The sequence below is a fragment of the Budorcas taxicolor genome, chromosome 25, assembly GCF_023091745.1.
Source record: "Budorcas taxicolor isolate Tak-1 chromosome 25, Takin1.1, whole genome shotgun sequence".
Taxonomy (NCBI): domain Eukaryota; kingdom Metazoa; phylum Chordata; class Mammalia; order Artiodactyla; family Bovidae; genus Budorcas; species Budorcas taxicolor.
The window spans coordinates 37,589,339-37,711,054 of record NC_068934.1 but is presented as its reverse complement, the minus strand read 5'-3'; the positions used below and the strand labels follow the sequence as shown (position 1 = coordinate 37,711,054).

General features: G+C 48.4%; 3 protein-coding genes across 4 annotated transcripts; 1 reads left to right on the top strand and 2 right to left on the bottom strand.

The window, feature by feature from the left end:
- Window positions 1-13,440: 13,440 nt before the first annotated feature.
- Window positions 13,441-22,070, bottom strand: LOC128068975 (pregnancy-associated glycoprotein 2-like). The gene is made up of 9 exons (XM_052662255.1): window positions 21,970-22,070; window positions 20,758-20,908; window positions 19,812-19,929; window positions 19,596-19,714; window positions 17,798-17,997; window positions 16,906-17,022; window positions 15,219-15,363; window positions 15,033-15,131; window positions 13,441-13,593 (listed from the first exon to the last, which is right to left on the bottom strand). The coding sequence occupies exons 1-9, from the start codon at window positions 22,068-22,070 to the stop codon at window positions 13,441-13,443; spliced, it is 1,203 nt and encodes a 400-aa protein (XP_052518215.1).
- Window positions 22,071-48,809: 26,739 nt separating this feature from the next.
- VPS37C (VPS37C subunit of ESCRT-I) lies at window positions 48,810-78,835 on the top strand. Of its 2 annotated transcripts, none has more exons than XM_052661836.1 (5): window positions 48,810-48,909; window positions 71,175-71,272; window positions 74,614-74,785; window positions 75,492-75,574; window positions 76,548-78,835. In XM_052661836.1, exons 2-5 carry the CDS (start codon window positions 71,180-71,182, stop codon window positions 77,256-77,258), a joined length of 1,059 nt encoding a protein of 352 aa, XP_052517796.1. In that variant the 5' UTR covers window positions 48,810-48,909; window positions 71,175-71,179; the 3' UTR covers window positions 77,259-78,835. The 2 variants fall into 2 exon arrangements, with proteins under 2 accessions (XP_052517796.1, XP_052517797.1); XM_052661837.1 differs by having other exon boundaries at window positions 48,872-48,909; window positions 71,180-71,272.
- A 6,486-nt stretch (window positions 78,836-85,321) lies between these two features.
- CD5 (CD5 molecule) lies at window positions 85,322-107,248 on the bottom strand. The gene is made up of 11 exons (XM_052662326.1): window positions 107,163-107,248; window positions 95,369-95,407; window positions 93,591-93,902; window positions 93,090-93,152; window positions 92,504-92,836; window positions 89,967-90,266; window positions 89,085-89,210; window positions 88,349-88,402; window positions 87,156-87,275; window positions 86,533-86,624; window positions 85,322-85,668 (listed from the first exon to the last, which is right to left on the bottom strand). Exons 1-10 carry the CDS (start codon window positions 107,212-107,214, stop codon window positions 86,536-86,538), a joined length of 1,488 nt encoding a protein of 495 aa, XP_052518286.1. The 5' UTR covers window positions 107,215-107,248; the 3' UTR covers window positions 85,322-85,668; window positions 86,533-86,535.
- Window positions 107,249-121,716: the final 14,468 nt, after the last annotated feature.

Genomic DNA, 121,716 nt, shown 5'->3' with positions numbered 1-121,716 from the left:
GTGAGCCTTGGAAGCACAGAGGGCAACATAACAGGGAGGAAAAGTAAATAAATAATTAAAACCCACAGATTACATGCCCAACAGTAACTCCCCCAGCGGAGAAGCAGTGCAGATGCCTGCACCTGCCACTGGCAAGTGGGGGCGGGGCAGGGAGGCACGGGCTGCAATGCTTAGAGTAAGGACAGGGCCTGAATGCCCTGAGGGCAATCTGAGCGAACTAACTTGGGCTAGCAAACTAGACTGTGGGATAGCTACCACACGAAAAGTCCTAACCTAGGACACTGCCAGGCCCATGCACAGAACAAAGGACTGAACAGAACTAGCCGGCTGCAGACCATCCCCCTCTGTGACAGGCAGCTAGAGCTGGAAGGGGGCAATCACAGCCCCAGAGAGACATTATATACCAAACTGCAAGCAGGCTTCTTTGCTAACTAAGACTTCTTGGGGTTCTGGATGGTCAACATCCGCCTGAGAAGGTGTCCCGGCTGTATACCCAGAAAACCGAGTGGCAGGGACGGGGGAGGCGATCAGTCACAGTGACCATGCTCACCAAACACCTCATCACCTGAGCTGCTCAGATCTGGGAAGGGCACAAAATGCAGGCCCAACCAAGTCTGCGCCTCTGAGCCCTACCCGAGTGCCTGAAGCTGAGCAGCTTAGACCTGGGAGGTGCATGCAGCCCAGGGCCATCCTCAGACAGTTCCTGGCAGAGCAACCTACATCCTGAGCAGTGTGGGCAGGGAAGGCACACCCGCCATGAGCGGGGGCAGGCCCACTGTGGCTGAGACACTACGAGCACACGCAAGTGTTATTTGTTTGCAGTGTCTCTCCCTCCCCACAGCACGACTGAACAAGTGAGCCTAAAAAAAAGTGTCCACCACCACCCCCCTTGTGTTAGGGCAGAAATCAGACACTGAAGAGACCAGCGAACAGAAGAAGCTAAAAACAGAGGGAACCACCTTGGAAGTGACAGGTGCAATAGATTAAAACCCTGTAGTTAGTACCAACTACATAGGAACGGGCATTTAGATCTTGAGAAATATAAGCCAGACCAAGGAACTATCTGAAAGTGAACTGACCCCACACTGCCCACAACAACACCAGAGAAAGTCCTAGATATATTTTTACTATTTTTACGATCATTCTTTTTTTTAATTTTTAAATCCTCTATTACTCCTTTAATTTTCATTTTTATAACTTACTATTACTTTGCAAAAACAAAAAAAGACCCTATTGTTTTAAAGCAAACTTCATATATATATTTTTTATATATAAGATTTTTGTGACTTTGTCTTGTTTTGTTTTTTTCCTCCTTCTTTTCTTTAATATTGTATTTTTGAAAATCCAATCTCTACTCTAGATTTTTAATCTTTGCTTTTTGGTATTTGTTGTCAGTTTTGTACCTTTAAGAACCCAATCTTCAGTACCCATTTTTACTTGGGAGCGAGATTACTGGCTTGACTGCCCTCTCCCTCTTTGGACTCTCCTTTTTCTCCACCAGGTCGCCTCTGTCTCCTCCCTCCCCCTTCTCTTTTCTACCCAAGTCTGTGAATCACCAGTGTTTCCGGATGGTGGAGTACACTTAGGGAACTGATTACTGGCTGGATCTGTCTCGCTCTTTTTGATTCCCCCCTTTTTATCCTCCTGGCCACCTCTGTCTCCTTCCTCCCTCTTCTCTTCTCTTCTCTGTATAACTCCGTGAACATCTTTGAGCAGTCCAGACTGTGGAACACACATAAGGAGGGGATTACTGGCTACCCTGCTCTCTCCTCTTTTGATCTCAGCTCATCTCATTCGGGTCACCTCTAACTCCCTCCTCCCTCTTCTCTTCTCCATGTAACTCTGTGAACCTCTCTGGGTGTCCCTCACTGTGGAGAAACTTTTCATCTTTAACCTAGATGTTTTATAAATGGTGCTGTATAGAAGCAGAAGTCTTGAGACTACTGTAAAAGTAAAACTGAAAACCAGAAGCAGGAGGCTTAAGTCCAAATCCTGTGAACACCAGAGAATTCCTGACTCCAGGGAACATTAATCGACAGGAGCTCATCAAATGCCTCCATACCTACACTGAAACCAAGCACCACCCAAGGGCCAACAAGTTCCAGAGCAAGACATACCATGCAAATTCTCCAGCAACACAGGAATACAGCCCTGAGCTTCAATATACAGGCTGCCCAAGGTTACTCCAAAACCGTTGACATCTCCTAACTCATTACTGGACACTTCATTGCACTCCAGAGAGAAGAAATCCAGCTCCACCCACCAGAACACTGGCGCAAGCTTCCCTAACCAAGGAACCTTGACAAGCCACATGTACAACCCCACCCACAGTGAGGAAACTCCACAATAAAGAGAAATTCACAAACTGCCAGAATACAGAAAGTCCACCCCAAACTCAGGAATATAAACAAGTTGAAGAGACAGAGGAATACCCAGCAGGTAAAAGAACAGGGTAAATGCCCACCAAACCAAACAAAAGAGAAGAGATACGGAATCTACATGATAAAGAATTCTGAATAATGATAGTGAAAATGATAGAAAATCTTGAAAACAAAATGGAATCACAGATAAATAACCTGGACACAAGGATTGAGAAGACGCAACCAAGGTTTAACAAGGATACAGAAGAAATAAAAAAGAATCAATATATAATGAATAATGCAATAAATGAGATCAAAAACACTCTGGAGGCCACAAATAGTAGAATAATGGAGGCAGAAGATAGGACTGGTGAAGTAGAAGACAGAATGGTAGAAATAAATGAATCAGAGAGGAAAAAAGAAAAACGAATTAAAAGAAATGAGGACAATCTCAGAGACCTCCAGGACAATATTAAACGTTCCAACATTCAAGTCATAGGAGTCCCAGAAGAAGAAGACAAAAAGAAAAACCATGAGAAAATACTTGAGGAGATAATAGTTGGAAAATTCCCTAAAATGGGGAAGGAAATAATCACCCAAGTCCAAGAAACCCAGAGAGTCCCAAACAGGATAAACCCAAGGAGAAACACCCCAAGACACATATTAATCAAATTAACAAAGATCAAACACAAAGAACAAATATTAAAAGCAGCAAGGGAAAAACAACAAATAACAACTGATGTTTCAATAGAAACTCTTCAGGCCCATGGCAAGACATACTTTAAGTGATGAAAGAAAATAACCTAAAGCCCAGATTACAGTACCCAGCAAGGATCTCATTCAAATGTGAATGAGAAATCAAAAGCTTTACAGACAAGCAACAGCTGAGTGAATTCAGCACCACCAAACCAGCTCTCCAATAAATGTTAAAGGATATTCTCTAGACAGGAAACACAAAAAGGGTGTATAAACTCGAACCCCAAACAATAAAGTAAATAGCAACAGGATCATACTTATCAATAATTACCTTAAACATAAATGGGTTGAATGCCCCAACCAAAAGACAAAGACTGGATGAATGGATACAAAAACAAGACCCCGATATATGTTGTCTTCAAAAGACCCACCTCAAGACAGGGAACACATACAGACTGAAAGGGAAGGGCTGGAAAAAGATATTCCATGCAAATAGAGACCAAAAAAAGCGGGAGTAGCAATACTCATATCAGATAAAATAGACTTTAAAACAAAGGCTGTGAAAAGAGACAAAGAAGGACACTACATGATGGTCAAAGGATCAGTCTAAGAAGAAGATATAACAATTATAAATATATATGCACCCAACATAGGAGCACCACAATATGTAAGACAAGTGCTAACAAGTATGAAAGGGGAAATTAACAATAATACAATAATAGTGGGAGACTTTAATACCCCACTCACAGCTATGGATAGATCAACAAAACAGAAAATTAACAAGGAAGCACAAACTTTAAATGATACAATAGACCAGTTAGACCTAACTGATATCTATAGGACATTTCACCTCAAAACAATGAATTTCACCTTTTTCTCAAGCACACACAGAACTTTCTCCAGGATAGATCATATCCTGGCCCATAAATCTAGACTTGGTAAATTCAAAAAAACTGAAATCATTCCAAGCATCTTTTCTGACTACAATGCAGTAAGATTAGATCTCAATTACAGGAGAAAAAAACTATTAAAAATTCCAATATATGGAGGCTGAACAACAGGCTGCTGAATAACCAACAAATCACAGAAGAAATCAAGAGAAATCAAAATATGCATAGAAATGAATGAAAATGAAAACACAACGACCCAAAACCTGTGGGACACTGTAAAAGCAGTGCTAAGAGGAAAGTTCATAGCAATACAGGCATATCTCAAGAAACAAGAAAAAAGTCAAATAAATAACCTAACTCTACACCTAAAGCAACTAGAAAAGGAAGAAATGAAGAACCCCAGGGTTAGTAGAAGGAAAGAAGAGATAAGAGAGCCTTCCTCAGCGATCAATGCAAAGAAATAGAGGTAAACAACAGAATGGGAAAGACTAGAGATCTCTTCAAGCAAATTAGAAACACCAAGGGAATATTTCTTGCAAAGATGGGCTCGATAAAGGACAGAAATGGTATGGACCTAACAGAAGCAGAAGATATTAAGAAGACGTGGCAACAATACACAGAAGAACTATACAAAAAAGATCTTCACGACCAAGATAATTACGATGGTGTGATCACTCACCTAGAACCAGACATCCTGGAATGTGAAGTCAAGTGGGCCTTAGGAAGCATCACTATTAACAAAGCTAATGGAGCTTATGGAATTCCAGTTGAGCTATTTCAAATCCGGAAAGATGATGCTGTGGAAGTGCTGCACTCAATATACCAGCAAATTTGGAAAATTCAGCAGTGGCCACAGGGCTGGAAAAGGTCAGTTTTCATTCCAATCCCAAAGAAAGGCAATGGCAAAGAATGCTCAAACTACCGCACAATTGCACTAATCTCAAACGCTAGTAAATTAATGCTCAAAATTCTCCAAGCAAGGCTTCAGCAGTACATGAACCATGAACTTCTAGATGTTCAAGCTGGTTTTAGAAAGAGCAGAGGAACCAGAGATCAAATTGCCACCATCTGTTGGATCATCGAAAAAGCAAGAGAGTTCCAGAAAAACATCTATTTCTGCTTTATTGACTATGCCAAAGCCTTTGACTATGTGGATCACAATAAACTGTGGAAAATTCTGAAAGAGATGGGAATACCAGACCAGCTGACCTGCCTCTTGAGAAACCTATATGTAGGTCATGAAGCAACAGTTAGAACTGGACATGGATCAACAGACTGATTCCAAATAGGAAAAGGAGTACGTCAAGGCTGTATATTGTCACCCTGCTTATTTAACTTTTATGCAGAATACATCATGAGAAACCCTGGACTGGAAGAAGCACAAGCTGGAATCAAGATTGCCAGGAGAAGTATCAATAACCTCAGATATGCAGATGATACCACTCTTATGGCAGAAAGTGAAGAGGAACTAAAAAGCCTCTTGATGAAAGTGAAAGAGGAGAGTGAAAAAGTTGGCTTAAAGCTCAACATTCAGAAAACTAAGATCATGGCATCTTGTCCTATCACTTCATGGGAAATGGATGGGGAAACAGTGGAAACAGTATCAGACTTTATTTTGGGGGGCTCCAAAATCACTGCAGATGGTGATTGCAGCCATGAAAGTAAAAGATGCTTACTCCTTGGAAGAAAAGTTATGACCAACCTAGATAGCATATTGAAAGGCAGAGACATTACTTTGCCAACAAAGGTCTGTCTAGTCAAGGCTATGGTTTTTCCAGTGGTCATGTATGGATGTGAGAGTTGGACTGTGAAGAAAGCTGAGTGCTGAAGAATTGATGGTTTTGAACTGTGGTGTTGGAGAAGACTTTTGAGAGTCCCTTGGACTGCAAGGAGATCCAACCAGTCCATTCTGAAGGAGATCAGCCCTGGGATTTCTTTGGAGGGAATGATGCTGAGGCTGAAACTTCAGTACTTTGGCTACCTCATGCGAAGAATTGACTCACTGGAAAAGACTCTGATGCTGGGAGGGATTGGGGGCAGAAGGAGAAGGGGACGACAAAGGATGAGATGGCTGGATGGCATCACGGACTCGATGGACGTGAGTTTGAGTGAACTCCGGGAGTTGGTGATGGACAGGGAGGCCTGGCATGCTGAGAAGAGCAAAGAGTCGGACACGACTGAGAGACTGAACTGAACTAAACTGAAGGGGAAAGTTCATAGCAATACAGGCATACCTCAAGAAACAAGAATCAAGTCAAATAAATAACCTAACTCTACACCTGAAGCAACTAGAAAAGGAAGAAATGAAGAACCACAGGGTTAGTAGAAGGAAAGAAATCTTAAAAATTAGGGCAGAAATAAATGCAAAAGAAACAAAAGAGACCATCATAAGAGACTAGTACAGCAATTATATGCCAATAAAAAGGACAACTTGGAAGAAATGGACAAGTTCTTAGAAAAGTACAACTTTCCAAAACTGAAACAGGAAGAAATAGAAAATCTTAACAGACCCATCACAAGCACGGATATTGAAACTTTAATCAGAAATCTTCCAGCAAACAAAAGCCCAGGTCCAGACGGCTTCACAGCTGAATTCTACCAAAAATTTCGAGAAGAGCTAACACCTATCCTACTCAAACTCTTCCAGAAAATTGCAGAGGAAGGTAAACTTCCAAACTCATTCTATGAGGCCGCCATCACCCTAATACCAAAACCGGACAAAGATCCCACAAAAAAAGAAAACTACAGGCCAATATCACTGATGGACATGGATGCAAAAATTCTTAACAAAATTCTAGCAATCAGAATCCAACAACACATTAAAAAGATCATACACCATGACCAAGTGGGCTTTATCCCAGGGATGCAAGGATTCTTCAATATCTGCAAATCAATCAATGTAATACACCACATTAACAAATTGAAAAATAAAAGCCATATGATTATCTCAATAGGTGCAGAGAAGGCCTTTGAAAAAATTCAACATCTATTTATGATAAAAACTCTCCAGAAAGCAGAAATAGAAAGAATATACTTCAACATAATAAAAGCTATATATGACAAACCCAGAGCAAACATTATCCTCAATGGTGAAAAATTGAAAGCATTTCCCCTAAAGTCAGGAACAAAAGAAGGGTGCCCACTTTCACCGCTACTATTCAACATAGTTTTGGAAGTTGTGGCCACAGCAATTAGAGCAGAAAAAGAAATAAAAGGAATCCAGATTGGAAAAGAAGAAGTGAAACTCTCACTGTTTGCAGATGACATGATCCTCTACATAGAAAACCCTAAAGACTCCATCAGAAAATTACTAGAGCTAATCAATGAATATAGTAAAGTTGCAGAATATAAAATCAACACACAGAAATCCCTTGCATTCCTATACACTAATAATGAGAAAATAGAAAGAGAAATTAAGGAAACAATTCCATTCACCATTGTAACAAAAATAATAAAATACTTAGGAATATATCTACCTAAAGAAACTAAAACCTATATATAGAAAATTAGAAAACACTGGTGAAAGAAATCAAAGAGGACACGAATAGATGCAGAAATATACCATGTTCATGGATTGGAAGAATCAATATAGTGAAAATGAGTATACAACCCAAAGCAAACTATACATTCAATGCAATCCCTATCAAGCTACCAATGGTATTTTTCACAGAACTAGAACAAATAATTTCACAATTTGTATGGAAATACAAACAACCTCGAATAGCCAATGCAATCTTGAGAAAGAAGAATGGAACTGGAGGAATCAACCTGCCTGACTTCAGGCTCCACTACAAAGCCACAGTCATTAAGACAGTATGGTACTGGCACAAAGACAGAAATATAGATCAATGGAACAAAATAGAAAGCCCAGAGATAAATCCACACACCTATGGACACCTTATCTTTGACAAAGGAGGCAAGAATATACGATGGAGTAAAGACAATCTCTTTAACAAGTGGTGCTGGGAAAAATGGTCAACCGCTTGTAAAAGAATGAAACTAGAACACTTTCTAACATCATTCACAAAAATAAACTCAAAATGATTAAAAATCTAAACATAAGACCAGAAACTATAAAACTCCTAGAGGAGAACATAGGCAAAACCCTCTCCGACATAAATCACAGCAGAATCCTCTATGATCCACCTCCCAGAATACTGAAAATAAAAGCAAAAATAAACAAATGGGACCTAATTAAAATTAAAAGCTTCTGCACAACAAAGGAAATTATAAGCAAGGTGGAAAGACTGCCTTCGGCATGGAAGAAAATAATTGCAAAAGAAGCAACTGACAAACAACTAATCTCAAAAATATACAAGCAACTCCTGCAGCTCAATTCCAGAAAAATAAATGACCCAATCAAAAAATGGGCCAAAGAACTAAATAGACATTTCTCCAAAGAAGATATACAGATGGCTAACAAACACATGAAAAGATGCTCAACATCACTCATGATCAGAGAAATGCAAATCAAAACCACAATGAGGTACCATTTCATGCCAGTCAGAATGGCTGCGATCCAACTGGAGCCGATTATACAGAGTGAAGTAAGCCAGAAAGAAAAACACCAATACAGTATACTAACACATATATATGGAATCTAGAAAGATGGTAACAATAACCCTGTATGCAAGACAGCAAAAGAGACACAGATGTATAGAACAGTCTTTTGGACTCTGTGGGAGAGGGAGAGGGTGGGGTGATTTGGGAGAAAGGCATTGAAACATGTATAATATCATATAAGAAACTAATCGCCAGTCCAGGTTTGATGCAGGATACAGGATGCTTGGGGCTGGTGCACTGGGATGACCCAGAGGGATGGTATGGGGAGGGAGGTGGGAGGTGGGTTCAGGATGGGGAACATGTGTACATCCATGGCGGATTCATGTTGATGTATGGCAAAACCAATACAATATTGTAATTAGCCTCAAATTAAAAGAAATAAATTTAAATTTAAAAAAAAAAAAAAAAAAAAAAAAAAACAAAGAAAATGACTTGGATGAAAATATGTGGCTAAATATATCCATAGAATTTTCAAGAATCACAAATTATCTAAGCATCAATTTCTTCAGTTAAGAAATATTTTATCTCTGTTCTGTCTAAATAAGCAACACCTGGCACGGTATCAAGATCCCTTAAAAACTGCACAGTATTATAAGTGATATGAAAACACAGAAGAGGGTAATGTAACCCACCCTAGATCTCAGGGTAACTCTTAAGAACAGTTTTAGCCAAGATTTGAAATAAATGGAGAAAAACAGAGTGAAACAAGAACTCTCTTCACTCAGTAACCAAATATCTCACAATTTTTAATAAAAAGTGAAGAAAGGTACCTGAAATTGAAATTCTAGACTATTGATTTACCACTGATTTGCTCTTTGAGAGAAAAATCTAAATAAATTAATGACCAAAAATACTTAAAAAAAAAAAAAGAAAGAAAGAAAGAAAGAAACTCAGGCAAGGAGGTAGAAGCAGAATCATTATCCTCTTTTTACGAGGGAGGAATCTCAAATGCAGGGAGTTTGTGACTTGGCTGTGGTCGCGATGCTTGTTAGATGTAAAACAGCCCAGAAGAAGTATTCCTGATCTTTCTCCCAGGGTCAAGCCGAAGAGAGTGCTCAGACAGGAAGCCAGGAGATGTGGAATGGATTAAGAAAGTTGAGACAGTAGAGAAGCAAGGAAGAACTTTTTAAAAAAGGAAAAAACCTCTGAGCATTCTGCATGCACAGAGACATCCAAAATGTGGAGGGATGAAAGAGAGAGATGCAGAAGTGAAAACACAGATACATACACACAGCTGTGAAGAGAGAGCAGAGAGAAGACCTAAAACCAAAAACAAAAGAAATGCTATTTCACTGGACACAACACACAGTTGCACATGTTGTGCACTGAACAATTCCAAGAAGTTCCATTTTCACAGAAGTCATGATGTAACTGGAACCCCAAGAGATATGCAAACCTTCAGGCCTACCCCAAGACCCTTGGTCCCCACAGTGCCCATGGGAAAGGACTTCTCAATAAGGGAGAGTTGAACTTTAAGACTATCAAGAAATGATTACATTTCCTTCTAACCCTGCTGGGTGAAAGAATAAAAGGATGACAAGAAAAGTCCCAGAAGGAGAGATGATGCCAATTGACAGCCCCTTACTTACATGACTATGCAGTCTGAGAGGGCCACCACCATTTCATGGTTCTTTCCTGGGTCCAAGCACTCAGGGAAGATCAAATTCTGAGTTTGCAGAAGATTACCTAGTTATATATGCTCTAATCTGCTCTAATATTCTCTTTTAAGCTACTATGGTCTGATAAGAAATATGTCCTCTTGATAAAATCTTTGCCTCCATCAGCATCTGTAGGGAGTAGACTTGGAAAATTCTCATAATACAGAGAATTCTACTGTAATCATTTCTTTGGGGCTTGGCTGAAAGCCAAACTGAACCATACAACCTATCTAAGCATGGGGAGACTCTTTCCAACTTGGAGAGAAAACACAGCTAATAATATGATGAAAGTAGATGGTGGGGGCCATGCTAGGCATTCCTTATCTCATGTGGTCTCCCTAGACACGTCACAAGATGTGCATTGCTGTCCTCCATCGGAGAGGAGATGACTAGGAGGAAAAGACTCAAAAATTAAAGTGAAGACTTCAAGAGCAGTCTACCGACATTTGAGTGGCTTTAGGTAGTGGGACAGATGGTACAGATCAGGGGCCTCTATGATGTCAACCTGCATCAAAGATCTAGGCTAGAGCACTACTATAATTGCACACTTTCAGTACTGGAAGAAATGTGATGCTGTTAGGGAAGTTAAATTGGGGAGGTAGTCTTGTTTAGGTTTCAGAAGTAGAGGAGCTGCCTCTGACAGATCTAACTTTGCCTGAATCAGGCCTGGATTACATGCCTACTTGCAGGTACACAAATTACTACCAGTATGTCAAGTAGCACCTTAGATAAGAGAAGCAATTTCCTGGAATTTCCTGAGCCCCTGGAGGTCTGGCCAGCCTCCTAGGGTCTGGAAAACCTTGACTCACAAGGTGAAACAGCATTGTAAAAGTTGAAGGAAAACCAGAGTTGCATTATTCCACACCACCTGATGATAATATCAGTTTGCAGGCTGAAATTATAAGCTGGAACCCCCAAAACTGCAATTTGAAATCTCACTCATGGGGTGGACACATTGCTCGGACCATTTACCAATTGGGACTCCAGATTGCTGTCATTTGGGCCTTCCAAGTGCTATTCAGGTCTGGATCATGTTTTTGGCCCAGTTTGGTGATGGGCATGCTATTACTTCTCTCTATTGCTTCTATTTCTTTTCTTTTGAAAATTGTATATCAAAACAAGTCAAATAATTTATAACAAGTTAAAACTGTTTATTTGTGTGTAACAATTGATTTCTTTTGTTACTAGATTCTATCAACCTAAAATGGAAGAAAACTTTCGGGAAATCAGCAATTAGTGCTGTGATCAGGATTCATGAAACCAAATGCCACTCTTTAAACAGAAAGAGGTTAAGACTAATTAAGTTGTTATTTCCAGATGGGAAGTCTTGCTTTAATGCTTGTTAACTACTGAATGGGGTAGACCCACTGAATTGTCTGAGAACTGGGACCTCAAATTAATGCAGGCTGAACCTTTAGAATTTATTGAATATTTGTTAGATCCTGCCAACTGAGAAAGAACAAGAGTGTACCTCATTGGTTTGCAGAGGCTGGATTCTCCACTCTGCCTCCCATACGATGCATGAATCCAAATCATAATCGCTTGAAGAGAAGTGAAAACTGGAAAAAGAATTAAGCAAGTTGCAAAGATGATTTTTTGTGTTACGATAGCGAAATTATATTTTAGCTAACCAAGTCTTCACTTTCCAGCTGATACCTGAAAAAGCCACTGCAAAGTTTGCACAAGCTAAATATCACAATTGCCTCAGTAAGGTAAACAAAAAGAAAGTCCATCTGTCAATAGCCAAGGTGGACGTTGAGGGGAGATACTGGGATGATTGTGATGGGAGATTAATACCTCCGTCCATGGCAGAAAGTGAAGAGGAACAAAAGAGCCTCTTAATGAAAGTGAAAGAGGAAAGTGAAAAATCTGGCTTAAAACTCAACATTCAGAAAGCAAAGGTCATGGCATCTGGTCCCATCACTTCATGGCAAATAGATGGGGAAACAATGGAGGCAGTGACAGACTTTATTTTCTTGGGCTCCAAAATCACTGCAGACGGTGACTGCAGCCATGAAATTAAAAGACACTTGCTCTTAGGAAGGATAGCTATGACAAACCTAGACAGTGTATTAAAAAGCACAGACATTACTTTACTGCGAAAGGTCTGTATATTCAAAGGTATGGTTTTTCCAGTAGTCATGTATGCATGTGAGAGCTGGCCCATACAGAAGGCTGAGCGCCTAACAATCGACACTTTTAAACTGTGGTGTTGGAGAAGACTCTTGAGAGTCCCTTGGACTATAAGGAGTTCCAACCAGTCCATCCTAAGGACTGAATATTCATTGGAAGGACTGATGCTGAAGTTCCAATACTTTGACCACCTGATGTGAAGAGCTAACTCAATAGAAAAGACCCTGATGCTGGTAAAGACTAAAGCAGGAGGAGAAAGTGATGACAGAGAATGAGATGGTTGGATGGCATCACTGACTTGATGGACATAAGTTTGAGCAAACTCCGGGAGTGGGTGGTGGACAGGGAAGCCTGGCGTGCTGCAGTTCATAGGATCGCTCAGAGTGGGACATGACTTCATGACTGAACAGTAACTACAGATCTTTGGATCTGCTCTGGATCCTGCATCCTGGATCCCCAGTGTCCTTCCAATAAATCTCCCCTTTCTTGAAGTACATCTGGAGTTGGGCTCCTCTCACTTGTGGTTCAGACTTGATTTTAGGCCCTGTCTGGGTATGATGCACTGCCACCCATTGACCCAAGGAGAGGCCCCCATTCATATCAGCACCATTGAGATGAAATCTTTATTCTTTCTTTTTTTAATAATTTTATTTGTTTACTTAGTTTATTTTTGACTGTGCTGGGTATTCTTTGCTGTTCAGGCTTCTGTTTTCTCTAACTGTGGCTAGTAGGAGCTGCTTTCTAGTTGCAGGGTGTGGACTTCTCCCTGTGATGGCTTCTCTTGTTGCAGGGCAGGCATTAGAGCACCTTTGGGCCTCAGTAGCTGTGGCATGTGGGTGCAGTGATTGTGGCTCCCAGACTCAGGCTCCCAGACTCAATGGTTGTGGCGCAGGGGCATAGTTGCTCCACAGCACGTGGGAAATTCTCACATCAGGGATTGAACCCCTGTCTTCCACACTGGCAAGTGGATTCCCTACCACTGAGTCATCAAGGAAATCCCAAAATCCTTTATTCTTTCCTGAGACGAGGGCTTTGCAGAGCACCAAGCACAGTTCACCAGCATCCCTGAGCCAGAGTGCCCTACATGTGAGTGAGTGTGCGTTTGATGTGAGCCTGATTGATTCCTGTAGCAGCCTGGATTTACACTGCAGGAGCCAGGCCAATCCTGTACTTTTCCCGATCATAAACTGAGAAGTACAGCTTCAGGAAGACATTCCCCAGGACCCAGGTCTCTGCCTCGTTCTTAGGCTGTTTGACATTCCGAAAGGTGCTGTAGCAGAGGCCCTGAGAACTCTGGGGGAGAGGGAAATACACACCAGTCAGTCTGAGCCCCTACCTGCCTCCCCCAATCAAGATCGAGAGCTGGAAGCTTCTCAGATTCATATCCCTCCTTTGATAAGAATCAAGTGGGTCTCTTAGCAGCTGCAGGAGTCGGGGTTCACCCAAGAACAAGAAAGGCCAAGACCTGTGGTTTCTATGAAGCCTGGGGGTGAGGGAGGGGAAAATTGGGCATCTGGGATTATCAAATGCAAACAATCGGGCCCTGCTGTATAGCACAGGGAACTATATTCAATATCCCATGATAAACTATGATGGAAAAAATATGAAAAATACATACATGTATATGTGTAACCGCCACTTTGCTGTACAGCAGAATTTAACACATTTTAGATGAACAATACTTCAATGAATTTTTTAAAAAAGGAAGAATGGCCCAAAGTTCCCTCACACTCTGCTGTTCCTTTCCTTCTGACCTCAGCTCACTCTTTTCTCGGCAGAGAATGCCTTTTTCTTCTTGATCCTCACAACCCTTGTCTTTAAGACTTCACTCAGGCCCTCTAAGTCTTCTTGGACACACCCTCACCCTCCCTGGCCACTTCAGGCTGGGTTGGGTGACTTACCATGATGCTCCCCAAGTCTGCAGCCCTCATCACCCCTAATCTGTCCCTGGTGCCCCTTTGCCCAGGCCCCAGGGGTGCCATTTGCATGGAATTTGGTATAGATTTGCCTCAACCCAAGCAGGCTTCGTCATTCCTCCATGAGGCTGAGGGTTTAGAATTACTGAAGCTTTCTTTCTTCCTCAAAGCCTTCTTTGAGCCCATCAGCCTGCTCTGAACTCCCACAGGGAGATGACATGAAGCCTCCACCCTGTGCTGGGGCTGAGCAGCCACTGTGTAGCCTTTATTCAACCTACCTCCCCACAGAGGGGTCAGTACCCCACCTCACCAAGGGGATGCTGGGGCTTGGCAAGGGGAAGTTGCACCTAAGGAATAGGGTTACCATGTAAAATATCATCCCAACCTGGACACTTTCAAGATTGGAAGGGAAACTCTTAACCCCTATGGTGGCACAGCACACTGGGACTGTCCCCAGCCATACTTCTTGCCACTTGGTATATTTCAGGGATTGCTAGAGCTGACTTTCTGTGTTCACGCATCTGAGGTCTCTGGTTGAACTGAAACTGAGGCCTTTCGTGTTCCCCTCTCCTTGTGACTCCCACCAGTCCAGCACGGAGTGGTGTCTCCACATTTATTTCAGGAGGATGGATGTCCCAGACTGCCCTTCTCTCTCAAGTGGTTGGTTTTGTGGGAGGCACTGGCCCAGCCACAGGGGCACAGCAGCATCTGCAATGGTTTGACTTGGCCTGCAGAGGGCGCCCTCTTCCCACCAGCAGCCCAAGGGTTCTTGCAAGTCCCAGATTTGAGAACTAGCCCTCAGGATTGGCCCCTCACCTCATAAATGTAGGCTTGAGCGGGCACTGGGTAGTCGATGCCCTTGATGGTGAAGATGAGAGGAGGCAGGGTGCTGGTGATGTTACATGGAACTGTGTGCTGTTAGAGAAAGAGGGAGAGAGGTCAGCTCAGCTGATCCTTGTTGTTTGGGGAGCCTGGGAGCGACCATGTGGCACGACCCTTCACCTGCAGACTTCCAAAGGGCCTGACGTGGATGAGCCTCTGGATTTTGGCGATGTGTCTTCTTGGGCCAAGCAGGGATGTAGTCCCAGTATCCATAATAGCCTGGCAGCCACGTTTACAAGCAATTACCTCCCCATTCACGGAGATGCTGAGAGAAAGTGGGACAAAGCGGACACCACGGTCACTCTGAAGTCTCCCCCACGACTGCCCCTCCCTGACCGTCTCCTGAACAGCCCTTCAGCTCTTGCCCTTCGCTGTTTTCCTTTGCTCTGGTCATGCCCCCTACTTTGACTTGCTTTCAGTTCTTGAATGCTCCTGTCTCTTTCAGGCCTCAGGGCCTTGGCACCTGTTGGTTGCCCTTCCTAGAAGAGCCCCAACCCCTTTGTCTAGCTAATTTATCCGCATCTTCCAGGTTCCTGATTAACTGTCGCTTTGTCAGGGAAGTCTTCATCCCAGACTAGATCAGGCTCCTGTCTTGCTCGGTCTCTGTAGACTCTTCCTCGTGTCTAGCAGGCACCAAGGTGGTAATTCACTGTGTGTGTGCCTCGTTTCACGTGCATCTGCCTCACGAGATGTGAGGGCAAGCTGCATCCTCAGTGCCTCCCCCAAGTGCCCAGCACACAGGCAATGCAAGTGTACGTTTGTTGAGTGAGTGAATGAAGAACACTCAGAGACTTATATCTGGTGTCTGACCAATCAATGACGGGTCAACCCACACGGTGAAGATGGAGGTTCCCTGGGGCCCCAGATTCTTGGAGTGGTGGGGGGGGGGGGGGGACACAAGCTGCCTTGGGAGAGGTTGTCTCCCAGCACCAGCCCCTCATCTGGCTCAGACACTGAGGGCCCCAGCCAGGGGATGCTCAAGCTAACCCAGAGGGCTCCAAAGGACAGGAAAGCTTTTGTCTGAGAGTATCACACAGAATGCCATCAATGACTGCCCCTTGTTCTCAGGCCACTCCTGGATCCCAGCTCCCTGATTCTCTCTGAAACAAGCCCTGCCCCACTGTGTACCCCAGAAAGTAGGTAGGTACCTACAAATAGAGGGAGTGTCTCTTTGTAAGAGATGCCCTCAGGTCTCAAGACTGCAGCCAACCTCTCTCCACTGCTAGGTAGCTTCTCTCTACGGAGACGAGTTTTCCTGGTTTGTCCTTGTTTGTTATTTTTATTTTTATTTTTCAACTCTCTTAGTCTTTCCCTATTTTTAAACTAGCAGTTCTGTGCTCTAAGAACCTTCTCAATCCTAGGCAACCCCGGGCAGTTGGTCATCTGAACACAACCCTGTTCAGGCTGGTGAAATTCTTCCTGATCCTCTTTTCACCACACAGCCAGGTCCTCTAACCATGCTGCCTGCCTCACAGTGCAGTGGGTCCAGCCTTTCCCAAGCTGCACAGGCCTCTCTGGACCCTTTCAGGACCCTGGCCAGAGGGCCGGTCAGAAGGCCTAGGGTGTTATGGTCCCTTGGGTGGTGTGTGTGTGTCTTTTTGTGTGTGTGCCTGTGTGTCTCTGTGCTTGTGTCTGGCCACCTGTGTGTATGCTTATATGTGTGCCTGTGAGGGTGTTTCTATGTTTGTCTTTGTGGGTGGACATGTCTGTGTGTGAGACTGTCTGTGTTAAATCTGTGTGTGTCTACACGTATCAGTGCACACGTGTGGGAACACTGCTGGACTGGCCCTTGGAGGGTGAGGCTTACCGGCCCATGGTTATCTGCCAGTAGTGGGTTTGGGACACTGGTACCCAGTTGAGCTTTCCTGTATGGTAGGAGTGGTCCACCCCACCAAACATAAGCACACTGCCATTCTCCCTCCGGCTGTTGAGAGAAATGAGAGAGGGGCTCTTTGGAGAGTAACGCCAGCACTGTCTGAGGGCTGTGCTTCTCCACCATCAGAGACACTACCATGGTCCCCATTTTACAGATGTGGAGACTGAGGAACTGAGGGGTTGAGTACCTGACTCAGGTCTGTCACCATCTAATCAGAGCCACAGAAGTTTGAAGCCTGGCCTGGCTCTGACCACTCAACCTTCTGAAAAGGGCCTGGTCCCCTCCCACAACCTGAGTGCTCAGAGATCCCCTCAGAGGACTCCGTGCTAGAGGAGTCTGGCATCCCCCTTGCCTTGCCTTTCATTTTTCAAAACTTCCAGGCCCAAAGGCACTAACGGCATGGGTTCAGGGTCACCCAGGGTTGGCATCACTGGTCTATGACCTACACTGACCATGAGGCCCCACACTCAGCAAGCCCCAAGCTCTATTACCCTCTCTTGAAATTCCTAACACTTGTTGAACAAGGGGTCATGCATTTCCATTTTCAATTGGCTCCAGCAAACTGTGTAGCTGGTCCTGGGCTCCTGGTGCAATGTTAGTGAGAAAGGAAATATTCCCACCATTCCTCTCCTTCTTTCCATATCAAATTCACAGCAAATCCGGATGCCCTTCCTCCAACCTGTACCTTGACACCTTCCATTGCTCTCCCTCTTCCCCCTACCCCCTAAACCAAGCCACTGCCCTCAAGTGGTCTATAATTTTTCATGCAAGTAAAAGCATGTTTCAGCTGATTTGGAGAGGGTGTTTGTCATCTCAGACTTACCTGCTCAAGTAGAAGGCAAAGAGAGGGTAAGGAATAAGTCCAAGGTTCTTCAGGTTGTCAAAGAGTGGGGTGGTTCCTTGGATGGCGAGGCTGGGGAAGCCCAGGCCCAGGATACCATCAAAAGGTACATTTTGAAAAAAATCTTTGGATAGGTTCTGGCTCAGGGTAAAGGTCTGGTTGAAGTGGAGAAGGTTCCCAATCTGTGGGAGCAGAGAGTAACTTTGATGCTCAGTCGTGTCTCTTTGTGACCCCAAGGACTATATGGTCCATGGAATTCTCCAGGCCAGAATCCTGGAGTGGGTAGCTTTTCCCTTCTCTAGGGGATCTTCCCAACCCAGGGATTGAACCCAGGTCTCCCACATTGCAGGCAGATTCTTTACCAGCTGAGTCATAACGGAAGCCCAGGAGAGGAGAGTGTTCCCACATAAAGGACCTGAGGCCTGGCTCTGCCCTGCATTGGCCTCAAACAGTTAGACCAAGCTGGGAGAGGAATTTGGGTTCCATTTGTGTGGGGCTGTGGATTTTAACAACACCTGCTTCTCCCGCAAACACCATCTGAGTGAATCAGACTGGTCTCATGCCTTCTGTACAGGTCGGGCAACCAAGACTCAGGACAGGATTGAATAGCTCCCCCTTGTGGACAAAAAATGAGTAGAAAGCAGGGTAGTCTTCTCTTCAATATTACTATGATCTGAGGACAGAAACAGACTGAATTCATTGCAGTGCATTGTGGATTCTGCATCTGCCCAGAAGACAGAAGCCCATTATACAATGTCACTGGCAGGGTTCTTATGAAAATTCTGCCTGGGAAACTAACTTTTGGGGATATACGTGCACACGTGTGTGGCAGGATCAGGGAGTGTGGAATACTCAGACATTTTGTGGAAGGCACGCTATAGTTTTTATTAGACTCTCAAAGACCCTCGAGAGTGAGAACCCATTTATCAGGCCCCTCTCACATCTGTGGCCTCCTGCTTTTCCTGTCTGGATACCTGAAGCCCTGGGCTGCCCCCAGAATCCCAAGCAGTTTTATCCTCTCCCCAAATACCTCACACCTGCCTGAGTCCTGACTAGCCAGCCCAGCTCACCTGCTTAGCACATGTGTGACCTTGGCAAGGACTTTGTTCTCTGAACCTCAGTTCCTTCATGTATATCATGAGTTAATTATAGTACCTGCTGTGTGGGTTTGTTTTCGGATTAAACAAGTTTCTTATTGTTCAGTGGCTAAGTCGTGTCTGACTGTTGGCGACCCCAGGAACTGCAGCACACAAGGCTTCCATGTCCTTCACTATTGCCCAGAGTTTGCTCAAACTCATGTCCATTGAGTCAGAGGTGGCATCCAACCTCTTATTCTCTGTCACCCCCTTCTCTTGCCCTCAATCTTTCCCAGCATCAGGGTCTTTTCCAATAAGTTGGCTCTTTGCAGCAGGTGACCAGAGTATGGGACTTTCATTAACACTTTCACTTTGAACAAGTTATTACCACGAAAATTCCTACTACAGTCTGAGAATATAAAAGTGGGTGTTTTTCCCCCATCTCTCTCAGCTCACACCATAATGAACCTTCGGCTCTTCACAGGCAAAGAAGCTGCAAATCCACACCCCAAGCCACTCTCTGGGTTAGCCAGGAAGAGTTTCTGTGTAGGCAGGGGCGTTGTCTCCCCAAGGATAGAGTCCTTCCAGGCAGACCTACAGCCATTAGAGGACGTTCGGAAGGATAAACACCTCCAGCTGGTCCTGCATCTGTTTTGTGAGCAGCAGTTGCTCCCAGGGCCAGCAGCTTCTGGTTTCCACATTACCTGAATGACGTCTTGGCCAAGGACTCCTTCTATCCTCCCGGAGGCATAGATGAGGTCGCTGCGGTTGTCCAGGAGCTTGAAGGTGGTGGACTTGTGAGGGTTGAAGAGATTGTGTGTCACTGCAGACAAAGAGATGATTGTGCTTCAGGTGCCAAAGATCGAGAGCAGGGTGGGAGGGCAAGCACAGGATGCGGGGGATGGGGAGGGGGTACTCACAGCAGCTCGGACTGTGGCAGTGGATGGAGGGCACCCACAGGTCAGAGGAGCCGGTGTCAAATATGACCGTGAACTCCTGAGGGGGCGTTCCAATGGCGATGGTGCCGATGCAGATGAACTACAGGGGCCGGGAAGGAATGGTTAGTGCAGACCTGGATGCCTGTCCACCCCCTTTCCATCCCCAATTCCTCCAGTATGGCCTCCTGCTGGATTTCCCAGGTCTCCTGAAATCACTTTCCAATCGCCCAACCTCACAGCCTCTACTCGGACTGGTGTCTTCGTTTGAAAAGCTCTCCAGTCTCACCTCTATGTCCAGCGTGAGCCCCTCCTTTCCTAGGACACCCCAGGCTACTGATATAATCTCAGACCATGTCTGATCAACAGCACTCAGGTGGCCCCTTATTTAGACACGTATTTACCCTCTCCCCATCTCTCAGGATGGCCTGTGCATTCTTGAAGAAGAGACTAGACCTTTGGCAATAACCACACTATTAGATTTGGGGGGAGGGCCTCACATGCCATAGGGACTCTGTAACTTTTTACCAGTACCACTCTTGGATCTGCTGAGACTGAACTTGCTCTGCCTGGGGATTCATACTTGATTTCCAGCTGTCTTTATCTTTTGATCTGCATGGTTTACCCTTCATCTGTAACTGAGTGGCTCACTTAGTTCAGAAAGAACAATCTCCCTCAAACTAATGATACACCTTTGGCACAGAAATGGATGTTTATCTGCCCCCTGGTCATTGCTGGGCCCAGTCACCACAGACCAAGAGTTGAGGATGAGACTGCCTTCTCCTCTGGGAATGGGTCCCTGTTCCCCCGTGTTTCTGCCTCCTGCAGGAGCCCCAGCCCCAACAACCCCACTGGCATCTCCACTTGAACCCCAGTGCAAAGCCAGAGCACCAGGGGGCGCTGTGGAGCACCATCCTTCCAACACACTCACATCATGGTAGTTCCTCAGGGGATGATAAATTATGTTTTGGTCATTAGCGGCATTCTGGGACAGGCTGTAAGGGTGTTCCTCAGAGAAATTTGTCAGCAAATTTCTTTCCCTTAGGGTTTCTCGCATGCTCTTCATTTGCGTAATAGGGATTCTTTCACCAGCCATGAGGAAAAGAAAACAAAGAAGGGGCCGCCATCAGCTGTCTGTGTTATAGAGACTGTCATACCTGACGTTGGAATGGCACTGTGTATCTTCCAAGCATTTTTACGAGTGTCACCTTATTATGAGGATGCCATGCAATGACCATGGCAAAGACCTAGGTCTGAACATAGGTTCTGTTGCGTAATCTTGGGTAAGGCATATGACCATTGAAAACTCAATTTCCCCGTTGGTAAAAAGGTGCAATAAAAAAATCCCCACCAAAACCACCCCCCACATAGAATGGCTTGGATATTAAGCGAGATGATGGATGCAATGCACCTGATATACAGGAAGTCTCAGCAATGGCAGCCATTACCATTGCTGTGGTCATCCCACTGTACCCGTCTCAAGGAAGCTCGGGGAGGGAGGTAGAAGGGATTCATCATCCTCTTTAAACAGGGGACGAATTTGAAATGCAGGGAGTTGGAGACTTGGCTGAGGTCACACCGCTTGTTAGAGCTAAAAGAGCACAGAAATAGTACTAACTGATCTTTCTTCTGGGCTCAAGCAGAAGAGAGGAGGCCAGGAGATGGGGAATAAAGTAAGGAGGTTAAGAGAAGCCAAGAAGAATGCTTTTAAAAAGGAAAAAACCTAAGAGAGTTCTGCACGCACAGAGACATCCAAAGAGGTAGATAAAATAGAGAGAGAGAGTTGAAGACACAGACACATTCACACAGAAATGAAGAGAGACCAGAGAGGAGACCTAGAACCACATACAGCAGACCACACCTACAGGTGCACAGGCTGTGCACTGAACAGCCTCAAGGAATGCAGTTTTACACGGGACACGATGTGGCTGGACCCCAAGAGCCGTGCGATCCTACAGGCTTGCCTGGAGAGCCTAGGGCCTCACAGAGTCTGTGGCAAGGTACTTATCAACAAGTGAGAGTTGACTTTAGACTGTCAGGGAGTGATTACATTCCCTTCTAACCCTGACAGGCGGAAGAGTAAGAGGAAGAGAATGAAAAAAAACAAAAAAAGGGATGATGTCACTTATAGTCCCGCACTTACATGACCATGCACTCTGAGAGAGCTACCAGCCCGAGGAGTCCAAGCCACTTCATGCTTCTGTCCTCGACTGAAGTGCTCAGGACAGACTGAGTTCTGAGCATGCACTGGCAGTGAAGATTACCTAGCTATATATGCTCTAACCTGCTCTAATGTTCTCCTTTAAGCCACCTTGAGTCTGATGAGAAATATGAACCTCTAGATAAAATCTTTGCCTCCATTGGTGTCTGTGAGGAGTGGACTTGGAAAACTCTCATAATAAAGAAAATTCCACTGTAATCTCTTCCTTCATTCGTGGGTGAAAAACCAAACAACTTGTAGATAAAACACTGTTAATAAAGTGAGAAAGGTAAATGTTAAGGGCCATGTTAGACATTTGTGATCTCGTGGGGTCTTCCTGGCCACTTCATGAGATGTGCATTGCTGTCCTCAGTTGGAGAGGAGACTGCTAGGAGGAAAAGAGGTCAAATGGCAGAGTCAGACACGCCTGAAATGACTTGCACAACACAACACAGTGCGGTGACATATGAGTGGCTTTAGGTAGTGGGACAGATGGCACAGATCAGAGATACCATTGACACCAAACTGCTTCGAAGTCCTAGGCAGTTTCAATATTGGAAGGAATGTGATGCTCTTTGTGTCTGACTCTTTGAGATCCCATGGACAATAGCCTGGCAGACTCCTCCGTCCATGGGATTCTCCAGGCAAGAACACTGGAGTGGGTTGCCATTATCTACTCCAGAGGACCTTACCGACCCAGGGATCAAACCCGTGGCTCCTGCACTGGCAGGAGTTTTCTACCACTAGCGCCACTTGGGAAGCTGTGATGCTATTAGGGAAATGAAAATTGAGGCAGTATTCTTCAGGCTTCAGAAGTAGGAGAGCAGGCCTCTGATCAAATTCTGACTCTTCCTGGACTCGGCCTGGAGTACATGCCTGCTGCAAGCACACCAACTGTTATCAGTGATGTCAACTAGCACCTTAGATAAGAAGAGGGAATGAGTCTTGGAATATCCTGAGCCCTTTGAGGCCTGGCTAGCCCCCAGGGTCTAGAAAATCTTGTAATTCACAAGGTGAAAGAAAATGCATTGTAAAAAATTAAAGCCAAACTGGAGCTGCACTTTTACAGGGAAATTGATGATGATATCAGTTTGCAGCCTGGGATTATAAGCAGAGGGCCCCAAAATCGCAATCTGTAGTCCCACCCATGATGTCCAAGGACCACCTAGGACTCTTTCCCAATTGGGATTCCAGATTGCCTTCTGGAACTTTCCAGGGCTCTTCAGTTCTGGACAAGTTGTCAGCCCAAGTTGGTGATGTACAAGCTGTTACTTCTCTCTGTTGATTCTATTTCTTTTCTTTAAGAACTGTATATTGAAATTAAGTCAAATAATTATTTTTACAAATTGAAATTCTTTGTAAGGAGTTGTTTATTGTGTTATCAGATTCTTTGAACCTAAAATGAAATAAAACTTTCAGCAAAACATCATTTGCCCCTCTGAGCCAATTCATGAAAAATGCCACTCTTTAATCAAGCTTTTATTTCTGGACGAGAAGATTTGCCTTACTTCTTATTAGCTACTGAATGAGGCATATCCATTGGATTGTGTGAGAATTGGGACTCTAAATTAAAGCTGGCCAAAACTTTAGAAGTTACTGAGCTTTTGTAGGTCATTCCAGTTGAGAAAGGGCAAGAATAAGTGGTGCTGGTCCCATAAGGTTCATGAAGCCAAATTAAGATTCATTGAAGAGAAATCAAAATTGGAGAAAGAATTAAGCAATTTGCAAGAATTATTGTCTGTGTTACAATGTCAAAATTATATTTTAGCTGGCCAAGTCTCCACTTTCGGATTTGTAGCTGAAATAGCTACAAATCTGCACCTGTTCTGTAAGCAGCAGTTGCTCCCAGGGCCAGCAGCTTCTGGTTTCCACATTACCTGAATGATGTCTTGCCCAAGGACTCCTTCTATCCTCCCGGAGGCATAGATGAGGTCGATGCAGTTGTCCAGGAGCTTGAAGGTGGTGGACTTGTGAGGGTTGAAGAGATTGTGTGTCACTGCAGACAAAGAGATGATTGTGCTTCAGGTTCCAAAGATGGAGAGCAGGGTGGGAGGGCAAGCACAGGATGCGGGGGATGGGGAGGGGGTACTCACAGCAGCTCGGACTGTGGCAGTGGATGGAGGGCACCCACAGGTCAGAGGAGCCGGTGTCAAATATGACCGTGAACTCCTGAGGGGGCATTCCAATGGCGATGGTGCCGATGCAGATGAACTACAGGGGCCAGGAAGGAATGGTTAGTGCAGACCTGGATGCCTGTCCACCCCCTTTCCATCCCCAATTCCTCCAGTATGGCCTCCTGCTGGATTTCCCAGGTCTCCTGAAATCACTTTCCAATTGCCCAACCTCACAGCCTCTACTCGGACTGGTGTCTTCATTTGAGAAGCTCTACAGTCTCCCCTCTATGTCCAACGTGAGTCCCTCCCTCTCCTAGGTCACCCCAGGCTACTGACTCTAATCTCAGACCATGTCTGGTCGACAGCACTCACGTGGCCCTTTATTTAGACATGTATTTACCCTCTCCCCATCTGTCAGGATGGCCTGTGCATTCTTGAAGAAGAGGCTAGACCTTTGGCAATAACCACACTATTAGATTTGGTGGAGGGGCATCTCACATGCCATAGGGACTCTGTAACTTTTTACCAGTATCACTCTTGGATCTGCTGAAACTGAACTTGCTCTGCCTAGGGATTCATACTTTATCTTTTGATGAGATATGGCTCACCCTTCATCTGTAACTGAGTGGCTCACTTAGTTCAGAAAGAACAATCTCCCTCAAACTAATGACATCTTTGGCACAGAAAAGGATGTTTATCTGCCACCTGGTCATTGCTTGGCCCAGTCACCACAGACCAAGAGTTGAGGATGAGACTGCCTTCTCCTCTGAGAATGGGGTCCCTGTTCCCCAGCCGCAACATCCCACCTGGCACCTCCAAATGAATTCCAGTGCAAAGCCAGAGCACCAGGGTGCGCTGTGGCGCACCATCCTCCCAACACACTCACATCTAGTTTCTCAGGGGATGAAAAGTTGCCCTTGAGTCATGAGCAAAATTCTTAGACAGGGTGCAAGCTTCTTCCTCCGGGAAATTTTTCACCAAGTTTTTTCTTTTCCCCCCGAGGGTTACTTGCGTAGTCTTCATCTTCGTTAGAGGGATTCTTTCCACAAGCATGGGGTAAAGGAAGCAATGAAAGGGCAGCAATCAGCCATATGTGTTATAGTAGGACTGCCATGGCAGAAAGTGAAGAGGAGCTTAAAAGCCTCTTAATGAGAGTGAAAGAGGAGAGCGAAAAAGTTGGCTTAAAGCTCAACATTCAGAAGACGAAGATCATGGCATCCGGTCCCATCACTTCATGGGAAATAGATGGGGAAACAGTGGAAACAGTGTCAGACTTTATTTTTGGGGCTCCAAAATCACTGCAGATGGTGACTGCAGCCATGAAATTAAAAGACGCTTACTCCTTTGGAAGAAAAGTTATGACCAACCTAGATAGTATAGTCAAAAGCAGAGATATTACTTTGCCGACTAAGGTCCGTCTAGTCAAGGCTATGGTTTTTCCTGTGGTCATGTATGGATGTGAGAGTTGGACTGTGAAGAAGGCTGAGTGCCGAAGAATTGATGCTTTTGAACTGTGGTATTGGAGAAGACTCTTGAGAGTCCCTTGGACTGCAAGGAGATCCAACCAGTCCATTCTGAAAGAGATCAACCCTGGGAATTCTTTGGAAGGAATGATGCTAAAGCTGACACTCCAGTACTTTGGCCACCTCATGCAAAGAGTTGACTCATTGGAAAAGACTCTGATGCTGGGAGGGACTGGGGGCAGGAGGAGAAGGGGACGACCGAGGATGAGTTGGCTGGATGGCATCACGGACTCGATGGATGTGAGTCTGAGTGAACTCCGGGAGTTGGTGATGGACAGAGAGGCCTGGCGTGCTGCGATTCATGGAGCCGCAAAGAGTTGGACACGACTGAGCAACTGAACTGAACTGAACTGAGGACCGCCATAGCTGGCGTTGTTATGGCACTGTGTATTTTTTTAAGCATTTTAATGAGGGTCATCTTATTATTAGAATGCTGTGCAAAGACCATAGCAAAGACCTAGGTCTGAATACTGGTTCTGTTGTGTAATCTTGGATAAGCCATAAGACCATTTGGAGTCTCCATCTTCCTGTCAGTGAAAAGGTGGAATGTAATAATCAGTATCCCTCATATAGAATGTCTTGGGTATTAAGGAAGATGATGGATATACCCCACCTGATATATAGGAAGTCTCAGCAATGGCAGCCATTACCATTGCTGTGGTCATCCCACTGTATCCTTCTCAAGGAAGCTCGGGGAGGGAGGTAGAAGGGGTTCATCATCCTCTTTAAACAGGGGAGGAATTTGAAATGCAGGGAGTTGGAGACTTGGCTGAGGTCACACTGCTTGTTAGAGCTAAAAGAACAGAGAAATAGTACTACTGATCTTTCTTCTGGGCTCAAGCAGAAGAGAGGGTGAGAGAGGATGCCAGGAGACAGGGAATAAACTGGGGAAATTAAGAGGCTAGAGAAGCAAGAGAGAGTCCAAATTGAAAAAGAAAAAAAAAAAAAAAACTGGGAGATTTTGCATGCACGGAGATAGCCAAAGAGATGGAGAGATAAAAGACAGTGATACAGTGCTGAAGACACAGACCCATACACGCAGAAGTGGAAAGAGAGCTGAGAGAAGATCTAGAAGCAAATGCAGGAGAAATGCAACAGGACCACACCAACAGTTGCACACGTTGTGCACTGAACAATTCCAAGGAGTGTCATTTTCATTTAGGTCATGATGTGATTGGCACCCTTAGAGATATGCAACCCTGCAAGCTTATTCCAAAACTTTGGGCCCCAAGGTGCCTGTGGCAAGGTACTTATCAATAAGTGAAAGTTGAAGTTTAAGCCTGCCAGGGAATGATTACCTTCTCTTCTAACCTTCACAGATGGAAGAAGAGAGGACAACAATAAAAATCCCAGAAAGACAGATGATGCCACTTACAGCCCCTGTACTTACATGACTATGCACAGAGGGCTACTAGACAAGGAGTCCAAGCCACTTCATGCTTTTTTCCTGGGTTCAAGTACTCACAGAACAGAGCTTGCCATGGTGACAAGAGCTCCCAGATATATATGCTCTTATCTGGCCCAATTGTCCCCTTGAGGCCACTAATCTGGTAAGATCTGGTAAGATCTGATAAGAAATACATACCTCTTGATTAAATGTTTACCTCCATCAGTGTCTCTGGGGAGTGGATTTAGAAAATTCTCAGAATAAAGAGAATTTTACAGAGATTGTAGTCTCTTCCTTGCTGCTGCTAAGTCGCTTCAGTAGTGTCCGACTCTGTGCAACCTCACCAGGCTCCACCGTCCCTGGGATTCTCCAGGCAAGAACACTGGAGAGGGTTGCCATTTCCTTCTCCAATGCATGAAAGTGAAAAGTGAAAGTGGAGTCGCTCAGTCGTGTCCGACTCTTCGCGACCCCATGGGCTGCAGCCTACCAGGCTCCTCCAGCCATGGGATTCTCCAGGCAAGAGTACTAGAGTGGGTTGCCATTTCCTTCTCTGATCTCTTCCTTGGGGGTTGGCTCAAAAAACAAACTGAAGTGCACAGACCATCTAAGGGTGGGGAGGTTCTTTCCAACTTGGAGAAAAAACACTGCTATTAACATGATAAAAGTAAAAGCTGGGGGCCATGCTAGACATTCATGACCTCATGAGGTCACAAGATGTGCAGGGCCTTCCAAGCAACTTCATAAGATGTGCATGGCTCTCTTAGTTGGTGAAGAGATTGCTAGAAGAAAAAGTGTTCAAAGGCAAAGTGAAGACTTTAGGGGCAGCCCAGTGACCTATGAGTGACTTCAGGTATTGGGACAGATGGCATAGATCAGGGGCACCTTTGATGCTAGTCTGTGTCAAAGGTCTAGACTAGAACAGTGTTACAGTTACAGAGTTTCAATATTGTAAGAAATGTGACCCAGGCATACACAAGATACTTAATATCAGCCAACAAACATATAAAGAGAAACCTGTGTGCTGGAGTCTGGGTTCAGTTCAGTTCAGTTCACTCGTTCAGTCATGTCAGACTCTTTGCGACCCCATGAACCGCAGCACGCCACGCCTCCCTGTCCATCACCAACTCCCAGAGTCCACCCAAACCCATGTCCATTGAGTCAGTGATGTCATCCAACCATCTCATCCTCCGTCGTCCCCTTCTCCGCCTACCCTCAATCTTTCCCAGCATCAAGGTCTTTTCCAATGAGTTACCTCTTTGCATCAGGTGGCCAAGGTATTGGAGTTTCAGCTTCAACATCAGTCCTTCTAATGAACACCCAGGACAGATCTCCTTTAGGATGGACTGGTTGGATCTCCTTGCAGTCCAAGGGACTCTCAAGAGTCTTCTCCAACACCACAGTTCAAAAGCATCAGGTCTTCGCCACTCAGCTTTCTTTAGAGTCCAACTCTCACGTCCATACATGACCACTGGAAAAAACCATAAACTTGATGAGACAGACCTTTGTTGGCAAAGTAATGTCTCTGCTTTTCAATATGCTGTCTAGGTTGCTCATAACTTTACTTCCAGGGAGTAAACGTCTTTTAATTTCTTGGCTGCAATCATCATCTGCAGTGATTTTGGAGCCCAGAAAAATAAAGTCAGCCAATGTTTCCACTGTTTCCGGATCTGTTTCCAATGAAGTGATGAGACTGGATGCCATGATCTTCGTTTTCTGAATGTTGAGCTTTAAGCCAACTTTTTCACTCTTTAACTTTCATCAAGAGGCTTTTTAGTTCCTCTTCACTTTCTGCCATAAGGGTGGTGTCATCTGTATATCAGAGGTTATTGATATTTCTCCCAGCAATCTTGATTCTAGCTTGTGTTCCTCTAGCCCAGCGTTTCTCATGATGTACTCTGCATAGAAGTTAAATAAGCAGGGTGACAATATACAGCCTTGACATACTCCTTTTCCTATTTGGAACCAGTCTGTTGTTCCATGTCCAGTTCTAACTGTTGCTTTCTGACCTGCATACATGTTTCTCAAGAGGCAGGTCAGCTGGTCTGGTATTCCCATCTCTTTCAGAATTTTCCACAGTTTATTGTGTTCCACATAGTCAAAGGCTTTGGCATAGTCAATAAAGCAGAAATAGATGTTTTTCTGGAACTCTCTTGCTTTTTCCATGATCCAGTGGATGTTGGCAACTTGATCTCTGGTTCCTCTGCCTTTTCTAAAACCAGCTTGAACATCAGGAAGTTCACGGTTCATGTATTGCTGAAGCCTCGCTTGGAGAATTTTGAGCATTACTTTACTAGCATGTGAGATGAGTGCAATTGTGCGGTAGTTTGAGCATTCTTTGGCATTGCCTTTCTTTGGGATTGCAATGAAAACTGACCTTTTCCAGTCCTGTGGCCACTGCTGAGTTTTCCAAATTCGCTGGCATATTGAGTGCAGCGCTTTCATAGCATCATCTTTCAGGATTTGAAATAGCTCAACTGGAATTCCGTCACCTCCACTAGCTTTGTTCATAGTGATGCTTCCTAAGACCCACTTGACTTCACATTCCAGGATATCTGGCTCTAGGTCAGTGATCACATCATCATGATTATCTTGGTCATGAAGTTCTTTTTTGTACAGTTCTTCTGTGTATTCTTGCCACCTCTTCTTAATATCTTCTGCTTCTGTTAGGTCCATACCATTTCTGTCCTTTATCGAGCCCATCTTTGCATGAAATTTTCCCTTGGTACCTCTAATTTTCTTGAAGAGATTGCTGGTCTTTCCCATTCTATTGTTTCCCTCTATTTCTTTGCATTGATCACTAAGGAAGGCTTTCTTATCTCTCTTTGCTATTCTTTGGAATGCTGCATTCAAATGGATATATCTTTCCTTTTCTCCTTTGCTTTTCTCTTCCCTTCTTTTCACAGCTATCTGTAAGGCCTCCTCAGACAGCTATTTTGCTTTTTTGCATTTCTTTTTCTTGGGGATGGTCTTGATTCCTGTCTCCTGTACAATGGCATGAACCTCCATCCATAGTTGATCAGGCACTCTGTCTATCAGATCTAGTCCCTTAAATCTATTTCTCACTTCCACTGTATAGTCATAAGGGATTTGATTTAGGTCATACCTGAATGGTCTAGTGGTTTTCTCCACTTTCTTCCATTTCAGTCTGAATTTGGCAATAAGGAGTTCATGATCTGAGCCACAGTCAGCTCCTGGTCTTGTTTTTGCTGACTGTATAGAGCTTCTCCATCTTTGGCTGCAAAGAATATAATTAATCTGATTTTGGTGTTGACCATCTGGTGATGTCCATGTGTAGAGTCTTCTCTTGTGTTGTTGGAAGAAGGTGTTTGCTATGACCAGTGCATTCTCTTGGCAAAGCTCTATTAGTCTTTGCCCTGCTTCGTTCTGCATTCCAAGGCCAAATTTGCCTGTTACTCCAGGTGTTTCTTGACTTCCTACTTTTGCATTCCAGTCCCCTATAATGAAAAGGACATCTTTTTCGGTTGTTAGTTCTAGAAGGTCTTGTAGGTCTTCATAGAACTGTTCAACTTCAGCTTCTTCAGCGTTACTGGTTGGGGCATAGAGTTGGATTACTGTGATATTGAATGGTTTGCCTTGGAAACAGAGATCATTCTGTCATTTTTGAGATTACATCCAAGTACTGCATTTTGTTGACTATGATGGCTACTCCATTTCTTCTAAGGGATTCCTGCCCACAGTAGTAGATATAATAGTCATCTGAATTAAATTCACCAATTCCAGTCCATCTTAGTTCACGGATTCCTAGAATGTCAATTTTCAACTCTTGTCACCTCCTGTTTGACTACTTCCAATTTGACTTGATTCATGTATGCCCAACCAGTAATGCTGAAGAAGCTGAAGTTGAACAGTTCTATGAAGACCTACAAACCTTTTAGAACTAACACCCAAAAAAGATGTCCTTTTCATTATAGGGGACTGGAATGCAAAAGTAGGAAGTCAAGAAACACCTGGAGTAACAGGCAAATTTGGCCTTGGAATGCGGAATGAAGCAGGGCAAAGACTAATAGAGTTTTGCCAAGAAAAAGCTCTGGTCATAGCAAACACCCCCTTCCAACAACACAAGAGAAGACTCTACACATGGACATCACCAGATGGTCAACACCAAAATCAGATTGATTATATTCTTTGCAGCCAAAGATGGAGAAGCTCTATACAGTCAGCAAAAACAAGACCAGGAGCTGACTGTGGCTCAGATCATGAACTCCTTATTACCAAATTCAGACTGAAATTGAAGAAAGTGGGGAAAACCACTAGATCATTCAGGTATGACCTAAATCAAATCCCTTATGATTATACTGTGGAAATGAGAAATAGATTTAAGGGCCTAGATCTCATAGATAGAGTACCTGATGAACTATGGAATGAGGTTCATGACATTGTACAGAAACAGGGATCAAGATCATCCCCATGGAAAAGAAATGCAAAAAAGCAAAATGGCTCTCTGGGGAGGCCTTACAAATAGCTGTGAAAAGAAGAGAGGCGAAAAGCAAAGGAGAAAAGGAAAGATATAAGCATCTGAATGCAGAGTTCCAGAGAATAGCAAGAAGAGATAAGAAAGCCTTCTTCAGTGATCAATGCAAAGAAATAGAGGAAAAGTACAGAATGGGAAAGACTAGAGATCTCTTCAAGAAAATTAGAGATACCAAGGGAATATTTCATGCAAAGATGGGCTCGATAAAGGACAGAAATGGTATGGACCTAACAGAAGCAGAAGATATTAAGAAGAGGTGGCAAGAATACATGGAAGAACTGTACAAAAAAGATCTTCACGACCCAGATAATCATAATGGTGTGATCACTCACCTAGAGCCAGACATCCTGGAATGTGAAGTCAAGTGGGCCTTAGAAAGCATCACTATGAACAAAGCTAATGGAGGTGACGGAATTCCAGTTGAGCTATTTCAAATCCTGAAAGATGATGCTGTGAAAGCACTGCACTCAATATGCCAGCGAATTTGGAAAACTCAGCAGTGGCCACAGGACTGGAAAAGATCAGTTTTCATTCCAATCCCAAAGAAAGGCAATGCCAAAGAATGCTCAAACTACCACACAATTGCACTCATCTCACATGCTAGTAAAGTAATGCTCAAAATTCTCCAAGCGAGGCTTCAGCAATATGTGAACCGTGAACTTCCTGATGTTCAAGCTGGTTTTAGAAAAGGCAGAGGAACCAGAGATCAAGTTGCCAACATCCACTGGATCATGGAAAAAGCAAGAGAGTTCCAGAAAAACATCTATTTCTGCTTTATTGACTATGCCAAAGCCTTTGACTGTGTGGATCACAATAAACTGTGGAAAATTCTGAAAGAGATGGGAATACCAGACCACCTGACCTACTTCTTGAGAAATCTGTATGCAGATCATGAAGCAACAGTTAGAACTGGACATGGAACAACAGACTGGTTCCAAATAGGAAAAGGAGTGTGTCAGGGCTGTATATTGTCACCCTGCCTATATAACTTATATGTAGAATACATCATGAGAAACACTGTACTGGAAGAAACACAAGCTGGAATCAAGATTGCTGGGAGAAATATCAATAACCTCTGATATGCAGATGACACCACCCTTATGGCAGAAAGTGAAGAGGAACTCAAAAGCCTCTTGATGAAAGTGAAAGAGGAGTTTGAAAAACATTGGCTTAAAGCTCAACATTCAGAAAACAAAGATTATGGCATCCGGTCCCATCACTTCATGGGAAATAGATAGGGAAACAGTGGAAAATGTCAGAGTGTATTTTTTTGGGCTCCAAAATCACTGCAGATGGTGATTGCAGCCATGAAATTAAAACACACTTACTCCTTGGAAGAAAAGTTATGAGCAACCTAGACAGAGTATTGAAAAGCAGAGACATTACTTTGCCAACTAAGGTCTGTCTAGTCAAGACTATGGTTTTTCCTGTGGTCATGTATGGATGTGAGAGTTGGACTGTGAAGAAGGCTGAGCACTGAAGAATTGATGGTTTTGAACTGTGGTGTTGGAGAAGACTCTTGAGAGTCCCTTGGACTGCAAGGAGATCCAACCAGTCCATTCTGAAGGAGATCAACCCTGGGTGTTCTTTGGAAGGAATGATGTTAAAGCTGAAACTCAAGTACTTTGGCCACCTCATGCAAGGAGTTGACTCATTGGAAAAGACTCTGATGCTGGGAGGGATTGGGGGTAGGAAGAAAAGGGGATGACAGAGGATGAGATGGTTGAATGGCATCACTGACTGGATGCATGTGAGTCTGAGTGAACTCCGGGAGTTGGTGATGGACAGGGAGGTCTGGCATGCTGCAATTCATGGGGTCGCAAAGAGTCGGACATGACTGAGTGGCTGAAATGAACTGAACTGAACTGAACTGAACATTCCAGGTTCCTATGCAATATTGCTCTTTATAGCATCAAACCTTGCTTCTATCACCAGTCCCACTCACAATGGGTGTTGTCTTTGCTTTGGCTCCATCCCTTCACTCTTTCTGTAGTTATTTCTCCATTGGTCTCCAGTAGCATATTGGGCACCTACCAATCTGGGGAGTTCGTCTTTCAGTGTCCTATCTTTTTGCCTTTTCATACTGTTCATGGGGTTCTCAAGGCAAGAATAATGAAGTGGTTTGCCATTCCCTTCTCCAGTGGACCACATTCTGTCAGACCTCTCCACCATGACCCATCCGTCTTGGGTGGCCCCATACAGCATGGCTTAGTTTCATTGAGTTAGACAAGGCTGTGGCCCATGTGATCAGATTGGCTAGTTGTCTGTGACTGTAGTTTCAGTTGGTCTGCCCTCTGATCCCCTCTCTCTGCGCCTACAGTCTCACTTTGGTTTCACTTACCTTGGACATGGGGTCTCTCTTCATGGCTGCTCCAGCAAAGCGCAGCCTCTGCTCCTTACATCGGATGCAGGGTAGCTCCTCTCAGCCGCCGCCCCTGAAGTCAAGTAAGATACAGGTGGTCCTTATTTTCAGGGAGTTAGCTGTGGAGGGCACTTCTCACAAACTCTGGTCCAGGAGGCAAGAGAAATGAATGGAAGGGCTGGACAGACCTCCTGGACACTGGGCAGCACATGCCCTACCACTGAGGGCAGCCTCTCAGCTCCAAGCAGAGGCTGCCATGCTGAAAAGTGGGCTGATTGGCCCAGTTTTCAGGAGAAATCAGAATCTCAATATTTACATAAAATCTCTGATTTTAAATGTTAGCAACTAAGTTTCTTTTTTCAAAAAACATAGTGAAAGCTAAACTTCCATCAACTGTGTGCTTGAGTCAGCCTGCAGAATGTGTGGGGTTTTATGTGTAGACTAGTGTGGGAATCATTTCCCTGGTGGTTCAGTGGTGAAGAATCCACCTGCCAATGCAGGAGACATGGGTTCAATCCCTGGGTCAGGAAGATCCCCTGGAGGAAAAAAGAGCAACCCACTCCAGTAATCTTGCCTGGGAATTCCCATGGAGAGAGGAGCCGGCAACTACAGTCCATGGGGTCTCAAAAAGACAGATATGACTTAGAACTAAACAATAATAACAACAAAGAGGTGGGTGTAGAGACAAGACGGAGAGGGGATTCAATTCATGTTGATCGACTAAATAAGAGGCTCAATGCATATTAACCATGTTAATTTTTCTTCCATTTGTAAAAAAAAAAAAAAATTTACACGGGTCATATAAACCAACAAGTTTATTAATGTCCACTTGCTGAGCAGCTGATGTAATTCCCCAATAGTGGGGTCATGCCTTGAAACATTTTGTCTGCCAAACCAAATATACAATGAACTAATTTTGAAGCATCTTATCTATCAAAGAAGACAAAAAAGACCAATCAAATCTCCGTCTCAGCCTGAGATGAATAGGGCTACCTGTTAAAACTGTTATTTCAGCCAAAATAAGGACCTGGAATTTTATGGCTCCTTCTCGGACTCCCTGGTCCTGGGTGTTCCTGCCTGGTATCTATCCAAGCCTGTCCCTTTCATAAAACAACAGGAGGGTGTTAGTCACCAGGTCAGTGATAGTTGGGGCGATTTGTCTTAACCCTCATTTTTTACAAATTGTTAAAATTCAGTTTTCGTGATTTAATAGCTACAGAAGGAATTTGACAGCACCCTAGCAAATGACACGCACAAATACCATTTACCTCAGCAATTCTGCTACTAGGAAATTCTCCCAAAGATTCATTGACAAGAATACAAAAATCCAGATGCACAAGCCACTCACTGCAACATTGTTTGTAAAAGCAACAGATCAGAAACATACCTGAAGTGACCATCCACCCGGGAGTGTGGATTAAGGCACAGGGTATCCCAACAGCTGGTTATAATGTGGATGGAGAGAGGCGTGGAGTGGGTGAGGTCTTCAGGGTACACTGCTTAGTTTTTAAAACAGAGGGGCCAGGAAAGTACCTATAGTTTGTTGCTTTTACACACACATGAATGGCTATTTTCAATAAGAAAGAGTGGAAAACTAAACCAAAACCAATCAAAATCATAATTTATGGAGGCAGGACAGAGACAGAAGTGAGATTTTTTCTTGTTTTATAGTTTGACTTTGCAACCATATAGCATCAAAAATAGATAAATATATCTGTCAAAACTGAGAACAAACTAAGACAAATGAACCTAATTGTATCAAGCTGGTGACACAGCTACAAATTTAAATGCAGGATTTTGACTCTGTGTTCAGAGTAGAGTGTGTTCTAAGGGCAAAGAGAAACAAAGAAAAGTGCCCTCCCTCCAAAACAAATCCAAAAATCCAAAGAAATGTGAGACTATATCCAATAACTTATGGCTGTTGATAGTTCTACTGTTATTTTGAAAGTATGTTTATGTTACAGGTTAGAGCAAATAAGTGATTAATGTTAATATTGTTCTGAAGCAAGACTTTCAGTGGATAGAGAAAAGATGTTTAAGTATAAAACAAACAAAAAAAATGTTTAAGTGAAAGCCTATAGTCTTTAAACTTGGAAAAATAAGTTTGTACCCATTAATTCTTTTCCTCTTTTTTTCTTTACAGAATATCTGTGCTTCGGGCTGACCACTAAAAAGCCCCGAAGCAATGGCAATGTGCTAACAGTGACTATCCTGAGGCATAGCTTGTGGCCGCTACCATTTCTCACTAAAACATGCAGAAATTTTTGAAGAAATGGTTGATTTCAGGACTGGACCAAGAAATGCACAAGATAAGCCTGGGAATCTTGAAGGACCAGAAAGTTGAGGACCTTCAAAGACCAGAAGAGGCCAGACAAAGTTTACAAATCCATATAAAAAGATCAAAGGTGGGACAATTTTAGCATCACATCAAATATATAAAAATCCAGTAGTTCCAAATGGTAATAGACAACATCTAATTTGTCACTGTGCCAGATCACAGTGGATCACAGTGATACCAACTCATTATTTTGACCACTGAGAAAGGGAAATAATCATCAATATTTATGCTATTTTTGTTGCTGTGAAGCATATTTCATGTAACTACACATAGTCGAAGGAATACTCTTTTTAATTGAAGAATTCTAGGAATTAAATTCAGAAGGAGTGGTAAAAATAGCAAATCATTGCTTTGCAACATCCTCACGAAACAATAGATCTAGGCAAAGGTCATCAATGGACAATAAAACCATAGGAAGAAAAGTCAAAGGGGAAGTTTATAAATGGATGTATGAGTTTGACAACATCAGGACCCACAACATCTCAGTTCAGTTCAGTTCATTTGGTCAGTCGTGTCCAACTCTTTGCGACCCCATGAATCGCAGCACGCCAGGCCTCCCTGTCCATCACCAACTCCCGGAGTTCACTCAAACTCATGTCCATCGAGTCGGTGATGCCATCCAGCCATCTCATCCTCTGTCATCCCCTTCTCCTCGTGCCCTCAACCCTCCCAGCATCAGAGTCTTTTCCAATGAGTCAACTCTTCGCATGAGGTAGCCAAAGTACTGGAGCTTCAGCTTGAGCATCATTCCTTCCAAAGTAATCCCAGGGCTGATCTCCTTCAGAATGGACTGGTTGGATCTCCTTGCAGTCCAAGGGACTCTCAAGAGTCTTCTCCAACCTCACAGTTCAAATTCATCAATTCTTCAGCGCTCAGCTTTCTTCACAGTCCAACTCTCACATCCATACATAACTACTGGAAAAACCATAGCCTTAACTAGACAGACCTTTCTTGGCAAAGTAATGTCTCTGCTTTTGACTATACTATCTAGGTTGGTCATAACTTTCCTTCCAAGGAGTAAGTGTGTTTTAATTTCATGGCTGCAATCACCATCTGCAGTGATTTTGGAGCCCCCCCCAAAATAAAATCTGACACTGTTTCCACTGTTTCCCCATCTATTTCCCATCAGCATCTATCAAAGTGGATCAACTAGAAATTATGAGCCTCTTGAAGTGGTGCCACAAGAAATATACGAAGCTATGTATGAAATATTCCAATGAAAAATTTTCAACTCATGACTAGATCTAAATACCAGTTTGGGGGGAAATACACAGATACAGGAACAGAGAGGCAATCCTCTAAACCAGCAGTCCCTAACCATTTTGGCAACAGGGTCTGGTTTCCCGGAAGACAATTTTTCCAAGGACTGGTTGGGGCTGGGGCGGGGGGGCACGGGGGGGCAGCAGGAGGAGGAGGAGATGTGGGGATGATTTCGGGATGATTCAAGGGCATTACATTTATTGTGCATCTTATTTCTATTATTATTACATTGTGATATATAATGAAATAATTATACAACTCACTATAATGCAAAATCAGTGGGAGCCCTGAGCTTGTTTTCCTGGAACAAGACTGTCCCATCTGGGGGTGATGAGAGAGCGATGGGAGCAGCTGTAAAACAGATGAAGCCTCACTCACTGGCCTGCTGCTCACCTCCTGCTGTGCGGCCTGGTTCCTAACAGATCAAGGGCTGAATGACCAGTACTGGTCTACAGCCAGGGGGTTGTGGGCCCCTGCTCTAAACCCAATAGTTGGGACATTCTATAAGGCAAATAACCTCACCTCCTCAAATATTTTAAACAAATAAATGACATAAAAGGAGGGGAGACTCTTACTTAAAGTCTTTAAAGACAACAACCAAAGGCAGTACATGTACATTCTCTAGATTCTGATTTGAATCAACAAACCATGAAAAGGCTTTTTTTTTTGGAGGATTGGACATGCACAGGATACTAGATGTTACTTTTGTTTGGAACAAAATAGCACTATGATTGTTTATACTTTGTAAAACAGTAATCTCTCCCTCAAAATACTTCAGCAAAAATGTGTGCGTGTGTACTGAGTAGCTCAGGTATGTCTGACACTTTGCCAACCCGTGGACTGTAGCCTGCCAGGCGCCTCTGTCCATGGGATTTTTCAGGCAAGAATACAGAAGTGGGTTGACATTTCCTCCTCCAGGGGATCGTCAGACTCAGGGATCAAACGCACATCTTCTGTGTCTCCTGCATTTCGGGCAGATTCTCTACACGCCAAGCCATCAGGAAAAGTCGCTGCAGACCAAGGGAATTTAGTGACAAACTAGGGACTGGAACTCAGGCAGTTGGAGCCATGAGTCAGCCTCTGGAGAGCTGTGTGAGTGCTGTGCAGAGGCGTCCAGCTGTGGGATGGATGGGCTACACTGTGGGCCTCCAGGCCTGAGCAAGGCAAGTAGAGGCTGTCTAACCTGCAGCTGCTCTAGGGGCTGCCTTGGGACTGCTGTCTGGAAGAAAGCTGTTTTTTTTCCTTCTTACATCCATCTGGCCTGAGTGACTGGGGAATTTTGTTTATCCTTCTGGAGCCTTATCACAGCCAATGCCAAGGGCAATAGGGATGGAAATAGGGAAGGCTGCAGTGTGACACCAAAGGGTACCCAAACTAGACACCGAGCCTCGAATGTCTTGGCTGAGCACTTTATTAATAATTACACCAGTTCATACATCTTGCTGTTAAAAAACATTTGTGTGTGTGTGTGTATGCAAGCTTTCAGTTCAGTTCAGTTCAGTCGTTCAGTCGTGTCTGACTCTTTGCAACCCCATTAATCGCAGCACGCCAGGCCTCCCTGTTCATCACCATCTCCCGGAGTTCACTCAGACTCATGTCCATCGAGTCGGTGATGCCATCCAGCCATCTCATCCTCGGTCGTCCCTTTCTCCTACTGCCCCCAATCCTTCCCAGCATCAGAGTCTTTTCCAATGAGTCAACTCTTCATGTGAGGTGGCCAAAGTACTGGAGTTTCAGCTTCAGCATCATTCCTTCCAAAGAAATCCCAGGGTTGATCTCCTTCAGAATGGACTGGTTGGATCTCCTTGCAGTCCAAGGGACTCTCAAGAGTCTTCTCCAACACCACAGTTAAAAGCATCAATTCTTCGGTGTTTAGGGGGAACTTAAATGCTAGGGTGAAATGCTTTCCACTGGGGTGAAGTACACCCTCATTCCAGTTGGTAGTTCATCCTGGTTCATCAGGAATGATTTCTTCAAAATAGAAATAGTCATCAAATACAAATTTATGGCAACGAAAGAGGAAAAGTGGAAGGGGTGAGGGATAAATTGAGAGTTTGGGACTAATATATATAAAGTAATATATATAATATTTATATAATATGCTTATATATTGTTATATGTATTATATATTTTATATAATATATATGTATAAAGTAATATATATAATATTTATATATTTATATAATATGCTTATATATTATTTAATGTATTATATATTTTTATATAATATATATGTATAAAGTAATATATATAATATTTATATATTTATATAATATGCTTATATATTATTTAATGTATTATATATTTTTATATAATATATATGTATAAAGTAATATATATAATATTTATATATTTATATAATATGCTTATATATTATTTAATGTATTATATATACTTATATATGTATAAAGTAATACATATAAAGCACTAATATATATAAATTATGAAATCTAAAAAGAGCTACTCTATAGCACAGGAAAGTCTAGTCTACTCAATATTCTGTAGTAACTTGTATGGGAAAAGAATCTTAAAAAGAATGGGTATATATAAATAACCGAATCGCTTTGCTGTATACCTGAAACTAACATAATATTGTAACTCACATATACCCCAATAGAAAATAAAAATTAAATTTAAGAAAGATAAGGTTTCTTCGAAGGACTAGAAGGGGCTCTTTTCCCTCGTGGGATTCCTGATGTGATGCTGGAGCCAGCAGAGCAAATGTAGAGCAACTCAACATTATCTGAAGTTGCCTTTTCCCAGGCTTTGGTGTTCTTCGGCTTCTAGTGGGCACCTCTGACTTTGGAGAATCTCATACAAGAGCCCATAGACACTGGGTGGTCATTAGTTGAAGGCTGAGAGATAGGAGCTGGTGGGAGTGTGAAAGCCCAGCTCCCAAGCCTTGGATTGGGGTATGTTAGAGACACAACTTATGTTCCAGAGCTGCCTGTGGGAGCAGGCTACAGCTCCCCTCTCCAAGACATCCATGATATCACATCCATGATATCACACAAGACTCAGTTTCATCCATTTTCCTGTCCCGCTTCCCCTGTGCCCTCACTGGTTTCTCAGGAAGAGTTCTGAAATAAATCACTTGTACAGGAAACCTGGCATCATGGGCTACTCTGGGACAAATGACCTAAGATGATCCCCTTCTTTAGGCAACCCCCTTGAAAGCCCAAGTGATATAGATTCCCCTTCCAATTCTTCCTACAGAATCTTGAAGCTGTCTGGGCTATGCGGCTTTGTCCTTGCTTGAGTTTCTGAAGCCCATGCTAGATCACAGGTTCCAGAATTCAGGGATCTTAACCTTACTCACTTGTAAGTCCATGTGAGAAGATCTTGTCTCTATCCATCAGACTCTAATTGTCAAAGCAAAGTTAACACAGATTTGTTAATAGATTATGACTGCTAGGTTATAGGCTCAACTGCTGTAATCAAAGCCTAAATAACATTGCCTTCAATAGAATACACTTTCATTTCTCTTTCATGCAATAATAGTCCAGGTCACTCCACAGTGATGGGGACCCAGTTTTTTCTTACTGCTTTGCTATTTTCCACATGTGATACTCACCTGCGGTCTAACATGGCTCCTCCAGCTCCTGTTATTACATCTGCATTCCAGCTCAAGCTGGAATCAAGATTGCCGGGAGAAATATCAATAACCTCAGATATGCAGATGACACCACCTTTATGGCAGAAAGTGAAGAGGAACTAAAAAGCCTCTTAATGAGAGTGAAAGAGGAGAGTGAAAAAGTTGGCTTAAAGCTCAACATTCAGAAAACGAAGATCATGGCATCTGGTCCCATCACTTCATGGGAAATAGATGGGGAAACAGTGGAAACAGTGTCAGACTTTGTTTTTCTGGGCTCCAAAATCACTGCAGATGGTGACTGCAGCCATGAAATTAAAAGACGCTTACTCCTTGGAAGAAAAGTTATGACCAACCTAGATAGCATATTCGAAAGCAGAGACATTACTTTGCCAACAAAGGTCCATCTAGTCAAGGCTATGGTTTTTCTAGTGGTCATGTATGGATGCGAGAGTTGGGCTGTGAAGAAAGCTGAGCACCGAAGAATTGATGTGTCTGAACTGTGGTGTTGGAGAAGACTCTTGAGAGTCCCTTGGACTGCAAGGAGATCCAACCAGTCCATCATTCCTTCCAAGGATCCTGGGAAGTTCCTGGGTGTTCCTTGGAAGGAATGATCCTAAAGCTGAAACTCCAGTATTTTGCCCACCTCATGCAAAGAGTTGACTCATTGGAAAAGACTCTGATGCTGGGAGGGATTGGGGCCAGGAGGAGGAGGGGACGACAGAGGATGAGATGGCTGGATGGTATCACCGACTCGATGGACATGAGTTTGAGTGAACTCCGGGAGATGGTGATAGACAGGGAGGCCTTGCATGCTGTGATTCATGGGGTCACAAAGAGTCGGACACGACTGAGTGACTGAACTGAACTGAACTGATTCCAGCTAGAAGGACAGAAGGGGAAGCAGGATATGCCCCTTTCATTAAAGGCCACAACCAAAAGTTATAAACTCACTTCCACTCATTTGTCATTGGCTACGATGAAGTTACAGAGGCTAGGAAATGAACTTTTTAGCTGGGTGGCCCTAGACTAGGGGTTTAGTTACCAAATGAAGAAGGAGACCATTAGGAGTGCCTGTTATACCCTTCTGTTTAAGTGAAGAGAAACTGAGTTACACTATGAAGACATGAAACCCCCAAACCTCAAAGTCTCAACATAACTGAGGTTTATTCCTCATTCACACCTGACTTTGTGAACAGGGAGCCCTGCTCATCACACTCTCTCAGGGAGGAAAGTGGTTGGAGGCTCCCTCTGGATGCAGGGGAAGGGAATGTGTGGCAAATTGGGCTCTGTTTCTTAAAGGGCTCCACTTGGAAGTGACATATCACTTCTACTCAAACTCTACTGGCTGAAGTAACTTCCATGGTCGTGGCTAACCTGGGAGTGGTGAGTACGCAGAAGGGCTGGGGAATGTGATCCTACTGCAGAACATTCATGATGAGCAACAAAGGCCACCACCCTTCATTCATGGCCCTGTGCTTTGTTTTTCTTTGGTTCTCCCCACCCTGCTCTCAGCCTGTTTTGACCTGTAGATTCAGATTTAGATGAGAGGGATTTATATGGGAGGGCATATGTTAATAAGTGGGAAAATCAAGCCAAGAAAAGAAAGAAAGGAGTCCAAAATCTATTAGAAAGCATGCTTGTAATTGCAACTCTGCATTTATATAAGATTAGGTATATATGCAGTTTATAAATAAATTTAACAAAAAACATAAAGGAAAATAATGTTAATATAAATTCATTGACAAAATTAGGAAAGGAATACATCAAGGCTGTACATTGTCAGCTTGCTTATTTAACTTATATGCAGAGGGCATCATAAGAAATGCCAGGCTGGATGAAGCACAAACTGGAATCAAGATTGGCAGGAGTAATATCAATAACCTCAGATATACAGATGACACTACCCTTAAGGCAGAAAGTGAAGAAGAACTAAAGAGCCTCTTGATAAAAGTGCAAGAAGAAAGTGAGAAGTTGGCTTAAAACTCAACATTCAAAAAACTAAGATCATGGCACCCAGTCCCATCACTTCATGGCAAAAATGGGGAAACAATGGAAACAGTGAGGGACTTTATTTTTTTGCGCTCCAAAATCACCGCAGATGGTGACTGCAGCCATGAAATTAGAAGATGCTTGCTCCTTAGAAGAAAAGCTATGACAAACCTACACAGCATATTAAAAAACAGAGACCTAAGTTTGCTGACAAAGGTCTAGTCAAAGCTAAGGTTTTTCTAGAAGTTGTGTATGGATGTGAGTTGGACTATAAAGAAAGCTGAGCGCCAAAGAATTGATGCTTTTGAACTGTGGTGTTGGAGAAAACTCTTGAGAGTCCCTTGGACTGCAAGGAGATCAAATTAGTCAATCCTAAAGGAAACCAGTCCTGACTATTCATTGGAAGGACTGATGCTGAGGCTGAAGCTCCAATACTTTGGCCACCTGATGAGAAGAACTGATTCATTGGAAAAGCCCCTGATTCTGGGAAAGACTGAAGGCAGGAGGATAAGGGTATGACAGAGAATGAGATGGTTGGATGGCATCACCTACTCGATGGACATGAGTTTAAGCAAGCTCCGGGAGTTGGTGACGGACAGAGAAGCCTGATGTGCTGCAGTCCATGGGGTTGCAAAGAGTCAGACAAGACTGAGCAACTGAACTGAACTTATTGATCAAATCCAACTAATAAATAATAATAATAAAGCATTACAATATTAAGCACATAGTAGTGTCAGGTTTAAGTCTGGACGCACATTACCAAAAACCTAAAACATCAATCTCTTTAAGAAGATAACATTTGATTTTTTTTCTGCCACAAAAAGGAATCTGGATGTGGGCCATCCAGAGCTTGCCTAGTTTCCATCTCCAAGGTCACATGATGGGTCAATACAACTGCAGGAGTTCCAGCCATCATATCTGAAGTCCAGACAACAGTTAAGAAGAAGGTGGGGAAAGAAAGAGACTCATTTCCCAGCTGAATCAGCTCTTTGAAGGCAGTCTTCCAAGAAATCCTTCTTACAGATCTGCTTATATCACAGTCACCAGTCATGACTATGAGCAAAGGAGGGTGGGAAACGCAATCTTGTGGCTACTGGGCACATGGCTATATAACAGAAGGCATTCTGTTTTTAAAGATAACCTGAGAATGGCAATTTCATAGGTAGCTATCACCCCCTGCCTCAAGAGACACAAAAGATCCACCCAAAAAGATGGATCAGGCCGAAACGCAAGGCACAGTGTGGGAGTCACTAGGGAGGAGCAAGAATGAGAAACAGCTACATGGATCTGACCTGAGATTTCACGGGACCAAAAGGAAAGACAAAGTCTTCACTGGAGATCTCCTGAGCACTGAATTGGGGATTAAATCTACCACACGGTCAAACTTCTTTTGGAAAACGGCTTTTCCAATTCAGGTTCCAAGCTTTGTCAATATCTCAGCTTCTTAAGTATCTTGTCTGTGTTACCTCACTTTCTGACCTGCCTGTCTCACCTTCCTTACTTCTGTTCACATCATATCTTCATCCAGTCCACCAGCATTTGTTGTTGTTCAGTCACTCAGTCATGACCAACTCTTTGCAACCCCATGGACTGCAGCATGCCAGGCTGCCCTGTCCTTCACCATCTCCTGGAGCTTGCTCAAACTCATGTCCATTGAGATGCCATCCAACCATCTTGTCCTCTGTCATCCCCCTCTCCTCCTGCCTTCAGTCTTTCCCAGTATCAGGGTCCACCAGCATAACAAGATTCAGTATTAAGGAGATTCAGTATTGAGAAGCAGATAGAAACAGGATGACTACTTTAATATGTATTCTGTTCCCGATCAAGGTCATCTGAAGGACTGAGATGGCTAGAATAGGGAGATCCCTTGTTTGCTCTAAAATCTCAACCAAGAAGGTGACTTCCTTGAAACTGGGGATAGTGTGTTCACTTTTGCATCCACTAGTCTAACAGTACAGGTATTCACTGTATGTATGTGAAGTGAATGAACAAGAGAAGATAGCAAGGAACTGTCTTTGCTTTCTCTTTCTCACTTTTTGCCCGTTCAGGGTCAGTCTGAATAGGAAAATTAGAAATATTTGAGGACTGGTGTATGGGGACATGGGTACAAGTGATAGAGGACCAGGGTCATAGTGGCTGGGGAGGTTAAAAAGAGCCAGAAATGGAAAATAAGAGGAAACAAGCAAGAAAGAGCAGGCTTTTCAAATGCCATCTGCTTCAGATGACCTGAATTTTGTGCCAGGTTTGCCCCCTCCCTTCTTTGCCCTAATTCTCTATCTTTGCTTATTCAGCACAGCCAGCATTACTCTCCGCACCCCACCCTAAGATGACTTCACAGTGACCCAGCTGATTCAGAGAGCAGCCCATGTCATTTCCTCTCAACACCCTCAGTGGAATCATTGTGTCTGTCACATTCACAGGATAGTGCTGTCAGTCTTTCCGGAGTTTCTAGGATCTCTGTGAAAAGATGTAGAGAATAGTGTCTTCCTACCTTAGAGAAGTTTCCATCTAGAGAAAGTGAATGTTCAATTACAGGAAAATGTGGCAAATACTAAAAAAGGGGAAAAAAGGGGGGAGGGGATGTGAGGAGATTGAAGAACATACAAGGCGGGCACTTACCCAGTCTTGGGGGTACCAAAGGGGTTTCCAAAAGTGGAGTATATGAATGACATTCTGAAGAATGTCAGTGATAGGAAAACCCAAAACAACAGTGGCTTACAAAGGCGGTTTACTTCCTTTTGTATAAAAATCCAGATGTGGGCATCCAGCAGTGTCATGGGGCATGGAGCTCCATGGTGTCAGGGCTCAGGCTCCCCCTCTTTTGTTGAGTGGTCAGGCATGGCCTCTAGTCTCACGGTTACCTCATGGTTCAAGTTCACTGCTCTAGCTCAGGCTACTGCGTCCATATTCATGTCTACCATTGTACCAGTAAGTGAAAGGATTGCAAGAATATAAACTCAAGCCATCAGTAGTATTTTCTAAAACAAATACCAAATAAAAGACTGTACCACAAAAATGTTTATAACAAAAGGTTAAGATTCACTGTCTTGATCCTCCCTGCCCCCAGAAACAGTTTCAACCCAGTTTTCTGATAGCTGCTGTCAATTGGGAGCCATGCTGACATTATGTTCAAAATGAAACGTTTTCAAAACCAGCCACAGCATCCCTCAAAAGTGCTACCTGTGTCCCAGAAGGGGCAGTAGCTGAGATGGCCTTCCGCACGGATTCCATCCCTGGCAGCCTATGAGGGACTCTTCATGAAAGTGAAAGTGTAGTCACTCAGTCATGTCTGACTCTTTGTGATCCTATCGATTGTATGTAGCTGCCAGGCTCCTCTGCCCATGGGATTTCCCAGGCAAGCATACTGGAGTTGGTTGCCATTTCCTTCTCCAAGGGATCTTCTGGACCCAGGATGGAACTCACACCTCCTGCATTGCAGGCAGGCTTTTTACCATCTGAGCCACGAGGGAATCTATGAGGGACTCTTCAAAGAAAGAATAAACTCAGCTCAATAGTCAACAGTGATTATCTTAGCCAATCAGATCCACTCTCTCAAGAATTTCAAAAAGAAATCTGAGAGTATCCATTGAAAGGAAAGGTGTAACAAGAAAAAAGAATCGAATGAGGCCCAAAGTATTGCTGTTCCTGGCACTGCCAGGTCTTAATTCAACATCGAATAAGATTTTCAATTTGGTCGGAAGATTTCCTTGGTCTAAGAAGCTCTCATCCTGGGGCACCGCTTTTACAAAGAGGCAATTTTGGACGCTGCTAAGAAGCAGACAGGGAACCACTTCACCTCCAGGTCAGCTTGTCGAGTACAAGCTGCCTAGACAAGACAGCACTAGCAGCAGGGCCTTGCTTCATGGGGCACCAGCCCAGTGATTCTGGGCAAGTTAGGATGTATTGTCTAAGGTTGCCTGTTATTTTTTAAGCAGTATCCACACAGAACGGACTAAATGTAACCTAGGACCTTGGCAGAGGTCAGAGAGCAAATTGCCAACCTCTGTTGGATCATCGAAAAAGCAAGAGACTTCCAGAAAAACAATTACTTCTGCTTCATTGACTACGTTAAAGCCTTTGACAGTGTAGGTCACAGCAAACTGTGGATAATTCTTAAAGAGATGGGAATACTAGACCGCCTTACCTGCCTCCGGAGAAACCTGTGCACATGTCAAAAAGCAACAGTTAGAACCGGACAAGGAACAACAGACTGGTTCCAAATTGAGAAAGGAGTATGTCAAGGCTGTATATTGTCACCCTGCTTATTTAACTCATAAGCAGAGCACATCATGCGAAATGCTGGACTGAATGAAGCACAAGCTAGAATCAAGATTGCCAAGAGAAGCATTGATAACCTCAGATATGCAGATGACACCGCCCTTATGGCAGAAAGTGAAGAGGAATTAAAGAGCCTCTTGATGAAAGCGAAAGAGGAGAATGAAAAAGCTGGCTTAAAACTCAACATTCAAAAAACCAAGATCTAGAGAAAGTGAATGGGGAAACAATAGGGAAACAATGGAAACAGTTAAAGACTTTATTTTCTTGGGCTCCAGAAACACTGCATATGGTGACTGCAGCCATGAAATTAAAAGATGCTTTCTCCTTAGAAGAAAAGCTTTGACAAACCTACACAGCATATTAAATAGAAGAGACATTGCTTTGCTGACAAAGGTCCGTCTAGTCAAAGCTATGATTTTTTCCAGGAGTCATGTAAGGATGTGAGAATTGGACTATAAAGAAAGCTGAGCACCAAAGAATTGATGCTTTTGGACTGTGGTGTTGGAGAAGACTCTTGAGGGTCCCCTGGACAGCAAGGAGATCAAATCACTCAATCCTAAAGGAAATCAACCCTGACTATTCATTGGAAGGACTGATGCTGAAGCTGAAGCTCTAATACGTTGGCCACCTGATGAGAACTGACTCCTTAGAAAAGCCCCCTGACGCTGGGCAAGACTGACTGCAGGAGAAGGGGACGACAGACGATGAGATAGTTGAATGGCATCACCGACTCGATGGACATGAGTTTGAGTGAGCTCCGGGATTTGATGATGGACAGGGAGGCCTGGTGTGCTTCAGTCCATGGGGTCGCAAAGAGTGGGACACGACCGAGCGACTGAAATGAGCAAATGAGGGCCTTGGGAAACAGGTTCCTTTTCAGGAAGCTACTCAGTTGTTTTGAGGAGCCCAGCCAGTCAGTTCCAGTTTGACAGCCACTGCTGTTTGCTTGGGGACACTTAGGACACTGATCACTTCAGTCCTGGCGTGGGGGTTCCCAAGTCTGAGCTCAGACCGTCGAGGGAGTCCCCTCGGTGCTGGAATTCCATTCGTTTCCCTTCGGGTCTCCTTTGGGCCACTTTGAGCCTCTCTCTGAAGGTCAGGCACTGTTTGCGAAAAAAAGAAAAAAAAAGACCATCTCTCTCCTGCCACAGAATCCGCGGATACCTGCGCAGGCGCACTCGCCCAGGGCCCGCCAATGGGCGGTGTCCCTCCTGGGGGCGGGGCAATGGCCTGTGGGGGCGGGGCCAGGCTCCCCTCTCACGGGAGGGTTCTCGTGGGCCCTCCCGTGGGTGTGGTCCCCCGGGTGGCGGCGAGTGTTCCCGGGGGTGCTGGGGGCCGGGGGTGGCGGGGGGGTACGCTATCATGGTGACTCAGAGGCCTGCGGCGCGCCTGCGGGAAGAGTGACGTGGGACTCGGCTCCCAGCGCCCGGACGTTGAAGGGGTCACTTCCGGCGGGAGGAGGCGGGCCTCGTCGATTCCGGAAATGTGGGCTTAGGCTGCGATTTAACCCCCCGACGGCTGTGGCGGCTGCGGAGGCGGCTTGGGGTACGTGAGTCGGACCTGGGGAGGGGCGAGGATGGGAATGGGGGCGGCGCTGGCCGCCGCTCCCGGCGCGTCCCCGGGCGTGCCCACTTCACCTGGCAAAGGCTGGTGATTGGGCGCGAGGGACGCGTGATTCCCGCCGGGACCGGGGCTCCTACCCGGTGCAGTGGGACCGCGGGACGGAGGCAGTGCCCGAGCTCCCCGCCCAGGTCCGGTGTCCAGGCCCACTTCACCCGTCACTGTCCGCTTTTCACCCTCCACCCCGTCCTTGAGCGTCTTGCCGGTCACACTTCTGGTGACATTAGAACCAGGTTGCCCATCGTACAGGTGGGGAAAGAGGTATAAGAGTGCAGTGACTTGCCAGCGGCAGGCTGGCAAGAGTGGAGTCCAAATGACGCTCTCGTCTGTAACCCTTTGGGTTGTGCCCTTTCTCCAGGGCAGTGAGGATCCACCTTTGCAGCTTGGATCTGTTCCTATCCTGTATTCTTGTCCCAGCATCACTGACCAATCCCTAGTTCTGGGCCGGCCGGGTACAAAGCTCATTGGTGCTTGTGTATCTCCAAGGTGTGCCTGGTTCGTTCTGGGTTCCAAAAGGGTGGGTGAGTGGGTGTGTGTTTGACTCTGCACCTCAGGGTTTCAGCAAGTCAGTCTTTCTTAGCTGCCCGGTATCTGGGTCACTCACCCTGAGAAGGTCCACCCTTAACTATGGAAACTTCACAGACTTCGGCAGTGTCCTAGTAATACTGTTTGTGACTGAGGCTTTTCCCACCCTCTTCATTGGCTGCCTGCCTCTTAACTCAGGAGTCCCATCTCCTACTGGTGCACCCAAGATGCTTCCACTTGACTGTCAGATCTCTGACTGTTGTTGGCCCTAGAGCTGCAGGTGGTGGTGACAGAGGGACATGGGAAGGAAAGACTGTCTATGGTTGTTGTCCAAAGCTGTGACCCTGCGCAGGCCTGAACTCTGGTTCTGGATGGGAGTGAGGACTTGCAGTGAAGTTCTGGACCCTGGAGTGAGAGAGTTAGCATTCTTGGCAGTCATAGTGCCTAGAAAAGCTTTTCCCCCTAGATCATGCCAGAAATCTGGCTTGATGCCTTTGTAGTTTCCATTAGATTGAAATTTTTCTTAGTAGATTTCATTTGGACGGCTTCTATGGCTTTTTTGTTTTATTTCAAGGTAGCAATAGCTCTGATTTCTTACCTTGCTGCCATGTGCTTTTGACAGTGTTCTAGGGGCTTTGTGAACATATAAGGATTTTGGAAACAGTTCAAGGTAGGTGGTGAGCCTATTTTGCCGATGAAGTAAGGGAGACCTAAAGATGTTAGGTAGAGTGCTGCAGCCAGTAAGTGGCTACATTGGGAGTTTTAACCCGTGAGCCTTATTTCCAAGCTAATATATTTGCTGGTGGTCATGTATGGATGTGAGAGTTGGACTGTGAAGAAGGCTAAGCGCCGAAGAATTGATGCTTTTGAACTGTGGTGTTGGAGAAGACTCTTGAGAGTCCCTTGGACTGCAAGGAGATCCAACCAGTCCATTCTGAAGGAGATCAACCCTGGGATTACTTTGGAAGGAATGATGCTAAAGCTGAAACTCCAGTACTTTGGCCACCTCATGCGAAGAGTTGACTCATTGGAAAAGACTTTGATGCTGGGAGGGATTGGGGGCAGGGGACGACAGAGGATGAGATGCCTGGATAGCATCACTGACTCGATGGACGCGAGTCTGAGTGAACTCTGGGAGTTGGTGATGGACAGGGAGGCCTGGCGTGCTGCGATTCACGGGGTCACAAAGAGTCGACACGACTGAGCTACTGAACTGAACTGATGCATCTGTAATGCTTGTCAAAGATATGGAGCCCCACCTCCAGATATTCTTGCTTAGGTTCTCTACGGCATGTGCTGTTCTGTGCTTAATCGCTCAGTCACGTTCGGCTTTTTGCAATCCCATGTACTGTAGCTCACTAGGCTCCTCTGTCTATAGAGATTCTCCAGGCAAGAATAATGGAGTGGATTGCCATGCCCTCCTCCAGGGGATTTTTCTGACCCAGGGATCAAACCCAGGTCTCCTGTATTGCAGGTGGATTCTTTACCAACTGAGCCACCAGGGAAGTCCAGAAGGACATAGGAATTTGTATTTTTAACACTTGAACTCGGTGATTCTTACTGTAAGACAAGTTTGGAAGCACTGCCCTCCAAAAATGAGTTTGTAGATTTGTTGAGCTTGGAAGTGAAATTTTTTCTAAGGGTTCTTATTGTCTTTTTTGCTTATTGCTATGTAATTTGCTAATCTGCTGTGAAAAGGGCATCAGAGTAACCAGCTGTATGAATCATCTCTTGGACACTGTTGTCCAGTCCTGGTAGGGTTTTTCCAGACTGACCTAATCGGGTCAGCAAAGACCTTGTTTTAATCTGATTGGATCTCTGTCTGGAAATTGTTTAGTTTCTCCTTAGAGTTTGGGGTTTTCAGAAGGCTCTAGTTTATTTCTGCATATTTGCCCCATGACAGAGAGATCTCTGTAAAGGCAAGAGTGTCTCTGAGGTTTGGGGACTATAAAGGAGGTTTACTTAGCAGGTGTTTGCTCCACTACATTTCTCTTCCTTTTCACTGGTTTATGTGAAAGGCTTGAGCAAACACCAAACAGCTTGATTGTTGTGATTTAGCTGTGGCTTACAAGTGCAGTCCTTGGAGTTTAGGGTGGGGAGAAGAGGGAAGACTGAACCAAGAAAATGAAACAAATGACCCAGGTCAGATATGCCTAGCACTGAAGACATGTAAGTCTTGCTAATTTATCTGCTCCTTCATGGGAGGAATTACAAGTAGTAAAAGAGGAAAGTGTATTATGCTATTACTTTGTTTTTCTTCCGTCTAGTGAACATTGATTTCTAAGTTAATTTTGTTGTAAACGGAGGATGTAGTTTGTATGATTTGAATTGTTATAATTCACTGTTCCATATAAACATTTAGGAGTGTTAGGCTCTTTCGATGAATTGACCTCCTTTATCATGAAATGACCCTTTTAGTCCCTGGTAATATTCTTTGTTCTGAAATCTACTTTGTGTTGTATTAATATAGGCAATCCAACTTAAAAACAATTAGTGCTAATGAATTGATATCAGAATATTTGAAGAACTTCTACAGCTCAACAATGTAAAAGCAACCAGGTTAAATTTGACAAAGGTCTTGAATAGACATTTCTCCAAGGATGATATACCAATGGCCAATAAGCACATGAAGATACTCAATATCACTAGTCATTAGGGAAATGCAAATCAAATGACAAAGAGCTACCACTTCTCACTCATTCGAATAACAATTGTTAAAGAAAAAAGAAAACCATCTGAAGTATTGGCAAGTGTTAGTGGCTCAGTCGTGTCCAACTCTTTGCAACTCCATGGACTGTAGCCTGCCAGGCTCCTCCGTCCATGTAATTTTCCAGGCAAGAATATTGGAGTGAGTTGCCATTTCCTTCTCTGGGGGATCTTCCGACCCAGGGATTGAACCTGGGTCTCCTGCATTACAGGCAGACTCTTTACCATCTGAGCCACCAGGGAAGCCCAGTGGCTCAGATGGATCCCTTTCTTGTATTGCAGGTGAAAATGTGTAAAGTGTACAGCTGCTGTGGAAAACAGTATGGCAGTTCCTCAAAAAATTAAAAATAGAATTACCATGTGATCTAGCAATTCCAATTCTGAGTATATACCCTAAAGAAATGTAAACAGATGCAGGTATCTGTACACCAGTGTTTCTGGCAGCATCATTCACAGTAACCAAAATGTAGAAGCAACCCAAGTGTCCACTGACAGATGAATGGGTAACCTGAATGTGATACCTGCACACAACAGAATATCATTCAGCTTTAAGAATGAAGGAAAGTTTTGACAACATGGATGAGAGTTGAAGCAATAATGCTTAGTGAAACAAGTCAGTCGCTAAAGGGTAAATGATCCTCCTAACAATGCAGAAGATTCCAGTTCAACCCTGGGTCAGGAAGATCCCCTGGAAAAGGAAATGTCAACCCACTCCAGTATTCTTGCCTGGGAGATCCCATAGACAGACGAGTCTGGCGGAGTACAGTCCATGGGGTTGCAAAGAGATAGTCATGACTTAGTGACTGAGCAACAACCTCTTGTATAAGGTACCTGGAGTAGTAAATTCATAGAATCAGAAAGAAGAATGATGGTTGTCAAGGGCACAGGAAAGGGAGGAATGGGAGTTAATGTTTAAGAAGTACAAGTTTCAGTCTGAGATAATGGAAAAATTTTGGAGGAAGATGGTGGTGAAATACAACAGTGTGATGTATTTAATGTTACAAAACTGTACACATTAAATGTTTTACGTGGAAAATGTTATGTATATTTTACCACAATTAAATAAATGGATAGGTATTTTAAAAATTAGTGTTTGTGTGGCGACTCTTTACATCCTTTTGCTTTTGAATTGTTTGTGTCTTTACGTTTAAAGTGGATTTCTTGTAGGCAGCATATAGATGAGTTTTGCATTTTGTAAATTCAGCCTTATAATTTCTGCCTTTTAATTGGGATATTTAGGCCATTTACATTTAATGTGATTATTACCGTAGTTAAGGTTAACTCTCAAAGTCTTTGTACTGCACCATCTTGCTTCAGATCGTGCATTTTAATTTAACCTGAGCATGTCAACTGGGATGTTTTCTATACAATTCCCTCTGACAGGTGTGCTCTGAGTCCAGGATGAAGTGTGAGTCTACCCATCTGGAGAACATCATGTCAGAGTCTCCTCAGTGGGGTGCAGTCAGTCACCTGAGGGACAGGCCTTAAGTGTGAGGCACATGGAATGCTGGGTGCTGGGGCCTGGCTGATTCTCTTCTCACTGTGTAGTGCTGTCCATGGGGGATCTGCTGGCATCTGGGGCCCAGGGTACAACTCTGTGCCAGGTTTACCTCTGATGGGTTAACTCTGGTTGGCTTTAACTCTATCATCTTGCTGTTCGTTTTCAATCTGTCCTATGTTTTTTCTTCTTATATCCCCCCCTTTTTTTCTTGAGTAATTTGGGATCGAGTAGTTTTTTTTTTAATTCCATTTTATTGCCTTTGTCAGTTGAGTAGGTTTTTTTTTTAATGTAGTTGCTTTAAGACTCACGATATGTGTCATAACTTGTCATAGTGTATAAGCAAGTGATCTTGTATTATTTTACGTGTAGTATAAAAACCTTACCATAATATATTCTCATTTCCTCCCTCCTGGCCTTTATACTGTTGTTGTCATACACGTCACTAAGTCAATTATATTTTTCACAGCATTTTATGATGTGGTTCTGGTGTCTTTTGGCTTGCATTGTTTCCTATGTGTAATCTGCTGTCTTTATTTTATGAAGTTCATCTGTTCATATCTCTCTTTTTTCCTTCTGGCCACTTTTATGACTAATTTTAAATGATTGAATTATTATGTGCCTTGGTTAGTTTTGGGCTTTCCTTGTGGCTCAGCTGGTAAAGAATCCATCTGCAACGCAGGAGACCTGGGTTTGATTCCTGGGTTCAGAAGATCCCCTGGAGAAGGGAAAGGCTACCCACTCCAGTATTCTGGCCTGGAGAATTTCATGGACTGTTTAGTCCATGAGGTCACAAAGAATTGGACATGACTGAGTGACTTTCACTTTTTGGGTAGTTTTCATATTTCTTGTGCTTGAGTTAATGGAGTTTTTGTATCTGTCAGTTTAAAGCTTTCATCACATTTGGAAATTTTTCAACTAGTCATTCTTTAGGGATTTTCTCTGTTCTCTTCTCTCTCCCCTTTTTGGAAAATACAGTCACATGCATTTTAGTATTCTTAAAGTTGTTCCACAGCTGTCTGATGCTCAGTTTACTTTTTCCCCAGTCTGTGTGTGTGTGTGTGTGTGTGTGTGTGCGCGCGCATGTGTGTGTGTGTGGTTGGTTTTGCATAGTTCCTGTTTCTTCAAGTTTATTGATCTCTTCTTCTGTAGTGTCTAATCTGGTATTTTTTCCGTATGGTATGGTTTTTATATCAGACATTCGTAGTTTCCATTTCTAGAAGTTTGATTTGGGTCTTTTATTTTTTTGTCACTGCTTTACATGCTTAATCTTCTTTTGCATTTTGAGTATATGGAAGATGGTTATAGGAACCATTTTAATGTCCTTGTGTGCTAGTTACATTATCTATATTTTTGAATCTGTTTCTACTGATTGTTTTCCCCTCATTATGGATTATATTTTCTTCTTGGTATATGTGACCTTGGTGCAGGCAGGCAGGCAGACATGAATGAGACATATGCTGGGCCCTTGGGAATCTCCCAGTCTTGCTGGAGAGTCATGCTGATTTCTACATAGTAATTGCTGCGTGGTGTGTTGGGCATCCCTGGTAGCTCAGTAAAAAATCCACCTGCAGTGTGGGAGATCTGGGTTCAGTCCCTGGGTTGAGAAGATCCCCTTGCGAAGGGAATGGCTACCCAGTCCAGTATTCTTGCCTGGAGAATTCCATGGATAGAGGAGCCTGGAAGGCTACAGTCCATGAGCTTGCAAAGAGTTGGACACCTGAGTGACTAATACTTGCACTTCACTTCATATAAAGAGCACCATGGGAGGGCAGGATGATGTCTTTGGGAAAAGAGCAAGGAATACTTCCAGGATAGCTGACAGTAAAGGATCACCAGGCATTTTCAAGCTGGAGAAGGTATAGGGAGGAAATTCCAGGCTAGGTGGACAGAATGGTAAGAGCAAAGACAGAGCGGCAAACCTTGGGGTTCCTACAGGACAGGGTCCCCATCTTATTGATCTTTTTAGATGCAGAATATTTGCCGGGATATTGAAAGCTTTTAGTTTGTTCTGGGAATAGGTAGAACAGAGAGTCAGGTGGAGTCCACAGCCCATGGAGGCGTGGAGGGAGATGTAGCTGGAAGAGGAGGCGCAGGCTCTGCTGGTTGCAGAGCCTTGAATGCCAAGCTGAAGAGCACAAGATTTTGAGCATGATACCAAACACTGGGTGTTTTAAAAACCAGTTTTCAGCAGCCCTGATTGACTGTGTTCTCTGGATTTTCCTGTGGGATGTGGAAGAGTGCTGGAGGAGGCTGAGTCTGCTAAAACCAGGCGGGAAGCTGCCAGAGACCCTGGCTCCTGTGGACATTCTGCACTAGGAGGGGGAGAAGTCTAGAGCTCACTGTGGTGCTGATACAGCTCTGCCCCGTCTCACCTATGTGGTGACGGCCTCTGTAGATTGCTGCCTGAGTCATGAGTAGAGTTGAGGAGGCTCAGGCCTCATTTCTCTCTTTCCGTGACTACACTGTTGCCCCCTCCCAACACACCTACCTGCATCTGCTGGACCCAGAAATTTGTAGGGTCAGACATGGCTGGCAGAGGTAGGGTCTGGAGCTGGCCTCACTCTATACCAGCCTAGGATGGCCCCAGGTCAGCCTGGAGAGCGAGGCTCCTCATCTTGGAGGTAAAACAGCCACACTAGCATGACCCTGTACAGATTCCTATTATTTGCCGAGTGTGTCTTTGGCTTAACCTTCACCTTGATCCTTGGGATGGTTGAACCTGTTTGCTCAGCCTGGTCTGCAGATGAGAAAGTGTGGGGTGGGGTGGAGGACTGCCAGCCGCAGTGTGAGATCCTCTCTGAGTCATTTCAGCATTTGGGATGGAATAAAAAGAAATGAAAGTTCGATGTGAAGTAGCTTAGGATGTTTTTATTTTCACATCAGAGCCACAGGGCAGATAAGCGGGAGTCTTCTCTTAAGTGGTTGGGCTGTGTTTTACTGTCAGGAAGTTTCCAGAATGGACTACTTGTTAGATGACCTATTTTTTTTTTTTTTTGGCTATCGTATTGACTGAAGCTGAATGCTATTGATCTGAGTTCCATCCACCCATCTGAGTTCTGTCATTCTGTTGACTGATGTGGTCTCTGGAGGAATCTGAGGTTTTCTCTCCTTAGTGTCCATGTGAGAAGGGCTTGAGTTACAAACATCAGAATGGGTTGAGTGTGGGAACTCAGACATGGTAATAAGAATCATGACCCTTTATTGAACCTGGCCTGAGAACAGGGCGTTAGTTTTCCCTGGGACCAGCTCATTTGTCCTTGTAAAACTCCTGTGTTACAGATGAGGTGGAGGTCTAGGGGGATGAAGTAAGCTGCCTCTGCCCCTCCTTACTGCTTCTCCCAAAGACCACTCCAGCTTTCCCATGTGCTCTGTGAGAACCATGTACCATTTACTGTGCAGAGCCCACCCTCCCTCACTCCCTCTGTGCCCTGCAGGTGAGGCATCCCAGCTAGAGGACGGGGGATAAGGCAGGTGGTGGAGGGGACGGTAGGGATCAACAGGAGTGAGGGGTCAGGGCTGGGGTTTTCCAACTGCCTTCCTGGAAGGTGCCTTGGGGACCCCCGTGATGTCAATGGGAAGACTGAGCTGGGAGAGTGGGGCTCTTCCCTTACCCCTTTGCCCAGAGCATGGCCTCTGTGATGTGTCCTGAGTGCTGGGGGGTTGATAAAGTTTTGGAAAACATCAGGAGTGGGCTCAGGAGGCACATGGGGAAAGAGGATGGAGGTGCAGGTCCTGACAACATGTCAGGCTATGCTTAGACTCCTCCCAGCCAAGGTGTTTTGGAGATAAACAGAAGAGGGAAGGGGAAAGCAAATAGGTGGTGAGCTTCAGGGAAGGCTGGATGGAGTTAGAAGCAGTGTTTAAAAAACATTAATCCTTAGGTGCCTGGCAGTTTGGAGGTAGGAAGTCCCATTTTGGAGTTTGTGGAAGGGTAGCGATGGATGCACCTGAAAGACATTTGAACAGTGCCTAGATCAGGCCTGGTGGTGGACCTCAGAGGTGAAGGCACTGGCCTGGAGGGCAGAAGTGAGGATGGAAGGCTGCTGGAAGTGCAGGTCAAGAGGGGAATCGAGTTTGGGGAGGAAAAGGGTGATAAGGGCGCCTTCCTGCACTTGGCACAGTAAATGGCTCATCATCCCTGGGTCTTCTCACTTGGAACCTGTCTCTTGGGAAAGAGGCATCAGATGGAGTTATTCAGGGACCTGAGGAGCATCCAGTCATGTAAATATTAATGTACTGATGATAATGATCTCCAAAAGCCTTATCCTGACATCCCCCATAGATGTATGGGTCCCCTAATGTGTGTGGACGTTTGTTCAGATTGGTCTGGAGTCTGTTTCAGAAAGCCATATCCTTTGCTGCCTTCTGGAACCTGTTCTTTCAGAGTTCTCCCACATGGGCTTAGCTGGGAGCCTAGCAGGGTTGTCAGGCAGCACTTTACAACAATTCAGTTCAGTTCAGTTCAGTCGCTCAGTCGTGTCCAACTCTTTGCGACCCCATGAATTGCAGCACGCCAGGCCTCCCTGTCCATCACCAACTCCCAGAGTTCACTCAAACCCACGTCCATTGAGTCAGTGATGCCATCCAGCCATCTCACCCTCTGTCGTCCCCTTTTCCTCCTGCCCCCAATCCCTCCCAGCATCAAAGTCTTTTCCAATGAGTCAACTCTTCGCATGAGGTGGCCAAAGTACTGGAGTTTCAGCTTTAGCATCATTCCCTCCAAAGAACACCCAGGATGGATCTCCTTTAGAATGGACTGGTTGGATCTCCTTATAGTCCAAGGGACTCTCAAGAGTCTTCTCCAAAACCACAGTGTAAAAGCATCAATTCTTCTGCGCTCAGCTTTCTTCACAGTCCAACTCTCACATCCATACATGACCACTGGAAAAACCATAGCCTTGACTAAACGGACCTTTGTTGGCAAAGTAATGTCTCTGCTTTTCAATATGCTATCTAGGTTGGTCATAACTTTCCTTCCAAGGAGTAAGTGTCTTTTAATTTCATGGCTGCAGTCACCATCTGTAGTTATTTTGGAGCCCCCAAAAATAAAGTCTGACACTGTTTCCACTGTTTCCCCATCTTTTGCAAAAGTGTGAGAGTCCATGAGTTAATGCTACCTAGCGCTGGCTTGGTGGTTTTCCTAGCACCTCCAGAAGTTTTCGTGTTTATTTCTTGCTAAACTCTTAGAACCACCCCATGAAGTTGGTAGAGTTACTCCCGTGTTCCCAGTAAGAAACAGAATTAGAAGGCTGAATAATTTGCCCAAGGTCACATAACTAATAAAAGGTCAAGTTGTTGTGTTAGTTGCTCAGCATGTCTGAGTCGTTGCAACCCCACGCCCTGTAACCTGCCAGGCTCCTCTACCAGTCCATGGAATTCTCCAGACAAGAATACTGGAGCAGGTAGCCATTCCAGTCTTCTCCAGAGTATCTTCCCAACCCAGGGATCAAACCTGGGTCTCCTGCCTTGCAGGTAGATTCTTTACTGTCTAAAGCCCAGTAAAAGGTCAACCTGGGATTTAAATCCAGAATATTGGACTCTCAAGCCTTGAACTCTTTCCACTGCCTTTCACACTGTTTTAACTATTTAGCACTGAGAAGTATGGAGGGATCTCCGACCCCAATCCCAACTCCAGAAATTCCTTAGAAAGAAAGGAAACAAAAGAAGTCTTCCTTCTGGAAGACCTCTGGTACATACCACCTTTTCAGATTGTCACGGCAGGTCAGTTCGACGGTGTTTTGGGGCAAGTGAGAAGTGCATGATGGGCGGTTTGCTTTTGTCAAGTCCTGTGGGAAGTTAGGTGACCGAATGTCTGCCTACTTGATTTAACAGTTGAAATCGTCCTGGGAAAAGAAAACTTAATCAGGTCAGACCATATTTCCTCATTAAGCAGCAGGCTTAGAAAGGTTTCTAAGCCAGCCACAGGTGTTTTTGTCACAAGAGGAGAAATGGGGCCATTTTCAAATAACATGCAGAGATTGAACTATGCAGGTTGCCTTGGTAACAGCTTCTTGTGCTGCCCTAGGGAGATGTGAAAAAGTGACAAGAAAAGCCAAGGCTTTTACAACTCTCCTTGCAGTGTGATTTCAGGCTTGAAGTAGTTGGCAAGGAAAGGTTGGCTGGTAAGGGTGAGGAGGGGAGTAATCAGAGCCAGTGCTTTAGCTCCTGGTGGAGCCAGGAAAACAGAAGCACTGGCTCAGTCAGAGTTATGGGTTATGGTTCAGAAATAGCAATTATTTCCTTAACTCAGTATTGAACCCTGGAGAGTCAGGAGTCACCTCAAATCATCGGATTGTCCCCTAGGAGGCAGAATAATTAATATTTATTCTGGACTCATGGCTGCTTGCTCATGCCAGGCACACATGCAGCCCCCAAGGTGGGATTATCATCATGCTGCCCATTTTACAGATGAGGAAACTGAGGTTAAGGGACGTGTTTGAGGTCACACAGCTAAGGAGCTGAGGAGCCAAAGCGCAAACCTAGGACCTCAGTCCCCAGATTCTGTTTCTGTTCTGCACCCAGCAGGAAGAGACCTAGCACTAATTGTTTATGCAGAAGCACGGGGTGAGGGGCACCGCCAGCCATCTCTAGGGCTGCACACCTTACTCTGATCTGAGCACCCTCCTGCTTAGAAAATGCTGAGTTGTGCTTTCAGATTTAACTCCCCATCCCCCACCCTCTCCTCCGCCCAGCGAGTTTATCCTTGCACAGGATCTAATATCAGTTGAAAGTATTTGTTGTTGAGCTGAACAGTCCCAGGATAAGTCCTCACTGAACGGGAGCCATCAGTACCTTGCTGTTTTCCCGTTTGAGGTCAGATCTGGAGGGCTGCCCCGAGCTGAGGCTTGGCAGGAGTCCCACCAGGACATTCTGCAGCCACCGTCTCGGGGAGTAGTGACCAAGGGCAGCACTCTGGCCTCCATCCACCGGGGGTTGTGTAGTCACTTCGGGGCCTCATTATCTTCCACTCGATCGTGTTTCCCGTGTTCAAGGTACGTGAGCTCGATTTCATTAAGATAGAGAGTAGTGGAAAGAAGATGAGGGCAAGACTGCAAGCACCAGGACCAGCGGCCGGAGAGCTCGTGACCCCTCCCCATGCTGTGAGGTTTGGCACGGCCAGGGTCGCACCTGGGGACTGCCTCCTTGTCTCTGGCTGGAGCTGCTCCAGCTTGGTCGGCCCCTGCACCAAGGCAGAAGCTGGGCTCCAGGACACCTGAGAAGTGCCTGTCTCCTCACCCCTCTCACACATGCCTTCTTTCTGCGGACTCTGTCCTCCCCGCACGTATTTCTCATGGAGGGTACGGTGTTGATGTCAGGTGGCAAACCACAGCACACCCCGCAGTCGTTACTACTTTGAACTGGTTACTGAAATGTAAAAATGGGGAGACGTCACAGAGTGTGGGTTTCTAGCCTCCCTTGGAGACCAGGCAGGTCTGGTCATGCTGGGCCCGCCCTCCAGGAGGTGCCCGAGCTGGGATGGAGCTTTCAGGGGAGACGGTCTCTGACACACCTGCCTGGCTTGCGTAAGCATCTGGGTTTGTGAGCTATGTGGGGGTGAAAGCTCAGAGGAGAAAAAAGAAAGACAGGAAGGAAGGAAAGGAAAAGCGGAAGTTTCTCTCTCAGTTAGTGAGCAATCGGTGATACATTGTCTCTTCTCGGTGAAGGGGACACAGATCAGCCCCTGTTCCTTTCCCACCTCGGTCCCAGTCTGACCTCTACCTCGGTCCCAGTCTGATCTCCTAAGGATGGGAGGTAGCGGCCCCCCACAGAGCTGTTGTCTCTGTGCCTGTGGACGCTCTGTGAGTGGCTCCCATGGCGGCCTTGCTGACGCCTGCCCCTGACCCTCTGACTCCTGTTCCAACACTAGTCTCCTCTATAGGGAGGCCTCCTGGGCTCCCAGAACCCCCATCCCTCAGAGCTGACCCCCTACCAACTCCTCACTCCACTCTCACCTGGGTTCACTCTGCTTCCTGGTGAAATGTTTCTTTTTAAAAAACCGAACGGAGTTGCTAGAGAGCATCAGTTTTAACGTAAGTCTGTGTCTGGTTCATAATCAGAAGTCAGTAAACATTTATTCCCCTCCCTCTGCTCCCACTTACCCTTCCTGCTTTCATCTGGAGCCCTGCTCTGTCCTTGCCTTGTAGTAACTGTTCCTTAAATGTTCATTCAGTGAAGCAGGAATAAATGAATGAAGGCTGAAGATGGAAGAAGCCCCGCCCTCATCGCCCTGTGTCCCGTGTGACTTGCCCACCAGCCAGCTCCCTGCCGCTGGCTGTTTTTCTTAGCATTCCCTGCACTGGAGCCTCTGCCGGGCCCTGGGGATACATCGGCCGATGAGAACTCTCCTTGCCATCAAGGGGCTTGCCTCTCCTCACCTTGCCTCTTCTCTCTTGGCCCTCCCATGGGCAGTCCGCAGGCACTGCCCAAGAAGTGCCCCGCCTCCTTCTGGGCACCGTGGTAAGTGGGAGGGGGTCCGGTTCAGGGCCACAGTGCCGAGGGGTGAGGTCACTGGAGTTGTTAGGCCTCCAGAAGCAAAAGCATATGGACTATGTATCCCCAAGAGCTTCTCCGTAACCCTTCCCCCACCCCATTCTCTACTTGATGGCTTCCCTGGGTTGTGGCCACTTTGAGAAGCACTGGTCTGGATTCCTCTGCCACTTTGGATGATCTGGAGGCTGAACACTGACTTTGGGGGTACCTGCTTTGTGGGCCTGGGCAGAATACTGTCTGTTCTCTACCCCCATCCCCAACCTCTTCTACAAATTATGAGAAACGCTTGTTACTCTCAGCCTCTGTGGGTGTCTTGGGATCAGGCAGTGTCTGTGGACTTCTGAAGCAAAAGCATCAGAAATTAACTTGCAGGGGTGGGCAGTGCCTCAGTAAATCTTGTAAGGTGGAACTTGCCCACTCCTCAGGTCAGCGGACATCTTTGTGAGCCACCTCTACCCAGGAGGCAGGGACCGGGGAGGGCCAAGGTGATCAGCGGCTTGCCTGGGCTTGTAATCTCTGCAGCTCAGATAATGTTATAGCTAAACACTACCCTCATCTCTCCCCTATGTCATTTGTGAAGTCAGAATACCAGGATAGGACGGGACTCTGGCCTGCGGTAACAGGAACTTGGGCAATACAGCCGTTTTCAGGACCTTGCGCAGTACCCTGTTTGTCTCTGGCTTTCATCTCTGAAATAGGGGTAATCATGCCCTGAGTTCACTTTACTTACTAGACAGTTTATAGAAATTAATGGGAGAGTTTGCAAAGGGCTTTGATTTCAGAAGAAGGGAGCCATGGAACCATTAGGGTCCCTTTGACAAGGAAGGAAAATTGAGTGGGACACATTTGGCCGTGGGATCCTGAGCAGACCTCTTCCAGAGGAGATGGGGACTTATGGCTCTTACATGGGCCAGCAGTGCCTTGTGGGGCAGTGTGAGCAGAGACAACTGGGTGGGCAGAGCCTTGTGCAAGGAGCAGCCAGCCAGGTCAGGGCTTCTAGGTCTGGCGTCCCCTCTGTTGTCTCCAAAGGGCTTCCCTGGTGGCTCATTCTGTAAAGAATCCACCTGCAGTACAGGAGACCAGGTTCGATCCCTGGATCGGGAAGATACCCTAAAGGAGGAAATGGCTACCCACTCCAGTATTCTTACCTGGAGAATTCCATGGACAGAGAAGCCTGATGGGCTACAGTGCATCAGGTAGCAAAGTTACATGCCATTCTACCTCAGTTTCACCACCTGTGAAATGGGCATGATAGAATTGAGAGGGATGTTGAGTTAGAAACCAGAGAAGGTGGATTAAGAAGAAAAGCACTGTAGCCCACATCCCACTGTGGCCAAGTACATTTCACCTGAAAACTTGCTACATGAAAGAGATCTACTTCTGGTACTATCAAGAACATCAGAATTGCAGGCTGACCTCAAGGGTTCATTCTCATGACCTGCATGAAATGGAGCTGTTTCATACCTGAAGTTCTTGAGGCATTTCAAACATGCATGCTTTGAAGTCTACAATGAAAGGGAATCGACACAAGAGAGGCTTTGTATGACCATGGGACTGAGATGGTCTTTCTCCTGTCTTTGAGAGTAGCCATTTCCCTATCCTGAATATTCTTTGGAAGGACTGTTGCTGAAACTCCACCTGATGTGAAGAACTGACTCATAGGAAAAGACCCTGATATGCTGGGAAGGATTGAAGGCAAAAGGAGAAGGCGATGGCAGAGGCCGAGATGGTTGAATAGCATCACCGACTCAGTGGACTTGAATTTGAGCAAACTCCGGGAGGTAGTGGAAGACAGAGGAGCCTGGCGTGCTGCGGTCCATGGGGTCGAAAAGAGTCGGACACGACTTAGCAACTGAATAATAGCAACAACAACAAATCTTTCCCAATTGGAATGGCAGAGAGTCATCACAAGAGGGTGGATGAATGCCAGGTTGAGCACATACCAGCATCTTCCGCACACAGAATGGAATCCTTTTCCCCAGCCGGGGGGCCTGATCCAGGGAAAGACGGTTTAATTAGGAGAGCTGTATGTTTCAATTCCTTGCCCACTTTGAGGGTGAGTTCTCACTGCCTAAAAGACATGTGATTCTCCAGGTCACCAGTTAGATAGATGTGTCGGGTTTTGCCACAGGAGTTTAAAGCCATCAAACAGAGCCAAGTGTGGGACTTCAGACAGCAGAGGAAGGTCCTCTTTTGGATGGCGGTTGGAGGGGGAGGCGACTCCGGGGGGCCCTGTGTAGTGGCAGAGGCGGACCCCTGGGGTGCTCACTTGCTTTTTTTTCCCTAAATCGGCCACCATTGTTTTTTTTTTCTTTTTAGTTTTATATGATTTTTATTTAAAAAAATTTAATTGGAGGATAATTGCTTTACAATATTGTGTTGGTTTCTGCCATACATCAACATGAATCAGCCATAGATATTCATACATCAAGATGAATAACCCCTCCCTCTTGAACCTCCCTCCTATTTCCCACCTGACCCCATCCCATCCCTCTAGGTCATCACAGACCACCTGATTTGAGCTCCCTGCATCATACAGCAAATTCCCACTGGCTGTTTTACATGTGGTAATTTGTATGTTTTCATGCTTCTCTCTCAGTTCGTCCCACCCTCTCCTTCCCTCCGCTGTATCCACAAATCTGTTCTCTATGTCTGCATCTCCATTGCTACCCTGCTAGTAGGTTCCATCTTTCTAGATTTCATATATATCCATTAATATATGATACTGGCTTTTCTGGCTTACTTCACTCTGTAACATGCTCTAGGTTCATCCACCTCATTAGTGTTAGGTAAAAGACGACCAGGTACACCAAAAAATGTTTAAGGGGCTTTAATGGCGAAGCGCTCCCGGGCGGGGTTCCCGGACCCGAACAGGGCAGTTCGAGGAAATCCGCGCACCCTGACCGCGTTGGAAGTTTGTTTATATATGCACGTTGTGAGGGATGGCTGGGCTAGCGGATGGGGGTTTGGATAGGCTGCTGGTTCGTGGCGTCGCGAGCTGATAGGTTTCTCTATGCAGCTGGGGCGGGGCGGCTTTAGCTGGCGGAGTGTGCTGTCATTGGTCCCTGGCATCTGGGAGGATCCTCCGTTAGGGACTTTCTCGCCGGTGGGCGGGAGAGGAGGGGCGGCCCATCATGGCCCCCGGGGTCCGACCTTACAATTAGCACTGACTCAAATGTGTTCTTTTATATGACTGAGTAATATTCTATTATATATATGTACCATAATTTCTTTATCCATCCATCTGTCAGTGGCTCTCTAGGTTGCTTGCATGTCCTAGCTGTTGTAAATAGTGCTGCAACAAACATTGGACTACATACGTCTCTTTCAGTTACGGTTTTCTCAGGGTATATGCCCAGTATGAGAAGCCTGGTAGGCTGCAGTCCATGGGGTCACTGAGAGTCGGGCACGACTGAGCGACTTCACTTTTACTTTTCACTTTCATGCACTGGAGAAGGCAATGGCAACCCACTCCAGTGTTCTTGCCTGAAGAATCCCAGGGACAGAGGAGCCTGGTGGGCTGCCGTCTCTGGGGTCGCACAGAGTCGGACACGACTGAAGCGACTTAGCAGCAGCAGCAGCATGGGCTTCCAGGTGGCGCTAGTATAAAGAACCTGCCTGCCAATGCAGGAGACAGAACAGACGCGAGTTCTATTCCTGGGTTGGGAAGATTCCCCTGCAGGAGGAAATGGCTGCTGTATTCTCACGTAGAGAATCCCATGGACAGAGGAGCCTGGTAGACTACACTCCATAGGGTCACAAAGAGTCCAATATCACTGAAGTGACTTAGCACAGCACAGCATGGTAATTCTATTCCTAGGATTTTTTTTTTCTTTATTTAACACAGGAAAGTCTCCTTTCTTGCTCAATATCTGCAGTGACTTATTACCAAACTTTGACAACAAGTTACATGCTTGCTGCTGTCCCTCTTCCTAGCGGAAGCAGCAGCCTCATACAGGTTTTAGCAACATCAGGCCCCCTTTGTGTGACCCTGGACTTTGAAGCCCAGGGGGGAGACTTGGCCACTTTGCTGTCACAGACTCACCCACAATCACCCACGTACACTACAGATTCACAAAGGATGGACGTGCACACCTGATGCACAGAGGCGTCCGTACTACCCTTTGGGCAGCCCCAGTAGGCAAAGAGATGAGAATGTTGTAAAATAACTTAAAAGTTTTAAAAAGATTTTGTGTTAGTGACTTTCCTCTAGTCAAAACATTTCCCTTTCAGGGAGAAGGGTAGCAGAGGGAAAGTGGCTGGTGAAGGCCAGCCCATCAGGGAAGCCAGGCCTCTCAGGGGGCTGCAGGGGAGGTCCAGCGTCAGCACCTCTTGCTCATGATGAGCCCCCAGGACCCCCTCAGCCCCCCAGCCCCCAATACCCGGCCTGCATGCAGGGTGACTCTCCCGGCCTGCTTGAAGCCTGGCGGCATGACGGGTGTCCCCATCATATGGATCTGCCTGCGGAGGCTGCAGCAGTGGGGCTGTCTTCTCCAGACCGTACACCCACGTTCTGCTGGTTGGTCTGGACACTGCAGTGGCCTCACTCGGTGATGCTCGATGTCACGGGGCTGCACACCCAGAGTTAAATCCTGGAGGGAAAGAGCCCTGTTCTCACATGCCAGACCCCCTTCCATGCCTGCATGAGCCAGGCCGTCAGCACCCGGAGGGCAGTGCGTGTGGAGGCCTGGTCGACCCTCAGCCGAAACAGCACAGGGAGACAGAGCCCCCTGAAAACGCCCTTAAAGTCAGTCGTTTATGCTAAGTGAAGGAAGTTAAGGCAGGCAAAGCCAGATGCTCTGTGATTTCACCTGTATGTAGAATCTAAAAAACAAATGAACAAGCATAGCCTAACAGAAACAGAGTCACAGATACAGAGAACGGACAGAGGCAGGGGTGCAGCGGGGTGAGGGAGAACCAAGACGTGCAAACTTGCAGCTGCAAAATAAGTGAGCCACGTGGGTCAGGTGTACAGGGTGGGGAGTACAGTCAATAACTAACATCTTTGTAGGGCGACTGAGCGTAACCAGACTTGTCCTGGTGGTCATTTTGAAATGTATGGAAGCAAATCACTGTGTTGTATACTAGGAACTAACAAGGTTGTAGGTCAGTCACACTTCAAAACAAACAAACATACAAATAAACTCATAGAAAAAGCGATCAGGGTTATGGTTACTAGAGATGGGGGTGGGGAGTAGGGGAGGGGAATTGGAGGAGGACCATCAAAAGGTACAAACTTCCATTATAGGGTAGATAATCGATAGGGATGATAAAGAGATCATGATAAATATAAGAGTTTATAGATTTTACTTATAAAAATGCAATTTATAGAGACAGCGTAAGTGTAATTAACACCATATGTTACATTTGAAAGTCGTTAAGAAGGAAAGTCCTGAGAGTTCTCATCACACACACAAAAGTTTTTTTCCCATTTCTTTAATTTTGTTACCTGTAGGAAATGATGGATGTTCCCTAAAATTATGGTCATCATCTCATGATGTGAGTCAAATCATTATGTTCTACACCTTAAACTTACACAGTGCTATATGTGAGTTATATCTCAGTAAAACTGGAAAGAAGGGAAGGAAGGAAGGGAGGAAGAAACAAAGAATGAATGAATCGTGGAGATGCTGAAGTTCTGGGTCTAGGGAGCTTGGGACTCTGGCTTTCAGCAGGGACCTCTGGCGAAGCCGCTGCAGATGGTGAGAAGAGTCCTGGACTGGTTCCGGCACTGCCCCCTCCGGGCCTGGTGACCCTGGACACCTCTCTGAGCCTCGTCTCTGAGGTTGGATAATAGTGAGACTCACTGTGTAATGAGGTTATGGGCGTCCTGGTGACAACAAAGACTTACGTAGTGCTACAGTGTGCCAGGCACTGCTGTTTCACAGCTGGAGAAACTGGGCACAGTGAGATTAAATAACACACCTAGTAAGTGGCAGAAATGAGCTTCAAACCTAGGCAGTCTGGCTCCTGAGTTTATGCACCTAACATCTAAGGCCATTGGTTCCCAAAGTGTGTTCCGGGGGATCTCTGAGAACCCTGTCAGGCTGTCCATGAGGTCAGAGTGGTTTTTGTAACCTAGGGCATTATTTTCCTTTTTCCTTTCTTTCTTGAATGAGTACACAGGGAAGTTTTCAGAGGGTTCACGACACAACATCCTTCTGACGTCGTGCGTTTATGCTTTTGTGTTCTTGTGTTTTAAGAATCCCTCACTTTTAATATTGATATTTATCAATAGCTAAGATCCACGTAAATGAGAACTCTTTGAGGTCTCCATAGTGTTAGGAGTGACAGGTGTCCTGAGACCGAAAAGTGTGCCATCAGCTCTTGAGGCTGTGCCGCCTTGAATGTGGTCTCACCGTGCCTGGCTGGGGCCACCTCCCTTGGTAAGTGGTCGGGGGAGAGTGGGGGCCCATCCCAGGGAGCAGGTGCATGGTGAGCGTGTCTGGACCTGCTGGGGCCCCCTCGGGTGGCACAGTGGAAACTGCCCTGTTTGTCTGCAGCCAGCCAGCTGCCTACACTGCAGCGTCCATCCTCAGTCTGGGGGTGTCTCTGTGCCCAGCCCTAACTTTGGAAAGGAGCAGACACCCTCGTGTGGCAGGTCCCTCCCCTGGTGGGTGGAGCCAGGCCAGCTGCCACTGAGGCCCAGCAAGTCTGGGCTATGTTGGAGGCCTTAGTAACCAATAAGTAACTTCTGCAGCATTGGAGCCTTCTGTCAGCATTTGTTTTAGGCCACGCCTCACACTGAGCCAGCACTTTGCCTGTGTTGACCATTGCACTGACCCATTTTACAGACAAAGAACCCAAGGCCAAGGGTGAGTTCACTGAGCCACTTCCCACAGCGGCAAGTGGCAGGGACTGGGACTCAGACGAGGTCAGTGTGACGGAGCCCAGGCCCCTGACATTCCAGGTCTGCAGAATGTTGCTCCATTCCCCTTGTTCATCTCGCTCGTGGCACACTCACTGGCTTTGCAGAGTAATAAGTGCGGGGTGGGGGAGGCCTCCCCAGTGGTCTTCCCTAGTGGCTCAATGGTAAGGAATCCACCTGCCAAAGCAGGAGACATGGGAAATGTGGGTTCAGTCCCTGGGTCAGGAACATCCCCTAGAGAGAGAAATGGCAACCAACTCCAGTATTCTTCCCTGGGAAATCCCATGGACAGAAGAACCTGGCAGACTGCAGTGCATGGGGTCACGAAAGAATCGGACACGACTTGGTGACTAAACAACACCAAGGGGGGCCTCTCCAGTTCTGCTTCTTCCCCAGACCCTTACCGTCTACCTTTAGACCAAGCTCGTCGGGAGTCTCAGAGTGAGGTGTAGACAGAGTGCAGAATTCTGACTCTGCCCCTTGTAACCTTTCTGATCCCCACCCACCAGTGAGACAGTTGCCCCCACCTCGCAGGAGCGGGAGAGGTGGTGCGTTGTAAAACTCGCACCGCAGTGCCCAGTCCCTGGTGGCCTCCATTGCACACGACCAGCAGTGAGCCGTTGTCTTTCTCAGAATCTGGCCTCGGACCAGTTGCGTCCGCATCTCCGGGAGATTTCTCGGCCCCACCCTGGCCTACGATGCAGGGCTCTGAGGGTGCAGCTGTGGCTCCTGCGTTCACAGCGAGCGTCCCGCCCGGGGGTTCAGGTGCTCAGCAAAGCTTGGCATCCTTGTCATGGAGGTTGGGGGCAACATTCAGCCCTCAGTAGGTAACAGAAAGTGTGGGTGGCCCTATAGAGGTCTGTCGGTCAGGTGACCATTTAATCGGTTATCTAAACCAGGACACTTCAGAGCATGAATGGGGGGCACCTTTAATAGCTACACTGGAGCATGAAGGCTGAACCTGGGCCTTCCTGGCAGAGGTGTCACGTGGTCTCCGTTGATGGGTTTCTCCTTTGTCTTTCTGCTGCCCTGGAGATGCCTTCCCCTCCTAGTCCAGATGAGGAAGCAAGCCTGGAGGTCACCTCTAGACACACAGGCCCCGTAACCCTGGGCCTGGACTCCGTGGCACCCCCTCAGCCCAGTCATCATTCCCACCGAGCCATAGTGCAGAGGGGCGATGGGGGACTCCGGGTTTCTGTAGCATCGGGATCCTAGGAAAACTGTCAGAGCCTTTGTAGTGAAAAATCCAGGCTATAAAACACGTGTCTGAAAATGATGAGAACAGACAATGCTGTCAGCAGAAGGGAAGTGAGCCCTGAGTGTGTGCTTCCTCTTCTCCCTGGAGCTCCGTCCTCCTGGGGCCTGGCTGTGACCTCGTGTCATACAGTCATCGATCCACATCCCCCTGGGCAGTGACGGGGAGAAGGCTGTGGAAACCAGCTCTTCCATCGAAGCAGGCATCCTGTTTGGGTCAGTCGATTTCCTTTCCTTCTGGTCCCCGCAGGGGCCAGTTTGGTGGCGATTTCTGGTTCTTGTCTGATGAGGACATGCATGTGACAGTTCGTTTTTGTGGCACATGAGGGTTCGTTTTGTGGCACGTGGAGCTGCAGAGAATGCTTGTGGCAAACCCAAGGTGGTTGGTGTGCTAAACATGACAGGCAGGGAGGCGCCCGAAGCCAGCAAGACATTTCTGTTCAGACAGAAATAGATACCTCCTAGGGTGTGTGCTGGCATCAGGGCTTGCAGGTGGCCTTGGGCCAAGTGTAGTCTCCGTCCCTGACTGTCCACCTCCCTCCTCCTGCCTTTCCTGTCTGCTTCTTGGGGAGCTTCATCTAACACCTCCAGGAATCATGGTTTTGCCTCTGGCTGTCTGGTTCCTCTGCATATCCTGCGGTTCATGGGGTGAAGGAGCAGCTTCTTGGTCTCCCTGGGAACAGGATGGGCAGGGTAGCCCGGCAGTGCCCTCCCTGGACCTCCCTGTGGACTGGCAGCATTGCTCGGAAACTCCAGTTGGTCTTTAACAGATGATGAACATGGGCTCGGGCGTCCCTTCCACCTGAGCCGCCCCTTTCTCACTTCAGTGTCCTTCTTTGATCCCAGGAAAGATGGAAACCCTAAGAGACAAGACCCTGGAGGAGCTGAAGGAGATGCAGAACAACCCGGAGGCCATCGACCGACTGGCCCAGGACTCCCCGGAGGTAGGGGAGGCTGTCATGGGGGCAGAGATGGCGGATGGGACTGGGCCCTCCTCAGGGATGCTGGCTTGCGGGGAGTTTGGGCCAGGTCTCTTTCCCTTTTCTGTGGCCTTCACCCTGATTTAGGCCCAGCCAGAGGAGCCCCTGGGTCTCAGTCCGGTTCCTGGGCCCTCTGGGAGTTCTGGGGAGGGAGGAAGGGCAGAGCCAGGGAGTCCAGGGCCCCCAGCCAACTCTGGCTGCCGGTGTCTTCAGGGACCCTCCTGCCCCTGGAGCCCCTACCCTGTTGCTCCAGCCTGGGTTTGGAGGCATTTCTAAAAGCACTGGGTCTGTCGTGTAGCCGCCTTTCACCTACAACCTTGTTTGGCCTGCATCTCTAGGAGAGCCGTTCTGGGACTGGGATTAGGCTCATCTCCTGTTTAATCCCTTTCAATCATAACAGACACCTAATCACCTACAGCTCCTAGTCACCATCCTCACGGGAATAAGCCACCTTCTGAAAGTACAGAGCTTTACATTTTATAAAGGGCACTCCCTGCCCTTCCCATCGCCTTGACCCTGTGACTCACCTGCAAGGTCAAAGAGGTCAGTTGACCAGATGTGGCTGCAGAGCTGGCCGTGGCTGCAGAGCTGGCTGTGCCCCCGGCCACACCTCGAGTGGCCGCAGTCCGCACGCCGCCGCCTCCTGCCCCTGATGGTCAGGAGACACGGCCAGGTTTCGGCGAGGTCATTGATCGGCCTTTGGCGTGTGCTTCTGTCTTTGCTGATGAACCGTGCCGTTTGTCTCTTCTGTATATTCACAGTGTCTGACCCCAGAAAAGGGAAGCCTAGCCCTCACTTCTCCTGCCTCTGCCTCTGCAGACCTCTTCCCTCTGCTTTAGGGGCTCTGCAGCCAGACCTGGTCCTGGCTCCTTCCTTGCCGGTGCTCCGGCTGCCTCACTGCCCCTCTCCCTGCAAGAGCAGCCTTCGCCAGGGCTGGAGGGCACGGGGTGCAGGGCAGGGTGTGAGGGGAGGCCCTGGGCCCAGATGTGGTACGTCCTACCACCCAGAGCGAGGCTGGTCTTGGTTAAACTCCAAGGCTGCCTCCTAGAGAGAGTGAGGCTGTGAGCTCAGCCAGGGCCCACCTCCAAGCTAACTCGATGCCGGCCTTCATCCCCTGTCTTCACATGTTAAACACCAAGTGCTTTTCCAGTCTGCCGCGAGCACAGTGTGACAGGAACGCCAAGGCCTGTTCTCAAGGGCACAGAACTTCGTAGAAACAGGCCAAATTACATAATTAGAATTCATTGACCTCCAAGCTGGGCAGGCCCATGGGAGGTGTGGCGAAGCACAGAATCATGGAAAATGTCAGCAGAAACACTCGTAGGCAAAAGGCAAGTTGAGTTTGTGACATGCAGCTGTGCCCGTCTAATTGATTTGAATTCTCAGAAGGGAAGAACGGTCACGGGATTGCGGGGAAGTGAAGAATGAGATCTGTAGACGCATGAGACCCCGTGGACAGGGTTCCTCCTGTGGGCTGTGAGACGTGAACGTCGCTGTGGGATTCGAGGAGGAACGGGAGCTCACTGAGTTTGGGCTGTGGACGTTTCTTGGAGAAAAGAGCGGGGGACCGCTCTCCCTGTGGAACTGTGTGTGTTCTGGGGTCTTCTGGGTGGGGTGCTTGAACTGTCTTATTGACCTCTTATAATGAGGGTCAAGGGCTTCATTATGAACTCCTGATGGAGAAAGATTTTGGGGGAGGCTCTGGGGAGAGGGGCCAGAAACAGGTAGGACCAGGTTTAGGGGAAAGTGTCCGGCATAGATTTACTGGCTAAAACCCAGGGGAAAGGCAGTGGTAATATAAAGAGGACACGTCCACTGGGGATCTGGGACCCCTTTAGGGGCAGCTGAGCAGGGTACTTCAGGCACCGCTCTGGGTCTGCCACATAAGAGAAGGAAAGGTTTCACGGCTGATGAAAATGCGATTGGAACCCCACAGTGCAGGCGTCCTGAGCCAGAGACCTTGCTGAGCCGCTCCAGAGGGTGTTTGTGACAGCGAGGTGAGGGGGCAGACCTGGGAAGCCGTGGCCAGGCCCCACAATTTCTGGTAGCCTGGAGCTCGAAGGGCAGGCTCCCAGCCCACCCCAGAGCACAGGGCTCCAGACCCTCCGAAGCTCCCTCCTCTAGGATGCCCATGGCTTCCTGCATCTGCTCGGGGTCGAGCCAGCCAGGTGGGGCTCGCCACCTGCGCACCATGGTGGAGAAGCGGCTCAGTGGTTCCTGGTGGAAGCCGGTCTTGCCGAGCTGCGCCCTGAGCCCAGCTGGGGGGCGCTGGTGCCCCTGGTGACATGCTGGCGTGTACTCCCTGCTCCCGCAGGGGTATGGGTCTGTTTCTCCGCCCTCCTTTCCCTGATAAATGGATGGGGCTTCAGGTCAGAGCGGGTCTGGGAAGGGTTTCTGAGGCTGCCGCCTCACGGTCTGGCGACCAGGAAGGACTTCGCTGAGGGGAAGAGTGCCACTCAGCCTGGGGACGTGGTCTCAGCCAGACTTGTGCAGGGGCTCACCTGAGGACTCCCCTCCAGTTCTCCAGGGGGCCTACTGTGAGCTCATCTGCATAGCTTCTCTGCAGGACACAGGGCAGGTCTATCTGGAATCAGGTCTCGGGCCGGCCCTGGCTTTCCCACTCCTCAGACTAACTTTATTTGGGCGCCTCCTTGTGTGTCCACCCTGTGTTCTGGCCTTACGTAGTGCACCTCAGAGGAGGTCTCTTACCTCTGAATCCTGGGGATGAGTGGTTCTTTTTGTCCCTTCCTTCCTAGGAAGCCTCTGACTCTCCCTGCCCCCTCCCTGGAGCTCCACACAGCCCACGGCAGGCTCCTCCAGCTCATCACATGTCCCTCAGTGCCAGCTCCCCACGTGCCTCTGCCACAGAGGCTGTTGGGTTAAGGTTTCGTGAGGCATCTGGGTCAGAGTGCTTTGCTCAGAGTTTGAACCCAGGTCCATCTGACTCTGGGCTTCCCAGGGGGCACTAGTGGTAAAGAATCCGCCTGCCAATACAGGAGACTTAAGAGACATAGGTTCGATCCCTGGGTTGGGAACATCCCCTAGAGAAAGGCATGGCAACCCACTCCAGTATTCTGGCCTGGAGAATCCCATGGACAGAGGAGCCTGGCCAGCTACAGTCCACAGTGTCACAGAGTGGGACGCGACTGAAGCGACTTAGTATGCACTTAACATGCCGTCTGACTCTAACTGGGAGCTGAGTGTTGCCTGGCTTCCCCTCAGTAAGCAACAGGTCCCAGGAGCCTCTGGCCCAGCCTGCCAAGAGCTGAGTGGCAGGTCTCATGGTCAGGTGTCTTGCCCTGTAGGTCCAGGATCTGCAGCTGGAGCGGGAAATGGCGCTGGCCACCAACCGCAGCCTGGCCGAACAGAACCTGGAGTTCCAGGGTCCACTGGAGATCAGCCGCTCGAACCTCTCAGACAAGTACCAGGAGCTCCGGAAGCTGGTGGAACGGTGCCAGGAGCAGAAGGCAAAGCTGGGTAGGTGACCAGCCCTGGGAATGTGCACCAGGGATGCCTCTCTTCACTCAGGGTCCCTGTTCCCCATGGGGCTAGGGGAGCTGCTGGAATCTCCTGGAAAAACAGATTCCCTCTCCCTCCCCAGGACAGGAAGGGGCCAGCAGTTACTGCAGGTTACTACATCCCCAGCCTGGCTAAGTGCTTTAGCAGCCATCTAAGGGTAGGTCCTGTCATTGTTCTCATCATAGATGAGAGGAGTGAGACTCAGAGAGACGCGGGAGCTTGGCCAGGGCTCCGCGGCTACATAGAGGTGGAGTTGGGATTTGAATCTGGAGAGCCTGGTCTGGGCTTTCTGTGTCCCAGCCTGCCGTCTGAGGAGGTGAGGGGCGTCTGGTCCTCAAGGTGGAGGACTTGATGCTCAGACAGAGGAAGTAACCCCCTGGGCAGATTAGGCTGGGTGGGCAGAGCCGGAGGCCTCTTGCTTTCCCGGCCAGCATGGGGAGCCAGGGAGCCAGGGAGCCAGGGAGCCAGGGTCTGTTCACTGAGCTCCTGTCAGCTCAGGAAGCTGACCAGAGGGAACCGACAGAAGGGAGTTCTGCTGAGACCCCAGGGCAGAGGCAGGGCCCCTGGCACATGGGACTCTCCAGGACCCTTGCCGAAACCTCGGCCTCTATCACAGCATCAAGGGGCACTTTTGAAATGTCAACCTTTCTGCCCTCCCTTCCAGAGAAGTTCTCCTCAGCACTGCAGCTAGGGACCTTGTTGGACCTTCTGCAGATTGAAAGCATGAAGATTGAAGAAGAGTCCGAGGTGAGACAGCTGTTGACACCCGGTCTTCCTTGCAGAGTCGGCCCCTGGAGCAGATGAACACTGACCGGGTGAACACTGGCTCCAAGGTCACTAGCACAGCCCACCCAGGGGCTGTGGGGCCTGGCAGTGCCTTCCACCCAGAGCTGGTCTGCACACAGAGAGTGAAGTGAGGCCAGAGGGCAGCAGAAGAGACCAGGCAGCTCCAGGAGAGGGGAGAAGCCAGGGGTCCCGCTCCTCGGGAGCAGGAGCTCTTGTCCTGAGTACCCACATCTGCAGGGAGCAGGACCCAGGCTCTAGTAGATGGCAGAGGTGAATGGTCCCTCCACCTGTAGTCCCCATGGAGGCCCTTTTGGATGCAGGGAACAGGAACCCAGTCTCACTAGTTGAAGTGGAAATGGACGATGGATGGCACAGCTGTGGGGCAGCTGCAGGCCTGGGGGTGGGGGAGGGCAGTAAACAGGTACCCTGGAGGGCTGAAGCCAGCCCACCAACCCCTCCTCTCTCCTGGCAGCTCTCTCTTGCTTCCCTCTGGGCCCATCTTCACTCTCTATAGGCAGACTGGCTCTCTCACATCTCTCTGCCCTCTGCCAGGCCCCTCAGCCCCTGGCTGGGCTGGGTTGTGCTAGTGACCAGGGAGCCAGTGTTCATCTGGTCAGTCGACACCCAATTTAGCATCTGGCATGAGCCTGGCATGGTGCCGGGGTGGGGAACAGCGGTGGCCGTGACAGGTGGTCCCCACCCTCCGGGAGCTGACATCTGGGTGGGGAAGACAGGATAAATTAAACACGTGCTTGTGTAATAATATATCACCAGTGAGAAGAGCTGTAGAGAGAAATTCCCAAAGTGGAGGACAAAGAAGGCAGCTCCTGCCTGGCTGGGGTGGGGGTGGGGCTGCAGCTGACCTCTGACCCAGCGGTATTCAGGTGGCCTCCATCCTGGCAGACCCGATGCCACTGGAGCTTGTATCTTCCAGGCCATGGCTGAGAAGTTCCTGGAGGGTGAGGTGCCCCTGGACACGTTCCTGGAGAATTTCTCCTCCATGAGAACACTGTCCCATCTGCGCCGGGTTCGCGTGGAGAAGCTCCAGGACGTGATGAGAAAGCCCAGGGCCTCCCTGGAGCCGGCCGGGGACGCCCCTCCTCCACGCCCGCCCCCCCCACTGCGCCCTGGCCCGCAGGCGACGCCCCCGCCAGCCGAAGACACTCAGCCAGCGCCGCCGCCGCCGCAGCCCTCAGTGGTCCCTCCCTACCCTTTGCCCTACAGCCCCTCTCCAGGCATGTCCGTGGGCCCCACCGCCCACGGAGCACTCCCGCCGGCCCCTTTCCCCGTGGTGCCCCAGCCCTCCTTTTCCTATAGTGGGCCTTTGGGGCCCCCATACTCCGCAGCCCAGCCGGGAACCAGGGCCCCTTCAGGCTACTCCTGGTCCCCGCAGAGGAGCACGCCGCCCCGGCTGGGCTATCCCGTGGCCCCCACTGGTGCCTCTGGACCCGGGTACCCCGTGGTGGGGAGCCGGGCCCCCAGTCCTGGTTATCCTCAGCAGCCCCCCTACCTCTCAACAGGAGGAAAACCTCCGTACCCCACACAGCCCCAGCCCTCAGGCCCCCTCCAGCCCCCCTACCCCCCGGGGCCCGCTCCTCCCTATGGGTTCCCTCCGCCTCAGGGTCCCACCTGGCCTGGCTATTAGGCACAGTCCTGGCCCTCGGCCCTTCCCTACTCCCACCTGTACCACAGCCTTCAGCCCACCCCTTGCTGAGATTCAAGGCTAAATTAAGTGGAATTGGCTCCACGTGGACTTGGGTCACCCAGGAGCCTGAGGGGACCCAGCTGGGAGTGCACAGGTCTGGAAAGGCTGACCAGGCACTGTGACTGGCTTGGCCACACCAGGCAGTCCCAGGGCCTGTGGGCCTCCCAGGGGAAGGGAGCACCTGGCTTCTGTGGCGGGCGATAGCTTTCCTGGTGCTCACCAGGCAGGGAGTTCAGTCCTCCCCGTGGGGGCCCGCGCCTGTGGACATCTCCTCGTGGCTGCACGGACTCACGGATGCCTGAACCCAATGCGGAGATATCTCAGCGAGGGGCTGGCCGGCCCCTGCTCCCTCCCTCCCTCTTTGGGATTTAGCGAGTGCAACCACGGTGCCCACTCCAAGAGAGGCAGCTCTCTGTGTCTCTTGGTGCGATCAAGGATGGCCCATCGCACGCTCCATGGCAGAGTTGGATCAGGGGGAGAGAACAGAGGTAGGCAAAACAATGAGTGATTTTCACGTCGATGTCAGGTCAGCTTGTCCTGTGTGCTGCCGTTTGAACAACAGAGCAGTGCCCGTGCAGGGAGCAGGCCGAGGACCGTAGAGGCGGATCCTAGACCTTGCTGGCTCTGGTTGGAGAATCCAGGGACTGCCTTGGACCCTCTGGCTGCAGGAGAGCGGGCAGTTCTTGTCCAGGAGACTGTGGTCACATCAGGGGCTCATTTAGGAGAAGGCTGGGTTGCCTCCCCAGCCGCCTCCCTGTCTGGATCTCCCTGCTTCTGGTTGACTTCTGTGGCTCAACCCCATCCTGTCCACTCCTTTAGTGCCTTGAATCTCATCCACGGCAGCCCCCTCCCTTCCTTTGACTCTCTCCTGTAACTCTTCATGACCCCCTAAAGCCCTCCTAAGACAGACATCAAAAGATGCCCTAACAGTTATTTCTCCTGTGGTGCTTTGTAAAACACCATCCCTATGTCGGAGTCATTTCTTTGCATCTCTCTTATCTTCAGAATGTAAAGGGCAGGGACAATGACTCTGAGCCACACACAGGCCCCACCACGCTGGGGGCTTTCAGCACCCAGTTCAGTAATAAAAATGACAATAGACCAAAGGGGGTTGTGATGAATGAAGCATTACCTTGGTGGTTACCAGATGTGAACCAGGTCTCAAGGGCAGACTCTGGAGCTGCTATCTGTTAGGAAGTCATATGTGCCTTGAATTGTCCATTACCCTAGTACCCAGCACCTGGTGGGCCTGGGGTGCTGGGGGCCAAAGAGGAAACTCGACCTTCTGGTGCCTGCCCCTCCCGCCCCGCCCTGCCCGGCCTGCGTGCCATCAGTGGGTGCGTGCGATGAGATGCTCAGTCAGCCCTGTCGGTCCCTGACCAGTCGTGCTTGCTTCTCATAAGTTATTTATACAGAGAAATCACTAATGGACTCTACTGGTTCGAGTACTTCTGTACTGGATGAGCGATTGCTGGTATGTTTGTATAATTAATTGCCATAATAAACTTTGATGAGTTACGGCTCTTCTGTCCATGAAGCTGCAGTGAATTTGAGAAGTGGCTGCCTGTGTGGGACATGGATTTTGTCAACTGAAAGGAAAACGTAAGACTTGTGGATTTCAGTTTTACTTGGAGATCTTACGGCAGGTTGTAGCCTGGGGAACAAACCCTCAGTACCTCTGAAAAGATGCTCCAGAGAGGTAGGGGGAGAAGCCAGTGTATATATTTTGACTAGGGAATAGGTGCTAGCAAGCACCTCTAGGTGTCACCCTACGGTTGTTCTCCGTTGTGCTCTTTCATGTATCTCCGTTTCTCCCTTTAGCAGTCTAAAACCACGGTGGGCATGCAGATCCCTGGATGGCCAGTCTTCATGTGAGGGTCCCTGGGCTAGGTAGTTTTTGAAAGTAACAAGTAGATTTCCCTGCGGGGCTGCTGGATATCATGAGGATTCGCCTTTCACCAGTTCTTTTCATTTCTCAGTTGCCTGAGAAAATCATGAATAGCTGGTGAGAGCTGTGTCCCTTATCTTTGGAGCTTAAAGGCCTTGTATGGTATCTTCACTTTTGTCCTGACAAACCCCATTAAACTGCCAATTTTGTGAAAGAAGTCAGGCCAACTGCCTACCTAATCACCCTGTCCAAACCTCAGTGTCTCTCAACTGGACAATTTTCTCAGTATCTTTCAGCTGAGCCCTTTGTTTGTATCTTTCAACTGAGAAATCAGGTACCTTTTTATCTGCTACCAGACTGAACTCAGGATTGTCAGACAAGATGAGAGCTCTGAGGCTCAGGAGAGAGTCACCCAGTATTCTGGACTAGTGAGAAGGCAGACAGGCTCAAGGGGCCCTTGTTGGTACCAGGGCTCCTGATCCTTGGAGAATATCAGGTGAAGGAGACAAGTCTGCTGTGGGTCCCTTTGTGGTCACCCAAACTGTCAACTGAAAGAAAAATGCACAGTGTAAGAGCTGTGGGTTTGTTTTATTGAGGGACCTTACTATAGGACTGTTAGTCAGGAAACAGCCTCTCAGTAGCTCAGAGAAGCCAGTATAGAAACAGTTTTGGCTTGGGAATGTAAGCAGTCAGGCACATATCTTGGTTAAAAAGAAAAAATGTGACTGTTAGTTGTGATGATCAGATAGCTCAGTTAATGATTTTAGTGTTTTCTACGCACAAAAACTGAAAGTGAAAGTCGCTCAGTCGTGTCCGACTTTTTGCAACCTCATGGACTGTACCGTCCATGGAATTCTCCAGGCCAGAATACTGAGGTGGGTGTAGCCTTTCCCTTCTCCAGGAGATCTTTCCAACTCAGGGATCAAACCCAGGTCTCCTGAATTGCAGGGGGATTCTTCTTTAATTTATTTATTTTAATTGGAAGCTAGTTACTTTACAGTATTGTAGCGGTTTTGTCATACATTGACATGAATCAGCCATGGGTGTACATGTTCCCCATCCTGAACCCCCCTCCCACCTCCCTCCCCATCCCATCCCTCTGGGTCATCCCAGTGCACCAGCCCTGAACACCCTGTCTCATGCATCGAACCTGGACTGGCAATCTGTTTCACATATGATAATATACATGTTTCAGTGCTATTCTCTCAAATCATCCCACCCTCGCCTTCTCCCACAGAGTCCAAAAGACTGTTCTATACATCTGTGTCTCTTTTGCTGTCTCACATATAGGGTTATCATTACCATCTTTGTAAATTCCATATATATGTGTTAGTATACGGTATTGGTGTTTTTCTTTCTGGCTTACTTCACTCTGTATAATAGGCTCCGGTTTAATCCACCTCATTAGAACTGATTCAAATGTATTCTTTTTAATGGCTGAGTAATATTCCATTGTGTATATGTACCACAGCTTCCTTATCCATTCGTCTGCTGATGGACATCTTGCAGGGGGATTCTTTACCAGCTGAGCCACCAGGGAAGCCCAAGAATACTGGAGTGGGTAGCCTTTCCCTTCTCCAGCAGAATCTTCCTGACCCAGGAATCAAACTGGGGTCTTCTGCATTGCAGGCAGATTCTTTACCAACTGAGCTAAGGTGCAAGATGGGTTCATTAAAAATTTTTCTGGGACTTCCCTGGTGGCCCAGTGGTTAACAGTCTGCCTGCCAATGCTGAGGACACAGGTTAGATCCCCGGTCCAGGAATTAAGATCCCACATGCCTCAGGGCAACTAATCCCACTTACCGCAACTACCGAGCCCTCACACGCTGGAGTCGGAGCTACACAAGAGAGGCCACTGCAGTGAGAAGCATGGATACTGCAACTAAAGAGGAGCCCCCACTCGCCAGAAACAGAGAAAGCCTGCACCAGCGATGAAGAGCCCGTGTGCCACAACGAAGACCCAGCGCGGCCAAAAATGAATGGACAAAGCTATGATTTGAAAAGAAAAGATCCTCAGCCTGTTTTTCCAAAGTATGGAGTACCGTATCCTGTTTTTCATCCTGAATGCCTTTCAGGGCGCACTGGCTAATGACTTAATCCGCGTAGAACTGGGCAGTGTTCTTTGTTCTGCTATTTCTTCCACAGCCTTCAGGGTCATGCTCTGCTGAAAGGCCTGTTTGATTCACGTTCACAGAGCCCCATCTTTCTGCATATCGTCGCCTCTATTCCTTCACCCCCGGGGGCGGGGCTTGGCTTTTACATTATTTCCCTTTCCGGCTTTTGCTCTCTGGCTTTCTTTCCATCTGAAGCATTTTCAGATGGAACCGGCTCGCTTGCGGTGACCTGTGTGCAGAGCTTGGGCGGTGCAAGGCCACAGATGCCCACTAGGTGGCGCGCGAGTCTCATCGGCGCCCAGGAGGGGCCCCATTACTGCCACCTGCTGGGCTGACCAGGACAGTCAGCCTGTCCGCCTGTCCAGGATCTCCAGAGGGGTCCGAGTCTTCGCATTCCATTTCTAAACGGAGACCGAGGGGCAGCAGGCTGCTAAACTGGCTGTGGAGCCAAGCTGTCTTCTGCCACCACCCAGCCTGCCTCCCTCTCCAGCTCCCCCTGAGCTCAGCCTGGTCATCGTGAGCCCTGGAAAGGCATCTTCTGCCTTTCAGCCGGAAGAGCAGCTTTGGTGGAGTCAGGAGACCAGGCTTCTGATGGACCCTTGAATCATCCCTTCTGCTTTTCTTTCCTTGCAAGGTGTCCTCATCAGTACAGGCTGCCTGTGGGTGATGCCCAGAGATGCTGAGAATCACCAGTCTTGAGTACTCAATAGGGCCTCACCTTGTATTAACCTTGGCTGTGCATTATCTCATGGGCACCTCTCAGCAGCCCTTTGGCCCCCAAGTTTAAACAGAGGGAGGAGACTGCAGGGTGGGTGGTTCAGTGACCAAGTCACTCACCTGGGGGCGTCAGGATGAGACCTGCACTCAGCTCTGATCTGGCTGCTGAGATACCTTTGTGATTGCAGAAGTCATCAGGCCTCCTCGAGACACCACAGTCCTGAGAAAAGCTTGGGGAACCTAAGCTGCGAATCCGCATACGCTCCGGTCAGAGCGTTACGGTCCCTTCGCCCCTCCCGAACTCTGACCTTGCCTTGCAAGTGTGTTGGGGCCTGGGGATGTCAGAGCACCAGGGAGAGCTAGGAGACCCCGGAGCTGTGTAGGAAGCTGAGACTCACAGGGTGGTGGGAGGCACAATCAAGTCAGAGCTTTGGGTTGCTCCCAAAGTGGTAGCCAGGAGCACCCAGGGACTGGAGAGAGGAAGCACCACTTTCTAAGTGGCTTGATGGAGAGTGCGGCTGGTCACTTGGGGCTGGCTGCCCCCGCTGCTCTTCACTCTGGCTCTCAGGCCCTCCCCCCACGTCCACCCCCGCCCTGCATCCGCCACATGAAATCACTGGGTGTCCTCTGCCAGACCGCAGTGGGCCTCTCACTGTGTGTGGGCTGCTCGGGGCCAGAACCTAAGTGTCAAGTTCAGAGCCTCACAGAGATTCCTCGCTCGGTGAGAAGGACGCTTAGCTCTGTTAGCTGCCATGAGGCCATCTGAAATGTCCTTTTAGGGTAGTCCCATTCAGCACTCCCAGACCCTAGAGGCATGGCAGGTTTGGAGCTAGGTTTGGTTCTTGGTTGTCAGAGTGAGCTTTTTTATAGGGTCCCCAGAGTCATGGCAGCCCACTCCAGTACTCTTGCCTGGAAATTCCCATGGACGGAGGAGCCTGCTGGGCTGCAGTCTATGGGGTCGCGAAGAGTCGGACACGACTGAGCAACTTCATTTTCACTTTTCACTTTCATGCATTGGAGAAGGAAATGACAACCCACTCCAGTGTTCTTGCCTGGAGCATCCCAGGGACGGGGGAGCCTGGTGGGCTGCCGTCTATGGGGTCACACAGAGTCGGACACGACTGAAGTGACTTAGCAGTAGCAGTAGCAGTGTCGTAGACATAACATGAGGAGAATGTGCTAGGAGAATAAGGAGAATCTGGTTGCCCATGAGAGTCAGGTGGATGACATGCTTCAGGGGAGTGGGCCGGGTAGGGGGGTTACACAGGTGGATGCCACCCTCTGGCTGATGTAGAGGGGTGAAGGATAGGGAGTGGGGCTGCAGTGTGGACCCAGGGTGGGCCCAGGTCGCAGCAGAGCATCCTCCAAGTCTGAGGGAGATCCCGTGAGCTTCTCATCACAGGAGCAGCACTGACCAGCAGCCTGTGGGCTGTGTCTGCCCACCATGGCTGGAAGCGGACAGAGGCACCTCCGAGGTTCGGATAGCTCCCACTCAGTTGCTTAACCAAATGTTCCTTCTGGAGATGTATCACCCGACCCCCTTTCTGCTCAAAGGCAGTTTTTTTGTGGGGGAAGTGTGTTTTTAAAGTAGGCCGAGATAGCTATGAGGCCACCGAATGGTGGCCAAGCTATAGATGCAAGAGCTTTTGCTCAGAAAAGGGGCTGATAGGAGACGTTTGGTGCCCCAGGCCCTTTGCACCCCAGTTCCCTTTGGAGGATCCTCCCTCTGAGGAGGGTCTCCAGGACAGGAGCCTGCCGGGTGACTCCTAGCCCCCAGGTGACTGGGTGTCCCTGTTTCTGGATTCCCGGCATGGTCGGGGTGGGGCCATGCCCTGGGCTCTCCCATGATGGAGTCCTCAGAAAGGGGCGGGTGGGAGGTCTGGTTGGAGGGTGTTGGTGGGGACGGGGCTGGCCTGGCTCTCTGGCATGCTCGTGCCCCTCCAGCTCCCTCATTATGTGAGCACACCCCTCACCCCTGCCATGTCCTTCTAGAAATTTCCTTTTGCTCTTCCAGAGTTGGCTTTTGTGAATTGGACCATTGATATCTGTTGCTCCCAGTGGACACAGGGCCAAATCATGTGGAAAAAGGCCCCAGCCCCCATATCTCTCCTCAGGTCACTGTCTGATACCCAGGGGGCAATGAGACCTGAGCCAGCCTCTCCCTTCAGCAGACCCTTAAGTTCCAGGTCAGATATTCTCCTCTGGTGCATCGTTAAGAAAACCTGGGCACTGCAGGGTTAAATATGTCTAGCCTCTCTGGGCCCACATAGTCAAAGCTATGGTTTTTCCAATAGTCATGTTCAGATGTGAGAGCTGGATCATTAAGAAGGCTGAGCGCCGAAGAACTGATGCTTTCAAATTACGCTGCTGGAGAAGACTCTTGAGAGTCCCTTGGACTTCAAGGAGATCAAACCAGTCATATCCTAAAGGAAATCAACCCTGAATATTCACTGGAAGGACTGATGCTGAAGCTGAAGCTCCAGTACTTTGGCCACCTGATGCAAAGAGCCGACTCATTGGAAAAGACCCTGATGCTGGGAAAAATTGAAGGCAGGAGGAGAAGGGACTACAGGGGATGAGATGGTTGGAAGGCATCATCGACTCAATGGTCATGAGTTTCAGCAAGCTCTGGGAGATAGTGAAGGACAGGGAAGCCTAGTGTGGTGCAGTCCATGGGGTCACAAAGAGTTGGCCACGACTGAGCACCTGAACAACAAAGGCTGTCTGCAGGGTAGAGGGGACCATTTCAGTTAAGGGAATTATTCAGCCCAAGGAAATGCTCAGTTCTGGTCTCTGACTCTCAGGTTAGGAGGTTACCTAATTGGCAGAAACTAGTTTGCACTTGTAATAGCTGTGTGAACCCAAACCCCACATTGGCTAGAATTTACTAGGTGCCCACTCTATGCAGGCCCCTGAGGTGGCACTGGTGCCCTTCAGGCTTGACAGCCAGTGTCCCTGCTCTCTGTCAAGCGAGGGCCCAGATGGAGGCTGGTAATGAGGCTATGGGTGCTGGCTGGCAGCTGCTGTGCCGTGCTGGGTGGTCCTATGTCAGGAACAAAGCCCTCCAACCACGAGGCTGCAGAGCCCCCTGCCCCCAGTAGGTGCCCCTTCCCACGGGCACCCCCAGAGGGATCCACAGAGGTAGATTGAACAGGCTGAGCAGCCTTTTCCAGGAAGCAGAAAAAAGCATTATTTACAAAAAACATATTAAAAATACATGAGAGAAATCAGCCCTCCCTCCCACCGCCCACCTCCAGGTGCAGGCTTCCTGTGGTTCCTCTTGGGGTCAGAGTCTGAAGAGAGAGACGATGTCCACAGACGAGGGAGGGGCTGCCCGGGTATAGACCCCGTGTGTCTCTGCTTGGGAAGGCTGCTTGCTTCTGGGCTCTGCCCTTTCACAGCTTCCACCCGTGGAGGGGCCAGCTGAGGCATGCTGGGGTCTTCCCGGGGGCTGGTGAAGATGTGAGGAGATGTCAGAGTGGACCGGCCTCTGCAGGGCAGTGGGATGTGTTGGGAAGTCCTGCCTGTGGTCCTGCCGGGCAGGAAGTGGGACGTGGCGTCCAAGCGGTGACTGCAGAGGATTCTCAGGATAAAAAGTCTGGCTATTAATATTTGTTCCCAGGTCACAGATCTGTGGGGTGAGAAGGAAGTGCATTGGTGGAGGATACCTCATGCTCTGGGGATGGTTCAAGGAGTCGGGGGACAGGCCCAGAACCCCCAACCCAATATCAGGGACAGTGGCTTTGCCCTCCTTCTGGGGTAAGTCAATCAGGACATTTTCAGAGGTGCTTTTTTAAAACCTCAGGTATATATGATTTACAATATTATATTTGCTTCAGGTGTACAACATCGTGATTCAGCAAGTTTATAGATTTTAAGGAAATCAACCCTGAATAGTCATTGGAAGGACTGGATGCTGAAGCTGAATCTCCAATACTTTGGCCACCTGATGCAAAAAGCCAACTCATTGGAAAAGATCCTCATGCTGGGAAAGATTGAAGGCAGGAGGAGAAGGGGGCAACAGAGGATGAGATGATTGGATGGCATCACCAACTCAACGGACATGAGTTTGAGCAAGCTCCGTGAGTTAGCTGGTGATGGACAGGGAAGCCTGGCGTGCTGTAGCCCATGGAATCACAAAGAGTCGGACACAACTTAGCGACTAAACAGCAACATGATTATTATAAAATATTGGCTCTCTTCCTTGCGCTGTACAATACATCCTTGCAGCTTATTTCTTTTATGGACAGTAGTTTGTACTTCTTAACATTCCTCTACCCTCAGGGGCTCTTATATGTGGTCTTCCCAGAAGGAGTTTAAGGTTCATGACCCCGCTGGCTCAGATGGTCAAATCAGCTCCCACCACCTAAATTGCTGACGCTTATTCATTTCCTTTACAATAGCCCCGGTGCTCAGCGCCCGCCTGGATAGGCAGGGTGAGCAGACCCGGGGAACTTGCGCTTATCCCCAGGGCTCTGCCAGGGGCCAGGCTCACCTCTTATAGCCTCTGAGCCCCGTGTAGCTCGTAGTCACTGTCGGAGGAGTTATCAGGGTGGGTGGAGATACGGTGCAGGGCCCCTTCCAGAGCTGTGGAAAGAAAGGAGGCTGTGTGAGCAGGCTTATCCCTTCAGGACACGCAAAGACAGCCCCTCAGAGCCGAGTGCCTTTCGGCTTTTGGAAGACCACACAGGCTTCCTGAGCTGGTGGCTCAACAGCCCCGCAAGCGTTGTGATCAAATCGGCCAGTGTCCACTAATGATGCTGAGCGCCAGGCTCCCTGCGGCTTAATTGTCAGTGCCAGTCGGGGAGCATTCGTACAGGGCCCTGCAGGCCACTGGTGGATGGCTCTGTTCTGCCTCGAAGAATCTGAGGGGCCTCATTTATTGAGAAACAGGTCCTTTGGGTCACAGCGGAACTGGTGTTTAATGACATCGCGGCACGTTCTTCTCTCCAGCTGAGGGGCCAGTTAAGGCTGTATCCCTTCCGTTACCTGCCGTGACCAGCCGTCAAAGGGGCAGTTTGATCCTCCACCGTGCTCAGTCTCCTTCTCCCTCTGGGCAACCACGTGGCCCTCTGCTCAGCCCTGGCGTCATTCCTAGGAGCGCCAGCCAGTGCTTACCTGGATAAGCTGAGATCTGGGAGTTCCTGGGAGGCTGACTGTATTCGTTCTCCACGTGGGAGGCCGTGGTGTTCTCAGCCTGGGACCGGACAGTCACCGTGTGGTTGCGATGGAAAGACACTGAGCAGATTCGGGAGACGGTGTCGTTAGATGTGTCGTTCTGTTCTCCGCCTCCCCAGCTGGGGCCCAGAACTCCAGTTTCCTGTTCCCATTGTGTAACGTGGGGATAGGGAAGGGGGCGAGGACCCCCAGAAATCCCTCAGCACATACTTGTTTTCCCTTCCTTCCTGGGGATGCTCATTCTAGCAGGGCTCAGACTTTCATTTGTATTATTTTTTCACAAAATTTTTGGCCACACCCCATGGCGTGTGGGACCTTAGTTCCCCAACCAGGGATGGAACACACGTCGGAAGGTGGAGTCTTAACCACTGGACCAACTGGGATGTCCCAGGGCTGAGACTTTCAGAGCAGCTTTGGGTTGGCCGGCAAGCTGATTGGTGGGCAGGCCTTCAGTCGGTCAGCCCTCAATCACTGATCAAGCAGGGAACTGGGACATGACTGATAGGGCAAATATGGTCCCTGCCCTCCTGGAGCTGAGGGTCTTTATCTTGTAAGAAAGACTTGACCACACAGTTGAAGGATTTGGCCCTCGACGTGTGAAAGGGGAGGATGTGGGGTGGAGACGGGAGGAAGGCTGTGGTTCTACCCGCAAAAGTGCTCTGACTGTGGCCAGAAAGAAAGACGAGGGGGACCGGGGTGGGGGTTGGGCTGGCTGCATCCTAACGTCCTAAAACTGGCCTTGTAAAGTCTGCCCGTGATAAAGACACTCCATGAAATATGTAGCTTGGGCCACCCTTCTTTACATATGCCCGTTCTGGAAAGATGAACCACGCAAAAGTGCCCGTGAAGGTTCTCTGACAGGTCCTGAAGTAAAGAACTGTGCCTAGCTTTGCTTAATTCACTGATTCCCAAGTCTCTTTGATCATGGCTTCCTCTTTTCTGAGTACCACCTGCTAGCGCCCGCGGCCACAGGAACACCTTAGATGAGCACAGTGGAGTCGGAGGCCACAGGCAGCCGCTGGCTCCATCCGCGGTCAGCAGTGACCCATGACGCTGCTCCACTGGCTTCCTTCCTGAGCCCCGAGGATGCTGGCCCCAGCCCAGGGAGGAGCCTGCCTCTGGGGGATACTTACTGTTCTGGTTCATTCCCGTTGGGCCAATCCACTGGCGCTGCTTCTTCTGACGGACTGGGTGATAGAGAGGTGGCAAAAGGCACATCAGGATGGGGGTGGGGGGAGTTGAGGGGGGGAGTAAGGGAGGGGGACAGGGAAGGAGGGAGGAGGCAGCAGGTGCGTGCCGAGAGGCTGATTTTCCAGGAGAAATAGCACAAGGTGTGTAGAACAAGAATTCAGGCCTGGGAGGGCCGCCAGGACCCAGCCAACTCTGCCCACCTCTGGGCTTTCTCCCACCCGCCTCTCTAATCTCACAGCCTCATCTCCGAACGCCAAGATGACACCTACTGCATTAACCAGGTCTGCCCTCGCCCATTCGTTGGATGGGGAAACATACAGAGCTCAGACAGGAAGTGGCTCCATCAGCTGCAAAGTGGTGGAGCCAACCAGGGATACCTGTCTTCTGAGGTCAGACCCTCTGGACCCATCACAGTCTAAAGAATACCCACACCCTCCCTTGGGCCTGGAGTGGGGCCCCTCTTTGGGCCCCAGATGTGGGTGAATCAGTGATTTTCCTGCTTGTTGCTTGGAGTAGAGACAGGCCAGTGGGCAGGAGAGGGAGGGGCAGGGCTGGGCAGTGAAGCAGAGGTGAGCCCAGCCAGCTCTCCGGAGGTAGGGCCCCTCCCCTGCGGGGCTGACGTGCAGCCTTCCCCGGCAGGGGCTTCAGAGGGAGGCGGCTCAGGGCACCGTCACCTACATTTCTTCACGACCTTCTTGTAAGCCAGGGGGCCACACACGACCAGCAGCACCGCCAGAAGCACGAGGGCCAGGATAATGCTCATCACGGCGCCCACGCCCAGGCCCGCTCGGCTGGAGTTCTGGCCTGCAGGAGGCAGAGGGAGGTCAGTCCTGGCCCGGAGCAGGCGGGGGGTGGGGCATCAAAACTGTCCATTCGAGGGAAGCTCCTGGCTGGTTGGCTGGCATCCCCTAGGAACTGGCCAGCATGTGTGGGAGGCAGTTTTCTATCTGTCTGTCTGTCCATCCATCTCTGAAATCCTCATTTAGCCACCATTTACTATCTCACAATTGATCATCCAGCTCTCATTTACCACTTCTGCTATCAACTTTCCACCGTTTTCCAGTTATTTATGAGTGATCACCTTGCCTTCATCTACCAATAGCCGTCCACCCATCCATTTCTCTCTTTTACCTATTAGTCCGTTACCATTAATACAGCAAAGATGTACCCCTTCCCTTGCTTTCCTAATTTCCATCTGAAAGAGCAGAAGACGGAATAAGAGTACTATATTCACTGCTGCTGCTGCTGCTAAGTCGCTTCAGTCGTGTCCGACTCTGTGCGACCCCAGAGACGGCAGCCCACCAGGCTCCCCCATCCCTGGGATTCTCCAGGCAAGAACTAGCCTCCTGACAATTATGGCCAGTCTCCTCCTGATGGTTCCTGCTCATTGCTGTCTGAGCATGCTGTCCTCCCTCCCCCTATTCGTCATCGCTCCATCCTGTCCTAGGGCTCTCTCTCTTCAGTCCCTGGAATGTTCTTCAGAAATAATGCTCATTGACTGAGTCTTAGAACAAAAATCCAGAACCACCCTCTACCCACCACGGACCATGGCCAACTCACATGTGACAAACACCCTCTTGCAGTACGACTTTTTCTCCTCAAGCTTGTGGCACTGGGACAGTATCCCGGGGGGACAGTAGAAGCCCCCCAAGGTCTTCTCGCTGGGGTCCAGCCCCTGGTAGAAGCTGACGTTGCCGCACTGCTGCTCCCGGCACACCTCCTCCCACCGTGCCGTGCCCTTGGCCCAGGAACTGTCACATAGCGTGTCCCACTGCTGGCCCTTCCCACTGCGCACTTCCACGGAGCCTTCGCACATGTCGCTGCCCCCAACCAGGCGGCTCTGCACCTTGGGCTGGAAATCTGGGGGGAAAGCAATGGGAGGTAAGTTGGTGGGCTCGGCCGGAGCTCCCTGGGCCCCAAGCCTGCGTGCCAGGCCACTGGGACCCTGTGACACGGCCAAGTGTGGGCCCTAGCAGGGCCCAGGTCTCAGGGGGCTTGGGTACCATGTGGGAGTGCCTTCCTTTCTGCCTTTCCCTTCTTCTGGCATCCTCTCTGGCATTTTCTCCATCAAGTTCTATCCCTGGCACCTCTGGGCAGCTGCAACAGCTTGGGCACTTTCAGCGAAAAGGCCAGCATGGGGGCAGTGCCCGTCGGCAGCCCCCAGCTGCTGTCGTCCCCCACCCAGGGGTCAGTAAGAGAAGTGAGAAGTGAGAAATACGCTCCACCTGAGTCTGCTTCCCTTTTTGAAATATCCTCTCATTCTCTTGCTGCTCCCTGGGAGGTTGGAGGGCTTTTCAGAGAGGGGAAACTGAGGCCTGGGATGAGAAATACCATCTGCTTTGAGTCCTGGAGATTCACCGCTGGGAACCATACCCAGGAATCCTGCTGCCCAGGCCTTGAGCCTGGAGGGACTGGCTCTCATAAAAGGGCCTGGTGCAACAGAGAATCATCGATTTCTGCTTGTCCGCTTGGCCTGGGGGCCCATGTGTGTTCAGGTCAGAGCACTTTGTGATCTTACCAGCTGTGGCCAGTTGCTATAGCAACAGCCATCTTCAAAGCTCTAGCAAATCTTCTACTCGGAAAAAAAAAAATCAAAGGCAAGCCTTCTGGGTATGGCTTTGCAGGTTGTAGCCTGCAAGAGGGCTCAGAGCAGAGTGGTGGGTGAGCCTGGGAGCCAGCGAAGTGTTTTTTTCTCCTCAGGCTGAGAGATCCTTGGAGACTACTTCTGTCTGGAGGGGGCAGCATTTTACTAATTCACACCATGAATCCAGTGTTTTGGGGATATTCCTGCTTGCAGGATGGGCCCAGTGTTCCAGAGCAATGCTTCCCAGGTTAGTGCACATGAACCCCTGAGACTTTGCTGAAATGCAAGTCTTGATTAGTAGATGGAAGGTGGGGCCTGGGAGTCTGCATTTCTAACCAGTCAGATGAAGCTGCTAGTCGAGGACCACATTTGGAGTGTATGCGTGCGTGTGTGTGCACACATACGTGCTCAGTTGCTCAGCTGTATCCAACTCTTTGAGACTCTATAGAGGGTATTCTGCCAGGCTCCTCTGTCCATGGGATTTCCTAGGCAAGAATACTGGAGTGGGTTGCCATTTCCTCCTTCGGGGGTTCTTTCCAAACCAGGGATCGAACTCACGTATCCTGCATTGGCAGGCAGATTCTTTCCCACTGAGCTACCTGGAAAGCCCTCCACACTTGGAGTAGATGAGGCTTATACTGCAGACTCTGGAGTGATGCTACCCGAATGGAAACCCCAGCTAGTGTTCTGTGATACTGAGTAAGAAATTCAACCTCTCAGAACCTCAACTTTCCCATCTGTAAAGTAGGGATAACAATAGCACCCACCTCCTAAGCCTGTTGTGAAAAGGATGGAATGCCCTGAATGGTCCCCAGTGTGATACAAGTGCTCAGTAAGTGTGACTTCTTAAAGTCTGGACTTTACTAGAACATTTGTGATAGAAGCTACAACCTGCTGAGGTTTGCTGTGCTTACCCTTAATCTGACCTTTGATCCTTTATCCTGTTTCTCTACTGATCCTGGTTTTGGGATCCCCCAGCCCGGCCTCTGGGCCCCTTCCTCAGCCACACCGGCATCGTTAGTTTCTTCAGAGTGGCGGTGTATGACTCAGCAGCCTCTGTAGGAAGCCCCTGGGGGCTCCGCTCTGCCCTCTCCCTACCTCCTATGAGTTACCAGTGCTCCAGCCTCATCTGTCTCTGAGGCGCGTAAACTCCCCTCCTGCAAGGCTGGTCTTCTCCAAGGGCTCCATCCTTCTTGGGCCCTTGACACAAGCCACGATCCATCAAAACCACCAGAAGACCCTGCCTCCTCCCGAAAGTCCTGCTCCTCCCCAAGTGGCAGCCGAGCCAGCAGCACATTTGGGCCTGTTCTGCGTTACTTTGTGATGCCCAGGGCGTCGGGTGTGCCACCTCTCCACCGCACGACCGCCCTACCTCTCAGAGGCCAGCTCTCCGTTTCCCTTGCGTTGTCCATAGCACTAGTGCCCTGCGCTGCATGCTGGGGTTTCAGGAACCTGCAGTAAGTCACATGACCACTTCGGGACACCCACGGGTCTCAGTCTGCTCCCCACTCACCAGAACAGATGAGGCCAAGAGCTTGGCCACCCTCCCGGGGCTGCACTTTTCGGAAACACTGCTCCAGGGAGCTGCATCTTGGGTTCTGGATCTCCCAGCGGATTGGCAAGGGCCTTTGGCCTCCTGGCTTTGGTGTCTGGGCTTCCTCGGTCTCTGGCAGGGGCTTCAGGAAGGAGCCACACTGGAGGGCTGCACAGATGAGTTGCCCCAGGTCCTTGATCTCATCCTGGGGCTCGATGCCGATGGTGCCGCCCAGGCCACCGCTGTAGAACTCCACCAGGCCAGCACACCGCAGGCCCCCGGGCTCTGCCACCAGCTGAAACCTGGGAGGTGCTAGGGGAGAGAAGGGAGGGGGCAAGGACCTGAGCGCTGATGACCAGCACCCAGACCTTCCTTGTTCTTTGGTTCTAACAAACAGAGGAGCAAGTGACTGGGCAATGACCCTAGGAGTTGGTGAGGTCCCAAATATTGCATGGAACATGCTCTACAATTTTTCATGCTTATTTGAGACTCAAACATAAACATCCTGTGTTTTTATTTGCTAAAATCCGGCACCCTACCCCCAGAGCCCTCAGAATCCTTTTACCTGTGGGCTCCGGAGTGGTTGTGGGCGGGGAGGTCGTGGGAGGAGCTGTTGTCCTCGGTGGCTCTGCAAAAAAGATGCTCTGATTAGGGAGAGGCCAGGGCCCATGGAAGAGGAGGGGGTGTAGGGAGAGCTGGGAGCCACTGGCAGTATTAAGAAAGAACTGGAAGTCATGATATAAGTACCACAGGCCCCATTAAACCCACTTGACCCATACGTTGTATCTAAGCCTCCTATGAGTGCCAGCCCATTTTACAGTTGGGAAAATAGAGGTTAAGAGTAGACAATGAAGTAAGCCATTGGCAGAACCAGTTCGTCTACCTTTTCCATCCCCAGACAGGGGCCAGCACCCTCTCTGCCCTCCCCTTCCAGTTCCCCACCAGTGCATGTTTCTGAGAGGGTGGTTGTAAGTTAGTGACCCCTTCCACCTGCTTGCTCAGGCTCCAGGTCACAGGCATCCAGGTTCCGGGCCTAGCGAACCTACTGGGCCGGCTAGTCACCCACCTGAGCAGATCAGGGCCAGAGGGCCCACCTGGTGTCCCCTGTTGAGGCTGCAGTTGGAGAAGGACCCCAGCTGTCCATGGCAGATCATCAGCTTCTGGAATGGCCTGTCTTTGAAGTGATGCAATGAAGAGAGTAACAAAGGGTCCCGGCACTGCAGCTTCTGGCACAGCTTCAAGAACTGCTTGGGCATCACCTGGTAGAGTGAAGACTGGCCCCAGCTCTGGCTGTGCACTGCATACCACTCTGTCCCGTTGCTGACCTCCAGACGGCCCTGACACGGTGAGCCAGAGCCGCTCAGTCTCACGGCGAGCCCTAGGAGTCAAAGAGATGGCAAGTGGGAGGTCAGGCTGGACAGGGTCCTCCACGGGGGCCCCTCCCTGTACCCTCCCCACCTGGGACCCCAAGTCAGCCAGGCTCCCTCTACCCACGGGATCCTCCCACCAGCTTTGCTCCTCCTGTGAGTTTCATCCTCAGAGTCCCTTCGGGGACTTTCCAGAAACTCATGCTGGTGGTGCTCTGGTTCCAGGTGGTCCCTTAAAAACCAAGTCCAGGAGGACGGGGCTCGAGACCTCAGGGAAACCTGAAGCAGTGAACGAGGAGTTCTCAGCATCCACTGCCCAGCAGAATCACTCCCCACCCCCTGCCTTGAAATTCTCTTTCGATAGACCCCAGATAGGGCCCAGTGCCTGATTTTTTTCTCTCTATCCAACTTTTAAAATCAGTTTTATTGAGGCATGATCTATCTACAGGGACATGCATGCATTTTAAGGGCACTTGTTCAATGAAATTTGACACTTGTATCCACACCTGCAGCCCTCACTGTGCTCGGAGAACACAAAGAACTTTCCCATCGCCCAGAAGTTCCCTTGTGCCCCTTCACAGCTGATTTCCCTGAATCCAGCCTCAGGCCTCCAGTGATCTGCTTTCTGTCACTAGAGATGAGTTCTGCCTGCTCTCAAATGTGATATAAGTAGAATCGTGTGGCAGGTCCCATCTGGCTAGCATTTGGAGTTAGCATGTCATTGCAGGCTTCCAGGTCCCAGTTCAGGGCCTGCCAAGGACCCCGCAGCCCCTTCTGACTGCCTGGTAGCTTCAGGAGACCCTCTTGCTACATTTACCTCCAAATACATTCAGCCTGATATTATCTCAGGACATGTGAAAAAGAGAGGTCTGTGGTGAAGGTAGCCTGGGGACTGCTGGATTTGAAAATGCTTAACAGAGTTCCTTATTGCAGGACTCCTCAGACCCTTCACCTGGCCATTGTCCCCTGTCAGGCTCTAAGGTGGGATATAGTATGGCCTATGCTTTGTCCACCGAGTTCCATGGATCCCTGTTTGGGAAACACTCACCTCTAGGATTAAAGTCCAAGACATTTAACACACATCACAATCTGGGGCAGCCTCTGCTGCAAATGTCTCTGGCCAGGGAGCATCTGGCAGGACTGGATAGGAAATAGGACTTTGCAAGATGCATTTATGGGCCAGTACACTTTCTGTACCCGACGAGTGGACTGTAATAATAGCTAGCATGAGAACTAGCATTTGCATGGTACTTTATGGCTGTCTAGGGCAGCTCTCTGCAAATGGGCCTCTTTAGGGTGCGTGAGTGTGTGTGTGCGTGCCTGGACGCGTCTGCATGCGAGTGTGTGTTGGGGGGGTACTCTCTCTCTCTCCCTGTAAGGTGAGATTCACTCTGATGAAAAGATGGTAGGTCCCCCTACAGCCTGATGGAGTCGCAGCCCTGCTCCATGCCCCCCTCTTCGCATGGCTCTTCCTTACCTCGCTCCTCCACCTTGAGCCCTCCGAGGCAGGAAGTGACTGCGGAAAGGAGAGAGGAGGGTCAGGAAGTGAGGTCTCTCCCCTGCTCCCGTCTCCCCACCTCACCTCTGCCCGCAGCCTGATCAATGGCCTATTCTGCCCCATGCCGCCGTCATGGGGTTCAGGGACCGGAGTTTTCACACTGCAGGTTGTAACCCTTAGGTGGGTCACGAAATCAATGTTGTGTGTTGCAGGCATCAATTTTCTTTCTTACTTTAAAACTTGACTTTTTCAATGAACATGTGAAATTGATTTTCTTTTAGTGCACAGTTCTAGGACTATAAACACACACACGGATCTGCATGATCACTGTCACCGTCAAGGTGTACAGTTCTGCGCAGCCCTCAAACACTTCCTCATGCTAGTCCTCTGTAGTAATATGCAGCATGGCAACCATCAACTTTTTTAAAATTCTGTAGCAATGCAACCGTCAACTTAAAGTATATTTTTCAAACTTTTGACAGCACCCCATCTTAGTTCCCTAACCAGGGATCGAACCCATGCCTCCTGCATTGGAAGGTGGAGTCTTAACCACTGGACCCACCAGAGAAGTCCCTACAACCCTCAGCTTTTTAAAAAATGAAATGGACGAGAATAGAGAATGTCAGAACGCATCATGTTTTGTGAAGATAAGGCTCAGTTTTTGTGTGCTGGGTGTCAACATAAAAATATCCTGAATGTCACTTTCAATCAAAAAAAAAAAAAAAAATCAAACATCTTAGTTCTAGAGAGCTGAGAAACTAGCCAGCATGGGAACCTAGGACATTTTGCTACTTTCTAGAACTCCCAAGGCAGGATAGAAATGAAAAAATTTCTCTCCAACAGCTCCTAGTTTAGGAGGAGGAAATCTGAGCTCAAAGAGGCAGTGGGACTTGCCCAAGATCAAGCAGTCAGTTGGTAAAGGAGCCCAGTGGACACGTCGTTTGGGGAGAACTGATCTACCCCTTGGCAGGCTCCTGCCTGGGCCCCTTCAATAGGAATGTGGGCCCCTAGGAAGTCCCACTTCCTCCCAGCCTCGTCTAGAAGGAGCAAGTGGTCCTCCACTTGTGGAGCAAGTGGTCAAAGCAGGTAATCATCACCCTCTTGGCAGAGCAGCTCATGGCTGACTCAAATGTAGCTGGGAGAGGTTTGATACGGGTGGGTATGAGTGGGGTGGCACACTTGTGCGGCCTCCAAGCCCACACTCCAATTTACTGCTGGGCTTCATCAGTCATGGAACAAGCGGTTTGGTTTCTGTCTGCCCCCAGGGCTCACTTTTCAACTGGGAACTGGGGACACTATTGGGCCAGGGTGAGTACTTTATATAGCAAAGGGCTGTGTTTAAGTTGCTTTTGAGAGATTGTTGCTGGCTGTAAAAAAGCCTAGTTTTGCCTGAGTGTTCTGAAGCTGATGGTAGAATTTTAAAGGAAGTCACGCTCCACCAGCCTGGCCCTCTCTCCCAACCAAGATTCCTTGTAATGACTTGGCAGCCTGTGGTAAGTTTCATCCATCCTGGCAAGAGCCCACCATAGTTGTCCTGAGAGTCCTGGGCCTCAGAAGGGGAAGGTATTTCTAATGCAGAAACCATGTCAGGCCCAGAGCTCTGCCCTCGGCTGGGAGAGGGTTGACCAGCTGTCGATCATCCAATCTGCTGCAATGGGCAGGATGGCCTCAGGAGGACATGGTGAAGACATTTGGCTCACTTGGTGATGAGGAGGTAGGAGGCCCTTTGTTCTGCCCTCACCTTTCACCCCTGACCTCTTACCTCTCTCGGTGCCAATTCCCAGTGGGAATGGGGCTGTCTACTTTTAGGGAGTCATTTCTTTGGCTAAACCCTGAGGGTTGAGGCAGCTTGAAGTGGTGCTAATGAGAAGAGGGGACCTAAAGATCCACCCTTTGGTGCTCCATGCTGCAGGAAAGTTTCTCAGGCACTGGGGCTCTTCGCTGGGTCTGAGTAAGAGTTCTGCCACATCCTTGGCCCCTCTGAGCCTCAGTTTCCTTGTCTGTGGCACGGGAACGAGAAAGGGACCAGTTTTATAGCAATGTTATGAGGATGAGCTGAAACAATCTATGTAAAAGCCTTGGCCCAGGGCCTTCCTGGCCAGCATTCTCCATCCGGCATTCCGTGCTCAGAGCTGGTGTTGCCGGTTGTGGAGCTGGCTGGGCCTGTGGCACAGGTGGGTGGACTGCAGGCCTGCTTGGGAGTTTTCCCACGGGGAGAGGTCTGGGTCTGGATGCTTGGAGAGCTGGATCACAGGGCTTGCTGCCCCCTTTCTCACCTGAGAACTTCATATTCCCAAAGTCACCACAGCCAACCTTTGTTGCTGCTGCTGCTAAGTCGCTTCAGTCGTGTCCAACTCTGTGCGACCCCATAGACGTAAGCACACCAGGCTCCCCTGTCCCTGGGATTCTCTAGGCAAGAATACTGGAGTGGGTTGCCATTTCCTTCTCCAATGCATGAAAGTGAAAAGTGAAAGTGAAGTTGTTCAGTCGTGTCCGACTCTTAGCGACCCCATGGACTGCAGCCTACCAGGCTCCTCTGTCCGTGGGATTTTCCAGGCAAGGATACTGTGTGGGGTGCCATTGCCTTCTCCATTGTTAACAGCAACTACCAATTATTGAACACCTACTGTATACTCAGCCCTCGGGAGGGTAGTTCCTTACAGATATGGTTGTTTATCTTCCAGATGGCCCCACAATGTGAGCTGAATACATGTTCGATATAGACGTCTGTTCAGGGTGAAACCACAAGGGCCTGGATTCGAATCACAAGTCTGCCTTCCAAACCCATCTCTCTGCCTTCTGCCACCTATCTGGGCCTCCAAAGGGCCGAGTCCTCAGAACGGACAAACGAGCAGAAATGAGCATGACTTAGACCCTGACTCTGGTGCTGGAGCCTCCAGACCCCAAAGCCCCTGAGGGCAGGGACTGGGCCTGACCACCCTTGCTGATCTCACATGGAACAGCCAGAGAAAGACTGCACAACCTGAGAAACAAGGACAATTCTAAAAAAGAAAAGGCCTGGTGGAGACAAGGCGTCTATGTGAACCAGGGCTTCACCTTCCTTCTGTGAGCCTGACTGGCCTCAGGTGAGCAGCATTTCTTGTCACCGTCACTGTGACCATCATTGTCACCACCACCCCCTCAAAACACAGTCACTGTCACCATCAACATAATCACCACCCATGTTGCCATCACCACCACCTCTACCATCACCATAAACACTTCCATAGTACGTACTTTCTCCCAGACATTTTCATACGTGAACTCTCTCAAACCTCACCGCAGCTCTGAGAAGCTGGCACTATTATTTTGACCTTCTCATTTTATAGATGAGGGCACAGAGAGATTAAATAACCTGTTAAGCAACTGATGAGCCACTGGGGCCAGGCCTCCAAGCCAGGCCACCTGGCACAGTGTCTGTGCTTTTGACCACTGGGCTGAGCTGCCTCCCTTCCCTTCAGTGGAAGCCTGTGTTGGCCTGCTTTGTGTTTCACTGATTCCTGCATATTCCTGGCATGCAAACCTGATGAAAAGGAGTGAATTTGAAATCCCTTTCAGCTAGCGAAACATCCTATGGGAAGACTTTCCCTGAACTTGCTGTGTGATCTTGGCAAATCACTCAACCTCTCTGGGCTTGGTCTCTTCGTTTGTAAAGTGAAGACCTTAGATTCCACCCTCCCTCACCTTCCTTTCAGTTCATACTTCCAGGATCCATAATCTCTGGTTCCTGATGTATCTCAGCCACAGGCAGGCAGGCGTGGGCAGGTGAGATGCACGACTGACTGGGAGGCTTCCTGGGTGCTGCTTCTTCCTGTCTGTCCAGGGATCTGCCAGCTTTTGATTTGTCCACAACTTATTTTTATTCTTTTAGCTGCTTCTCACAGGGGCTGGACCAGCATCCTGCTTCCCTGAACCCTGCAGACCCTCTCCCTGACTACACCTTAGTTAGCCCAGAGGTCTGGGCTAAGGATGCAACCAGAGGTCCAAGGCTTTGCTGCTGCAGAACCTGCCAACAGAAGCCTGGGGACCCTACAGACCATGAGGGACGCTAGTCATGAAAGTATCGCGCCACTCCCCAATCCATCATCTACCACCACAATCTGAGCAGCCAGGACCAGGGCCCTTCCTTTCCATGCCAACCTCTCCTCAGAGCCCCCACTATTTCAGGCTTAAGATTGGCTGAGCCAGAGAAAGCTCGGGGCTGAAAAAGCCAGAGAGGCAATAGGAAGGCTTTTTCATGCTCCCTGAGCTCCTCTCCTCATCTCTGCCTTTGCAGAGATTGAGCTGTTTAGACCCTGCTGCCCTAAGGAGGTCTCAGGTGGGGAGTAAATGAATTTTTGAAAGCAACTCTGAGATATTTACGCACTCATCCCCTCCCTTGCCTCTCCTCTTGCACCCTTCCCCTCCCCGCCACCCCCCCCACACACACCATTCTGGATGGTTCTCTCTTCGGTTCCCTCTACTGCAACACTTTGAGCCGCATCAGGCCACAGATGAGTTTTATTTGCTCAGCAGAGTGTTAAAAAATTGGGGAAGCGAGCCCGTTATTTTTAAAAGTTTCTTTTTTTTTCTTTTTCCTCTTCTTATTTATTTTTCGGCCTCATACACAGCATGCAGGATCTTAGTTCCCTGACCAGGAATCAAACTTGTGTCCCCTGCAGTGGAAGCACAATATTAACCCCTGGACCACCAGGGAAGTCCCTTGCTTCTCTTTTTTATAAAAAATCCCAAGATCGAGATATTTTTGAAAAATAAGTTTTCTGTGGCTCAGGCGATAAAGAACCTGCCTGTAATGCAGGAGACCCGGGTTCAATCCCTGTATCGGGAAGATCCCCTGGAGAAGGGAATGGCTACTCCATTATTCTTGCCTGTGTTCACTCCAGTATTCTTGCCTGGAGAATTCCATGGACAGAGGGGCCTGATGGGCTACAGTCCACGGGGTCGCAGAGTCAGACACTACTGATTGACTAACTCTGCTTCTGGTCATGCGGGGCTGCACTGCCGTGAGCCCTAGGGCAGTCAGTTAAGTTCTATGCAGGTTTGCCAGCGTCCTTGGGGCACCCTACTGTCCCCCTGCATCTGGAGAGCCTCAGCGGCAAACATATGATGGTTTCTGCAGCGAAACATATGAATTTTCACACCAAGTGGGATGCGTGAAGATTATAAATAGTCTCCTATTCGTTCAGGCCAGGATTTGCAGTGTATGCATTTGCTGGAAATTTACAAATCCTTTTTGGAATCGCAGATGCAAGCTGGTGAGCCTGTATTATTGCTCCCACTTTACAGCAGAGCCTGAACTTGCCTCAGGAGGCTGGCTTCAGAGACTGTACCCTTTATGCCGGCCTCAGACCCACTCGTGGGCCCTCCTGGACCCGCAAGCACCTCTGATCACAGTCCCTATGTACTGAGAAATGGAGGCAAGAGCGAGGCCCGCCTTGGGGAGCCCTGCCTTGCGAGGGTCCAGTGGGCACGGGGATCCCAGGGAGGTGCTGGGACTTCACTGATGATAAAAACGGGGACAGCCACCTCTTACCCCATGTAGACCCGCGGACAAGGGTTTTACATGGGAGACCCCATTTCTTCCCTACATCCTCAATCATGGGGCCTGTCATCACCCTATTTTCCAGATAAGGAAACTGACAGACCAATTTAGTGCAGTTAGGAAGTCAGATGTTCCCTTTTTTCCATTAACAGTGATTCCCTTTAATGGTGCCTAACATTCTTATCAATTTACAGCAAACACAGTAGGTCCACTGCCTTTGGGGCACTTTCTGTATTTTCCTTCCTTCGGCCTCTGATGGGAGGCTGGGTCAGGAGGCCAGGAATCCTGATTTTCTGAAACGACACTTGTCAGTGGAGCCCTGTTAGCCTGAATCTGCATCAGGGCTTCAGGGAAACAAAGATCATAAAGGGCCAAAATTCTGTTTCTCTGGTGCAGCACCAGATGAAGGGTTGGTTTTTGATTAGGAGCCTTTTTATGTGCAAAATGCTCAGAGAATCACATGAGGTTCATGCCAGGAGAAGCTGGGGGTCTGGAGCCCACAGAAGGAACAGAGGATTTGGGTTTCTAATCTCACCCACCCAGAGCCTGCGCCAATAGGCGTCAGCGAGCAGCTCCTGGGCAGAATGGCCTTTGTATCTGAACTGCGATTCCACGCTTTCCCTGGTGGCCTTGTTTGTCTAATTGAATTTGCATGAGTTTCACACTTGCCGTATGTGGTTCCACTGTCACACGGACCAGCCCTCCTTTCTTTTCAGAGCCTCACTTACTCCAAAACCTGCACAAGGGCTCATATCCACAGCCCTGTGAAGAAGGGATGGACCTCATCTCTACTTTCAGATCAAGAAACTGATGTTCAGAGAGGCTGAGCGACTAGCCCAAGGTCACACAGCCTGCTGGTGGTAGGGTCAGGACAGAAATCTCATCACCATCACTTGACAGGGCCCTATGGGGCTCTACCACTGGGAGACCCCAGAGCCTGCTGGCCCCGTGGTACTGATGGGGAAACTGAGGCCAGAGAGAAGGAGGGCTTCACCCCACAGGGGCGTCTGTGGGACCCTTGTTGCCTCTGCCGACCGTCACTAATTTCCTGTTCTGTTCCCACCACACATCTCCCAGTTGTGCCCCCAGGGAGAAGGGAGTACCAGATTCCTGTGGGAACGTGAGGGTCAAGCTCCCCAGGGGTACACAGCAACGACAGGGCAGGAGTGGTGACACGGTAGTTAGAGGAAGTAACACTGGGCCACGGCCCCCATGCTATCTGCAATTCAAAGCCAAAACAAAGTCTTTTTGACACATTTGGTGGGAAGGTATTTATGTTGTTAGTGCACAAACGTAGTTGCACTGCAGAAATGGGAATGTGTTTGATTACAGAGTGTTGCCCAGACCTCTTTGGTGTGTTGTGAGCATATACACAGCAGGACCTTCCACTGCCTGGAAAATTCTGAGTTCCCAAATGCATCCAGCCAGAGGTTCAAGATAACAGCTTGTCGACCTGGAGAGGTCCCGTTTCTCTCCAGGGTGCTCAGCACCCTTTTTCCTCGGCTTGGCCCCAGGTGCCTCGAGTTTGTTGGAGAAAATACCCCATCCTCACGGAGGCCTTCATGGCTGCCCTGCCACCAGCCTACATGTGACTGCCACCTTCCTTCCTGGGCCCGCATGGCGCAGTGGAGTCTCTCACTTCCTTCGTGTATTTGCTCAAATGTGATCTTCTTATGAAACCCACTGCACCCTCTCTGGGTACAGCACCGCCCCCAGAGCCCCTAACCCCCAACCCCAAATCACTCCTGACCTCCCAACACCCATATAATCCTTGACTTGCTTGTCCCTTGTCTGTCTCCCCATCACACCTCCGTCTACGATGTCAGCTCCAGCTGGACAGGAATTTTGAGTGTTCACTGCTGTGTCCCTGGCACTTAGAATAACAGGTGCTCAATAAATACTTGCTGTCTGAATGAATGAATGAACCAGATTTAAGGATAACAATTATCCTTTGAGATGGGTACAGTGGTTATCCCCATTTTATAGATGAGAAGGCTGAGTCTCAGAGGCATGTTCCTGTCATTTGTGAGTGATCTCAAAGGCATCAAACCCAGTTCTGCATTGCTTCAAAGCCCCATAGGCCTTTGCACGTGTGCACGCACAACACAGGCACATATATGGGGGCACACACACACACACATGCTCACAAGGTACCCACGTGCATGCACACAGAATAGGCATTCAGTCAGATTTGTAGGATGGCAAAGTCCCTCCATGGTCCCCTGGTTGCTGCAGGGAGACCCCTCTGAGCTGTTGGCACAGGACAGGGTGACCGGAGGGGTCAGTGGGGGCCCTGAGCTCCCAGGTCTTCTGCTCCCTGCTGGAGGTGGGGAATCAGGGCTTCTGGGGGCCTGATTCTTTGCACTCAGAGCCAGCAATGGCCTCAGCTCTGCACCCTGAGACTTCAGACCAGGCGGTAGGCTCACAGTGGGCATCCCCTCTCCCCACCTCCACTGTGGACATCCAGCTCCTCTAGGCCTGTCCTGCTTGTTGCCTTCACCCTCCACGTGCCCTCTGCCTGGGTCACTCCTCCCGCTTTTCTCTGCCTGACTGGATCCTTCCATCATTCGGGTCTCAGATGAGGTCATCTCCTCAGAGAGCAGCCCCTCGGGCTGGGGGCCCCGTCAAATGTGAACTTGGTCCCAGAGGCTCAGTGGTTACTGTTTCCTTCATCACACTAATGACAAAATTTAGAAATTTGTAAAATTTCGGGTGCTCCCTCCATGAGGGGGGCTCTTGTCTGGTTCACTGCTGTATCCCCAGAGCTTTACACAGAACTGGGCACATAGTAGATGCTCAATAAATATATGGAAATGAAGAAACGAATGAATCATTAGCCAGAACAGGAAGATTGGAGGACAGAAAGCCTCATCGCTAGGCTCAAGTCTTCCCCACTGGGTCCTGCCTCACCTGGCTTCTTGTTGATTCTGATAAAAATGATAATAATAAATTCACATAATAAACAATAATCTTTATGATAAATTATATAATAAATTTATGTATTTATTATGTACACATAGGCTTCCCTGGTGGCTCAGACAATAAAGAATCTGCCTGCAATGCAGGAGACCTGAGTTCAGTCCCTGGGCTGGGAAGATTCCCCTGGAGAAGGAAATAGCAACCTACTTCAGTATTCTTGCCTGGAGAATTTATTATGTATAAATAATAAATAAGTTATGTAATTATGTTACTATATAAATTAATTAATTATTATTATTAATGCTTACTCAGCACTTACTATACAAGCTAATGTTCCTACTGAAATCTACATTCATTGATTCATTTAATCCTTAGAAATTGCTATAAGACAGGTGCTATTATTGTTCAAGTTTCACATAGGAGGACGCTGAAACTTACAGAATGGGTCCATAGTCACCTAACTGGCAAGGGAGGAGACCAGAATTCAGACTGCTGAGTCCGTGACTTTCCCACACCTTAGTGTCAGTTTCTGTAACCCTGGTGGCCAGACCTGAGTGGCGGGGTAGTGATCAGAGCTGCCTCCATGCCCCACCTTCAGCAGGTGAGCCCCTGGTAGGTTGGAGCTAAGAGTAGCTGTGGAGAAAAGCAAGCTGTTGGTATTCCCATGTACCAAAGGTCCCCAAGCCATGGGCACAACTCTCGTGGCCAGACAGGAGGCCGAAGTGTGCCCAGGGCTCTGGCGTTGGGCCGTCCCTGCTTAGAACAGCTTGAAGGGTGCCTGTGCTGCCTGCTCAACCCTGGGCCTAGGTGTCCCCAACCCTTGGTGGCTGTCTGTCTGCTGGTGGCGGTTGTGTCCTGCGGCCATTTTCCTAGTCGTGGGAGTGGCTTTGGTGCGTCTTTGCTCTTGGTCAGGGCCACGGAGGGGCTCCATGGGAGCAGGAGCGCTGGGCTGGGGTGGGCTCTGCAGCTCATCAGCTGCTCCTCCCGGACCTCAGTTTTCCACACTATAAAATGGGGGCAACGGGCCCTGCTTACTAGGTTGCTTACTAGGCTACCTGCTTACTAGGCTGTTGTGAAGCTTTCAGAAGAAAATGGCTTTCAAAATATTTCTTAAGCTGTGACCCACTGAATAGTGAAAATGTTTATTATCCATCAGTTTCACCCACACACATACACACTGGGAACCCTGTGCTCCTGGACTTCTGGATGGTTCCTATACTCTGGTGAGGGCCCTGCCTTCCGGACTCTGGGCTCTGCTGGGCCTGATCCTGCCAGGAGCCTTGCCCTTGATGGGATTCAGGGGGAGGCCTGCAGAGAAGGATCTCACCCCCACCTTCAGCTGGGAATCTAAGGCGGGAGAGGGGGGGTGAGGGGGTTGTGTACTTAGTCGCTCAGTTGTGTCTGACTCTTTGCAACCCCATGGACTGTAGTCTGCCAAGCTCCTCTGTCCATGGGGATTCTCCAGGCAAGAGTACTGGATTGGGTTGCCATTCCCTCCTCCAGAGGATCTCCCCAACTTAGGGATCAAACCCAGGTCTCCTACATTGCAGGCGGATTCTTTACCACCTTTACCTCCCCCTCCCCTGAGCCACCAGGGAAGGGGAGGCTTAGGACCTTGGTTTTTGGAATCTCCAGGGCCAAGGAGGCCACAGCAGCTGCTCAGGAAGGTACTGGAAAGTAACCAGGGCCCATCCCTCAGCCTCCACCCTGGGGACAGAAGGCACTTTGCATCTCCTGCAGATCCATGGAAGAACAGTTATTAGAATATATGTGCACATGAGCCATCACCACATGCCCAGGGGGAAGGCAAGCTACATGCAGAAGCCATGTTTCGCCTATGAAAACACACACACGTGCACACACACCTCTCGCACACATATTCACACATACACACCCTTTTCTAGGAGGGCTGAGGTGCCCTGCTAAGCAGGCTATGTCCCCTGAGTCCTTTCCTCCTAAACTGGGAAGCCTCAAGCTGCCATCTGTTCTCACCTGTTCCCGTCCTGAGTCAGTCACCTCTCTCAACTGCCACACCTTCCAAACCCTTGAGAAGTGGTCAGATCTCACCCAGTTCACCCCTCTGCATTTTATAAATAAGGAGGTAGGCCTGGAGAGGCTCGAGTCCTATATGAGGTCGTACAGGGCCAAACTTAGACCCCAGGGTTCAGACCACAAAGTACAATGATCTCACTTGTCTCCCGCTTGCTCAGCATCCTCCCCACCGGCCAGTGTCGCTGATGCCCCAGCAACAGGGCTCCAGTCCCGAGCTAGCGTCCCAAGACCTCAGGGATGGAGGGCTGCCTCTTCCACCATCTCCCCTCCAGCAGACAGGAGACCCCAGGCTCACCCACCCCAAACCTTATCCCCAGCCAGCTTCTCCAGAGGCCTCAGGTCATTTCCACAGTCACCCTTGGGCAAGGGTTAGGAAGTCCCTATCCAGGCACCTCGCTCCAGTACTCTTGCCTGGAAAATCCATGGACAGAGGAGCCTGGTAGGCTGCAGTCCATGGGGTCGCTAGGAGTCGGACACGACTAAGTGACTTCACTTTCACTTTTCTCTTTCATGCATTGGAGAAGGAAATGGCAACCCACTCCAGTATTCTTGCCTGGAGAATCTCAGGGACGGCGGAGCCTGGTGGGCTGCCGTCTATGGGGTCGCACAGAGTCGGACACGACTGAAGCGACTTAGCAACAGTAGCAGCAGCATCCAAGTCTGGAGTGACAGCAGACCCAGTGTGCGCTCACATCTGCCTGGGAGGTCTGACTGAGGCCCCTGGGATGGAAACAGAGTGACTAGGAACTAAGACTTCTGTTTTTGACATCTGCTCAACTGCGATCTGGTCCCCACCCTGCCTTGGCCCGCTCGTCCAGAGCATCACCAGAATTGCCCAGGAGACGGTGAGTTTCCTGTCCCTGGAGGCACCCAAGTAAAGGCTGGACACTCATAAGACAGGGGTGAGGGTGGGTAGCTGCAGAGGGAAGCCGGCACCGAATGAGAGCTGAACAACTGAAGTTCTAGGCTCAGAGCCTGATCTGAGGATGGATTCCACCTGGAAGGGGACAGTAAGGTCCCCAACCCTCCAACAGTGCAAGAGAGAAGGAGAGGTGGGGCCCTTGTGGTGGACGAAGCAGAGCCCAGAGCCGAGCTGGGACTGGGGGACAAGACAGTGATCCTGGTGGCCCCAACTCTCTGCAATACTCCAGAGAGGTGACATGCAGGCCTGAGTCAGACCGAGGGATCTGATGCTGGCATCTTCTCTCTTGTACCCCGAGCCCAGGTACCCCCGGCAGACGCCCCAGAAGGGGTACTCACCCAGCAGCTCCAGCAGGTACAGGGCGGCCAGTGGCGGATGCTGAGACCCCATGGGCGCGGCCTCCTCCCACCTCAGCCTCCGAAGCTGGCAAGCTCGGCGCCCAAGTTGAGGGTGTCTGGCCTTGTGTCTCCCTCTCTGGGAGGAGGGGGCGGGGCGGACAGGGCTCAGGCAGGGGTGGGACAGGGGAGCAGGCAGTGCGGAGCCTGCGTCACCCGTGTTTGAAGTTGAAACTGTCAACTTCCTCCTCGGTAAAAAACCATCTGCTCCAGTTCGACTGGCGGTCCTGGTCTCTGCCAGCTTCCTGCCCAGGGTGCCCAGGCCTGGGGCAGTGCCTATGGCCAGGGGGCGGGGGTGGGGGTGGGGGCGGTCCTAGACCAGGATGAAGGGAAAGAGGCTGGGGGGATTGAGAGGGAAAGGGGACACATCTCACCAGTGAGCCCTTAGCTGTCACGAGTGGGAGGTGGTGGGCACCCCCCCAGTCCTTGCAGCAGACTCTGATGAAAAACCCCACCCAACCCTCCATCTCTGTTGTGGGGATGAGGTGGGAATTGGAGGTGAATCCCCACAGGTAGTATTTTATGAGAAAGCACAGGAGAGGGGTCCTCCATGGATGCTAGACTTACATCAGGCTGTGTGTGGATGGTGGAATCTCTGTATCAGTGTTGCTGAAATAACCCTCTGGCTGTTGAGGAAAAGGCAGGCTGGCTGGCATTCTGCAAAGCATATGCGGGGAAGGGCTCAGCCTCTCCGAGGCCTGGGCTCAGGTCCCTCACTCCAAGAAGGGTAGATGGAACCCAGACTCCGGCTCCTTGGGGCTTTTCATAATCTGGGCCATGCCAGGCAGGGACGAAGTGGTTCAGGGATGTGACAGTAGCCGAGTGCGAAGAGTTGGAGGGTAAGAGTTGGAGCCAGACCTTGCAGCACCCGCCCCCTCCGGCCCCCACCCAGCACCCTGCCTGGGGCTGCGGGGGAGAGCCTCTCCCTCCCTGGGTTCTGAGGTTTTCTCAGCTCCCAGCATCCAACACTCCCCTGTGTCTGCTAACATGGGACCGGGAGGCTGCTGGGAAGCTTGAATCCATTCCCCACAGGGAATGATCGAGGTCTGGGATCGAGACCTGTTATAAGTGCGACTGGGGGGCACACTCACCACCTCAAGTAGGATTTGGAGGTGCCTCCACACCTCCCCAGAGGTGACACGGAGGCATCAGGCAGCCACTTTCCAGTGCTGCAACCTTTTTCTCCCTATTGCACCCCCTCCTCCTCAGCCTCACCATCCGTCCTTCCTGTCCTGTAACGGAAATCCCAGACTTTTCATCCTTCCTTCAGTTGGGTTTGTTTATCCAACAAATCATTGCCCCAGGCTAAGCACTGGAAGGGCTTCCTCGGTGGCTCAGATGGTAAAGAATCTGCCTGCAATGCAGGAGAGCTGGGTTTGATCCCTGGGTTGGGAAGACCCCCTGGAGAAGGGAATGGCTATCCACTCTAGAATTCTTTTCTGGAGAAGCACCAGAGATGCAGACCCCACTCTGCTTACATTCCAAGGACCCACCCTCTGGATAATTTTTCTCTTAAAACGATGTTGCGAATTTCCTGGCAGTCCATCGGTTAGTACTCCACGCTCTCCCTTACAAAGGCTCCAGTTGATCCCTGGTGGGGGAAGTAAGATTCCCAATGTCACTGTGACCTAAAATAAATAAATAAATAACACTCCATGTTTAGGAAGCTTTTGTTGGTCACACTAGTGGTGTGTATTAAGTGGCTCTTCATGGCCCCTATTACCACACTCAGTTGACACAACTGCAGCCCAAAAGGCAGAGTTTTTTTTGAGCACCTCCCCACGTCGGGGGCGTGGCCTCTTTCAATCTTCCCAACCACTATGGGGAGTGGGTGGAGCTTTCCATTTCACAGAGGAGGCAACTGAGGCTCAGAAGGTAAGCTACTTGGCCTCAGGAGGTTAAAACTAAGATTTGAACCTTCATATATCTCACTCCACAACCTTTGCCACTACCCTCCACCCGCATATACCCAAAGAAAACAAACAAAAATTTGGCTTTTTACTTGATCTCAGAGTCTTCATTACAGACAAGGGTGTGGTTTTTACTCTTTTCTGTTAGTCTTTGGAAAATTGAAAGCAGCTCAGTACCTCGGGTAGCTGCCTGACCTCGTCCTGGTGGAAGGGATCCTCACACCCCTAAAGCGTCCATCCCCTCCCCAGCCACCGCCGTCTACAGACGCCCCCGTCTGTCTCCTCCAGCCCCTCCCTCCGGCCGCCCACCCCCTCGCTCAGCCCCCCTTCCACCCCTCCCAGGCCTCCAGACCCGCTGTCCCGGCTCAGACCCCAGGTCCCTGGCGGGAGTTTCCTGTCCCCAGCGCCCGTACTTTCCATGACATAAAAGGAAGTCGGCTGAGCAAGGGCTGGGTTTTCCAGGCCGCCCGGCCCTGGGTGGAGGCCGAAGGTGGGGGTGAGGAGGGGGTTATCACCCCCCACCCCCCACCCAGGGCCGTGTCAGTACCTCGTCGGCCTCCGCGGGAGAAGCGCCTGCCTGCGCTGCCCGGGCCCACACCAGGTAACCACGGGGGCTGCGGGTGTCTGTCCCTCAGTCACCCGGCGCTGCCTCAAGCCCCTCCGAGTTCCCGAGCTCCCCAGCGCCCCCCCAGGATTTGCCCCTCTTCGCCAGGGCAAAGGGGCCGAGGGGACTTGGAGGGGAAGGGGGAGGAGCGGAGGGCTGGGAGGGGGAGGGGCAGCGGGAGGAGACGAAGGATGAAGTGAAATGTGACTGGTGCATAGTAGGACTTCAGCGCTTGTTGAATGAATGGATGAATCTATGGGGTGGTACCCAAGGACCCGGGGACGGCCCGGTGGCCAGAGGAGGCGCCTCTGCTCTGCGCGGTGGGCGGGAAGAACCCCCGTACGTATTTGTTTGTTGAATGACTCAGTGACCTAAATCCTTGAAAACCTGTTCTTGGCAGCCTGGAGGGGAGTTGGGGCCCGGGAGTGGAGGCGGGAGGGTGGGAGTGGAGACAGTCTTAACAGCAGCGCTCCTTCCCCACAACCTCAGGAAGTGCACTCCCCACCCTCGCCTCCCCCGCCCCTCCTGCAGCTTTGTTCCAGTTCAATCAGATCTTTATTACAGGACGAGGAAGGGGGAGAAGGAGGGGCATAAGGTCTGATTCTGAATCTGAGTGGGTAACTGAGGTGGTGGAGTCCTCCCACCGCTGCTTCACAGGATCACTTAGCGCCTCTGTTGGCTTATCTGCAAACCAGGGATTTGAATGATGCCAAGGCCCCAATCTCCGGTTCTAGGACCCCTGCCCCCAGGCTGCACCGCCTTGGGAGCTGGAGGTGGGGGATTTGTCTGATCTGGGACCTGGACAGTTTGACTCTCTCTAGTGGGAAGGTGTCATCGGGTGCCAGGGCTTTGTGGGAGGAGCAGATGGTAGAGAACCCAAGTTTGCCATCGACAGGGGTGTGCTGGCTCTGTAAGGTGTCTCAGTGTGTGTACTTTCCTGGAGTCCTGGGTGGCCACGCGACCTGCAGGGACAGGTCAGGGTGCCCTCCCTCCCACCTTTCCCAGATGCATCTGCAGCCTGGGTTTTGCCATCTGATGACACTGGTTTCACATCCCTGTGGTGAAACCTTGAGTCAAGGACTCAAGTCAGTTACCTAAACCCTTCATCTGTAACATGGGATGGTTTGAAGATGAAGCGTGTAATGTATATAAAGAGCATAGCACAGTCCTGGCTTATGGTAAGGGCTCCAGATACCAGAGTTGTTATGATGGTCATTTCTGGGTGGAGAGTCTAGGGTTTAGGGGGCCCTGATGCCAACTTTCCATTTTGACTTGATGTGTGACCTTGGGCAAGTCATTTCCCCTTTCTGAGACTGGGAGTAGGGATAAGCCCTGCATTACAGGGCTTCTGGAAGTTTCCATCATTTAATGACATGTGCCTGCGTACATGCTAAGTCACTTCATTCATGTCTGACTCTTTGTGAGCCCATGGACTGTAGCTCACTGGGTTCTTCTGTCCACCGGATTCTCCAGGCAAGAATAGTTGAAGAGCTTATAAATCCTAGGCACTTGCTCCTCTGGGTGAGTGTGAGGCTGGTCAACTCAGGCCCCGTCCACCCTAGCCTCTCAGGACTTATTCATGTTTCCTGATGGGGGCTATGTGCCTGGAGGCTCATGAACTGACCTGCCTTTTCCACTGCCATCCCACCAGACCTGCTGCAGGCCTCCCCATGGTGGGTGTGCAAGAAATGTCCCACAGCCCATGGCTCGTGTGCGAATCACACATCTTGAGGACTCAGCATTCACAGTTTCTCTTTTGTTGCTCCTGTAAGATTAGCCTTGATCGACTAGAAGGCCTAGGTTTGGATTGAGAAAATGAGGCCATATGGTAGACAGCGTAGGACAAGTGTTACCTGAGCCTGTTCTTCAGCTGAAGTAACTGAGGATCAGAGTGGTTAGGTGAATTTCCCTAGGCACACAGCTAACCAACAGTGAGATCTGGACTGAGCCCCCAGGTCTCCTCGTCAGCACAGCGCTCTCTCTTTTCTCAGGCGGCTGCTTCCTCTTCCCTTTGAGGACTTTTGCTGTGTTATGATAGATGGAGAGCCTAGGAGGTGGAGATACTTTGCTCTGTGTCCTTGGCCACAGCCTCCTCTCTTGAAGCCTCCCATCTGGAAAACTGGCAAAGCAGAACCTCTCTGGATGGATGTTGTGAGGTTGGCTGAGTGCCCTGTGGGAAAGGTACAAAGTGGGTCGTCAGCACAGTCGGCTTCACGGCACCAGGGTCTCCAGCTTGATAGGGCAACATTCAGCATTTCTAAAGTCCTGGTGCTTGTTGGAAACGTTTCTGTTTCTTTCTTTTGTTCTCCAATCCATCCTTTCTCTCCCAGCACTGGCACACAGCTTTTTATTGAATGAATGAATGAGTGACAGGGAGGCTTTGAGCATGGGCACAGGAAAGAGACTGACCAGCACACCATTTCCTACCTCCAAGCACTGAGTTTCCAGTCTAGCTGGGGAGACCATCCAACAGGCAGCCGGGACTATGCATGAGCCTAATCTCTGGGAAAGTCAAGGAAGGCTTCCTGGAGGGAGTGACATCCAAGCTGACACCTGAAGAATGAGCAGGAGTTTGCTGCTTTGGTGGTGAGATTGGTTTTCCACGCTGAGGGGAAAGGCTTCTGGGTCCTTTTAGCACAATAACCATGTTACTACTGGTGAGAAGGGTCTAGAAGTTGGGGGAGTTGGGTGTCAGTCCTGACTCAGCCTTTTATAGGCTCTGTATCTGGGGATGTCTCCCCCTACCCCAGGATGGTCCCTTAGATTCATCGATCTGGATTGGGATCTTATTTAAAGAATACCATCGAAAACAACCTGAAAAATCAATATAGCCTTTTTTAGAAGGATAAAATGGCAAAAGTCACATTTTTAAAAAAAAATACTCTTACACAGTGTTATTTTTAGAGAGCTCTCATGTGTTCCTCAGTGTGCAAATCAATATATGCAAGGGTATTAGGCCACTGAGGGATAATGAAAAATAGGACAAAAGGCAAATAGGTTTCACTCCAGCTCTATTCTGGAATATGATACAGTGAAGAGAGAGGACACAGATCTCAGCATACCAACTTAGAGAGATAGCCATTCTGCTTAGCGACATTTCAGAACAATTTTTGTATTGCCATCTTATTTTCATAACATAAAAATATGAGCGAATTGAACAACCAGATATGTTTCTACATTCACAGAAAAAGGTTTTGCTTAATATTCATCAAAATAATAATAACAGAGATGAATTATGGGGGACAAGACTTGGTCGAAATGGAAAATGAGGTTGAGTCGAGTTTTTGTTTTTGTTATGCACCTCTGTATTGTTTAGTTTTATTTTTCAAAAAATGTGTATTATGATTTTATGATAAATTTAATAACATAAGAGGGATTTGCAGAAAACCTTTTTTAAAAGTTCCATGTATTTGTTTGTATAATTATATATAACATATAACTTTTTTATAATATGATTTTCCTTAATAATAAAAATAATGCATGTTTATTGAGAGCAACCAAGTATAGTAGAGTATAAAAATAATAAAGTCACCCACAATCTTATCTTATATTATGACCACTGTTAACATATTAAGGAATTTTTTTTATTTATAATTATAAATAAAGAAATTATAAATAAAATATTTACAATTATAATTTATAAAAATTATAAATCAGTATCATCATGTATGATATATGTATTATATAAATAAAAGACATGTGTATGTATTTATATGACATATAGAAAGATATATACACATAAATGTATGTATATATGAACATATTTGTAAGCTGCTTTTTTCTCTTAACGTATATCTTGAGTGTCTACCTATGTCATAGACTTATATAACATGGTTTTTGAATGGCTGTGCAATAGCTAATGTATAAAAGTCCTGATGTTTGTTTAATTCCTATTACTGGACATGTGTATTATTTACTTTCTCATTTTTTTGTTATTAAAAATACATGTGTGATAAGTATTTTTACACAAATACTTTTTTCATACCTTTATTTCCTTTAACTAAAATTATTTGAATCAACAGTTATGGCCATTCTAAATACCAAAAGCCTTTCTAGAAAATGGAATAACCCCTACCCCAATCTAGTTCCAATAAATCTGATTGTTGATTAGCTGAATTTACTTAAAAAGAAGGGCAACGCAAATGGTTTATTACCACTCTCAGGTTCAGAGTTTTTTTTGTTGGTGACCGCACCATTTGGCCTGCAGGATCTTAGTTTCCTGATACGGGAAGAAAACCCGTACCACTGCCTTGGAGTGCCGAGTCTTAACCACTGGACTACCAGGAAAGTCCCAGGATCAGGGTTTCTTTTTAATTCTGGAATGGACACTCCAAGTCATTGAGGGAGGGGGCCCAGGCAATCTCAAGAGGACAAATTTGAGATAACTGCGACACACTTTTCTTTATTTACTGAGCATCCAGAGCTCTCCTAAGATGACTTTGTCTAGTGATCTGGACCCATCGGTGGGAGGTTCCAAAGAGCCATGGCCACTGGCCCTGTTTTAATGATGAGGAGCCTGAAGTTGTGTGAAATGTGGGGATGGGCCCAGGTGTGGTTAGCCTCTGCCTGGTGAAAGAGGCAGGTTAGCAGAGGCATCTGGCGAGGGGTCAGCCCTGGCCTGGGGTGGAGGGTGGGTGTAGCCTGGAGCCCCAACCCAGTCCAGACCCGTGTGGAGCCCTCATCTGGGTGTGCATTCCAGCATATCACCAGGTTTCAGAATGGGTTCCACATCCTTAATTCTTTAAGCTCTGCTGAGGGCAGAGCATGTTGGTTTCACCCTCTGAGATGAACTGGAAGTAAGTATTTATTGGACCTGTATGTGGTGGTGATGGTGATGGTGTTAATGGTTTCTACTTACCGAGGGTCTGCACAGCACCAGGTGTTCTAAGTACTCATTATCATTTTTTTTTTTAATTTGAGTATGCCATTATCACTGATATGGAAGATGATTTGAGGTGGCTTACAGATGAACATCTTTATCTCAACAACTATGTGTTTGTTTTAATTTATATTAATACTCTAGAAAACAGATAATTAGCACACCAAACCCATAATTTGTGAGAATAATATAAAATATTATTTTAAATTATTTAAACTGTTGAGTTGGCTTAAAGGGAAAATATTAATACTTGGCACTTATATAAAGTAAATATCAGGAAGATGGAATTTAATGTGCTTATCATCATTATTATTATTATTACTAGCTGCATTGCACGTGTTGGATCCTAGTTCCCTGACCATGGATCAAAATCATATCCCCTGAAGTGGAAGTGTAGCGTCCTAGTCACTGGACCACTAGGGAAGCCCCAGGAAGGTGGAATTTAAACAGTTGACATTTGGGACATTAGAGACAGGTACCATTAGTATTCCTATCTTTCAGTGGAGAGAGGAGAGGAGAGGAGAAAGAGGAAGCCAAGAGTTTCATTAATGGCAGAGCTCAGACTTGAACTCAGACACTTGATTTACAGACTGTTCTATTTAAATATGCAGAGGGCAATGTAGCACACACCCAGAAAAGTGCAGATACACAGGCACAGCTTCAGCGACTTCACAAACTGAACACGCCCATGTCACCAGCACCCAGATCAAGAAACACCACCTGACCAGCACCCAGAAGCCCCCCTCCTGTGCCTCCTCGTCACCCACCCCTCCCCACCCAGGTATCCACCATCCTGACTTCCATCATCACAGTTTGGTTTTGTCTGTTCTTGAACTTTATCTAAATGGTATCCCACAGTCTGGATGTTTTTGTGTCTGGCTTTTTTCACTCAACATTATGCTCGGGAGATCCGTCGGTGTTACTATGTTATGGCGGAAGTTTGTTCTTTGTTGCTGTATGAGGAGGGTTCCATTGTGTGGTGGGAACAGAGTCTATCCATCCATTCTACGGTGATGGGCTTTGGGTCATCGTACAAAGTCCACTTTATTTTTACTCTTGAAGCTCTGCTGCCACCCACAGATACCTGCACATAGAGTAGACAGGACTTTCTCTAAAGAGCTAGAGACCAAGGCAGGGTGTGAAACACACAAACCCACAATTACAGGGGCAGGTGCTTTCCTAGTTGCAGAGCAGCCTTGAGGTGGCCTGGGTGGTCAGTGGTTTGGACAACTGTAGTGCTTCTCTTGCGGCATGGCACTTTATAAAGCACTTTTTTCCAGCAGCATCTCACAGCCCCTTCAGATGTGGGGGTTAGGGGTAGGAGGGGCTGCCCCCATCCTATAAACCAGGAAACCGAAGGTAAGGGAAGTGACTCCAACACCCCAGAGGCAAAAAGCAACAACCAGGATCTGAACTCAAATCTCCTGATACTAAATCCTTGGCTATTTGTACCTCCTTCTGACTGCCTGTGAATCCAGGGGGTCTAGCCAGGCCATGGAGAACCTCAAGAGCCTGGGGATTCCAGCTGCCTTCTGAGAAAGAGTTCAAGCCAAAACCAGTTCCTGACATTTTGGAGTGAAAACTGCTGTCCTTTGAGCCTCAACTTTTTTCATTTGCAAAACAGGGGGAGGGTTCCTGCTCCCCGCCACCTTCGCCGCCCCCCCCCCCCCCCCCCGCCGCCGCATCCAGAGGAGGGTTGTGGTGGCTATGCGTGATCAATAACAACTTCTGACTGTCAATCCCCCCAGAGTTGAACTTTCACATTCATTGTTGTAGCTGATCTCTAACCACCACGGGGAGGAAGGCAGCACAGATAACATTGGCCCCATTTTTAGTGACACACCCCTAGTTGCTTGGCAGGTTAAAGAACCAACAAGGATCCAGGGTTCCTGACTGTCAGCCCATTAGGATACCCCTACCCTTGCCACACTGGGCCTGTCTACTAGAGGAAACCTGCTTTTGGGTGAACCGACACCCTCCCCCATCCCCAATATTCCAGAAGGGAAGGTGTTTGTGAGACTCTGGATCCACTTACCAGAACCGTCATGCAAACTGTGATGTTCCCTTGATTCTGTGCCAGGACCGCTCTGCTAGGTTGTCACAAGCTGGAAAGTAAAACGTGTCCCCATGGCCCGTAAGCCATAACCCGCTGGCACTCGCCTGGGCTGTTTGTCTGTGGAGGCCGGGACCTGCCTGAGGTTGGTCTGCTCAGCATGTAGGGCTGGCCCTGGTCCTTGATAAGACAGTCAGGAGGGAGGAAGGTGCTGGCATGACTCTGGGCCCGTGCACCCAGGGTGAGGCCTAGGCAGGGCGTGGGAAGGAGTCGGGTGGGGGGCGGAAGGAAGTTGGAGCTGCTCCTGCCCCCGCTCTCACCTTCAGCCAGGCCCTGGCCCAAGGCTTCCTCCCCCAGGAAGCCCTCTTTGGTTTCCACTCTGCAGTGAGGTATCGGCTGCCCGATCTCCCTCCATGTTCTTTTCTCTTCTGAGCTCCCTTCCAACTTCCCTTCTCTGACGGGAAGCTGGGGCAGAAAAGCTAAAAGTCTAAAATTCAATAATCCTGAGAGCTCATTCCTCCAGGGGCTCTACTAAACGTAGAGCCACCGTGGCCACGGGTTGAACTGTGAGGTTCCAGGTCAAGTCTTGGTAGTAGATTGGTGGAGGGAAGAGGAGATTGAAAACACGCTTGAGGATTTCTCATGAGGGCTCTGCTGGTCAACCGGGTATCATTCCAGGACCTGGGTCCTTCAAGAGTGCAGCTACATGCTGGGGCTGGAGACTGATGCTGGGGCCGGAGTGTCAGGGAGCTGAGGGACATGGGACTGTCATCTCTGAAAGTGGGATCTTTCAGCCCAAGGACCCTCTCCAGCACTCAAAGAGCTGCTTTTGGGGAATCCTGTTATCCACTGACCCCAGATCATGAGTGAATCTAAAAGGGGCACTTTTAGGGCCTGAGGACCTCTCTTTGTTCTGCCCACGGTTCAGGGGGCCCTGGGAGAGGAGATGAGTCACCTCAGAGGCAGCCAGAACGACACCAGTCAGGACAGGTGGTCAGACTGCAGAGCTGAGGATGGAGGCCCTGCCTAGTAACTCACTGAGGCTGCTTCACCTCCAGCCTGGTTTCTGCTTCCTCTGCCCATGGTGGGGGCCACTGTCTAGGTCCAGTTTGTGCTTCAGGGTTCTATGAGCTATCTGATGCAATGTGTATTTGTTTGAGGGGAAGGCACATACCTTCAGTCTGAGTCTCCATGCCTCACGGCTGCCTCAGAAGGCTCTACAGCCTCAGAGGCTGGACGAGGCCATGCAGCGTGGAAGCATGGTCTCTTGTTTGGTTGGTTTGCTGGGCTTTGCTGCAGAGAATGCACCTTCTCCCCCTCGGAGGAAACCGCTGCCTGGGGACCCAGGTTTTGTGCTATTTGTCTGGGCTCTGCAAGTGATCAACTGTTCTGCCAGAGGTTACAGTTCGCCTGCACTTCCCTTGGCTCCCGAGTCCTGCCATGAGGAGCCTCTGGCCTGGTGCTGGCTGCTGGAACTGGAGGTGATGTGAACCTCTTTGTACAGAGAAGGGGACTGAGGCCCCTAGGTCAGGTGACCACAAGGCCACTGTGGAAAGACGTCTGGGACTTCAATTCTGGGTCCCAGGCCTTTTCATCCCCTTGTTATCCAAGCTCTCTGGCCTTCTCTGTTGCCGTGGCAACAACAGAACAAAAGCTGGCGGGAGTTCCTATTTACTAGCACTTTCCGTGCATCATCAGCCATTTCATTGACTGCTCTGCAACCCTGCAAGCCCAGCATCTTTTTTTTAAATTGAAGTGCAGTTAATTTACAATGTTGTTTTAGTGTCTGCTGTACTGCAAAGTGATTCAGTTATACACACACACACACACACACACACACACACACACACATATTATTTTTCATATTCTTTTCCATCACAGTTTATTAAAAGATATTTAATAGAGTCTCTGTGCTATACTGTAGGTCCCTGTTGTTTATTTTAAATACAGTACTATGTATCTGTTAATCCCAGACTCCCTAAATTGATCCTCACTTTCCTCTTTGCTAACCGTAACTTTGTTTTCTATGTCTGAGTCTATTTCTGTTTTGTAGATAAGTTTGCTTGCATCATATTTTAGATTCCACATATACGTGATATCCTGTGATATTTGTTTGTATCTGTCTGACCTTACTTCACTTGGTGTGATCATGTTGAGGTCCTTCCACGTTGCTGCAAACGGCAAATCGAGGATCTTGTCCCACCTCTAGGGCCGCTGCCTGCGGACAGATAAGCTGGCTCAGGTCCTGTGGTCGAACCCCCAAGCCCCCGCATTTTCTCCGCCTCTCTCTGCATCACCAGTGGCTTCTCACACACCAGTCGACAGCCCACTCATTTCAAGCAACAGTCTAAATTCAGCGCCTCAGAAGTGTGCTGGGCCGAGCAGATCTGACTCTGAGCCCCAGCAGTCCCTTCCTTTTGGTTGACAAAGAGACTTCTCAGGCTTTGTCTGAGGCCCTGGGGAGTTTGAGGAGCTTGGAAATCAAGAGAGGGAATCGCACAGAGCAGAGAGAGGAGCGGCCCACCCCACGCTGGGAGAAGGTGTTTGTTCCCTATTACATCCTGAACTTTTTTTGAAGTTAAATGTTTCTCTTTTGTTCCCCAGGGGTGTGGCCTGGGGCCTGGGGCTGTAGGAGGGCTTGCAATGATGAGGTGCCGCTTTGGGGGTGGGGATGGCTATTCCCGGGTTCTCAGAGGAAAAAATCTCTTTGGGACAGAAATGAGATAGATTTGTTGTCAGCAAAGTGAACGGTGAAGCTCAAGTTCTTCTCCTATTTCCTCTGCTAGTGAGAAACTTCACTGACGTTTTATGGGAAGCTTAGAAAACAAAAAGGGACCGCTTTCCAGTCCAGGTAACCTACCACAGTTACCCCAGTGCATTCGAGGCTGCCCTAGGGGGCGAGGGGAAAGGGGCCAGTGAGGGCTGCCTCCTCCAGCACCCCCACTTGCAGGCCCAGCAGAGTGAGCCCCTCTCAGGGTGTCCGTGGTTGCTGTGCTGCCCTCCTCCTAACCCTCAACCCCAGCCTCTTAGTACTTGTCTCTGTCTGACCCACTTTCCCTCCCCAACCCAGGATCAGAGAGCTCAGTTTTCTTTTCTGAACTACCCTTCTTTGGATTAGAAAAGAATACTTAATACTCACTAATAACCCCCCCTGTGTGAAAATCAGAAGATAATATATTAAATATATTAAAAAATATATTAAAAAATCACCTCCAGAATCTCATCACCCAGAGATCCTCATGGTCGCCCCAGGCTCTGGCCATCCTGCAAATGCTTCACTTATGTGTCCCTGGCCACCTGGTTTAAACCTGATCTCTATAGCACAGCCAGTTACACTTATTTCAGCTTTGCATTTTGTTTTTAAAGCATATTTATTATTCTAAAGATTGCATGCTCACCTGAAAAACTTTGGAAAGCACAGAAGGGTATTTTCATGCTGCTTTCAACAGAGGAGAGAAACACATAACCGCATCTCCCCAAAGTGACCATTGTTAGTTTGGAATAGCTTCTTTTTTGTCTTTTTGGAATTTTGAAAAAAGCATATGTTTAAAGTCTACCTTTCCACAGTGGAGAGCGTATTCGATAGAGGATTCTAGGCCTTGGTCTGACCTGCAATAGTGTGAATAAACATTGCCTGTGTTGATAAAAGCAGTAGCTCCAGCGTATGGTCTGCGTGTGCTGACTTTGCCTAGCTCTCTGCAAGGCGACATCTCGCCTAATTTTCTCACCACTTTACGAGGCAGGGCTGGTGTTAGTTTCACAGGTGAGGACACTGAGGTGACCTTGTCTGAAGTAGAAGAGCTAGCCCTGCTCCGACTCTGAGGCCCCATGCTCTTAATCACTGGGTTAGGTCTCTTCCTCTGAATTTTTCAATAACTTTTCTAGTTCTGTGTGAAAGCCACAAACGACCATTGTTAGCAATTCAGAAGTTGCCGAACAGCATAAAGAATATTAAGAATCCCATCACCCCATGATATTTATTTCCAATATATGACAGCATTTTATGCATATATAGGTCCTGTTTTTTTTAATTAACTTATTTATTTTTGATTGCACTGGGCCTTTATTGCTGCACTAGGGTTTTCTCTAGTTGTGGCGGGCAGGGGCTACTCTGCATTGTGGTGCATGGGCTTTGGTAGTTGCAGCCTGTGGGCTCAGCAGTTGTGGCACACAGGTTTAGTTGCTCCTTGGCATCTTCCCGGACCAAGGATAGAACCCATGTTCCCTGCTTTGGCAGGCGGGTTCTTATTCACTGTGCCACCTGGGAAGTCCTAAGCCTTCTATTTTTATAGTTGATGCCATCCTCACAGGTTAGTTTTGAAAGATTTTTTTTAAAAAAACAACCTAATCTTATCTCATAGGTAGTTCCCAAGTAGACCTTTTTGTAAAAAAAAAAATTTTATTAATGATTTATGAGTTAGAGTGAATGTAGTCACCTCCCAGAGACTGGGTTCTCTTTCTGAGTGTAAAATCACTCAGGGATTTGTAAGCTTCTGCATAAAACTGTTTCTGTATTTCAGTTTTTTCTCTTTTATTTAAAAATTCTTTTGGCTGCACCTTGATGCATGTGTTATCTTAGTTCCCCGACCCGTGCCCCCTACAGTGGAAGCACAGAGTCCTAACCACTGGACTGCCAGGGAGATCCTTGCTTCTGTATTTATGATGATTCTTGAGAATATATTCCCAGAAACTGAGTTACTGAGCCGAGACTTTTTACAGCACTAAATTCCTGTTGCCAAATTATTTTACAGATGGTCAGGCACTCTGCACTCTTCAATTAGCAGCATCTGATTTACTTCTAATTAGATGAGCATAAAATGCTACCTTGGTTTAATTTGCATTCTTTTTTAAACAACGAAGAATGAAGTTTTTAAAATGTATTTGTTAGTCATTTGTATGTCTTCTTTTGTGGAAAGTATGAGCACTTTCCAATCAGAATTTTTGTGATGATCAAAATGTTCTGTATCTACACTATTTAATGGGTTTCCAACCAGCCAAATGTGGCTCTTGAGCCTTTGAAATGTGACTAGTTTGAGAGAGAAACAGAACTT

Excerpts from the sequence above, each read along its gene's own strand:
- CD5 (XM_052662326.1), bottom strand. The coding sequence starts at position 107,214 with ATGGGGTCTCAGCATCCGCCACTGGCCGCCCTGTACCTGCTGGAGCTG. Across the intron at positions 95,408-107,162 it reads GTACCTGCTGGAGCTGCTGG|TCACTTCCTGCCTCGGAGGG; the intron begins GTGAGTACCCCT and ends TCCTTTCCGCAG. Across the intron at positions 90,267-92,503 it reads TCTTGGCCTCATCTGTTCTG|ATTTCCAGCCCAAGGTGCAG; the intron begins GTGAGTGGGGAG and ends CTTTCCCCCCAG.
- VPS37C (XM_052661836.1), top strand. The coding sequence starts at position 71,180 with ATGGAAACCCTAAGAGACAAGACCCTGGAGGAGCTGAAGGAGATGCAG. Across the intron at positions 71,273-74,613 it reads TGGCCCAGGACTCCCCGGAG|GTCCAGGATCTGCAGCTGGA; the intron begins GTAGGGGAGGCT and ends CTTGCCCTGTAG. Across the intron at positions 75,575-76,547 it reads AGATTGAAGAAGAGTCCGAG|GCCATGGCTGAGAAGTTCCT; the intron begins GTGAGACAGCTG and ends TGTATCTTCCAG.
- LOC128068975 (XM_052662255.1), bottom strand. The coding sequence starts at position 22,070 with ATGCTCAGAACTCAGTCTGTCCTGAGCACTTCAGTCGAGGACAGAAGC. Across the intron at positions 17,998-19,595 it reads TTGGCCAAGACGTCATTCAG|ATTGGGAACCTTCTCCACTT; the intron begins GTAATGTGGAAA and ends CTGCTCCCACAG. Across the intron at positions 13,594-15,032 it reads CTCAAGCCTACATTTATGAG|AGTTCTCAGGGCCTCTGCTA; the intron begins GTGAGGGGCCAA and ends CCTCTCCCCCAG.